General features: G+C 31.6%; 2 protein-coding genes and 1 pseudogene across 12 annotated transcripts in view; all 3 read right to left on the reverse strand.

Annotated features, from left to right (window-relative positions):
- Positions 1-4,896: 4,896 nt before the first annotated feature.
- LOC143073179 (complexin-like) lies at positions 4,897-85,066 on the reverse strand. Of its 10 annotated transcripts, XM_076248525.1 has the most exons (11): positions 84,930-85,066; positions 82,236-82,340; positions 71,152-71,237; positions 61,102-61,201; positions 52,559-52,654; positions 35,056-35,164; positions 30,183-30,194; positions 20,733-20,896; positions 18,448-18,598; positions 8,761-8,863; positions 4,897-7,544 (listed from the first exon to the last, which is right to left on the reverse strand). In XM_076248525.1, exons 6-10 carry the CDS (start codon positions 35,108-35,110, stop codon positions 8,763-8,765), a joined length of 483 nt encoding a protein of 160 aa, XP_076104640.1. In that variant the 5' UTR covers positions 35,111-35,164; positions 52,559-52,654; positions 61,102-61,201; positions 71,152-71,237; positions 82,236-82,340; positions 84,930-85,066; the 3' UTR covers positions 4,897-7,544; positions 8,761-8,762. The 10 variants fall into 10 exon arrangements, with proteins under 10 accessions (XP_076104640.1, XP_076104644.1, XP_076104638.1 ...); XM_076248529.1 differs by lacking the exon at positions 52,559-52,654 and having other exon boundaries at positions 20,733-20,887; XM_076248523.1 differs by lacking the exon at positions 52,559-52,654.
- An 18,089-nt stretch (positions 85,067-103,155) lies between these two features.
- On the reverse strand, positions 103,156-112,172 carry LOC143073768 (L-amino-acid oxidase-like; annotated as a pseudogene).
- Positions 112,173-136,688: 24,516 nt separating this feature from the next.
- Positions 136,689-144,179, reverse strand: part of LOC143073183 (RING finger protein 24-like) — a 9,829-nt gene continuing 2,338 nt past the window's right edge. Inside the window, exons 3-7 of one of the 2 annotated variants that reach the window (XM_076248534.1) lie at positions 144,150-144,179; positions 143,400-143,435; positions 142,262-142,303; positions 139,387-139,466; positions 136,689-138,648 (exon numbers count right to left, since the gene is read on the reverse strand). The exon at positions 144,150-144,179 is cut by the window's right edge and continues 10 nt beyond it. In XM_076248534.1, coding sequence (XP_076104649.1) covers positions 138,486-138,648; positions 139,387-139,466; positions 142,262-142,303; positions 143,400-143,435; positions 144,150-144,179 — 351 coding nt within the window. In that variant the 3' untranslated portion in view covers positions 136,689-138,485. The remainder of the gene's footprint in view (positions 138,649-139,386; positions 139,467-142,261; positions 142,304-143,399; positions 143,436-144,149) is intronic. The other variant, XM_076248535.1, reaches the window with a different exon arrangement.

The following is a 144,179-nucleotide window of genomic DNA, read 5'->3' on the forward strand; positions in this document are numbered from 1 at the left end:
CAAAATGATCCGCAATTTCGAGGAGATAATAATTATAGAGGAAATAAAAATAATTCCAATAGAACTTTTAACAATAGAGGAGCATTTCGTCGTTAGGAAAACTGAAAAATGTCCAGTCAGGAGCGAGAATGATTTCTCGACACTGTGAATACTATTATTTTAATATTGTGTTGTGCCATCAAAACAGTTGTTTTGTTTTGGCTACTATAGATGTACATGTATATATGCAATTAAAAGTTCCTACGTTCGTTTTAGTTGGGGCTAGTTTATTTAAATTTCTATTTTGAAGATCGATTAGTTTTGGACAATTATTATACCGAAACAGATGTTTTATGTATAGATGACATGTTGATTTCCTTTCTTTAAGGATTGTTTAATAATTAAAGATGATGTTGTCCTTTGTCTAAAAATCAGAGGTAATGCCTCTTGCTGTAGAATCTCCGTAGCAGAGATTGTAGAAGTTTTGCTCTAGATATAAACGATTAATGAAGGCAAAAACTGCAGTGGCGCTAAATACTATAATTTTACAATGTGTTGAGAACTTATGAACACGTTCATTGAATATACTGATCTATACTGGTCATTTCTCATGCAGACATTAAAAACAAAATAGAAGGTCAACTGATAATTTGGTTAGAAACTCTGGTTGTAGGTAGTGCTTTATACAATTGTTGAGCACCCTAGCATGATGAAAAAATATTATTACGATTTTAGTCGGTAGCCCTATCAAGAGAATGTTCTCAAAACTCGTATTATGAGTAAAATGTGAAAAAATAATAATAGTGTAAGAGTATGTAGAGTTGAGCTAGATGATAAAAGCTCAATACATGACAAGAATGTCTCAGTTAAATACTGATATGTAGATATTTTGGCTTGGCCAGTCAAATGTATACCTTGAAGGTATGATTCTTGAGACTTGAGCAGTAAGAATGTAGTAGACATTTGATCTGAAGATAACGAGAGGTACACAACGAGGCACCTTCCGAAAGAAAGGCTGCGTGTACATGTCATATTTCCCAGATCAGATAGTAAGTTAAAGTTGTGATTGATTGCTCAAAAGAGATAGACACATGTTTGACCTAATTTCTGGTCAGTGTCTATGGAGCAAAGCTTGACAAAAGCGGGTTTGCTTAAATATCTTTACAATATTTGCAAGCCCGAATATTAGTACATGTATAAAAGAGAGAAATAGTCTAGGCAATGTCAAATAATGTTGTCAAAAACTGGAAAAATAAATAGTAAAGAATAATAAATTGATAGAAAGAGAAATTTGCTCAATAGAGATAAACACCAGTGACCAGATTATTGGTCGATGTTTATGGAGTAAAGTTTAGTAAAAGCTGGTTTGCTTAAATATCTTTACAATATTTTCAAGCCAGAATGTATAATTTAAAGTGAAATAGGTATATGTAATACAAAATAGGGCTGTATAGGAAACTAAGAGAAAAAGAAAGTAATAATTATTTAGGGATAGATAGAAACGACAGATTTGTTCAATAGAGATAGACACATGAGTGACCTAACTTCTGGTCAGTGTTTATGGAGCAATGAATGATCAAATGGTTTTGCTGGTGAAACATTTTACAATGTTTGCAAGCCTAAGTATCAGAAGTAAAGGAAAAACCTGAAACCAGAGTGGACAGAAATCAAAGTACAAAAGTTCTTTAAGTGTAGGTTGTTGACATGAATGAGTTTATTCGTGTAATTCTTTTTGTATGTTCGTCATCTTAAGAATAATAATATAATGAATTGGTTCTACTTTAATTAAACCTTACAAACGAATGTATTTGGGGACCAAATCCTTAAAGGTGGGGGCAATGTAATGCCGACATTCCCCCCTTTTTATAGTAAACCTATGTCTGTATAGTTTCTCGAAATTATTGAGGATAAACGATAGATGTTAGTGAGATGTCTAATGTTACAAGTAGTGCAAGACTTGTCATTTGTTATTTTGGCTGTTGTTTTCATGATACGACATATTTGTGTATGTTAGTTTGTAAATAAGTTTTAGTTTACGTACTGATTCCGTATTTTCGCGGTAGTTACCTTATTATACTATAAACTCAAATAAAACTGTTCTAATGATCTACTTATAAATTTAAAGTCGAAACCCATCTTTATTGATGAAGATCAATCATTGTTTACAAACAGTATCAACATTACGGGAGTTTCCCTAATATGATCCATGGTTGCCGATTGGTAAACAATATGTAACAAGCTCTGTCATTGGTCCGTCGAAAGTATAAATACCAAAACAACAACAGAAACGACGGAGTGGTTGGTTGACAAGAATGGGTAGTGACAAACTTTAATAAATGCTGGAATATGTAGCTAATTGATCGTTACCTTTGTTTTAATTTAAGGTTGTCGGTGATGGTGCAAACTTTAGGTGCCAAATCGGGAGCAAATCCTTGGTGCAAATATTTATTGGTGCAAACTTTAGGTGCCAAATCGGGAGCAAATCCTTGGTGCAAATATTTATTGGTGCAAACTTTAGGTGCCAAATCGGGAGCAAATCCTTGGTGCAAATATTTATTGGTGCAAACTTTAGGTGCCAAATCGGGAGCAAATCCTTGGTGCAAATATTTATTGGTGCAAACTTTAGGTGCCAAATCGGGAGCAAATCCTTGGTGCAAATATTTATTGGTGCAAACTTTAGGTGCCAAATGGGAGCAAATCCTTGGTGCAAATATTTATTGGTGCAATTGATGGTTTAGGTGTAATTCCTGGGTGTAAATATATTGCTTGGAGCAAATAATGTTTTAGGTGAAAATCCTTGGTGTAAATATTGCTTGGTGCAAAGAAATATATAGTTTTGTGCAACTTGTTTTGTTAGGTGAAATTCCTAGGTGACAAACTTTAAGAAAGTCAAGTATTTAATATTTATTACGGAAGCTTTATGGTAGGAACGATTTTGTGATTACCTTTAAAGAATTGTTGATTGTTGATTGTATTTATTATGTCTTAAGGAATTGAGACTTATTATAAACTGTGGATTAGTGAATCTGGTTGATTTACTTTAATGTGATCGAGTTTAGCGCTACACATTGGTAGTTTAATAATATTTAGATAGTGACAGAGTAAAGTCTCTGTTTAGGTTAGTTATAGATAAGACCAACCATACTAGGAACCGGACTAGGCCAGGAACAGAGCTGTACCACTACCAGTCCAGCATTTTTATAAATAATAATAAAGCATCTAAACTGTTCTATTTCATGTATTTTATTTCACGAATATGTAGTAAATATACAGTAATAACAAAACAAATATAAAATCAATATCGGTAGAGTGTTTTGGTCGACGGTAAACCAACTAGACGTCGACCCTAATATTTTATCCTAATATACATACACACAATAAAAAGATCCCTTTACTTTATGTTCATTGTGTTCTCTGGTGTCCGACTCTAGCACCCGAGAGGCAGTGTTACAGTATGTCCTTATTATCTTAAAAGGTTTCATGAAATTCTGTTGTGTAGTTTCAGAGGAGTTGCGATGACGAACTGTTGCAGTAGTACATTAAAGTAAATAAGTTCAAAGGGGCGTAACTCCTAGAAAAAAAATTGAATCGCAATTTCCCGTCGATATGCACAACTACATAGTATGTCCTTATTATCTGAAAAGGTTTCGTGAAATTCTGTTGTGTGGTTTGAAAGGAGTTGCGATGACAAACTGTTGCAGTAGTACATTAAAGTAAATAAGTTCAAAGGGGCGTAACTCCTAGAAAAAAAATTGAATCGCAATTTCCCGTCGATATGCACAACTACATAGTATGTCCTTATTATCTGAAAAGGTTTCGTGAAATTCTGTTGTGTGGTTTGAGAGGAGTTGCGATGACAAGAAACAGGACTGACGGACTGACGGACGGACTGACGGACGGACTGACGGACTGACGGACGGACGGACGGGTCAAAAACATTATACCCTCCGCAACCCGTTGCGTGGGGTATAATAATAAACGAAACAAAGATATTTAACACAGCAACAAACCGACAACCACTGAATTACAGGCTCCTTTACAGATTGATGATCAAGCTATGTATCGTTCTTAATAAGGAGTCTTTTTATCTTTTTTGTATCTAGTATATATGACAGTAGATTTTCGTCGTCTTTGGAGTGAATGACAAAAAATAGAAGGTCAGATGTATGATTTTCTAATATTTCATCCTTTGTAAATTATGTTAAAGAATAATATTACCAATTTTGCTGTTTATTCATAGCTCTCTTGTGAGACATTCCAAATGATGATTAACTATATACATACTCTAAATAGCCATAAACCTTTCCAACACATGTTTAGATATTGTTCCAAAGATGAAGTAATAGTAACACCACTTAAATCGCAAATAGCCCTAACCATTAACAATTTGCCATGATAATACAGAACAAGAGTGTATTTGTTGTGTCTTTCCTTTAGAAAAGTGATATTTATAGATAAAGGGGAGACAGGTGTTTTACCCATCACGTTTTCACCTTCTAGTTGAAGACTGTATGTAAACTCATCATAGATTCCAAGCTATATTTTTGTACGCCAGACGCATGTTTTGTCTTCAAAAGACTTATCAGTGACGCTTGCACCAGATAGCAAATAAATAATAGGCCAAATAAGAATAAAGTGGAGGAGCATTGAGAACCCAAAATTCCGAAAAGATTTGCCAAACACTGCTCAGATATTTTAGATCTCTAAATGTCTATGTTTTTGTTCATTACCTTGGCATTATTGTATACCAACACCTCTTGATGTTTGCTTTGATTATGCGAATGTATTGGCAATTTACTTTTTGGCCATAGTCATGATGACAAACTATGATAGAAGAGATGGAAGAGGCTTTATTTGACTACCAAGGTGAGGATCCACAACGATTTTGTAGATAAAAAATAAGACAAAGATAAGAAGTATTTTTGATATTTTTTATTTCTACATTTGACAATGAATGAATCATATTTTTAACAATAATTTAACAATTAACAATTTTTGTCAGAACATAGAAAAACACTAAAATATAACAAAGGTAAACACAAAACAGAATATAATAAAAACAAAAAATATAAATATATCAAATATCATTTAATTGGCCACATGATATTCAGAGAATGATTATCTTCCTTAGGTCAACATAAATTATGTTTAATTCCCATTGCTAAATTATCTCCCTTCCTGTTGCTTTCTTTAGTAAGCCGTCACCACAAGAAAAAAAAGTTGAAAATATAAGAGTAAACCTTTTAGTACAAATTGAACTGACTTATATATGACTGTTCTCGATTAGTAATATGCATATGCCACCCATATTTAAATTCCTTATCAATACCTAAACCTAATTCCACATGTCTTAATAAACACCACTCACTCAAAATCATTAATATTATTTCATTCCCAATATGAAGGATAGAGTTGTTTGTTGTATAAATAGAGTAATTAGTTAATCAATCTCAACTTAAAGGCATATATTAATCTGAGACTTATTAGAAAGACTCACTCTTTTGTATACATGTATATTATTTATATACATATGTTGTGTGTGCCATAAACATTAACTTAATTAAAATATATACTTGATAGTATTTTATATAACTGACAGAAATTGAGAATAATGACCATATAAGGAGATTTGGGAAATTATATAACTGGAATATTGGCCATAAATCAAGAGATTTTATAAATTCCAGGGACAGATTAATAATTTTCATGAAGTGGACCTTCTACACAGCTCTATGATGGATGATCTCATATTTGTGATATTTCACAACTACTTAAGTTAAATTCAGCTTATTGTGTCAAAATAATATTAACACTTCACAGTTTGAACATATTAACCTTTTCGTCTTCTAAAAAGAACAACAAAAGAAGAAACTTGACAATAACAGTCAAATCCAGATCAGATTGTGTGGTTACTCTAAACATAAACAAACATGATTTTCACAGTAGAAAAATATTTACTGCTACATCAGCATATATTTCATAATAACACCTTAGTTAGATATCCTTGATTTTGATCGGTAAATGGCTAGAGTATTTTAAATTGTTCATTTTATGATAGTAAAGATGAAATTTGTTTACATTTCATCATTGCAAGGATTTTTTTTACCATCTCTGCAATGTTATTCGCCATAATGTGTATACCTTTTCCCCCCCTTCAGGACTAAAATCGACAACCTGCTGATGTACATGTGTGTTTGTGTGAGTGAATAACAGGAGGGGCATGGCTTGAAAGAAGGGTGTTGGTAATTGAATTTTTGCCACTTTTTACAGGATCTAGAAATAAATCAAAGAAAAGGGAGGAACCACAGTGTTTCTTTTAGGTGAAGAACATGTAGGTTCTCCAGGATTTATCACTGATCTGGAATCAATCACATAGCATGTCCTCAAACTTTAAATTCAATGAAATAATTCTCAAATATCAACTTATAGTCACTTCTTGGCAGTATTATAAATATTTATACATTATTTATGAAAGAAACACATGTTAACAAATGTTTCATGAAATACAGGACATGTAATAATCACATGCAATATCAATTTTGATTAGCCTATATTTTAAACTTGGAAGCATCAAATGCAAGATGGATGTAATTTGAATTGAAAAAAAAAAGTTAATTTGTAAGGACTGATAAATCTAAAGAGGTAAGTTCCATAATATATATATATAAACATTGCTGACTCAAATGAATAAATTGATTATAAATGTCAACTTCACTGATCACACATTGTAGCTCTTAAAAAATGGAATAAATAAATAAAAATGCACACAAATTTATCATTTCAAATGCTTTCCATAAGGAACTTTTCCATAGAAATGTTAAACTAAGCATGTAATAAATTTAGATCAATTGTGTTGAACTTAATTTAAACATCTGAAAACCAAGTATAAAACTGAACTGAATTGTACAAAACCTGCTGAAAATATCGGACATGAACATGTTCTATATACAGCTTCTACACATAAAAATGTATGTAATGCATATTTTGTAGCTTACTTTTTGATATTGCTATTTGAGTTTATACACAGGAAAAAAGAGTTACAACACACAAGCTCATTTTGTTATGCTTCAGAATTATATAATATTAAAAATAACCTATTTGTTTGAATTCTCTATCATGAAGAAATCATTTCATATTTTCAAATTTTAAGGAGTAGAAGAATTATTGAAAGAACACATGACAGTTTTCTCTTTAATTTGAATTTAAGATTTATTTGAAATTAGATGGATTACCACTATATTTGTTCTTCTGGGACTTTTAATCTTTACTTTAATCAACAGTATTACAGTTTCAAGTAAGGTTCTTAAAAGTAAAATTAGAAATAAAACAATGTTCAAACTAGTTTTTTATCTGTTCATTGTGAAATGACCATTTTATTTCCTGTTTGTCAGCGCACATTTCCCCCTTACTACCCTCTTTAATGTGTATGGTCCTCTTTTCTCTTGTGTACAATGCAACAAAATATTTCAATAATTAATTAGCTAATTATTTTCAGTATCTAAAATTGCATATATCTGGTTACAGTAGCAGTATCTATAGACACTACTGAGAAATCCTCAAGCAATCTAGAAAGAGAAAAGAATAGATCTGTCAAAAATCGGCAAAACATCCATATATACATACATATACTTGTTTTTTCTTCAATTTCATAAAAATGTATGTAACAATGTGTTATGTTTCAGAACTGAAATGCTCCATATCTATATACACTCTTTCTTGACTTTACAATATAAAACAATATAAATGTTTTAAAAAAAAAGTGATGGCAGCTAAAAACTTGTTCATACAACTATGCAAAACTACTTGTACGAAATACCAAAAAAATGTTTTGTAATGGAACATCTTGTATAAACAGTAATATGTAATGCAACTGATTTAAAGACCCTATTCAACAATTATATTGAAGTATCAGTAAAAGTGCAAGAGCTTTTTATAAGCATTTTTTTCTCTCTTCATAAACACCCTTATCTGTTGTCAATTAAGATGAACAGCTACCTTACAATTAGAGTTGGTAATAGATTCATTAGAAAACAAAATTACAACATAATCATGCAAAAATTACAATGTTTGAGATTTTTGTGGTAAATATCCAAGAAGAAGTATCTAAGGCTAAAGATAATTACATGTGATTGAAGAGATAACATTTTTTTGTAATAACCATTTCATGTGAAAGTTCACATTTCTACCATAGGAACTATTTCAATTCATATTCTTTCTTAGGAATAATTTCAATATCTTTTCAAATGAAAAATTTCAAGAATAACAATCATTTTAAAGATGCAACAACAATAGGATTTTAAGGTACCATCAGGCATATGTTTGAAGTGCAAGTTGATACAACATAAGAAGTAGACTAATGCATTGACATGTCTACATGTATTCAGAAACTCTTATACAGAAACGTATACTATAACATCAAATGTTTCAGATGAAAAATAGAAATGAAGTGACACTTAAACGTATTTTGGTAATGTAATCATGCATTCTAAACTAAAACTGGCACTAACAATTAGACACGTGCTTTCATTTTGACGCATTTCAAATGTTACGGAATTACTCGTACTGTAGTACTAGGTACATGCAGAAAAAGTGAAGTTATTCAGCTGCTGAATTCAGAAAATATGAAAATACATGTATGCCAATATGGCTGAACATATATGTGTGCTGCAAAATAGATCAGAAGCTAAAAATGTGATCAAATGAAAAGAAAATATAGTGCAGAACAACTGATATCATGCTACAGACACTAAAACATGGGTGCCATGACAACAGTTGACTTACTGTCACTGCAGAGAACATTTTTCAGACACCTCCCCAACCGTCTGAGTCAGTTTTTGTGGGATGTCCTGAACCTTTGACTTGAATTCATCTAGGTTTTTGGGCACTGAAATTATAAGGGTGATAGCTTGAATAATTTACCAGGAATCTTATGGGAAATATTTTTACAAACACAAATTATTTAATCAATTCTTTAGACGTCTTTAAACAATTTTCATAAAAAATAACTAGCGTACTCTATACAATTTTGTTTAACAATCTTTGAGGTCTTCACTTCATAATTTTCATTAGTGCAAACAATAGCAACAATTAAGAACTTTGTAGTCACATAAAGTGTACATCAGCCTTCCTTCTCAATAACTGCAAAACTGACATTAAAACAAACTGTTGTCATGCCATGAGTAAAAGGTTTATAAACTTGAAAAGAAAATGACAGACAAAATATAGAAAGGGAGAAAAAAGGTTTCATGCTGAAATTCATTTACTCGATCTTCCTTTTTCTGAAATGTCAAAACTCAGTTAGGAAAATAGATAATATAACAATATACAATGTTATGTTAGTAGAAATCAACTGTATAAAATCTTGTGGTTTCACTTCATCTTTGTTGTTTTGTATGATAAAAAAATTACACATTTATGAGATGATAGTTCTTAATTGATTACAGAATTGTTAAAAAAAAAACTTTCAGTAGTCCACAGAGAGCAAAATGCGGTTAAAAAAATGGTAATTCATTCTTAGTTATATATGCTATTTGTTAAAATGGAAGAAAGAAATCAGTTATTTGTCCAATTAGTTTTATAAAAAGCTGTTTTTGCCATAAAACCATAAAAGGCAAAAAAGATGACGTTATAAAGACATAAACTTAGGCTCATAGAAGTGTTGTCGCCGGGTTTCTAGGAAGTAATTTTCTACAATGTCAGAAGAATCAATAGGGTAAGAGAATTGATTGGATATATCTTTGTCATTTTACATGATATTCCATCTTGTGTTAACCACTGATCTGATCTTCTAAAAACATATCAGTTTTCATATTATTGTTGTTTTATAATTACATTGTGAATCTGCCATCTGTCATAAAACATTGTAATATGTTATATGTTACTATTGTTATTCAACCAACAGGTTGTTTTGTATGTATTGCTTCTTTTAATTGGCAAAATTATACAATTACATTGAATTTCACCAATTTATGAGTTTATATTTTTGTTTGTTTGTCATTCTGTCTGGTTCTGTCTTCTCTTTTTTTTAATTTCATAATTTCTTCTAACATTAGATTTTGAGAATGGATGTCAATTCAAATTTCAAATGTAACCTCACTTTTTTGAAACTGGTAAAGTCAACTTGATTTTTTATTTAGATCTATTGGAACAATTGATAGGTATTAAAATCAATATTGCAGTTGTAATAAGCTTCCCTCAGATTAATTTATTTAAAAGTTACATGCAATCTACATGCCGATTTTCTTTTACACCAAAAAACCATATATCATTTGACAGTATTTCATTTCTGCCTATAATACTGGTAATTAGAATAAATAATAGGTACATATAATGGTTTGCATAACAAAACATATTCATCATAAATTGCACTCATGATAAAATCCCAATGAAAGCACTATACACTAAAGTAGAATTACAAGACTGTGCTAATGTTGGGAAATATGCCATTTAAGGTGCATACCAAATGTATTTATCACTTTTTCCCTGAAAGCAGCATATAAGTTTTCATTTTACATCTATGTTGTGTGTACATTAGAAAAAGAAGCTTAGGACAGAGTTAAAAAGACTCTCAAAAGTAGACGTTTCTGTTATATATTTACTGTTAAAAGTTGCATTAGCAGTACTTACTTTTTCGACCAAAAAAAATATAACATTGTGGTGCAAATATCTTATTGCATTTTTTTTTAATTGGTACAAATGCAATGATCCTGTTTAAATTGAAAATTGTACATAAATTGGTGAACACATTCATTTCTCTTTATAGCATTACAATTTTGAAACATTGGTAATCATATATTCAAAATACCAGTGATCATATTATTTGTGGTTAAGTATTTCACTTTCACATCAAATAAATTTAGAAACAAAAATATATACAGATAAACATGTTGTTCAAAGTTTAATATATTCCAAACACATAATATTGTAAACAACATGCTCTAAAGTCCACAGAACCTAACATACAAATGAAATGAAGGATAATCTACATCAAGTTCATCAATATTTCTCTGCTAACAAGATTTTCTTCTCCAACTAATTCAATTGAAATCCTTCCAGATTTCTAATTGGTTTAAATTTACTCTTATTGGAATTTAGTTGTCATTGCAGCATTTGAATGTAAAATATCTATCAACAAATTTCATTCAGATTCAACTTTTTCAAATATACATAATTCAATCATATATGCATCATACATAGAGATACATCTGAAAAGGCTTATTTGCACAATTCACAGAACATCAGTCTTCAATTATCTAACATACCAAATCTAATGAAAAGAAATCACAATTTTAAAAGATGATTTGTACAAGAATACAAATAATGCTTCACATATCTATTCAGATCTCTAAATATTTCTTTTAAATTGTAGGATTAACAAATGAAAACATTCACAATCAACCCTAGGAAAAAGGTACTTTAATATCTAGTTTTATCATATGCACATGCATGCAAGTTATATCCACCTTGAAAAAGCAACATCAGCTATCTGACTGTGAGAGTAAGTTTAGACAAATTTGTAAAATAAGTTAAGATGTATTGATCCCTACATGAATGATATGTAGACATTTCACAACCATCTTTGTCTTCAGATCATATAAAAAATAAAGTAGAAAAAGTTTTAAAAATAAACTTGAATTTGTATTCTTTTTTAAGTTTTAACATTATAGAACACATTTTTCACAATACAAATCCACTAATCAAAAGGAGGACCCTTTTAAAGGCGTCAGGGTTTTTTTTAGTGAGAATTTGTGATTAACACTTTAATGGATTAGCAAGTTTACGGGAAAACTGCAATATACAAAATATGACTCATCATAATGGTAATAAAAAGTTATCTGGTAAATCATGAAATTAATAAATATGGGGAGACAATTACAAGATTTGGGTTAATTGTGATTCAATAATATCATATATAAATACCAATTATCTCATTTGCAGTGAATACTGTAAATGCTTTGTACTGAATGAAAACTTTTCTTTTAATAAAATTTTTAAACACTTAAGAAAATCTAAATATGTCTTTATTGTTTATCTTTAACAATTAAATTCTGGTATACTTGTTCTTAGATCTTTATAAGTTACAATTATGTGAGACCCTTTTCTGATTTGTCAAACAGACAGTATGAAAAAAATATCATTGTCTCTTGTACAATATAACATTTCTTCACTCTGACAGTTAACCTTCAAACGTTTACTGGTGGAAATTTTCAGTAAAACTCAAATTTAAAAATTTTCAATTATCATAAAAATTGCTTCTTTTCCAAAACTATTTCATGAATTTCAAAAACAATTCCAAAAAATATCAAAGTGAAATTCAACTTGTGTGAAAAGAACCAAAATTTACACCACTTGAAGACGAATTGGACAAAACTTAATACAAACCAATGAAATATAACATTATATGCAATAATGACCTACTTTCTGTATTATTCTAGTTTTTGTTAACTGACTGCAGACATGTAAGCAGTCATGGATGTTGGGGTTTGAAAAATCTGTGTCCAAAATAAAAGTCTCACTGAGTAGAATGGCAGAATTTACATCTGACAGGTCAAATATACTGTAATAAAAACAATCTCCCTTTTCAAAGAATATGGCTAGCATGGAAGATATCATAATAATTACATAAAAATTAAATAAATATGTTTGTTTTTTGTTGTTGCATAAATGCAAGATGATTCTTGCATCTCCAACATAATCTAGTTGTCCTAGTCAGCACTATCATGGAATAAAATATCTTCCTATTCCAGAAAAACAAAAACAAAAAACGAAAATCTCTTCCTGTTCCATAAAAAAAAACAACAAACAAACAAAAATTTCTTCCTGTTCCTGTTCCAGAAAAATAAAATAAACGAAGAACAAAAGTTTAGGGTTGGCAGTACTTTTTCTTACAATAAAACAAGAAACATTGCACTTTATGGGAATAATGTCTATGAACACAATTGTTTGAACTAAATGCATATAATTCTGTACATGTCTAAGCTACTTGCACCGAATGATATTGCTGTAAAATCTTAACATTCCCCGACTTCCTTATAACATGTAATCAATATCCTGAGTTAATCATATTGTCTGTCTTACAATTTAATATCTATCTGGCTTTGGCAATATAAACTTAAGTATTAAGGTATATTTTCAGTCCCAATATACAGTGAAATAATTGTTTATTTCTTTTTCTGTCTACAATAGCAGTTACTTCTGGTAATAAAGATGAAGCACCTGCTGAGAAATTCCTAATGTTTATCTTAACTGTTATTTGAAAAAAAAATATAAACCATGTTTCTTTTTCCTTCAAGAATTCTTTTATATTTGTTGTTTGATCAAATATAAGTAAACAAGGTGATAAAAAACTGGAGACAAAACATAAAATTTCAATTTAACAGACACAACTTGATTCAATACTGATTCTGTCAACATTGCAAGTTGTGATATGAAATTCCTCCAAATGTGGCAAGACTTGATATTTTGTTCTTATAATAATCATATTTGGTATTATCATTTTCTAAAAAAAAGACTATGAATTTAGTTTTTTGCATGGTATAATGATTCTCTTGATTTAGCCTGGACTTTTTAGATTTGAAAACAAAGAAATTCAATGCAATACAAACATGTGGTTAATACTGTCAGCAGAAAAAATAACAATCTATTTACAAATTACAATACAAATACTAAGCAGTGCAGAGTTTAACAAAAATATTGTAATAAATACTTTCTGCATATATCCAAAATTTGTTACTTATTTGAGAGAAGTTATGTCATGTAGCTGTACAAAAATAGAGTTATGTAATTCTACACTTATGAAATCAGCAAAAAAATCAGATAAAATAATCAAATAGCAGTTGAACAATGGTATAATGGAATACAAATCATAAAATGTTATGTTGAAATCAACTCGGTCATTTTGCAGTGGTTTTGTCTATTGTTTGCCAGTTAAAACAAAAAAATCTGAATAAATCAGTAGGTGCCATTTGATTAGGGATTCCTTTTTTGAATTTTCCTTGGAGTTCAGCATTTTTGTGATTTAACTTTATACACTGAGCCCTGAAGACTTATTTGAAGTTAAAAAAATACCAGTCAGTTGTTTATAAACAAAATTGATAGTTGGCAAACAATTGAAAGAATGAATTTGAATTCCCATGATATATACAGAAAGAGACTGTAACTGTTTTGCATGTTACAATATGACAGCTGTATTTCAACATGCTAAACTTGTTTGTGCCAACTGGCTTGTATGCATTGAATTAAAACATAAGTGGGATTATAGAATCGTGATTAATTATATAGGACAACTATAGATGATTCAGAACAAAAGACAATTACCAATAATTCATTTGGTTTTTAACTACCTTAGCTTAAAACATAACAACAGGCAAGAAAAAGGGTGGGAAGAGAGTCCTGAGATATAAAATCAATGTAAAGATATACTTATGATCAAAAATCAACATGCTATGAGGTATATGACAGTAAATATACTACATTACATATAAACAGTTTTCTTATGATAAAAGTACGATAAAAAGAGTACAGTTGCACTGTTTTTTTTCTCTTATAATGATGAACATCAAACTATGCCACTGATTAAATTCACTTACTGTCACCTACTCACAATGTTTTTCTGTCCATTTTGATGGTACTACTTGACATTTCATATTAATAATTCTAATGTAATATTGTTTGTTACATTCATTTTGATTTAATAACACAACATCTTTCATGTTGATCATATCTGATTTTTTGCATGCAAGAGAAGTCATTGTTTGACTAATTTTCAAAATATATGATTTGGCATTGTTTTCTTTCAATTGCATTACAATCGAGATAACAATATTGTATTTGAAGATTTGGTAGTCACAATTTTCTGCTTGATTGCCGTAAAACCATTTTTCTTGTAACACTCAAGTATCACCATGAACTGAATTTGTGACCATAAAATCACCAATTGATGCCAGCAAACCTGTAAATACAACACTGCTATCTCTGACAGGATCAGGAATGACATAGCACATACTATTTCAATAGGCAGAAGTCATCTACATTAATTTAAAAAATAATTAATAAAAAGATAAACAATATTTATGCAGTTTATTATGATTTTTTGCAAAACTGAAAATCTGCTTTGTTAAAATATTGTGCAAGCTTTTACTACATTGTCTTTGTGACTGCCTAAATGTTCAATAAAAATGGTCATTGATTAATGTTATATCTAATGCCTTTGTCTCATTTGCATCAAACCTCAAAATACATACCATAGGAAACTTTTTAGAATAATGGAACATATCTTTTTTAACAAATCTTGAAATGTAGATCAATGTTCTTTTAAAAGAAACATAGGTGGTATCCTCATCAAAGTTATAGTGTGGGAATATTTACATCATTCCTTAGATTTTTTTTAGTTTCTATATAAACCACATGTAAATAATTTATCCAAAAATAGAGAGATTGTAGGTAGAATTGATAAAACTTCCTTAAGAATCTTCTTCCTAATGATCTACTCCTGCCAAGCTTGTTGATTAATTATGCTACAGCGGTGTTTCTTTAATGAGGATAACAGCTTTTTTAATGTGATAAAGAGCTAGGAAGGACTTCAAATGAAGGAAGATTTACTTTTTTTTTCATCCAGTGCAGAAAATTAAACAGTATGGTGTTAACAATACATGGCAGTAATAAGAGTTAATTAGGAAGATCAATGAATGGCTGGCTCTCTTGATTCCACTTGAATAATGTTTTCTTCAAAAGCATGAATCAAAGCAGTAAAAATTTACACTTTTAGACTCTGCAGTGTAAAAAAATATACTATGAAACTCTCAATCGCACCTCTAATTAGGAAGATTTTAAATATCCCTTGGGTGATTATGAAATTGAACTTGTATTTTATCTTATTAAAATTAATCCTATGTATCATTTCAAGTTTTTGTCTTTTTTTTGTGGTTCTTTTTAGTCAGACACTCAAATTTCTGTAAAAAGTATCTGCTAAAAAATGATCCAGGTTTAATAAAAAGAAACTTATAACTTCAAAAAAATTATATATCACAATCAAATTAATTAATACAAATCACTATACTATTTTCCAAAAAATACTAATCAATGAATAATGCAAAACAAAAAACTTATAGATAAAAAGGTTCTTTTTTCAAGTGAATAACAGAAATAATTAGAACTAGAAGTAATCATTAATTCCTATACAACCCATACAATACAATTCTTTTGCTATATGTTAACATGTTATTGATGTACATATTATGTTAATTTTGATCTAAACATTACCATACATTGTAAGTAAATGAAAAATATCTACACATTTTATAAGAAGACACCAGATGAAAGAAATAATCAATTGGGTATGATGCATTTGATAAACTGCTGCAGTCTTAAATGATTTAAAATGAAATCCTTTCTACATAATTATTTGACAAAATAAATCAAATTTGTGGAAAACCAAGAAAAATCTCTCCAGTGATACAAAAGCTGACACTCTTAAATGTCTTGCATGCTTAATTGATTATCATTACTACATCAATCAAAATAACTTTATATCAACAATTGACCTATGGAAATGGGTTCAAGGTCAAGTGAAAACACATACATGTACACTATATACAAATTATAAGGACAAATATAGTGCTATGTAGAATTATGACCTGACCTTAACACAATCATATCACCAGTAACATTAATCAATGAACCCTAACAGTCAAGGCCAGGAGCCTAATTTCAGAAGGACATGTACACCTTATTATGATCTCATAGACCATAGAAATTTACCTATTTTTTCTAACAAAAAACACCAAAAAGCAATATCCTACATTTTAGATAAAAGGCTAGTCACATACCTAATGCTCAGAGTGACTGAATAACTGATCTAAGCAGGAAAATCCAATAATGCTCATTGAACCATGATATTCAATAAGTTCACTTGGTACTCATGGTAACTGAGAAATTGTCCGAAGAGAAAAATTCTGTATGTCACCTTAAATCTTTCAGCAATTTTATAGACTTATTATAGCTTACTTATTTATCATAGTGATTGAGAGACAGACCTTATTCAAAATATGTATGTTTACTTTTGTAAAACATTGACCAATAAAAGTGATGTCAAGGAAAGTGATATATGACCATAAGAAACTTCAGGCCATAATCAATCAACACAAAGTATTGATTATTTAACTGTTCTATTCAAATACTCAGTTATACAATTTGTTTTTGCTGTTGGCCTTGGATTGGTATCTTTTTGTTTCGTAATCTGTAACACTTATTGCAGGCAATTACGAAATTTGAAATTGTCAAAAGTCAATCATGATCCTACTTTGATTATAACAAAAACAAACTATAATGATTTTGTGAGATTGTCTTTATAAATGTTATATATATTCCTTATTTTTCTGTAGAACTCAAAAGAAAATCTTTCAAAATGACCATCATATATATATTTTTCAGCCTTTCAGACATTTTTCATTTTTCGTATTCATTCAAAATGGGCTACTTATCATGTTGAGCTTATTGCACTGTTTTCATTAATATCAAATTGCAATTAAGCAACTAATAAGACTTTGACAAATGTATGAAAAGGGCTACTAAGTCACTTGATATTTAAATAATCATAATAAAGGGAAACTAAGTCATTATTCCCCCCCCCCCCAAAAAAAAATCAAACACTCCTTAGTATATTCACAAATAAATCCATTCATTGACACTAACTACAACTACAAGCCACACTCACATATTGTTTAATCATATATCTAACTTTGACTTTTTAGGTTTTCTTGTGTTTTGAGGGTCACACACATATCTGATTTTATGAAAAAAAACTTCATTCAAAATGAGCGTACATGCAATCTAGCTACTAAAAAAGTAATAACACTGACCAATCAATGATTCCAAAGATCATTTGTTAAAGCATCCTCTGGCACAAAGTCAAATACTACAGTCTATACATTATATTTCAGTGACGTAAATCTCAATATTGAGGACTTTAGAGCCACAATCTCAAGGTAAATATCAACTAGTTAAGCTAACATTATAAATTTGTTCAAATGGCCTAATGCAAGTAAATTTATATTTTCTTTTGTATTTGAATTCATAATCTATCTATACAGGAAAAAATATACTAAGAACATCAAGTTCAGATCTGAATTAAAAGATGAAAAATAACACAATGTTTATTTCAAGTTTTTGGTAGCTATGAAAAAAGAATATCTTAACATATGGCCGTGCACAAATATATCACATTAAAGCCTTAATCAAGATACAAACTGACAACCTTTTCCACATTAAGTCTCAATGTTAAATGTTATCATATATCTCAATATATAGATAATACTTGTGATCTTAATTAAGTTGTGACCTGGCACAAAGTTCCCACAGAAGAATATATTCCTCCTTCTGCGATCTGGCACAAGTTGACATTACATAATGCTTATTTTTAGATTTGACCTCAGACAAAACTCATACAGCAACATAAGGAAGAGAATTTACTTGCAAACTCATCTTCATCTTCATCTTCCTCTCCTCCATTTGCCTCAGCTGCAAGTTCAGCAGGAGTTTTCTTCTTTCGACCAACCCGACCTGCAGAATCCATTTGCTGCTTCAGTAATTCCTCTTCTTCTTGTTTCTTTTTAATGCCATACTGTAAAATAGGTTGGTTTAAATCAAAAATAAGTTAATGCCAACATACTTCTTATCGAACCCCACTGGGTGTTAAGCAATAAACAATCAATCAATATAATCAAACTTGAATATTTGTACAACCACATACTTCTAATCGAACCCCAATGAAAATTAAGCCACCAACAATCAATCAATCTAAAACTGACTTGAATTTCTGTTAAGCAATATACTTCTAATCAAACTTGTCAATACGTATAGGTACCAGTCTTGTATTACAACTCCAGTTTCCGGTGCATGTAAAAATATGGAGGGAAACAAAATAGTGCATTTTTTTTTTGAATTTTTTCTGTTTGATTATAGGTTTATGCTGTATTGAAACATATATATAGACTTCAAAAAAAATCTTTCATCTTTTGGAGGATATCAATCTAGGAAAAAGGAAGGATATCATGTTTACTGGAAGTGGTGCGGCCTAGTAGAAACAGCAAACAGAAAGTAGAAAAAAAATGTTTTGACTTCAGGAATACATAATTATTTTTTATTCCTCATGGCCTGACCCTCTTTTTTTTTTCGATTAAATAACAATTTCACATTAGTACATACATGATATGAACATGAAAAAAATTTTCTATGTAGCATTTTGTATTTTTTTATTTTGAAAGATCAGCTGTTTTGCATGTAAGCCTATGGAGCAGTCAATTACAAGACTGCAACCTATACTGACATATAATCATTCAATGAAGAAAACCAGCACTATACTTCACATGAGGAAATGGTTAATCAAAAATTAGAATGTTAGTCAACAAAGCTAGGCATGTGAAATTTACTGCAATGTATATATGCAAAGGGCTTTACTAATAAAAAAGAGGGTGTGCCAAAGAAAACCATTGTAAATCAAACTTTGATACTGATCATTATTTTTATACTTAATGCTGAGATACAGAAAACAATTTCATATTCTATCGTTAATAAGCATAGGTAGCCTCTTACAGTAGCTATAAAACTGGATCCACTTTAGAATGTTATTTACGAAGCTAGTAAAAGTTCCCATAGGTGTTTGTTTTCTATACTCATTCATATAGGTCTGCAGTTAGACTCACATAAAAGTTATGCTTGTCATACAAATTGTATTTAATGGTGGTGGTAATTACAACACAGACTGCCTGTAGATGTAGAGTAAAGGCTCCCTTGATCAATAGTCTTCAATCAGCATTTACAACTATACCACTATATGACAATACAAATTGCTATTTCTTTGAACCTTAAGCAGTATTAATATTTCTAAAGACTGAACTTTTGACAGAAAATCCATTTGAAATTATAGAAAAGACGCTTGACAGAATTAAAGATTATAAGAAACTGGAATTTATGCTAAGAGAAAAATGGGGAACAAAATATAATAAAATTTTTCAGATTTGCCTTCAAGATATTGTAGAATTTTAATCAAAGGAATTACAATGAAGAAACCTAGTACAAGGATTGAATGACGTCAAACAGTTGCGTATAAGATTTACTGATGAATTGATTCAATAGCTTATGTCCGAGATAAATGAGCACACAAAAGCTTCTTGACATATATCTTGTTCTCATTAATATTCAAACAATAAGAAATTAGATCAGCTTACTACTTGGACCTATAATTGCATCTCAATGTGAAAATTAGAATTAAAACAAAGAAAAGAAAGAGTGGTTCATCTGCACTGTACACGAGTAAGAATACAGATCAACACTGAGCCCTGCATAGTAGAACAGCAATATTTCATGAAAGGAGATTAACATGTAAATACAAGAATTATAAATTCAATAATCAGTCTTCACTGCTATTATAAACTCTGCTCTACAATTCCATATCACAGCTTTGTGACATCAAATATTCAATTATATTGACCTGACATACAACCTTTGACCAAAACTTATTACTGACATCATAATGTTGAACCTGTCAATTCCTTTTAGTTTTGCAAGGAAAAACACACAAATGTAATCTGATAAATTAACAAATTTGCAGAATGAAATGTTGAATTTATACTATTTAGTTAAGCATAGTAGTTCTGGTTGAAATAATGCCGTTACTCAAGAAAAAACATTTTTTTTAGCCAAAATTCACCTTTACACAAATGATTTAGCAAACGAAAATGTCTACCAGCAAATACCTTATCTCGTATAGACTGTCTCATAGTTTCTCGTTCTTCTTCCATTTTTCTGTGTTTTTCTTTCCTTTTTTCCTCTGCTTCTCTCCTTGCTTCTTCAATCTCTGGATCTTCACCTGTATCCCCATCCCCTTCCTTACTTTCTTCATCTTTATCACCTAAAGCACCTGGGAATATAATCAAGCTATATTTTATAAACTGACAGAAAAAAAATATTACATGCAGAAAATAAAAACTGCAACTTATGTATTTCCATCTAAGCAGATCTGAAACTTTAACTCAAGTTTAAATTTTTCAGATTTTCATTTATATTAAAAATATTTTATCAAGGATTTTTTATTTACCACAAACACGTTAAATAGGAAGTTTTGTTGGTGGATGGTCTAAACAATCACTGATACGAGAGAGGAACAAGCAACCTCTAAATGATCTTACAATGAGTTTTTTTTTACTTTTCAAAACCTGAAAACTCTGTATACAAAATATAGCAGACCTCAGTATAACTTGTAGTAAATACAAACACTTTTGTTTTCTCCAAAGTACAGCAGCTGATATTAGAAAGTAGGAAAACATGTTTTCTTTATCAGGTATTATATATTGAGCTTGTATATAACAATTGGTTTCATTCTTTGATATGATTTTTTTGGGGCCTAATATTGAAGTGTTATGTATTACCATCTTGAGCAGTTTTTCTGAAATGATCTTTTGTATGTCATTTATTTATTCCATTGATTGAGTTTAGCAGTAGCAAGGTTGATTACTTTAAAATGTAGTTTAACCTGCCAATTATTCATATGCTGACCAAAATTAGCCATCATATCTTCATAAGTTATATCTTATTGTTGTTTTTTCTCTCTCTCTCTCATACCATTCAGAATTTAATTTGATGGCAGAATTAGACTTTTGAGAGTGACTCTCTGTCAAGGATTTATTCACATTTTTTCCCCAACTTGGCATGAAATATAGCTTTGTATATTTTGACATAGTTGAAGGCCCTTTGATGACTCCTAGCAGTTGTTTTTGTTCTATAGTGTCATTTGGTTACCACCTCATTGACTTAAACCCACATATCCTTTTTATTTATTCAAATATTATGATTTTCTGTCTGGAAAAAAAATGTACTTGTATTCATGGCATGCAATCATAATGACTGTGTTATACTATATTCAATAATCTACAATGTCAACCACAAACATGTGATGAAAAATAATATTGAACAATCAATGTTTGTTCTAACAATTGAAACAATAACCACATTTTCTCGCAATATTTAAGAGCAAATTATTGTTCAAATCATCAATCAAGTCAGAAATGCACTAATTTGTCCATAAACTGACAAAAATAAATTTTCCATCATAACAAGCAGTTAAATGTTACAACTCTGGGGAAATATTTGAGAACAAATTTGTGAAACTCATATTTGAAATGGGGTATTTTTTTTCCATTCAAACTACTCACTGAAAAAGCAATCATGCTATATATAATAATATGATCTATAATACATTTCATTTTTGGATTGAGAGTGCTATCAATTATTCTGCTTTTATAAAATCAGATAAACTGCCATGTATATATCTATATGAAGTTCAAATCTGAAAAGTTTGTAACATCAATATCTTAGCTTGAATTAGTTTCTTTTTTGTAGAACAGAGTTTGAATATTTTATTGACTAGATTTGATGAAAAATATAAGAGAAATGTGTATAAGAACACAAATGCCCCCTGCTAAAGCTTTGCAATTTACTCACCTAAAAAGGGTATTAACTATAGAATGGTATGCAACTCACTGCCCTAATATGAGCTGTTGTGGTTCTGAAGGTTGTAAATGAATTTAATCAAATTTGCATGAGTCAAACTCAAGTCAGAGTGTGGAAACGATGGGACGGACTGAACAACCTCAGATGGAAAGGCTGAAATATGTGAGACAGATATTCAAGGCCACTGTCAAGGGTTACACTTAATTACCCTGTCGCATATAGCACAGCATAAAAATGATCTACAGCTAGAGTATTTAATGTTGGCTGGTACTTGCTGCCTTATGTTGCAGACTAGATAATGAACAATAGAACAATGGAACAAGGTTAATGAACAACAGTCAATAAAAGATGAGAACAGGTCACTTAAAAATATATTGGTTAAAAGATGTACCTTTAAAAGATAAACACTGCAAATTAGTCCTTGTCAAAAAAAAAGGTTAAAATATATATAAAAAAAATCTTTTAATGTAAACTAAGATTTGATGCCCTAATATGAGCTGTTGTGGTTCTGAAGGTTGTAAATGAATTTAATCAAATTTGCATGAGTCAAGGACTTAATGATAGAGGTCTTCCTTTCTCATAGGGGCATGATGTCATATGGAAAGGTCTTTCATCATGTGTTCAATTTCTTTATTTATAACAGCACTTTGTAATGTAGTCTCCTTATTAAAAGGTTATAATAAATTAGATAAGAATCAATCTTTTTATATAAACAATGACTTTGATGCTGTTAAAATGATAAAGGTCTTCATCCCTGATAAGGGCATGTTGTCAAATACAAAGGTCTTTCAGCAATAATGATGATTTTTAATTAAAAAGAGCAATTTGTAAAGTAGTCCTTGTCATGAAAAGGTTGAAATTAAAAACCAATCTTTTCATAAATCATAAAAAGACTATGATGCTGTTAAAATGGTAAAGGTCTTCCTCTTTCATAAGGGCATGACATCATATGCAACGGTCTTTCAGCAATGTTTATAATTAATTAATTTTTAATAGCACTTTGTCAAGAAAAGGTGAGATTTTTTAAAAAGTCTTTTTTTTTTTATATATATATGTAAGACTTTGATGCTGTTAAAATAACATGTCGAAGGTCATACTCTCCCATAAAGGCATTTAAGGTTATATATAAAAGTTCTAGGAGCACTTTGTAAACATAGTAAAGTACCTGTAAGTCAATAAAATCAACTTTTATGGAAATTTTCATTTTCTTGTGAAAATGTTAACAGCTGAAATACAAAAAGTCATTATCTATGTCCCCCTAAAATTACTCATGTATGGCAATATATATGTGCCCACTCATGGTCTTTTCTCATTTCTGATTGACTGAACATTAGAAAAATTCTAACAAATGACTGACCAATAAATGCGCCAAAAAAACCAAGTCTAATTGGTTTGACTTTAAATAACAGATAATGATCTCTAAAAACATGGAATCAATTGAAATCTAACTGGCCTTATATGTTTCTATGAAGCCCCTAAAACAAGTTGTGACTCTGTTGCTTATTGGAATTCGTCAAGAACACCAACTGAAGTCAAAGTTTACAGTCAAATTCATGGAATTTCCATTTTTCTTTTACTTTTCAAAAAATAGATTTCTTGATAGGAAAACAAACCATGTAGACATGTTCCTATGGGAAGGTACTTATATAATTACCAAGTGCCATTAATGTTGGTCATGATGAAAAGTCCAATCTAGCTTTAGGGGGGGGGGAGGGAGGTGTTCAAAAGGGGTTCACTTTATTTAATATTTAAAGATAACTTAATTGATTGATACCAGACTTCCAAGATGTGCTTAATCTCCAGTGGCAAATAGTTCATGCATGTTCATAACTATCCTGCGATGGTTTAACCAAATTCTCCAAACAACAAAATACATTATGATATGACATAAGACAACTAACGTCCAGAAGTCTAACAGACTCATGAGAAGGGGTGGTGTGGAACTTGCTTTTTTCTGGTTTCAACCCCAACCACCCTTTTAAGGGATGAAATTTTCAAAATTTAGCAATGCATTTTATATACCGTATGTCAAAAGACCTGTTTATTTCCAAAATAATTGATATAAAGGCGAGTCAAATTTAAAAATATTATGGGAGTACAAACATCAAAAGAACATAAACAGTAACTTAACTTAGAGGGTTTCAACCTAAGCTTTAGAGCATAATTTATAGAAATTGGAAATTTACAGATAAAACATATAAGAATCATATCCATAACCAAAGCATAAGCCACTGGGTGGATGTACATGGAGGTGAGGTTTGTATAATATGCCTTTATAATAGAAACAGCAAAAAGGTTAAATCAAACAAAACACATACATTTATAACCCCAAAACATATCATCTTCCTGGCTTTTAAAAAGATTTTTTTTAGAAAATTTTCTACTATAATCTGGAAACTAAAGGATATGGGGTATCCATCTCTGACAAAATAACAGTACACAGCATAAAACACACAATAAGCAAAGGAACATTACTTTTATTGCAGTTCATTATCTAAAAGTCATAGTGAGGCCTTTAACACTATGCAAAAACAATAATCCCCTTACTGCAAGTTTAAGACAGCCCCTAAGCACCTGCTAGAGCGGAATTCTTGCAAAAGTAAATTTGGAAAGACTTTGTTTGCCAGGCTGTTTGATTCAGCTAAAATACTCTTAATTTTTTTCTATTAACACCTTGAAAATCTTCATTGTCACCTCAAAGTTGCCTTGCATTAGCAAACAAATACAAATAATTACCTAACAAATGAAATAATAAATAAATAAAATATTAACTAATGAACACCTCAGTATATTAAAAACTCAGCAACAGAAAGGTTTGTTTGGATTAACATAGATTTAGGGAAATGTGAAGAAAACATAGTTATATAGCACTTAATTCTGGACACATTTCTTGCGTTATATTTTTAAATTAAAAATAAACTTCATTAAAAATACAATAATTATTAATTCTACAGCATGTAATGGAATAAAGCTATTCTACCAATAATAAACTAGAAAATAAAAAAATCGTAATTTTTCATTTTTTTCTTACACAGATAAATTTAATATTTTGCAAGATTTTTAATTTTGTTTTATATAAAATTTTCATAAACAGGCAAAAATAATTTCAGGAAATTATTTCAACTCACCCTTTTTTTCTGTTACTATACTATTAAACAAATTCATTTGAAGATAATTTCTTCTAAGTCTTCACAACACTTTTAAGGTAAACAAACTAAGTGTAAATAAACTTTACCACATATTGTTTTCCTTAACATATAATAGCAAAACCTTCGTCTCTACTTTATATAGAAGTAAAATTACGTCAATTCACTCAACGGTGCTAATTTTTTTATATTTAGTTTGTTGATTCCTTGAAAAATCTACATGAAACTAGATTTTAGCTCCTGTATCTACACCAACTTTGAAAATCAGTTTTTGTTTATGAAATTCTGATTGAGTTTTTTGTGCCATTTAATTTCATTTTTTGATGGAAAGTTTCTAAAAAGTGTGCTTTGTTTGACAAAACCCTAAATGTTTGGATGCTTATGCAATGCATGGTACGAAAAAAAAAATTAAGATAAAAAAATAAATCAAAACCCTATTCCATATCCCCCCACAAAGTTAAAAGGTTATTCACCAATCTATCAAATTTCTATAACTTAATTGTTCTTTCAAAAATTAAACATGCTTTTGTCAGTGTTTCACCTTCCTTTCTACTTTAGCCCACTTGCAGCTATATTGTTTGGCTGACAGGGATAAAAAATAAAGATCACTAATTTGTACATTTAACCCTAGGGATCATAAGTAGGTCATGATTGAAATTGGTGGTTTTAGAGAAGATCTTTGAAAAAGTTAAGTATAACTGATGACAAACAATAACAATGGCCCACACTAATAGGACCTTTGGTCCAGGCAAACTAAATCGATCTTCGGTAGGTCTAAACAATACTGATTGATGGTCTAGGTGAAAAGATGGAATATTATGAGTACCACTTGATAAAGAGAGCTGTTGTGAAAAGCAAATATCCTCTCTAGGGAAACTAATGAAGTCAGCAGTTTTTACAACATGTAAAATGAATAAGGCACTTACTGAGTTTGATGCTAACAAAGGGCTTTTTTTTGGATTTAACTTCCTCAAGTAGGCTCATACCCAAAATATTGAAAGCCAATGATGTATTATCTACCTAAACTTGTGAAGAGTTATATGACTAAAAGGGGCATTAAACAATAACAAAATATTTCAAGATCATGTTAGCCTGATGCAGTTGGAGCCTACATTTTATCAATTTATCGATTTGAAATTAAATTTGTAAGAGTATATGTTATAAATCATGTCAGTACCCAAACATCAACTACTGGGATGATGAATACTGACCTTTTCATGCTTATTATTGTAGATAAAAAAAAAATGTTTCTAAACTTTGCTTTCTCATTAAATCATTAATTACATTTTAATACAACTATGCTATCTCAATATATCTGGATCAAATTTGGTCAGCTGGAATCTGATATTGCTGCAACTTCTACTTTCAAATAAAACCTGAAGAAAGCAATTAAGGAAAAAACAATAAATTTGATTTACGGCTACCAAAGGTCTGTCTGAAAACTGTGACCTGGAATTTTTGAAAATAGTTTACTTGATTACTTAAGAGACTTAGTCACAAGTATTTAGCATACATGTTGCATAACTGGGTAAGAAAAGTAAAGACGTCAGGATGAAAATGTGTGAATTTATCATATCTCCATAAATTATCCTTGACATAAAACTATTTGAAATCCTTGCCATATATAGTAAAGAAATCTCTTAAGTGCTAAGTTGGCTCTTTTTAAATGCTAAAATGAGCATAGAATTAACACACTTAAATAGTTTGACTGTATTAAAAGGATCTAGGTGAAACAATAAATAAGTGTTAATTAGGCCGGCTGTGTTTCAAGGATTTAAACTGGGTGGACACAGTGAGGTGTCTGGTCTACAGTACTTATATGTTAAAAGTCTTTTAAACCAAGGTTTTTTTAAGATATATAATCTTTAAACTGAAAAAAACTCCACATAAATGTGGTCAAGGTAACACCAATAATCAAGTTGTATAGTTAAACCCTGGCTGATGGCCATGTTGGCTGAACTTCATACTAGATACTCTGCATGCTTCAAGGATCATTCTGATTAAGTGTTATTGAAATTAGTACAATAATTTGAAAGAAGATTTTTGGAAAAGCTTATGCCGGATGAAGGTGATGATGGACACCTGGTGATGGTAATAAATGACATGGCCAATTGAGGCTTTAAAAGAACAGGTTATTTAAAATTATTTAATTTTGAGGGCTATAAGGCTCATAATTTTCATAGGATGTTTATGTTCTGAGTTCATGCTATAATGCAATATCTTTAAGATCTATATGCGAATAAGTGTTGATTAATTGCTTTAGAGCACACAGGATTCCTAGAAACTTGTCAGTAACATCTAAAACCCATAATGTAATGGACAAAAAATTACAAAACTTCTTCATTTCAAACATAAAATTCAATCAGGAATATGCTTTTCCATTATGCAGATTAATAAAATGATCCCATAAATTTCCTTAATGGTAAAACGCTTGACACTTTTAAGTAATTTCTCAACACGAAATGACAAATAAGTGAGATACATATGCTAATGCAATATGCTGCATTTGACAGCATAGGGAACATGAAAAGGTCAGAATGACCAACTTTTAATAAGACAAATCAATGCTTGTTAGACAACACTTGCAAAACAACTAATGTTACCCAATACTATACTGCATAAATCAATCATGAAATTGCAGGTAAGAGGTACTGACACAAGGATTCTTATTTGTATTTAGCCCTTCCACACTTTGATTGTGTCAAGTTTTAGTCATCCAGGGCTAACAAGTTTCAGTCACGGAAAAAAGCTATTTTTCAAAGTCCCCCAAGAGAGTTTATATTAAGGGGACAATTAAAACGCACAAGTCCAATAAATAAGACCATGACCACATCCCACCCCCCAAATTATGAAAAGACAAACAAACTGTCAAAGCATAGGTGCACTGAAATAGGAACCATTTGGCTTCAACTAAATCACACACAATATTTATTGCCAAAGGTCTACCAATCACAAGCCTTGATGGTTTGTAGTATTTTGTACAAGTATTTTCATTGTGTTGAAAAATCCTGTAACAAGCTTGTACTTGTAAAAATTTTACAGATAATAGAGATGTTTCATGTTTTCATCTTGCCCCTAATTGATCCTAGTTAGCTATACAGTCCCCTTATAAATATGAATTACTGTAAATTCAGAATCTTTGGCAAAAAAGTAAATATGATTTCAAAGCTTAAAACTGGATTACAAACTAGTCAATTACAAAAAGACCACTACAATATATGTCAAATCAAAGAGCTAAAAATGTGTTGTAACTCATGCACTCATGTATGAAATTCATGTGGTGAAAATCAAACTCAAGAAACAAAAATAATGAAAAGTGTCAAAAAACATTTGAAATCAAAATTGAAAAATATATAACTAACTCAAACTGTTTTAAAGTTGTTTTTTGGGGGGTTTGATTGTATCAAGTGTTTTACTTGATATGCATTGCATTGGGAATTGGCTGGAAAATCATAATATATTGATGGGAATAGCCGACAGCATGTTCCAATTCTATTTTATATCATAATTGAAAATGTGAACAACAATAAGTATGCACCAAAATCCCCAAAAAACACCACAAATAAAGATGTATTTCTAACTTAAGCTATTTTTCATGCTAAAATGTCTTGACCTAATATGACTTACCAGTTTCTAATTATTATTCTTGATCACAATTGATATTGCAGCAATTTAGAAACATAAAGAAATAACAATTTCATTACATAATGAAAACACCAATAATGTGTATAGGAAGTATCAGAAATTCAGTAAAATGTAAAGTTAGATTTTGTTGCTTTGATGCAATTCATAATCATTCAGCAATAAACTAATGCTAAAAATAGTAAATAAATGGAGGTATGGGGAATGATCAATGCATAAGCATCTCCAGTGTAAAAGAAAAAAAAAATACTTAAGAAGAACCAGTTTTAAATATATAAAACTAAACAATATATCTTACACATGTTACAATACTTATATCTGTAATTTCAATTTTTCAAAGCTTTATACTACTTCATTATATCTTGTCTCGTCAGATAAAACATTCTGTTCATTTTAAACTGAATAAGGTGGCATGGCCATGCTTTGGAATTCTGAAATCTTATGATTCAATTTTTGAAATATCACTTACATAATCCTAAACTCTATACATTTTATATTTGAAAGATCACATATATTATCCTGAACTCTATACATTTGATATTTGAAAGATCACATATATAATCCTTTACTATGTACATCTAATATTTCTGTTTCAAAAAGACACTGCATAAATAAAATTGAAATGGGGAATGTGTCAAAGAGACAACAACCAACCAAAGAGCAGAAAACAGCTGAAGACCACCAATGAGTCTTCAATGCAGCAAGAAAATCTTGCACCCAAAGGTCAGCTTCAGCTGGCTCCTAAACAAAATGTGTACTAGTTCAATGAAAATGGATATCAAACCTAACTCCAAAACATATAAATGAACTAAAACTTAATAAACAAACAACACTAACAAAGTTCATTACATTTGCTTATATAATGATCTTCACTTTTATCATTAATTCAATTATTATATACGAACTTACCGCCTGTTGCAGCTGCATTGTTTGAATAAATTAAATTTCAAATTTAGAGCTCTAATACATTTAATCATATGGTAAAAATTTCAAGAAAATAATATATTTACACAGTATGTGTATACATGATAAAATTATGTTTTTTTCTTGATACCTTATTTCAAGACAATAAAGCGTGGACATACTGTTTTTTTTCACCCTCATTTTCCCTACATCAATATTTCCAGTCGTAAATCCAACATGTAAACTGTTTAATCAATTATGACACAAGATATTTGATTTGTCACATATGGCAATTGAAAAACAGAAATTGTTATAAAACCTGGATTTCAATTAGTGACCTTTCAGCTTTCTCTATATGATATTATAAATAAAACTTTGTAGTTTTGGTACGAAGGAATGAAGAATTTTCTAGACAGTCCTTTATCTAGAATGTTCAAACCCAATGATGGAGTTAGTATACATTTACTAAGAAATAGACCTTTTCTAACAAAAGTCTACACATTGAACAAGTGTGTTAGTAATCTAAATGTCAACAATCAATTTTACTCATGTAAAGAACACATTGACATACTCACGAATATCTACTATGAAACATTGAACAATGTTAAACATAATGAAATTAAAGTCAAGTCAGGTGATGTCTGTATGACAGCCATTTAACAAAATAAAACATAAACCCAGGTTTCTTAAAGCATAATGTAGACACAGCACCAGGGTTCAAAAGGATTCATTAGAATACACCTAGAAGTATGGGAAAACCATTACACTACACAGCCACGTGTGCGAGTATTGTATGAAAAGGTTAATCATGTTTAAAGTATGAAATGTATAATCATGATTACGTGTATGAAATGGTTAACCATGATTCGATGTTTGAAATGTTTAATCACGATCACACATATGAAATGTTTAATCATGATTACACTTATGAAATGTTTAATCAACATTAATGTTTAAGTGTAAGTAGTGATCTAGATAACACATGCTAATAATACAGCCTTGTAAACATGGTTAGTAATGACAGTCATGGTGATAATTATAAAAAGATATTAACCATCATGACACATGTAAGCTACAATCATTCACACCTTAACCAACATTATAAAACATATATATAAACAGCCTTCTATAATATTTGGTGCATGTTTATTGAGAGAGAAAATAAAGGAAAAAAAAGAGAGAAGAGAATCAAAGTCCTGAAGTATTGAACATTGGATGACCGCAAGTTCTTGTGGATTGTCAAAAGCACTTGTCACAGAAAAAATTATCACACCTCTATACCTGAAACTGAGGTTAATGTACAGAGATTTTTTTTTTCTGAGACAAGTTTGTGCTTGGATGATCAATAAATGACAGAAAATTCAACCTCACCATAATAACTATTACTATTTCGTTCCGAGGACGTGTTTTTCAACAGACTATTGGCATTCCAATGGGAACAAATTGTGCCCCTCTTCTTGCCAACTTGTTTCTTTACTATTATGAGGCTGACTTCATACAGGAACTTCTTCGGAAAAAGATAAGAAGTTAGCAATATCCTTTAACTCTACTTTCTGCTATATAGATGATGTTCTTTCACTAAATAATTTAAAATTTGGTGACTCTGTCGAACGCATCTATCCTATTGAACTTAGAGATAAAGGATACAACAGATACAGTTAAGTCGGCCTCATATCTTGACTTACATCTAGATATTGACAATGAGGGTCGATTGAAAACAAAACTTTACGACAAAAGAGATGATTTCAGCTGTCCAATTGTGAACTTTCCATTTCTAAGTAGCAACATTCCAGCAGCATCTGTATATATCTCCCATTTGATACATATTCCCGTGCTTGCATTTCCTATCATGATTTTCTTAATAGAGGATTGTTGCTCACAAGGAAGCTATAATTAAATCAAGAGTTCCAAATGGTGAAGTTGAAATCATCTCTTCGTAAATTTTACGGACGCCATCACGAGTTGGATGGCCGTTATGGAATAACCGTTTCACAAATGATATCAGATATGTTTCTTATGTCGTAACTACAATCCCCTTCCCTTTCATAAATGTGACCTACCAAATAAGACTATTTACCGGATTTGTTATATCAAAGGCAACACCATGGGTGCCACATGTGGAGCAGGATCTGCTTACCCTTCCGGAGAACCTGAGATCACCCCTAGTTTTTGGTGGGGTTCATGCTGTTTATTCTTTAGTTTTCTATGTTGTGTCATGTACTATTGTTTGTCCTTTTCATTTTTAGCCATGGCGTTGTCAGTTTATTTTCGATTTATGAGTTTGACTGTCCCTCTGGTATCTATATTTATATTGTAGTGATACAAATCAGTAAACACTGGATTGTTGTTATATATTATATTTATATAACAGTTACATGTATATATAATTTTCATCCATTTGTATGTATATCATTCTATTCTACTTTTGTAATAATAGTGCAGTGCAAGTGCATGGTGGACACTCTTCTGTAAAAATACGATTTTGCTCACAGATTGGATATGAGTAGGCATTCACCGGTCCTTGCCGGGATTGTTGCAAAACGCTCTTTGACATATTCTGCCACATGCTTTAACACAATTTGCAGTGCATGTGCATAGATACTATCAAGGATTTTTCACTTATATATGTATATATCATTTGTTATACATACATCTCTTCAATGAATACTGATAAAAATATTTTTGTTTAGAACATAAATTTATAATATGAATATGTTTTGTCAGTATTCATAGAAGAGATGTGGTGGATCCAGAACTTTTCATAAGGGGGGGCCACTGACTGACCTAAAAGGGGGAGGAGCTCCAGCCATGCTTTAGTGATTCCCTATATAATCAACCAAATTTTTCTATGAAAGTGTGGGGGGGGGGGGCCTGGGGGAGCTTGGATCTGCCTATGCGATAAGGAATGCTATTTTGCACTTGTTAATATCTGTATAGTTATCATGTTTAATGATCGGTTAAAAACACAAAACAAATGTAACGCAATGGAAATCTAGGCAAAAGCAATACACGGGACGCCCTCACGGTCATTGGCTGTAAAAATGTATTTGCAACATGTTTACAATAACAATGATCAATGTTACTGGTTAATAACATCTGTTGTAACATGTTCTTTTCTTTGACAAGTAAAATTGATTTCTGTTTCAGTGTGAGATTTCAGCTGGAACTTGAAAGGTGTTACTAAGAAAACAAATCTTACAGGAAAGAAAATAAGAGAGATAATTAAATGATAAAATATGAAGGAATGTTGAATCTAATAAGGTATATTAAAAAATTTTAAACACAAATTTTCCTAAATAAGATGTTCGGGCCAGGTGAGCTTAAAGGACAAGGAAAGTCAGAAAATTCTGTCTTATCTATTATTCCAATTCAAGGCAATACAAAAGATCAACATGAGATACACTTTTCACAGAATACAAATAAAGATGGACAATATAAAACAGATCTTTTGGGAATAGTCAACAATATTTGAAATGGACAGCAATATCCTAACTTTGTCATTTAATCAAACAGAACCAATTAACTGGCCATGGCAATGTGAATTACAAATAGAATCAGTCATTATATTCAGGCGTCATGTATCTGAATGGCTGGTATCGTCTCTATTCATCATGGGATAAGTGAACTTGCGAGCTTCAAACTCCTCTTTAATTACGCTTTATATATGGAATTTCAATGCAGTATGGCTTTGACAAAAAATTAAACATTAGGCCCATTGTATCCAAACAGCATTGAATTCCATTTATTTCGTACAACAGTTGTAATCAGAAAAACACAAGTTATTGATCCTACAATTCTACAATTATCTTGCTGTATCAGGAAAGCTTTGTTAAAGAAGGCAGAAACTCTGTACAATCAAGTCATTGCAAACATTCATTCAAAATTTTAATAACCTTTAAAAGATAGAAGAGGGTCATAAGGTCACATATGTCCAAGGATTAACAGAAATCAAATATCAATTTCACACTGAAGGAATAAATAGAACCAATCTCTGTATGATGAAGAATGACAAACAAATGATGGCACATGAGCTTAAAAGCTCACCACTTGTTGCAAGATCCTGAAGTTCCTTAGAACTACTTAAAACAAGGAATTATTTGAATCTGGAATAATTTTGAATTCTAGAAAATTGATGTATAATGAAAACTAACCCAACTATATATGGTTAGCGATGTGTGCATGGCTACTGTTATATTTATTTTCACTGATACTTAAATTATGAATTAATTAACCCCCCTTTGCCATGCATGCATGGCTAGCCCTCTTTAGTTGGGTTAGTTTTTATCTTACATTTTTTATCAATATTCTAGCATTCAAAATTATTCCAATTTAAATAACTCCTTGTTTTAATATTTACTGACATGTGACCTTACCGCTAAATTACCAATAAACAAAAACAAATAAGAAAGTCAGAAGGCATTACAAAGATAATTTAAATGTGTGATTCACCATACAGTTCTTCAAAGACGTTCAAATTATCATATATAATTTTGGTCAATACAATTTCCAATAAATATTGTACAAAATCATTCAATGGATATAAGATGACTTATTTGATTAAGGATTTGTTAAGCAGTACTTTAAATAAGTCATTTGTAAAAACTCTGTGGCCAAGAAGGAAATAGATCAAATGTAAATGCTTTAACTATGCCCAACTGTTTTGTAGCAAACTATATGGATTCATTTATTTATAAGGGTACCATTTCTTTATGGAAAGAGGAAAGATTGTATTTTGGAGATATTTCATTTTGTGGTTTTGACAAAGGCTGCATACAAGCCTATATAAAATGTATACTAAATTATAATGAATCCATTGTAAGTCACATTAATAAGAATTGTGTTGTTGCTATTTTGCAATAATCATCTAGTAAGATTTTACCTTTAACAGATTTCAGTTGATTGCCAACCATCTGCTTGGCAATGAAAGCTGCCATGTTTCCTGGATTTGATGGTCAACAGTGGATATATTCTGCTTTACATATCAATATCTAGAAATAAATTAAAAAAATCATTTTACTGAAAGATTGATGAAAGCCTTTATTTCTAAACATTATAAAGTGCTTTGACAATGACCACATGTTTTTGCCTTTATTTTTAACTAAAAGGCACATCTTTTCTGCTATATTTCCCAAATACCTTTTCATGACCTCTTATGTACACCATAGTGCATTATATTTTCCCATCTGTGCATCTGTCTGTCATGTCTCACAAATAGGACTGTGTGATAGTAGACATGGTGCTATAAGGACACATATACCTATATGTTATATTATAAATCCTGGCTCATAAAGCAATCACAACTTATACATACATTAGAGCTCTTCTACATTAGTTTGTTCAACACAATTTTGTTGTGTCTGTCTGCTTGCTAAGTTTGTATGAAGTCTTCCATTCCATTTAAATAAAAATTGACACAATGCTTACATAAACTTCAAAACTAGTGTGGCAGTGGCTTAGACAAAACAAAAAACCTAAGAAAAATCTAGTTACAATAACTTGATGTACATAACTATATTTTCTACATAGAAACTCGCATATAAAACATACATATGCATGATAAAATGAATAAAAAGAAACTTGCATATAAAACATACATATGCATGATAAAATTAATACAAAGAAACTTGCATATAAAACATACATATGCATGATAAAATGAATACAAATAAAAAGCACACTTTCTATTAAAAAGCTGATGAAACTGATCAATTAAGTACAAACAAACCAATAAATGAGATTGACAGGTGTAATATTGGAGAAAGTCAATCAATTTTCCAATTAAAAAAGTCAATAAGCAATTAATATTTTATTCATAAATAATCACTGATAGCTATCTAAATATTAATGACCTATTATACTGCTAAAATGTATCAATAAGTTCCAAGGCTCTCTATTACCAATTCTCATTATATGGATTAACTCCCTTCTGTTGACTTCCTTTTCAGAGCTAAATCTTGTTCTATTACAATCAAGTCAGATAATAATCATAAACAAAAATTGAAAATATTTTGCATGGTATCAAATTTTTCAAATGATGACCACTAAATTAAAAATATGCATACAGTACAAATAAGCAGCATCTACCAGCCTAGGGGAGGGAGGATATATTTTTCTTACTGAACATAATTATCATGTCACATGGACTAATGAACTGTTGACAGGGATTTAAGAGAAAAACAATTGGTTTAGAGTTTTGATGAGATGAGGCTGTTTTGATGCAGGAAGACAATTCATTTGTAAATCTTTTTCATTGAAATTATCTGATTTAATGTTTACCAAATTCTTGAAAATAGCATTATATAAACTATATTATGACAAAGAATGAAATAATTTAGCAATTTTTTATTAACATTCAAATACCATCATATGGTATGGATTTTTCTCATTGCTGAAGGCTGTATGGTTGCCCATAATTGCTTACATTCACTTCATTTTGGACTTTTTATTGGCAATCCTACCGTAATCTTATATGGAATTTTTATATTCTAATGCTATTATAGCGAACCCTATGATAGTTTTCCATAGATTCACCAGCAAGTTACCTGTCCATTTAAACTTTTGTAAGTTCTATTGTCCCATCTAACAAATACAACAGGTATTGTTCTCTGTATAGTTTATTCACTGGGACCTTTAAATTTCTTCTAGGAGAAATATATCACTCATTGATTAATTTACCTGACCAAAAAATTATCTCCTTTTTTACTGAAATACTTCTATAAACTCACATAAACTGTATGCAATATTGTATTTATTCAATATATCATTAATATATTTTCAATCTGTTCAATATAAAATCTGGTTTAATAATAAAAAGTTTATTTCAGACACATTTTTTAGTATTTTCCAATGAATTTGCATGTTTTTGTTGTTGTTTATTTATAGACTTATGTTTATGAAGACCTAGTTAATTTAAAAATAATAATATTCAAATTTTTATTTATCAAACACACAAAAATATTGAATATTTGATCAGAAATCAACTTTTAATTTTTGAATCAGTATTAATATTAAACACATTAAAAATGAGTTATTTGTATTGAATAAATACAACACATGCAGTTTTATGAGTCCTTACTTAGTATTGGTATAAGTATTTTTTCATCATTGACAGTTCAATTTTTTGTTCAGGTAAATTAATCAATGAGTGATATATTTCTCTTGGAAGAAATTTAAAGGTCCCAGTGAATAAACTATACAGAGAACAATACCTGTTGTATTTGTTAGATGGGACAATAGAACTGCCAAAAGTTTAAATCGACAGGTAACTTGCAGGTGAATCTATGGAAAACTATCATAGGGTTCGCAATAATAATGCCAAAAATAAAAGACTTTAGCCTCACCTTCAGCAGGAAGGACAAAAAGATATTCATCATACGCTCATGTCTATATCAAATTGATTGCTTGTATTGTCAACTGATGACTTTGAAAATTTAAGCTGTACTTTATGTCACTATCGTGACAAGTAAACTATATAATTATTCCTGAAAGAAATGTTGTCATCTGTTTATTTTCAAACATTGTCTGTAAAAACCAGCATTCCCAAGAGCCTCTGTTGATCTAAAGCAATATTACTGGTGAATGACTTTGCATGTTTGTGGTATAAAACTGCATGAATAAAGAATTACTAGGTACTACCTAAGGATCACACATTACACAATGTGTGGTAACAATAACCAATAGCAAATAAGTCATGGTAAATACTGAGTGAAGTAATCATAACATTTGAACATGTAATGTCAAAAACAAGGCAAAATTGTATCTCAGTGTATTATTATTTAACCTTCATCCTGGATTCACTGGACATAAGTAGATATATTGATTTTTACAACAATAACATCATAACATCAAATCTCACCGATTCAACAAGAAAAATGTAAATATTAATATTATTTCTACATATTGATCACATGTAAGCCATTAATATAACATGAATAATCTAACCTATCTTACTGTCTAACAAAAACACTACTGGTAGAAAAATGAAACCTTACTTGTTACTGAATTAAGAAAAATAGTGTTTGTAGTCCTTTTTTTAATAAAGGCATCATGATCTGCTCACCCATTACAAGTTTCTTTCAAAACTTTAAACTTTTAACCTTTAAGTTCAGAGAAACTCAATAAAACATGTTACCGAACATCAAAGTACATAATAAAAACAACTGTCTTAATGTCTTCTATCAAATAACTGATTTGTAACAACAGTACTCAATAAATTTACACTCAGAACAAGTGTCTTGTAAACTATCTACATATAATAAGTGCTACCATAGTCTTGTGGTAACTGACAACTAAAGTGTATCATTCCATGACAAGTCACACTAAGGAATGTCATGGACTATAAATTTCACACTGGACTAGTTAATAAAGACCAAGTGAAATTTTATTAGAACACATTTAAATCACAGTTTGAGAGATAAATTTTCTTGAAAATCCTAAATTTAATAGTAAAGTCTCTACTGAAAGAAAATTAATCATATCTGGACAATTGAGATGAATGCTTTGACTAGAAGAGAAGACTTATTAACTTTTAGTTTCTTGTGTACAATTTGGAGTTTAGTATGGTGTTCATTATCACTAAACCAGTATATATTTGTTTAGGGGCCAGCTGAAGGACGCCTCCGGATGCGAGAATTTCATTGAAGACTTGTTGGTGACCTTCTGCTGTTGTCTGCTCTATGGTCGGGTTGTTGTCTCTTTGGCACATTCCCCATTTCCATTCTCAATTTTATTATTATATACAAATATATAAGTATTAAGTTTTTAACTATAAAAATAACACTTTAAACATTGTGCATCCTAAGCACTTTTCTGGATTAACCTTCATCAAGAAAGATCAAACATGAGCATTTGTAAGCCATTGATGTATACATATGTTGAACTGTTCAAGATGACCTAAAAAGAATAGCAAGATTCCTCTACAATCTGAATTTTTGCCAAAGGGAGATGGAGTCTGATGGACCTTATAGTTTCTTAGTAATTTTTTAATTTACAAACAGGGAATATTTATACAAACATATTATAAATAATATAAAAAGAAGATTTAGTGTGATTGCCAATGAGACAACCTTCCACAAGAGACCAAATGACATGAAATTAACAACTATAGGTCACCGTACATCCTTCAACAATGAGCAAAGCCCATACTGCATAGACTGTTAGTATAATGTCAGTATACCAATTCCTTGATTGGAATTATTATTTTGCTTTTTCAATTTTATGTTCAGTTTTTGCCTTTTTTTAAATACTTTTGACAACAAATGCAGTCTGGTAAACCAGATCGGATCTGATCCAAAAATTTACCACTGAACAGTCAACTGATCATGATGATGACCAATAACCGTAACTTCTATTGTAGCATATCATCATGATAAAGCAAAAAAAGTGTCAATACAAACAAATTACAAGATAAATGTATTGTTGTTATTACAAATAAATTACAAGGTCATCAATATCAATGTACTGGTGTCTTAACAAACAAATTACAAGGTCATTTCTGTCAATGTATTTGGGTCTTTGTTAAGAAATTTTTGTGCAGGGGTTATATTGCACTTGTTTCACATCAAAATAAAAAAAAAAATATTCCCCATGCAAATTGTTTTGTTAAGCAAAAATATAGATATGAAGTATTTTTTATGTGCATATTTAACCCCAAAAAAGTAAGTTTATGCACTGAAATTAAAAAAAAAAAAAAAAAAAAAAAAAAAAAAAAAATCAAGAATACAGCTTCTAGTATAATATTGTTAATGTTAAAGCATTCTATACAAGCAAGTAGATATTTTACACTTACAATGTTAATAAATTTCAACATACCTTGCTTCTAAAGTCTAACGTTACGGCAGTGGCAAAAAAATATATCATTTATGCTTCTTTGAATGCTATCTTAAAATATATATTATAACCCCTGATTAGAAGCCTTGTGAAAATCCTAAAAGATCAGTTTAAATCTAAGAACTGAAATATTTTAAATAAAAGCTTATACCGTCTTTTCTTAGGAAGGTAATTTTATATTGAAAAGTACGATTGAAAATCTTACTTAAGTAAGGTCTTCATAACCTATTTATTTACTTGTTTTTATTAAAAATTATACTTAAAATTTCAATCCTGGTATCTATGATGATTTTTTTTACAGTAAATGATTAAGTAAGACTTAGTAATTACTACACACCTAGAAATTGTCCCCAAAAAACAAAAACTCAATTAAAATTCCATCATGTGTGAGTTTTATATAGTATCAATTAAAAAGTATGTGCAACTGTATTTTGCACCATGATGAAAAAAAATTAATTCTAAGGAACTTGTAGTTCAATTACTGAATGATACAACAACCAAAATATAAAACAATAAAAAAATGTTCTGCAACTTTCAACTGAATATCTATTACATGTGTAATCGGGGAGCTTGATTTGCCTTTCCAGATGGGATTCCAACATTGACAAGTAAGCCATTGCTCTACAAACTGAGCTTAAGTAGTTCTCTTAATTGGGAAGAGAATTATCATTATGCTTGTTATTTTAAGTATGTTTACATTAATTTTTAAAACTTATAATACTTATCTTATTATTCTAACAAATCTGTTTTAAAAACAAATGCTTAAACAGATATTTAAATGTTGTAGGTGTTAAACAAAAAGTTGTTGATATTACAATTCCTATTAATTTGTTGTACAAATATATACAATACTAATATATATATCCATTTTAAAAACGTTTAAGTAAATAAAAAACATTGCAATAATGTCAAATATGGATATACGCCTATATAAATGCATAAACAAATTAAGCTCTTTATAGCTTGCTGTTCGCTGTGAGCCACGGCTCTGTGCTGAAGACCGTACCTTGACCTATAATGGTTTACTTTTATAAATTGTGACTTTGATCATTGGCACTCATACCACACCTCTTATATCAATTAGAAAATTATGAAAATTCAACAACTACCGTACAAAAAATTGTCCAGAAAGGAATAAACCAGAAAAAAATCTGAAAAATATTAATTGGTTTACAGCATTGACATACTTTTCCCAGGTTGACAGTTAATGTAAAACCACAATAAAAATATATGCAGTTAATTGTAGACAGCAATAGTTATCAAAAGTACCAGGATTATAATTTTGTACACCAGACCCACGTTTCGTCTACATAAGACTCATCAGTGATGCTCATATCAAAATATTTATAAAGCCAAACTAGTACAATAATTTGACTCAAAGGTGATGAACGATTGAATCTGAAGCTACAATCAACATAAGAAACCATTACACATTAAATGACACATTATATTTTATTCTCGCTTCTTCAAATAATCACATTTGTTACATTCATAAGGCTTTATTGATTAAAATGTCAATATCATATCTAAAAAGTTTGCATTGCAATCGTTATAACATGTAATATAATATTTAGGAAAATATAATATATTTTGTCTTTCCAGTCATCAATAACAATATCACCCATAGATATTATCTTACCTGACAATTGCCTGACAACTGATTGTAATACTTCAGATCACAAATCATAAGATAGCATGAAATATACAGAGGAGTTTGGTATATGCAAATCAGAGTTATAAAGATAATGACATTTGTGGGTTCTATAAATTGTTCATAAATGCGTAGACCATAAAAAAACTTATGAGCATAGTAAATTTCCCCCATGGTGTCTTCTCTCCCTTTTTAACTTGCGGTTTTCTATTTCCATTGAAACTAATTTAAAAGTTATGACCTATTGATAACATGGAAAAAAGGACGTAGGTTAATTTTTCTATGTTTGGAATTCCCTAAAGAGTAATAGTTAATACTAATATAATTAGTTCCTGATGAATATTTTCCTCCTAACTCACATATACATTACCACTGCAAGTCTTGTTACATGTGGGTTCTTATAATTAGCATGGCCAACAGCTGTCGACATAATGTAACTGAGAATTACACAATGAAACTGATTCAAACATTTCAATTACAATAAATTTTACAATCAAATATGGATCTTACATCTGAAAAAAGAAGCTGTTTACATGTGATCCATTGATTCAAAAATAAAGGTGAAAAAGGCAGATATAATCTACAAATACAGCTTAGAAATTTCTTTGTGACAATTGTCCTTCTGTGAATCAGCTTATAATTATTACAAGCCCTTTATCAAGTAATAAATGACTCTGTGAGGAGCTTAAATTTGTTTTTAAGCTATCAATTAATTACTCAGTGTCAATCTTAAAATCAATCTTGCTTAAAAGTTTCATCCCTACAAATAAAGCTGATGGAATAAAAGGAAAAATACATGGAGAAAATGTTTGAATGAAATGTGATTAAGTTGACCTATTTTTGAAGGTTTATTAACTCTTTTTAAGGTAAATGATTTTAATTTCAATATTTCCTCATACGAGTTCCAACTTCAAGAAAACTAAATTATTTCCAAGTCCATCATCAAAATAACGAATAAATTTTAGCTTTATCATTAAACTTTGTGTTGCATAATAGTGACAGCAGATAACTTGTTTGTCATGTGCATTGGGAATTTAGGAACTCATTATCTGTCATGTGTGTTGGGAATTTAGGATAATGAGTTCCAGCTCAATAGTGTTTGCTGCTTCCTTGCTATTAACATGGTATTTAGGAGTTAACAAAGAAAGTATGGTTAGCTGGCTGTTCATATCCATACACCTTTCACACAATTTTCTCTTGTATAAGTTTAAAATGAAGAACAACCATCCTGTTCTAGTCCTAAGCCAAGAACCTTGTTAGTTGTTATCTCTAGCTATATGATATTGCTTTTGTCCTTGGAATTTTTTATGTTAATTGCTTCAACATTGAACAATTTTTCTAAGCACAGCATGGCATTGGACTTAAAATACTATACAGATACAATATAAAAAAGAAGATATGGTATGATTGCCAATGAGACAACTGTCCACAAGAGACCAAAATGACACAGACATTAACAACTATAGGTCACCGTACGGCCTTCAACAATGAGCAAAAGTCATACCGCATAGTCAGCTATAAAAGGCCTGGATAAGACAATGTAAAACAATTCAAACGAGAAAACTAATGGCCTTATTTATATAAAAAAATGAACGAAAAACAAATATGTAACACATAAACAAATGACAAACACTGAATTACAGGATCTTGACTTGGGACAGACACATAAATAAATAATGTTGCGGAGTTAAACATGTTAGAGGGATCCCAACCTTCCCCCTAACCTGGGACAGTGGTATAACAGTACAACATAAGAACGAACTATAAAAATCAGTTGAAAAAGGCTGAACTCATCAGATGGACAAAAATAGAAGTGAACGTGGCCAGGTACTTATACATCCTGACACAAAAAGACACAATGAACAGATCTGAGAGTACTCACAGTTATCTGACACCTAGTTCAAAGCCATTAACAACTAATAAAAAAATCATGCATCTAAACTAAACTATCAATCTGTACACATCCAACATCCAATGGATTTAGTCAGAGAAAAACACGACCTTGTGCAATGCCAAGTTACAGGTATCGACAGATTGTAGATCCATGAATGTGTATATGTATATAACATACTAGTAATATTTAGTTAGCTTTTAATTTACTGATAACAAAATCAATATTTATACCAATAAAAACAACATTTGTTTGTCTGTGTTGTTAGGTTGCTGTCTTATCGGTTTTTACCCCACATTGCTCTCGTTTATACCTATGCTGTCTTTTCAGTATTTTTTAAATGTTAGGCAGACTTCAGCTAAGTGAGTGATGTCAATGTCTTTATAGTTATTACATGTCAGTTGACCTCCAGATGTAAAGCTGGTAAGCACTTTACGTTGTGCCAATCAATTTGTTGCTGTCTCATTGATATATATACAACAAATCTCCTTTTATTTCATGATGATGAATAATACAAATTAACAAATTGTTATAAAATCCATTACAACTATGAACAAAAAATACAAAGAAATATGTATACAACAACTCACAAAAAAAACATGTACACAATGTTTTTTATTAGGAAATTAAAACTAGAGGCTCTTAAGAGCCTGTGTCGCTCACCTTGATCAACAAAGGACACAGATGGATTCATGACAAAATTGTGTTTTGGTGATGGTGATGTGTTTTTAGATCTTACTTTACTTAACATTCTTGCTGCTCACAATTATCTGTATCTATAATGAACTTGGCCCAGTAGTTTCAGTGGAAAATGTTTGTGAAAATTGTTAAAAATTGACTATGAAGGGCAATAACTCCTTAGGGGGTCAATTGACCATTTTGGTCATGTTGACTTATTTTTAGGTCTTATTTTGCTGTACATTATGCTGTTTACAGTTTATCTCTATCTATTATAGTATTCAAGGTAATAACCAAAAAACAGCAAAATTTCCTACCAATTCAGGGGCAGCAACCTAACAATTGGTTATCCGATTCATCTGAAAATTCCAGGGCAGATAGATCTTTACCTGATAAACAATATTTTTCTTCTGTCAGATTGACTCTAAATGCATTGATTTTGAGTTATAATTAAGCCAAAAACTGCATTTTAACCCTATGTTCTATTTTTAGCCATGGTGTCCATCTTGGTTGGTTGGTAGAGTTACCGGACACATTTTAAAAACTAGATACCCCAATGATGATTATAGCCAAGTTTGGTTTAATTTGGCCCAGTAGTTTCAGAGGGGAAGATTTTTCTAAAAGATTACTAAGATTTACAAAAAATGGTTAAAAATTGACTATAAAGGCCAATAACTCCTAAAGGGGTCAACTGACCATTTTGGTAATGTTGACTTATTTGTTAATCTTACTTTGCTGAACATTACATCTGTTTACAGTTTATCTCTATCTATAATAATATTCAAGATAATAACCAAAAACAGCAAAATTTCCTTAAAATTACCAATTCAGGGGCAGCAACCTAACAACGGGTTGTCCGATTCATCTGAATATTTCAGGGAAGATATATTTTGACCTGATAACCAATTTTACTCCATGTCAGATTTGCTCTAAATGCTTTGGTTTTTGAGTTATAAGCCAAAAACTGCATTTTACCCCTATGTTCTATTTTTAGCCATGGCGGCCATCTTGGTTGGTTGGCCGGGTCACCAGAAACGTTTTTTAAACTATACCCCAATGATGATTGTGGCCAAGTTTGGTTGAATTTGGCCCAGTAGTTTTAGAGGAGAAGATTTTTGTAAAAGTTAACGATGACAATCATCCAGACTAATTGAATAATAGTTATCACAGAGAAGACAATGTTTTCAACTGAATTATACAACATCAAACCAGTTTGATCAAGAACACTATATTTAATATAACTACTAAATGCTTGTCAATAATTCAATGAATACAAATACAAAAAATACTTATTATATAACATCTAGACTGTAAAACCATATTCCTGAGGGTAACAGTTCCTTACCAAGATTATTCATAATAAATACCACAAGAAATAAGTATATAATCTGTCAGTTCTGAGTGACAGAACCTATGAATAAATGTGAAATCCTGTTATAAACTATTCTAAAAGATAAAATTTGTACATTATATTTATTCCAATAAAATTCACAGACAAACAAAACATAGGTCTTTTACACAAAATCAACTTTCTGTTTGAATATCTTAAACTCAAGGCTTAAGTGGTCTAACTAATTATCAACATGTTTGATTAAATGTATTGTGAAATTTTGCCATTATACTAAATTTCTGATCATTTTCTAGTTTATAAATTATGAATACGACATATTTCATGCTAAAACTGCAATGTGCTTCATACACTCAACATCTCAAGGTTACAGGAATTTTGAAAAACTTTTGACTCTAGGTTCAATTTGTGCTTTCTCCCTTTCAACTTATAAACAATCAGTTAAATACCATCAACAATTCAAATTAAATTTCATGCAGAAAAGGGAATTAATGTTGATGATTTTCACATGATTAAGTTCATCCTCGTATGATTAGTCTCAGAAGCCTTGATAACCTATCAATTAAGCAATATATTTGCTAACCTGACCTTGAGAGAAATCCTGAAGAAAACAAGCTGAAAACTTGGCTTTTCTATGGTTTTTATAGAAAGTCATTACTCTGCTTTGTATCTCATGCTTAACTATTTAATGTCGTCCATGCCACTGTAATAGGAAACTGGTATTTATAGGTGTACTTTGATGCATCTATTTATGATTTTTTTTTTTTCATTTTATGAAAAAGTTTCCTAAAAACTGTCTAGTTAAATGTAGATTTTGAATGATGAAATTATGAATCTTCAAAGGGTCATGGTCATACCATACTGTCCATCTTGATTTCAACCTCATCAATTAAACATGTATGGAAGTATTTAATGACCTAGACTGGCTATAAATCCCTTGCACAGTCGGTCATCAATTACTAAATTGTAACTACCTATTTATAGAGAGGAAATCATTCATATGTTTTGCAATTATCTTGAAATTGGTCTAGTCATCCAAAGTTCTAAAAGCTATTTCAAAAATTGTTTGAGGTTGTAATTAGTTTTGCAAAAAACAGCATGGATAAGGTGACTTTGTCTGACATTTAAAGATTCTGCTTCAGCAGTTTTCGTTTCCAAATAATCTTTTTAAAAAGCTCTTGATAATTTTAAATAAGTTTGACTAACTGCAAGAAAATATGTATACATGTGATTGTCATCTTATGTATATTCTCTCATAAAATTCAAAGGGGAAAATAGGTGAAAAAAAAAAAAGAAGAAATTAGAGGAACTGTGATTGGGGGTCTACCTCAATAACGCAGTAACTTTAAGTACAATAATACAAGAAAAACTTTAGATTGCAACATACCTACACCATGTGTCAAGAACTAAGTTGGCAAAGAAGACTCAATGAACAATTTCCCCCTCTACAAATAAAGTGCACAAATATATGTGTTTTGTATGTTAAAGACTTCCAGATTCATGCATATTCCTGACATTTCATGTTTCACGATGCTTATGATATTGTGTCACCAATTATGAACCAATTGTTCAATGATGTCATTTTCACTGATTTGTCCTTCGGTAAACCAGTTTAACTCGGAAAAGAAAACGTAATATAAGTGTAAATGTATTATGTTATATATCAGTAGATACTTGATTCTTTTGATTCTTTTACATTTTTACATCGGATGACCGTGAGGGAATTTTCTGGTATTGCTGTCAACTAGATTTCCATTACCTAACTTTGGTGTTGGAATTGTAACCAATCTATAAACATGATAAATATGTGGACATAAACGAGTGCAAAATAACATTCCTTATAGCTTCTTATAAATTATTCTTTTCAATGGATACTCCTAAAAATAGTTTTTTAAGAACATAAATTAATAATATGAAAATGTTTTGTCGCTATAAATATATGTATAAGTAAAATAGCTGCGGAACCGTAGCTGTTAGGTCCTAATGTTGTTTTACCATGGTCCGCAAATAGTCAAAAAATAAGATAAGGACATAAGAGCTATGGTTCCGCAGTTATAAGTAAAAATCTTTATATTTATGCACACGTACAGAAAAGGTGCGTTAAAGCGTGCGGAAGAATATCTCAAGAACATTTGCAATCTCCCATGCAGAGTTATCCGTCTTAGTTCTCTCTCAAGAACCAATAACTCTGCATGGGAGATTGAACATTTGGCGGGAAAATAGAAATCCAATCTATAAGAAAAATCAAATTATTACAGAAGAGTGTCCACCTGCACTTGTACTGCACTGTTATTAATATAGTAGAATAGAATGTTTTGCAAGTCAAATGGATGAAAATCATATATGTATACATGTAATTGTAATATACAAACATCAATATAATGTATAACAACAAACCAGAGTACACTGATTTGTATCACTACAATATAATAGTTATTAAAATTGAATTCCCTGTTATCTGTTTATATGCACTCACAAATTTGTCTCTGAAAAAATGTATCTGTACATTAACCTCACTTTCAGGTATAGAGATGTGATTTTTTTCTGAGACAAGTGTTTGTGACCAGCCACAAGTACTTACAGTCATCTGATGTTCAGTACTTCAGTACCTTGCTTTACAGCTAAAGTAACATGAAAATTTATTGCACATATCACACTTTCTATATATATGCATCAACAATTTAAAGTCATCTGAGGTTCAGTACTTCAGTACCTTGCTTTACAGCTAAAGTAACATGAAAATTTATTGCACATATCACACTTTCTATATATATGCATCAACAATTTAAAGTGGAAATGAAAAAAATAAGTAAAAATATCTGAATCAATGTTCCTTGACATGTGTGCAAAAAAAAGTGAAAAAGTCCATATAACTATACTCTCTTTCTCTGGAATTACAACATGTGCTATAGAAAACACTAATTCTCATTTTTATGTTTTTAATACATGTAATATAAACAAATTATTACAAGAGCCAAGGCTCATCTCATATAGAAACCCCCCTTTTTTTTAAAGAGTACACAAAAGTATCATGTGCAATTTTTTTAAATATTCAATTTAATTTGACCTTTTAGTTCATTAAGTTTGAGAAGACCCTTGCTACATGATACATGCAGTCTTTAAAAAAAACACAGTTATAGAACATACCTTGAGATTAATATTCAAATTTCTTAGAAGAAAATTGACATCATTCAAGCTGAAAATAATATGCCATTTCTATTCTATTACAAAACTTTCTCTCTTCTAATAAATATTATTCAACCATACATAATACAATCTAGCAGAAAATATTGGTAATCTAGAATGTTAAAGCTGATTTACAACAAATGGTATAGTCAAAGAGAATATATCAGAACAAATTTTCTACTATAATAACTTCACCACAACGACAAAATCAGTTCAATATTCTACAGATAAAATGTTCAGTCAAGAAAATTAATCTAAATTGACACTTACGTATCGGCAAAAATAAGGTGTTATCTGAGACTCAAACTACGCTGTTAATCCACACGTTATTTGATTTCGGTAAAATGCAATACTTATAAATAAATCCAATATCTCCAAGATGACATATCTGAATTACTGACAGTTTGGAGAACATTGATTCTGTACTCTGTTGTTTTGTTTGCAGAGTAGTCAAGCATGGTTTTAATAGCAATGATTTCACATGACAATAATATTGATGTATCCAAAGTTGGATGCCTCAGTAATTGAATGTCAATATTTTTTAATCAGAACTGTCCAGAAATATGGGAAAACCCTGCTGTTTACACAGTTCAATTTCAATACCAACTCTCTCTATCCTCGGAGACAGTCAGAATAGCACAATTTCCTTAACGTAAAAAACGTGTAAAACCGCACGGTAAATTAGCCTGAGTTTTCCATTCACTGTACTGGCTACATCTATATAAGGATTATATGCCACTGATCACAAACTTGATATATTCATTCTAGTTAAAAATAATCAATAACTAACAATACTACAATTGCAATGAATTTGTGAATAATTAACGCCCTATATTACAACACATGATCAGCGGTTAAACAATTAATAATTCAAAACACTAATCAATATATTTCTATAAAGCAATCAATCCATTTGAAGCACATTCAAGTATATAGTCCAATTATGGTAAACAGATTAGATTTACTTAGTTCTAAAAATAAATCAACCAGTTGGAACAAATAGAAAGACAAATCCACCAAAAAAAAAACCCAATAAAAACCAGAACAATACTCTCTTTTCCTTGCTTATTTTTGCCTCAATAAGAAAAATTTCTTTGAAAAGAAATTCAATGCCCATAAAAATGGTTTGATTAATTCAATGAATGCTGTATATTCAGCAGCAAGTATTACATGTATGTTCTGACAAATGTGGGGAGTACATGTGCATTTAAAATTGTTTAACCCAATCAAATTTTGAACCTGTGCCAAAGCATCTGGATCATGTGTTATTTGTTTTGGTAAACAAAAATGGTTTTAACTGTAGTTGCAATTTGGTAGTTGATGTCTTCTTTCACTGTCAAATATTTTAGTATTTTAAATATTTACCATTATAAAATCATGTTACAAAAAAAAACTTAGAAAAGTTTTAGAAAAATTTAATAATGACTTGCTAAATTAGAAATAAAACTAAGAAACTATAAAAGAATCCTAGGAATTTAACCTTGAGTGCTAATGAAGAATAATGCATTCCTCCTTCATTTGGAGCACCCTACTGAGCTATTAATGGTCAGACAATAAACTGACAGGTGGGATTTGTGACAAACACTCAATGTTTATTTTTGTCCATATTCTGTACGTATTAGGTACCGGTATCTTGTTTAGATGATATCTAAGCATTAAACACTTTTTAACAAAATATTTATATGCCATTTTGAACAAATTACCATACAAATTTCAATCATAAATTCTTATGTAAATTTTGCTTATAACAAATTGAAATGAGAAAAAAAGAAAGAAATTTATTTAAAAGCTAAACTAGAAATAAATAAGTCTTACTGAACTTGATTTTATAGTAAAAAGGCAAAAGTTCACAGTGGTTTTCTAATGTTTATATCAGAAAATTCATAGATATAATTAAAAATTTGTGATATTCTACATTTCTAATTTATTACATAACAATTTCCTATTAATCAGTGTGAAAATTAACAACAGACTGTACTGAAGAAACACTCAATTTTAAAGTATATATTCTGTGATAATGGAACAGACAGAACATGATGCACTAGTTCTAGACATCAAATCTCTAATAACACTTGACAAAATCCAATGCAATGGACAATCACTTTATTTTCCAATTCTTTATCTTGACTTAACTGTCAGACCTTCAATTTTGAGCAAGTGCTCACAAATCACTACAAGTTAAAGAAGCTTGATGTTGTTAACACTACTTCCTCTAATCAAAACCGCCAGGTGAGGGTTAATATAAACAAATTACAGACTGTCAGAGGCAAAGAAACTAAAACAAATCTATCATTTGCATGATAAACTTATTGAAAAATATAGAATCTAGATTTTTTTTAATGTTTTATGATCATGTTTATAAATATTCTATGCTCATGTGTGTAAATGTTCTATGCCCATGTTATCAAATGTTTTATGATCATGCTTTGTAAATGTTCTGTGCTTATGTGTGTAAATGTTTTATGCTGATGTTTATAATGTTCTATGATCATGTGTGTAAATGTATCATGCTTATATGTAAATGTTCTATGATCAGGTTTATAATGTTCTATGCTCATGTGTGTAAATGTTCTATGCTGATGTTTATAATGTTTTATGATCATGTGTTGTAAATGTTCTATGATCATGTGTTGTAAATGCTCTATGCTCATGTTATTAATTTTCTACGCTCAGGTTTATAAATGTTATATGCTCAGGTTTATAAATGGTCTATGATCATGTTTATAAATTTTTTTTTATCATGCTTATAAATTTTTTATAATCATGCTTATAAATGTTTTATAATCATACTTATAAATGTTCTATAATCATGCTTATAAATGTTTTATCCTCATGTTTATAAATGTTATATGCTCATTTTTTAAAAAGGTTCTTTGCTCATGTTTATAAATGTTCTATGCTAATGTTTATAACATTCTATGCTCATGTTTTAAAAAGGTTCTTTGCTCATGTTTATAAATGCTCTATGCTCATGTTTATAATGTTCTATGATCCTGTTTATAAATGTTCTATGATTATGTTTATAAATGTTCTATGATCATCTAACTGAAATTAAGCCCTAAATGGAAATAAATGAATGATTAAAAATAACTGTAATTAGATTGTGTAAGGTATTTTGTTAAATTGATTTTACTTTATATGCAAAAAGTAGTATAATGAACATATTTAGTCAAGTCATTGGGGATCAGACAAAATAAGTCTATGACTGTATGACAATTAAAATAATTACCTCAAGACTACCATATCAAGCATCAGTAATAATAAAAAAAAATTATGCACAATTAACCATACACAGGTTATCCAATTTTGTTGAAAATTGTCAACTCTTTCAACTAATTAAAAATAAACGGGGATCTGTTCATGGGACACAGATAAAGCCCCCTTTCATATAATATAAAGTTAAAATAGATATAACTGAAGAAAAGTAAATGAGATGCTACCAAAATGAAAACTTGATCTGAGCTTCCTGGTAATAAGCTTTGTGTATCATAACATTTGGTTGAGCCAAACTAAAGTTAGAGAACAGAAACAATAAATTCAGCAATTTTTCCATTTGTAAAGGGGCATAACAATAGAAAAGTAAAAGTGACACCACCAAAATTCAAACTCGATCTGTGTTTTTTTGGTAATAAGCATTGTGTATAAGTTTCATTGTTTAAGGCAAACTAAAGTTAGAGAACAGAAACCAATTTTGGGATATATAAGCGTACGTAGACGAACAAGGGTAAAATTTAATGCCCTCTTCACTACAGCTGGGCCATAAAAATTCAGATGCTAAAACCATAATTGCAAAAATTTACCTCTTTCAAATCTAAGAAATGGACTTTGATCAATGTTTTCTAAGCAGATATTTTCTCCTTTACACAAATGATTTCAGTTTCCAGGTATTCAAGCAGCTGAAGATAAAATGCAAAATGAAATGAAAATAGGTTTACACATTAATTATTGTATCCTCAGAAATTTGGGTATTAAGTAAAAAATCTAAATTAACATGTACAAATTATATAACGGATAGTATGACTTGCTATCAACCCTATTTTCATTACAGAAAAATGCTTACAACCCCAACTTGCACTAAAGAAAAAAAAAACAAGTGGAAGAGATTCTTAATCAGTCAGGTTCCACTAAAATTACTTTTAAATGTCAATAAAGTACTGCTCTGTTTTCTAACAATAGAAAACAATAAATGTCACAAATAACAAAACACAAATTAACAAAATCTAAATGTACAGCTCACTGATTGAAATGTCTAAATCAATTCTGTAATTTGAAACTAAATAAATATAAACTAACAAGAATAGATCTAAAGAATATAAAAAAAAGTAATAAAACTCTGCTTTGTGATGTAGTGGGCTTTCCAGACCATTGTCTTTGATTTTTACTTGCCAATTATGGAAATACCATGATGATTTACTTATGTAAATCAAGTTATAAACAAACTTGAATGTCCAACACTTGCAGAGCAACATCTAAAATCCAGACAAATAAAATTTATAAAAATTATAAATTTGGCACTCAACATTGAAAAGAAAGTTATAAATGGTATTTTTTTCCTCATACAATAGTTCAATGAAACATGCTACGACAAGTTGTTATTGTATGTCCAACAATTAAATTCTTTAGAGAAAAGTTGACACTAACATAACCTAACTGTATAAATATTAATCTACATAGATATATTATAAAAAGACAATTCATGAAGGTTTACAAATTATTAAAGTCATAAGAAACCTCAAATTAAAAAAAAATATGCATTTGTTTTTTATAACTAAATGGATAGTTTTTATTATACAACTTATGTACATATACTTTTTTCTGAGAAAAATTCTTTAATTTGTCCACATTTAGAAGAAGTTTACCTTCAGGAAGCAAATTCATGAAGCAATTCACCGACATATTTTGCGTATGAATAGTGACCTGAGCGTAACCCTCCTCGTAAAAATCTGGTGATTGCAATACGCATGAATCTGTCATTAAAATTAACAATTATCTGATTGTACATGTTAAACACGTGCTGAAGACCCTGCTTTTTGTTATTTGTTTACTATAAGGTGACAATTGGTAAACTTCGGCTTCAAAACACGGCATTTAATGAGAAGCCATATTTGTCAAATCATAACAGACAGAGAGAAAAAAAATTGACGATTATACGATATATTTGCGTAAAAAATGAAAAAAATTGTGCACAGAGGACTAAGTTTATGATATATATATACATTGGTTCAAAAATTGGATAAACATTATTTTTCACCGCTCACTCGTTTCATATGACTTTAATGTTGAAAAAATTAATTCCAGACTGTCTGTAAATGTTTATTGCAAAAATGTAAGTCCATCTACCAGTAAAATACATTAGTTTGCTTCAGACATTATCTCTTAATCATAATAAAGATTCTGCAAATGTTTTATATAATTCTATGAAGGTTTGACAAAGTTAATGATATCTTACAAACTTTAACACCAGACTGTATCTACATGTTACATATAGCAAAAATATACCCAAGTCCTATAATTATTGAAATATAAAAATAAATGTTTTTTTAAAATTTTACAATGGATACTATCTTTTGATAATAAAAATGCATGTATGTTTGACAAAGTTGTTGTTGACTGAAAGACATCAAACCTCAGACTGTATCAAAATGTTAACATTCCAAATATTAGAATAATGGGAAGAAAAAATACATGAAAAAAAAAATAAAAAAAATATTTCCCTGGATATTGTATTATGGTCAACAAAATTTTATATAGGTTTGACATAGTTCTTGATGTATGGGTGTAATACCACCATTGACTTCCCCTATTAGTCTTTGTTAAATTTGCACTTTTCAAAAAATTGTGCAAAATTTATCTTTGTTTCAAATAAAGAAATACTTGGCATGAATAAAGTTTTATCCTGTCCTGTACTATAGAAAAAAATTCACATAACATAAAAAGTTACATTTCATTGCATATAAGAAAATAACCATCACTGGAAGTTAACCAATCAAATTTCTCCCCTTATTTAACCTGTGTACAAGATTTAGTAACCATGTAACCTCAAGTTTTACAAAATATTCTATAGAAACCCCAAATATAAAAATAATGGTGCATGAAATACCCAAAACATATGTTTATGACACAGAAATGTTTTACTGCAATAAAATGTAGGATTAATAATTATCTTCAACTGTCAAATTCAAGGGAATATTTTTTTCGACCTATTTTCGTATACAACCGAATATGACGTACCATGATTTGGTGGTATTACACCTTTACAAAGCTTTAGTCATGAACCAATCCTTAATTTTGAAGTTGTCAGTGAGGGATTGTTACAGCATATAATGTACAAATTTTGAAATTTGAAACTTAGACAAAAATACCATTCAAAATCATGTCAATATCAACTGTGCATATTGGTAGTAACGGTAATATATTTTTTTTAAATCCAAAAGCAACATTTTTTTTTATCAAATTCAATTTTTGTAGTCTAAAAGTAGGGCTCAACTTACCCTATTATGAAAACATATATCTAGACTCAACATCCACTGATTGTGTTAATACTTATTAAAAACATAACAGTATAATTTAAATGTTTTTTCTTTTTACCGAAATCTATGTAAAATCTGACTTACCATCCAACCATAAGAGTATAACTTCTTCTAAAGTCTTAGTTAATTACAGCATATCAATGAAAATCGGATCAAATGAATGCATAATGAAATTTTACAAGCAAACTACGACAGCATCCTTTTATGTAACAATCAGTGTTCATTTCAAAGGGATATAAAACCTTTTCTTGATGGGAAATCTATAATTGTCTTTTGATCTCAACACAGGTAATTGGTAGATCTTGTAAGATCTGTCAACCTCAATAAACTGATGACATTTGTGTTTTTATGGAAATTACAAAGATATTTGTACACTGTTGAATATTATTCTGCCATAAAAATGCTTCTAATTTCATAAAATTATTCCCGCTATAAGATGCCATTGGCATAAAAGTAATTCAATTATCCCTGATTACTCTGATAAATATGTATCTAAATTGTAATCTAGTTTTATTGGTATTGAATAACTACTGTTTCATTGTAATTTTTATAATAAGATAACTTAATTATAGATTTGTTAGACATGGTTTACTGTAGACGTATGAAATGTTATCCAAAAAGGAGGATTAACTTCAGCAAACTTTCATACAAAATATGAAAAAGCGTAAACACAACACTAAACCTAGCTAGCATATAGCAATGACAGCAACCAAAAGAATGATTTTGCTCTGAGATTATATAAAAAAATTAAACGCATGAAGTATTCCCCCCTCCCCCTAAAAAAAAAAATTAAATAAAAATAAAACAAGAATGTCATTATGTGTCCATAGTACATGGATGTCCCACTCACACCATTATTTTCTATGTTTATTGTTAAGTGGACCCTGAAATTGTGGTAAAATTATTTGGCATTAAACTTAGAAAGATTGTATCATAGGGAATATGTGTACGAAGTTTCAAGTTGATGGGACTTCAATTTTTATCAAAAACTACCTTGACAAAAAACTTTAATCTGAAGGGGGACGGACGGACAGACAAACTGACAAACAAGGAACAAATGAATGGACCCACAAACAGAACAAAATAATGCCCCTAGGTGTGGCATAAAAGTTAAGAAGTTGAGTTACTGCACAATTATCGTTACACAGATATAATATTCAGGAACCAAACAGCTATCAATGTACAATAGCTATTTACAATTTAGAATGCTAATATCTTTCACTTTAAATACTCTAAAATCTGTACTGTCTTTTGTGTTTTTGTTAATTGTTTTCTTGTGCTTTGTATGGTTCTGATGAGTTTATAGTTTGTTCTTATGTTGAGCTGTTATACCACTGTTGCAGGCAAGGGGAGAGTTGGTGCACTGGTAAACATGTTTAACCAGGCTACATTCTGTATTTGCCTGTCCTAAGTCAGGAGCTTCTTATTCAGTGGTTGTAGTTTGTTGCTATATATTATATTTAATTTTCATTGATTGTTTATTACATTAATCAGGCACTGAGGCAGTTAGTTTTCTTTTTTGAATTGATTTACATCTCTGTTGGAGAGTTGTCTAATTGGCAATTCTACAATTTTATTAATAAATGTTGATACCAAATTTCCTTTGGAGCAGCGGAAAACAAAAAATTGTTACTATGGAAAAGTTTTTAAAAAATGGCCTTGCAGTTATCATCATAATCCATAATACAACAGGGCTTTATAATTGCTTACATCCATTTCATTTGAACTTTGATGGATAGTTGTCTCATTGGCAATCATACCACAACGTCTCCTTAGTTTTATATTTACCACATACAAAGTTTGATCATAGACTGATGCAGCTCTTAAACAAACACAAGAATATCCAATATTTACACAGCAATCGTAGCTTTCATGATTACGTACTATCCAACCAATGCAACCATTACTTGAATGACTAAGGTATAAAATATAGAAACAGTTCTATAAATTTACACCTTTGGAAAGACGATCACACTTTATAACTTTGCTCGGTTGTTAAACTGTCTGGAACACACAAAAAACATTGTGTATTGCTTGATTGTTCTATATAATGTTTACAGGATGATGGAGACCAATACTAGAATTTTTGAGAAGATTGTGAAATGATTGCATTTGATCGTTTATAAACCAATATTTCAAGTATAATTTGTTTCACAGAAAATTGACAATATGCAAGACACAATCAATATAGTTCTGAAATATTTTATTCCCATTGATTTTATGAGAAAAATAATCTGACAATTCAATGCTTATGAGAAAAAGTCTGAACTTTATCCCCTACCATTGACAGGAATGTGGTTTGCCAAGGACTGTATGGAATGTTGGAAATAAGATTATTTTGTAAAAAGCTTTCTGATGTAAACAGACTACTTATTGTAATGGCATATGTTTGTATGAAAGGAGGGTCACAACAATTACATAAAATATAATAAAGATTATAAATACAACATAGAGAATAACAAGCCTTGATGGATATATAATGTAACATTGAAAAATCATTTACATATACAATTCCTTTACATCTTTAGTGTATAAATGCTGATTATTCAATTTTATTATTCTGTTTCGAAAGTGACTTTGCATAATAATTCTTCTTGATATCGAAAAGAAACAAGAGGCTCATTACAATTCATACCACTAATCACAGATGCTGTTAATTCAGTATTTAATGTGCGCAAATCTTTGACAACATACAATTAAGATTAATTGTTGATATTCCTGCTACAGTAGCACAACAGTAGTATTACTGTCAAGCAGACAATATGTGTTTTGATTATGGTGATTTTCATCCTGCCACAAGAATAACATGTTTTAATTTTAAGTTGGCTTTTGATTAATACGATACATTACAAGAAAGGTAGAAATGTTGATAGCTCTAAAACATTTCAATTCTATTTAAATGTTTCTAGTAAGCAAATGTTCTGACTTTTTCCTACAAAAATTCACAGAAGAACCGTAACACAAAACAGTTCAAATCATTTGCTGCTTTTAGGCTCTGATGTCACCCTATCTAGAACACTTTTAATAAACAAAAATTCTGGGTGGCTGTCTAATTGATGTATACCAAACATCTACTTCATAAAAGAAATGAGTCATGGCTATGCATATCAATATCCCTGGTTAGACAGTTGTCTAATTGGCAATCTTGCCATATCTTTCTTTTTTATAAAAAATCTAAACCAACCATTACATTATACAAATAAAATGCATATTTATTTTCTGGTAAAAAACATACAAACACTATTTAATCTCAGCAAGCAACAATATTGCTGCAGTAATTAAATAACAAGGTATATATATATGACCAATATGACTGAATACAGAGAACAATCAAAGTATGCAAAGATAACTAATTATAACATATACACAATATTAACTGATGACCTGTGTACTAAGGTTTTCAAGTGCATTTGAATAGTTATATAGTTTTCTCATTAAGCTTCTTGACCCAGCTTGTAAGGAAAGTTTTTAGCTTTCGTGCATTAGGCCATGAACAATTACATTTTATCAAAAAGTAATATCTAAGTCTTCTATATACATGGCAAATAAACACAAAATGATATTCATCTTCAATATTTTTCATAACTATTACAACATCTACAAAAAGATTTTTTCATGGAACATTGTCATCATGGTCATAGCAACCTGTTACTAAATTTAATGTTAAACTTCCACTACATAATTTGGTAAGTATGTTGGTATCAAAATCATATTGGAAATAATTCATCTTACAAAAATGTAATTCAAAGCTAGATAATCAGTTTCAAAAGCATTTTTATAAGTATACCAGTTTTGATAATATTGAGCATTGATAGGAGATTTAATAAAGTCAAATGATTACTACCACATCCCCTCAAACTAATTGTTCATCGGATAAAAAATCAAACCTACTCGTTACTTTAATTTGGAAACAACAAAAACCAATTCAATTATGTATATGAAAACACATCCCATTTAATAACATAAAATAATCCATAACATAGCAATTAAGCATCTTATGGTATCTTTTTACTATAGTTAACTATTAGTATTCAACTAATTTCATCTAAAGACTGTGGTTAAGAAAATCTCTTAATGATCACAAGCTATTGACCATTGATCATTATATTTACCACAAGCAGCGGTTTAAATCAATTTTGACAAGGGGATGTAGTATACAGCAGACAAGATAGTGCCATACATCCTGAAATCTGTAGAAATTGTCAGTCTCTTTTGGTGAGGAAATCTTAATATAAATTTCAAGTCATACGCAACACAACGTTATACCTGTGACTGCTGTGGTTGATGTATATATTTTTTTTGTAAAACTATGCACATAAAAGGAATATTTTAGTTTATAATTAAAAAAAAAAAAAAATTAAGCTTGAAGCAGATATGAATTTTGTCTAACTATACACTGATGCCCCACTTGCACCATCATTTTCTATGTTTAGTGGACCGTGGGGTCAAAACTCAAATTTGGCATTGAAATTAGACAGATCATACCATAGGGAACATGTGTACTAGGTTGATTGGACTTAACTTTATAAACATCTACTTTGACAAAAACTTTAACCTGAAGCGGGACAGATAGACGAACAAACACAGAGACTGAAAAACATAATGCCCCTAAGTAGGGCATAACAATAATATATATATACTTAGCAAATAGTCCATTTGCCAATTACCTATTTGACTCTGTTATTACACACTTTTTAAACAAATTACTTCCCTTTATCAATTGTAGACTGGTTCCATACTGGACAAAATCAGCTTTTGCCAATGCAAAGCATGATGAATTCAAAGTGATGTAGCGACGGTTTAATTAATTTTTCATGAAAAATAATTTCTGATGTCAAAAGTATTTAGCTAAACAACAAATTGATGTAATTAAAAGATTTGAAAACCTTAAAGATTAGTCACATTACGCACCGGAAAATTTGCTCTTTCTGCTAGCTCTCCATTTTAAATGAAAATTAATGTCCCTCATAACGGAGACAACTAAAAAAGGGATCTCTAATAACAGGGTTAATTACGGGAATTGGCAAATAGCCTATTCATTCACTATAACTTTACTAGAACAATTGAAGAGTTAAAAATGCACCTTTAAAAGGCTGCTAATTTGGGTTCCTGGTTCTACTCCTTTACTTACTTACTGGTATAAAAGAAATCATCGTTTCAAAAATAATTACAATTACTGATAAAATTTCAATGCATCATCAAAAGCTCTTGTATTCAACCCCCCCCCCCCCCCCCCCCAAAAAAAAATAAATCTGCAACTGTTTTTTTTTCACTTACACATAGTATCTCATAAAACAATTAACATGATATGAAACAAAGATTCTGGAATAACGCATTAACTGGGAGATACATACTCAATAATTATGCAGATGCTACTAGAATGTTGCTATAGTAATATAGAAAATTTTGCATAAAACAAACATAAACTTTTATCATGAAAAGTACTTCATTTCTTATCAATTACAAATCCTAAACTTGCAATTCATTGAAGAGGCTTTATAGCCCTGATATATCGCATTGTTTTTCCAGCTAGAATGGTAATAACCTTTCTATCAAGAAATGAGCATTTATATAAAAACATGATGTGGCATATATTGTGACAAACAGAAAAATAGACATGGTAATATGAAATCATGAAAACGTTGACATATGGTCATTATCCTAATCAGTTTCAAGCATTGAATTTATTCTGTTGTTTTTTACCATTAAAGCAGCCCTTTAATTGCTTTATACGGTTCAACTAAACCTTTTTTAATTCAATAAAAGTATATATTTTTTTACCATTTCTACAAAACTTAAATAGATATAGTTACCCTCAAATTGTATATTAATCCTGTATCTTTCTTTCCTCCTTTTCCTTCTCTTATTTGTAAGTAAATACTTCTTTTTTCCACAAGTAACCTTTAGTTCAAACTGAAAAATCCAATGGCTATAATGAAAGTTATGTCAATAAACCAATCACAACTACAACAAGAAAATGTTATTATTAATTAACATCTTTTAATCAATTTCATCTTAGTTTAAGAAACATTATGCAACTATTCTATGCTAAAGTCAATACCGTTACTCCATATGGTCAATATAACTTTTAATTAAAAGAATGTCCCATGTGCATGGGCCCCATAATTCAATTGATTTTGTGAATAAAATACAATTAGTCCAAATTAACAAGGTACCTGCGTTCAATAAATGATGCCTATCATAGTATTTCTCTACGTTTTCAATACATTTAGTCCACACTTTATCTGACAGATATACCCCTATTCAACATTCAGTATAAAGTTCTTAACATCAATATCTGCTTTGTAAAGAATTGCTGATGTGGTCCTATAGATTTTATAGAAAAACAATAATTGTTTAATATTTTAAACTGTAGCAACTTGATGGGTGTTTGAACTGAATCAATTGAACAGATGAGGGTTCTTTTCAATTTCATTTACAATTGTAACGGTATTATTTAACTGCACGTTTAATATATGAGGCCATTAAGGGAATTTTTTGTATGAGGAATCTTACAGGGTAATTGTTTATTACATTAGGGACCTTATATTACAGGTTTTTTGTATATGAGGGATCATACAGGGCATTTGTCTTTTTTTTTATATGAAGGTATATACACCTGAAAAAAAGTATTGTAACACTTCGATTGAAAACAATGTAAAATGACATGATTGTTGAATGGCTATACTTTGGGTTTTACCAAATACTTTTAATCTGTTTATGGTTTAAAATTGAATTCAGGGTATTAACTTACTTTTCATCCAATATTAATGCTACATGGATAGGACATAACAGCTGCACGGAAATAGTTTTTTCGCGTTTTTTACAAAAAATGCAAATTTTGAAGGACAAATTTTTCAAAAATATTAGTTCTGCAATAAATACATTATTTTGTATGCATTTAACTCATTCAGAACTGTTTGAATTGCCTAGTTTAACACACATTTTCTGTGTCAGATGTTTAGTTTGCTGTAAAAATTTCTTTTATAAAAATGTCTGTATAGAAGACAAGACAAAGCTTGGATAACTTTTTCAGTACAGCTTTAATGATGAGTCTATAAAGTCTTCATTTTGCCTGATTTGTAAGTTCATAACACAAATTCAATTTTAAACCATAAACGGTTTAAAAGTTTTTAATAAAATCCAAATTATACATATTCTACATTCATGTCATTTTACATTGTTTTCAACGGAAGTGAATACTTTTTTCCAAGTGTATAGAAAAGATCTTATAGACTATTTTTGCTATAAATAATAAACTGTTAATTCTGAGATCTACTGCACCAGCGTAGACTAATCATAAAGTAAAACAATGGTTGTTGCCACCAACACAGACATTGGAAATAGCAGCCCTATGTCTCCATGTCTCACCTTTGTAATCTTAATTGCAGGCATAACAAAAAAGTATGAATGTATTAATTAGCATCTGATTTCTAGCACCAATATTTAACACATACAATTGATTCATTATTATTATTTGCTGAGTTTCAATAATTGTGGATATCATTTGTATAGGTTAACCACAAATAGAAGAATTCAACAAAGTAGTATATATTCCATTCAGGCTAATGCATGCAAAAATAAGTCACAACAACAGATCAAGTATTCACAACTCTCTCAATCCACAGAGATTGATACCCACTAAAAAATAAACGAATCCTCAATCCACAGAGATTGATACCCACTAAAAAATAAATGAATCCTCAGTTATTTGCATATTTTAACTATATTCTTTGGATAGTCATGAAAATAAGCACAGCAGCTTTTTCAAATATGAATTTCAAAAATGTCTTCCATACATAGCATAGTGGCATCTGGTTGTTATATTTATAATCTTGAATGGTAGGTATAGGATTTTTAAATTTCAAAATGACATAGATTTGAATCAAACAAAGTATAGTCTTTGAAAATTAGAATAAAACAGTCTGCATCAAAGTCCAAAAACAATCTTTTGCTTATGTATTAATGTTAGCACAATATGATTGTTACATAAAGCTTTAAAACTTGTCATTGTTTTCAGAATTTCTATATATGTAGCAACCTATTTCATGTATTTTACAGATACTATTTTGGTGTACTTCAAATCAAAGCACAGGAAAATTTTGTCTTTCACTCTGCGTCTAAAGATACCATTGAAATTTCAATATTTAATTTCAGATCAACATTACATGGATATATTTTTTTACACTTTCTTAGGTTGAGGCTAGACTTTCTTTGATTGTCTATTATTGAATGAATTTTTTTAATGTTGACAGTAGAAACAACTTAATTGTCATGTCACAGAAATGAGTGGCAAAAACTACTACTACTGGAGCTACCTTTCAAATGGCTTTTTTGAATACAGTGTTATGAAATGTCAGATGTAGGCAATGGCTCATAACTCTCCTTGGAAATCTACAATACATGTTATTAAGATTTCTTCTCTTATAAAATATACAGGGCATCACATCTAGCCAAGACACTTTAAGGTAAATTGACGACATCAACCTTGCAATAAAACATTGACTCCCCGTTCAGACCATAATTACAGAGCTTGTTGTTGTGATAAAACACTTTGTTACCAAAATAAATCGTAATCAAAGAAGATAAAATAAGATCTTAACGGAATAATTACTGAAATTATCAGGTGAAAAATCAATACATCTTATCTCTCTACCTGAGCGAAGAATGAATAATGCACAAATGAATTAGAAATAATTAATTTTCTTTCCCACAAATCAGAAGTACCTAAATTTTTTTAATCAAAATAAATTCTTTGAAATTCTACCAATAACTTGTTTTTCACCTGTAAGGAGGAACATAAAGTTTTTACAATGAAGCTTGTTGCATGGTAAGAGAAATGAAGAATTGTATGCTTGCTATGAATATCTCACCTTAGATCAAGACTAAATGGTAAGGGTTCATGTTCAGTGTTGAAGCCTTTTTGATAGGTTGTGAGGACAAAATACTGATGCACATATTCAAGAGACAAACTTAACACATTATCAACCCTTTTTAATCTTGATGCATATTCTCGTTTTGAAGCACCAATAAGTTCCGAACTATTTCTGAATAATTACATCCCAGCTCCTTTGTTTTACCAGGGTTGATCTGAGCCTGATCACCCCTTCCAGATCACCCCAGTTTGAGTTTCTTTGTTTTGCATGCTTTCCTTTGTTCTGTTACATTTTGGCGGGAATGCCTAATCCATAATAAAACTTAGAATTATTTATTGAGAAGACACTTTCAAAACTTATGTAGAAAAAATCCATTGTCTATGCTGGGACTCGAACTCAAGTTCTTTAGCATATCAACCCAGGACACATACCCCTAGACTAGGACAACTGGATACCAACTCTCAGTAATTTAACATATTTTAAAGGAAGCAAGATATTTTCCTAAGTGTGGGAGAGTAGGCAGACCTTTATTTAGTGGTATTTTAACCCTTTTCATGAATAAGGCGAGTTGTCAGACTGGTTGTTCAATGGGAATTTACCCTTTTTCATAAGTGGGGCAAGTTTTTAAACAAGAGTTGGACAATTTTTTAGAAAGTGGCGAATAAGTGTAAGACAATTGGCCAGTGGGGCGAGTTGACATGGTTTCATATGTTAGGGGTCATAAAGGGTATATATTATATAGTAATATATAAAGTATATAATAATGGCTGTGTGGTGTTCTAAAGTAGATTTTATGAATTGTAAATGGTTATTCATCTAATATGAAATAGCTGGGAGGTAAAATAGTTATCCCACTCTGACTTGGTGTGTCAATGATAGATCACCCAATGGCCTCCGGCCATTGGTGTGATCTTACACTGACACACCGCATCCTCGTAGGATAACTATTTTATCTCCCAGCTATTTCATATTAGATGAAAGGCCATATATTCCATGAAAAGTAGTCATACAGAACTGAAGCTTGATTTGCAGCTCATCATTTAATACAGATGAGTAAAATATCACCTTGACCTTGACTTTAAAATATAACCTTTGTAAATCATCACAGTTCATCTCTGCTTATTATAATGCTTACTATATATTTTCTACCTCTAGTTTTAGCATGACAGATTATTTTTTTTTAATTTGATGACCTCATACACAACGATAAAACCTTCACCTTCAGCAGAACATCCTTGAGAATTCTTAATTCTTCAAAGAGATTTTGTGTGCAATGATTGAAATGAACTGTTCATCCAATGCACTACGTATACTCATACTAATTATGTGTGCCAAACTTGTAAAAGGTTGAGAAACTTGTTCCTTTAATTGTAACACACTGCTTTGTACTTAGATTTATAGCGAACCCTATGATAGTTTTCCATAGATTCACCTGCAAGTTACCTGTCGATTTAAACTTTTGGCAGTTCTATTGTCCCATCTAACAAATACAACAGGTATTGTTCTCTGTATAGTTCATTCACCAAGACCTTTAAATTTCTTCTAGGAGAAATATATCACTCATTGATTAATTTACCTGACCAAAAAATTATCTGTTTTTTTATTGAAATACTTCTATAAACTCACATAAACTGTATGCAATATTGTATTTATTCAATATACTATTAATATATTTTCAATCTGTTCAATATAAAATCTGATTTAATAATAAAAAGTATATTTTAGACACATTTTTTAGTATTTTCCAAAGAATTTGCATGTTTTTGTTGTTGTTAATTTATAGACTATGTTTATGAAGACCTTAATTTAAAAATAATAATATTCAAATTTTTATTTATCAAACACACAAAAATATTTATTGAATATTTGATCAGAAATCAACTTTTAATTTTTAAATCATTATTAATATTGAACACATTAAAAACAAGTTTTTGGTTTTGAATAAATACAACACCACATGCAGTTTTGTGAGTCCTTTCTTAGTATTGGTATAAGTATTTTTTCATCATTGACAGTTCAATTTTTTGTTCAGGTAAATTAATCAATGAGTGATATATTTCTCCTAGAAGAAATTTAAAGGTCCCAGTGAATAAACTACACAGAGAACAATACCTGTTGTATTTGTTAGATGGGACAATAGAACTGCCAAAAGTTTAAATCGACAGGTAACTTGCAGGTGAATCTATGGAAAACTATCATAGGGTTCGCTATAATATCTTGTTTATATTTAGTGATATCCAGTATTCTGTTATAATTTTATGAACAAAGTTTGATTATAGTAACCAAACAGTTTCTGAGGATCCAAACTCAAATTAATGCACCTAGTTTTTTCAAAATTGTGTGACATGTTTGTCCAACTTCTCGGTTGTTCACTTTGTAAATGCCATTACGTAATAAAAACCTAAGAAAGTCAGTCAACGATTGAGTGTTTGACATGCATGTTTTCCTGTATTAGCTGTTTCCCAGACAAGATGATTGCGATAAAGACCAGGGAATCATTGATCAGAATATACAATCAATGATCCATCTACTTATCATAAGACAGTAATGGACTATACTTGTCTTACAAACTCATCTCAATAATGGTCAAATTATTCTGTCGAAGAAGATCATCTTATATACAAAATTAAAGATTTTTTATGGAATTACTCTTGACTTAACTGGATTTCTTTAAGTATTAATGTCATTATACGTAACATGGCCTAGAAGAAGGTTTGTCACTTGCTGCGATTTATGTTTAGAAATTACAGAACAAAAAGTACTATCTCCTCGCATTACAAACCTTATTTCCATATTATGACAATAATTAACAGATAATATATGCTTATGACAACGTTTCCTTGGAGGTTTATAAAGAATCAGACAAAATCCTATTAATACGATGTAAATTAATGGTTACCACACTGTAACAATCTTATAAGCATGATTAAATTGGTCTAGAAAAGGAAACTGGTTTTCTGTAAAGTCATCTAACTCATCTTCTTCATTGACAAATGATAAGGTACTTATTGCAAGATGGCTCTTAGGTAAATCTGATGTTGCATGGTTTATTAAGACATTTTATATATCTGACTGATTCCCAGTGATTTTTGGTTTTCTGTAATCACTGATTATTCCATAAACAAACTGAAGAGTTACTTAATTTTGTTTCTCTATTTGTAATGTTAAACTACTATATAAATAATACCCAATGCCTAATTGTAAAACTGATTCATACAAATTACTGTAAACCAACTGATTTTTGTCAATACTTTGTTTTGCCATATCCTCTTTCTCTACCACTTTACAGGCCATAAGTTTTTGGTATATTCACATTCTCTTGATCTTTTTATACCATTGACTTATCATAAGTTGTTCTCATCAAAACAAAATTAAACACAAACTTGAACTTGTAAATTATGTTAAAGAATTAAAGTCAATGAACCATTATGAGGGGGTGGGGGGCCATATAATCTCCATGGAAATGAAACTTGTAAATGCCTATACCTCTGTATACCAAATAGCTATTACTTATCACAAGTAGTTCATTGACCTTAAATGAACTATTTACAAACTTTGTAAACTATGCAAAACAGTCGATAGACTATGACTGAGGGGGCCGGCCAGATAATCTGTAAGGAAAAGAGATGTGCTAATGCTAATACATATGAATACAAAATTTCATTGACCTACCACTAATGGTTCCCCTTAAACTCTCCTTATAACAACAAATTAATATTTATACACTAGGAAAAGTTTCCAAGTAAATAGACCAGGAATGAGGGGAAACCATGACTGAGGGGGCGAGGTAAAAACTTCTCCATGAAAATTAGATGTGCCAATTAATGATTCAACAACAATATCATTGACTTACCATGAGTGGTTCCACATAAACTGACCTTATCACAAACAAGTACATTGTTGACATAGCAGCTGCAGCAACCACACCAGAAACAGCACACCTAAGTTTCGCTTTTTTATACTTCATCAACCCCAGACAATAAAATTCAGAGCAACCTCTTATCTAACAGATATTTTCACACTAACAAATCAAGTTACTCAGAAACACAGGTTGTTATGTGATTTTTAATATTCTATTACTGCTATTTAGCAAAATTGGTCACTGAACAGAGCAGAAATTGTAATGCAAAAAAAAAAAATTGAGTATCTGGTTTGTAATACAAGGGGGGGAATCTACGTCATCACGCAGGGTGTCGGCGATTGAAATACGACCACCATTTTGTCGCTCCAAGGTAAGAAATTTACTTATTATGCCAGTTATATGAGGGCTATGATTATACAAAATAGCCCACCAAAGACTATATAAAGTAGGAAAATAAATGAGCCATCGCTTAATATTATTGGTTATCTCAATTTTGCAAACACTTCGATACCAGTTTTAGAAATTAGGTCAACATGCAGGATATCGACAAAATTTTTCATAACAACATCTTGATTATCAAGAACCGCCTACTTTATCAACAAATGAACATGTCCGAATTCTTCATTGTACTCGGGAAAATACTTGTTACTCACATATATCCGGCATTATGGTCGAAAAACGTCTTATTTTTTAAAAAATGGAAAAAGGATGTCGGCAACACATCGAATATCGAAGGATGTCGGGGACACACTAATATATTAACAATGTAAGTGTCCTTTGATTATATCAACCATAATAAAGATACGATAAAAAAAACAGGATTAGTTTTCCTTGCTTGCTTCCATTTCATGCACTCAATTTCAGGATTCAATTTTTGTAAATATTCGAGAAAAAAAAGTTTTAGAAGGTGAAAGTCAGATTTCGTTTCAGTTAAGCCAGGGGTCCCACAAGGGTCAATTATTGGACCAAGTCTTTTTATTTATAAATTAACTGTTCACAAAATTTTGAATTTTTTGAAATACTAAGGCTTTTCATGCTACCTCAGGCATAGATTACCTTAGCTGTATTTGGCAACACTTTTAGGAATTTTGGATCTCAATGCTCTTCAACTTCATACTTTATTTGCCTTTTTAAAAACTTTTTTGGATTCGAGCGTCACTGATGAGTCTTTTGTAGACGAAACGCGCGTCAGGCATATATATAAAATTTAGTCCTGGTATCTATGATGAGTTTATTTTATACTATATATATATATATATATGACATTTCATCTGGCCCTACATCTACCGAGTGTTTAGTAAAGGCAACAGTAGTATACCGCAGTTCGAAATTCATAAATCGAGAAATAAAAACAAATCCGGGTTACAAACTAAAACTTAGGGAAACGCATCAAATATAAGAGGAAAACTACGACACAACAGAAATACAACATTAAAATGCAACAAACACAGAAACGAACTATTATATAATGGCAATTTTCCTGACTTGGTACAGGACATTTTAAGAAACAAAAAAATGGTGGATTGAACCTGGTTTTGTGACATACCAAACCTTCCACTTTAATGGCAATGATAAATTTAACATGAAAATGACAATATTACCTAACAGGATTACATAACAAAAAAATGGGAGAAAATATAGGACAGAGAAATACACTAATAATAGCTAACAAAATGTATCAGGTTTAAAAAAATTTTATACGCCAGGCGTGCGTTTCGTTACATTTTTACTTGCAGGCTTTTTAATCGAACTTTCATGTCTCTACAGTACAAAAAGATCTCATGGGAAACTATATGCTGGTAAAGGCATTCCACCCAGACAATTATGCAATGTCATCCCAGATACCATATTAAAAAAGCAATTTTATATAACTACACGTTGTTCAACCACACATTAGAATACGGAAGAACTGCAGGAGCAAGTGCTATCAATTCTTGTAGTTTGTCATTTTTTGGGGGATCCTTTATTTCATGTTCCATTTCATGTAACATGTCGTTTTGAAGTTCATCTACAAACAATCTAATGCATGGCCCTGTTGGTCCTCTATCGTGACATTTGCTCAAATCTACTGGCAGTTTTGTTGAAATTTCTTCAGTAATTGACATTGGGGAACTTAATATTTTTACCAGGCGTTTTTATTTTGATGACAAATGAGGCTGTTCAACATCGGATTGTATTCGCGATCGTTTCCGCCTGCACAAGTTTGAATTTGATTTGCGGCTTGTCATGACCATTAGTTTTAAATTAGATCTAGTCACATGTTGAATAACACTATGTGTTAAAAATAGTATATATTAGTGTGTCCCCGACATCCTTCGATATTCAATGTGTTGCCGACATCCTTTTTCCATTTTTTAAAAATAAGACGTTTTTCGACCATAATGACGGATATTTATGAGTAGCAAGTATTTTCCCCAGTACAATAAAGAATTCGGACATGTTCATTTGTTGATAAAGTAGGCGGTTCTTGATAATCAAGATATTGTTATGAAAAATTTTGCCGATATCCTGCATGTTGACCCAATTCCTAAAACTGGTATCCAAGTGTTTGCAAAATTGAGATAACCAATAATATTGAGCGACGGCTCATTTATTTTTCTACTTTATATAGTCTTTAGTGGACTATTTTGTATAATCATAGCCCTCATATAACTGGCATAATAAGTAAATTTCTTACCTTGAAGCGACAAAATGGTTCGCCGACACCCTGCATGATGACGTAGATTCCCCCCCTTGTAATAACAAAAACTTGCAATGGTCATTATTGTTTCATAAAGTTTTTGAAATTGCATTAATTAGATTTAAAATTTTGCATTGGGTCGCATATTTGCTACAATAGAAGTACCAATTCATTTATGAAAGTGTTTAAAACAGAAGTGAAAAATATCAAAGGTATATTCAAACTCATAATTAAAAAATAAACCGACAATTCTACTGATAAAGTGAAAAAAAAATGTTGTCTGTTTCTATAAAAAGTGTTTTTATAAGCAACTAGTTTGATTTATTCTTCATTAACATTTAATGCCTTAAAGTATTGAAAAAAAAAATCATCAAATCAATTAACACAAATCTAATTTTTGACAAAGTTTTCAGAAAAAGTGCAAAATAAGGTAAACTCTTCATACCTTTCTACCCAATGAAAACTGTCTTCTGTTAGATCCAAGTACTCCACTTTCTTACAAATTTATTCTCTGCTGTGCTTGTCAAAACACTGAAAAGACAAAGAATGACAAGAGTGAAGAAACCCTTGAATCCAGTCACTAATCAATTCTTCTTGGTAAATACAACAGTTAACAACGTGATTTGCATTTTGTATATGATGGTATATTCCCTATCAATACATATACCACAGAAGACCAATAGATGTCTCCGTTAATGACCAAAAATCAATGATTCGTTTTGCCAAATTAGAAAGTTGTGTCCGAGTTAAAGGGATTCCATATGGTACGGATGACAGTTCTAATTCAATTTACTTGTCATGATACATTGCCCAAACTAAGTTAAAGATCGGATGGAAAATAAGCTACGATGCGTCTCTCACAAGTGAAAACTGTCTCAGATATGTTTATCTTTCTGTCAAAATAATCACAGATTCAAAAAGCTTAACAAATTTCTCTTATACTTACTTGTGAGTCCCGCAAGCAATACCTTACACTTTTATAATATTTTGTTATTTGGTGAATATTTTAATGACAGATCTTTTGATAATCTCAGTTTAATTCGTTCATAACTTTTCTAGACAGTGGTAATCTAGAACTTGTTATTTAGTTTGGAAAATTGTCTATAGGTGAAGGATGAATGTCTACCACTAGCTGTGTTTGCTGTTTCTGTGTTGTTCAGTTGCTGTCTCATTGATTATTCATCCAATAGGACCTAGAAGGTGACAATTTTTGCTAATCGCTTCATTTACAGAGGTAATTGCCAGTGTACCACCAACTGCTGTTCTATGCCTCAGTAAATCAATCCTGTGCATGTGGGGTATAAAAGCTATATTTCTTCATGAACAAGAGGTTTTTAAATGAATGTGTTTAGTTCTGATGCAAAGACCCTATAAGTGAATCAATATTAAAAATTTTGTTAGCTTCTGAGTTGAATACTGACATTTTTGTGCTTTATAAAGAACATTTCCATAAAAGATTGGATGTGAAATACTTGAACGTATAAGAAGTCTGCATATTGAGCTATATTTACTAATGATGTCCTTGTACCGATGATAAATTTAGTAAATGTTTTGACTAGTTTGTGATATCGAAAACCCTGGTGTAATAATTTTTCAGTAATACTTAAATTTCTCTTGTTAAAATTTAAAATGTTGTTACATACATGAGCAAATCGTACAAGTTGAGATATATAAACACCGTAAAAGGGAACGTCACCATCTAAAAAAGGATAATAACGATAGGAAATGAAAAATCATCTCTTTTATCATAAAAGACTATTCTGAATAGATTTCATCAAATCAATAAATTTAGAATGCTCTAAACGTTATAATATTTATAAAAGATATATATACAGTAAATCTGATAACCATATCTATAGTCTGCAAACACAATGTTTACTCTAAGGAAGCCAAAACAAATTACTTTTTGTCGGTCTGCAAATTATCTCCACAAATTTGATTTTCAGTTCTTTGCAATAACTTGTTCTACTTTTCAAGCAAATAAATTTTACAGACAAAAACACTTAAATATGAACATGTTTTGACATTTAAAAGAAAAACGTTAAAGTGATACTGCTTACTCTAACAATGAACTTAAATTGCCTTTTTGACATTTAATATCAAATATCTCCTGCCATTCATTTCTTTTTGTATTTTTTTTTGTTTTGTTTTTTAACGGTCTTGTCCAGTTTCCTTAAAATCCATCAATGAAAGTAAAATCTAATTGGTGTGGCATTAGTTTTATGTAAGAGTCCATATCTTATGCCTATAAAATTTGGTTGAGCATGACAGGAGCAGTCAGTGGATCCACCACTGAATAGCAAAATTTGTACCATGTTAGTGGCAGTCAGAATCATTGGACTAATACTAATAAGGATGATTGTGACTTAGTTGTGTTAAGATGAAGTTTCAGATGAGAAGTTTTTTTTGTGAAAGATAAGGAATAAACAAAAGATGCCTAGTGGAACAATTAGTTTAAACTAGCCTTTTGGTCCTGGTGAGAAATCTGAAAGGTTATGTTTTTTTAAAACAATCCTTGCCTTTTATTCTAATTTTCCCTAGATTTAGAGAAATATAACTTTAAATTGTAGAACCCAAACTAATCCTGTTTAATGTCTTTGATTCTACTTTTCCAATCTATTTTACCAACATAGATGGAGTTAGACCTTTAGAACATCATAAAACAGAAGCAATTTACATTGATAATTCACCAGCATTTCTCAATAACTTGATACCCAGGAACTGATAAAATAACACAATCCATAACTGGTAAATACTGATGAAAACAGTCTATTGATCAAACGAAACATTCCATTTAGTAATTTTATTGTATTGACCATTTTATATATCAACCACAATGTAACATTTTCTTGTCAATTTCAACAAACAAACCTAGCATTTAATTGTAGTTTTACATGAAACATTGTTAGTTTGGTACAGTAAATCAGTCATTGATTACAAATAAAAATTAAGTGTTGAAAAGAAAGACTTTGTGTTAAATCTTTAGAAATAGTGTTGCAACATCTTGCTTAATTATGACTTGTATCTGTTTTATCCATTTTTAAAACATTTTCCTTTAAAATGCTCATATTTTTGGATCATAAAACTTGACAACAAAGAGAACATTTCTAATGGTGTATAATATCAATCTATTTTGGGCTTGCCTTACAAAGTACCATTTATGATATAAAAGTTAATTTTCTTTTATGTTTTCCTAACTTTTAACAATAGAGATTAAAAGAGCAAAAATATTCAAAATACGAAGGGACACATTCATCAATTGTGGTTAAGTGTACTGGTTCTTTGTGAAAATACGATATGCCAATGTTTTAACAACTGCATTTTGTGTTGTTGGGTTGCAGTTTTACTGACATATATGCTCATCTCTTTCTATTGATAAACCAATAACATCAGTAAAATAAATATATTTCATTCAAATTTCATCAATTGTAAAAATCACAGTTTTTGATTGAAAACCCTTGACAGCCTAAAAAGTCGATTTAAAATGGTGAAAATCTGCAGTTGTTTCAAACCAATGAACAATCTGACAATGGATCAATCTGCAGCCATGACAAAATTTACACATGGAATTAATTTGTGTAATCCATAAAACTTCTCCAATCTGACAAGCACAAACCATTTCATTAAATTGTATATTGCATGCATGTACTTCAAGAACACTGAGTGTGAAGCCATGACAAGAAATGTCAATTTCATATGATGCAATCTGCCATTGCTGCATGCAATCAAATTAGTTTTTCATAAAGTTTTTAATTTCTATAAAATTTTAATGAGAACAGGAACTATACACTTAATTAACAAATGGCAAAAGTTCTATTCATCTTTAAATCCATAATATCAATGGATATATAAAAGCATGATGGATGGAAGATAAACATATCATGAAAAACTATGAAAAACTCAATTTATCAAATAAAATGGGATCCCGCCAACACATTTAACCTCACCACATTGACATTCTGTATGTATGTGCCTGTCCAAAGTCCAGAGCCTGTAATTCAGTGATTGTTGTTTGTTGATGTGTTATATATTTGTTTTTCTTTCATTTTTTGTACATAATTAGGCCTTTAGTTTTCTCATTTGAAATGTCATTTCAGGACTTTTTATAGCTGACTACATGGTATGGGCTTTACTCATTGTTGAAGGTCGTATAGTGAACTATAATTGTTAATTTCTGTGCCATTAGGTCTCTTGTGGAGAGTTGTCTTATTGGCAATCATACCACATCTTCTTTTTTATAAACAAAAAGAATGCTGTCCTTCTGACCAGCTTTATGTTGATGTAAAATGCTGAGATGTAATAGCAAGGTTAAGACCTAGACCTTTAAAGTTAATATAATTCAATAAAGCTTGTAGTATATGTCAAAGGGACGTATTTAATTTCATTTTTATCAGTGACTGTTACAAATATAATATCAAGGGACATAACTTTTTATTTAAAACTGTTATAAACCCTTAGAGATATACATTTGTATATCATCATAACAAACTATATGATTGGATGTTACTTAGAATATGAAAAAAAAACACTTTATTCAGACATAAAATCAATAAAACAATCAAACTTAAGACACTTAGTCAAAGCCAGTAAGTGATAAACTATGGGACATGTGAGATCCTTGATGTTGTAAAACATTTGTAAATCTGAAATTAGATGGCTTTGTGTCAGTCAGTTTGTGAGAATTGACTGTGGACAAAATTATACCCTCAATGCGCTCACAAGGTTTAATCCAATGGTCCTCCTTAACTGGGGGATGAGTAACATGTTTGCCAGCAATTTACCTTCCCAATACAAGGAGAAAATGTATAAAAGCACAATACATGAACAAACCATGAATACTAGTTGGAAAGAGTTTGCCTCAACAGATTGGCATGAAGCACAAATAACAACTAACTTTAAGAGAAACACACAAATTATCAATCTAAGAAAACTCCCAGTTACTAAAAGTTAGCTCAAATCAAAATGTCAACTTAAATATTAATCAGTACACATCCAACAGATTTAGTATGAGGACATTATAAACAGTCTGAGAAAAGCATGACCTTGTGCAATGCCAAAATATAGGTTTACAGTATCAGCTGGAGGTAGAACCATACATTTCCATAATTCTTTACTAATAAATATCACAGTTATATCTATTTTTAAAAAAAAACCAAAATCAATATTAGTACAGATAAAAAAGATCTTACTACTGTTTTAAATTGATAACATTAAACATAATAAAATTGAGAATTGAAATGGGGAATGTGCAGAAGAGACAACAACCCGACCATAGAGTTGACAACAGCAGAAGGTCACCAACAGGTCTTCAATGCAGTACATTCAGAGGATCAATGAGTTTACAATGATCATCTTTAAATTTAAGGAGTCTATAAACGACATCATCATAATGAAATGGTTCCTTTATACTTCACTGTAAACTGTACGAGATTTGTGTCCCAAAACTTTAGACCAGACAGATAATTATTATAAAAGATGTGTTAGTCATCTTAATAAGAGTACATACAAAACTTTGGGCAATATCTTATTCAATAAAAAAGAAATAAAAAGAAAACTACAAATTCAATGAAATTATTATGAAAATTAGCCACATTTTTTTCAGTAGGATAGAACAAAACTCGCAACTAAACTGTAACTCTTAACAATAGGACAACATACATAAACAGTCATCTCTTTTATATGGTAATTCTATACTGTAAAATTTAAAGGTGATTTGATATTTTCAGACTTCAGTAATTATGTTCAGAGGTAACTACTTTATCTGATTTTCTCCTTATTGTTTAGTTAATATTTATGAATTTCTTAAATCTAGACTATGAACCAATTTTATTAGAACTTTTTTACATTTTGTCTATGCAGGACCTTTTATAGCTAAATCTATCCAGTAAGGGTTTTGCTCATTGTTGAAGGCTGTACAGCAATCTTTATTTGCAAACATCTACATCATTAATCTGTGTTGGACAGTTGTCTCAATGGCAATCATCATCTTATTTTTAAATGTCTCAATCTGTTTTGTATTTTTGTGATAAGCACACCTATCCAATAACAATATTTGGTCATATAAAATTTCACAAAAACAGTTATTTCTATCTATTAGTTTATGCAAACCTACCTTTCCAGTCAAATCTGCTTAAGAAAACCACCTGTATTTAGCAAAAACTTGTGTTCTAAGACCATTAATTTTAGGTCCTTCTTTAGTGCATTTCAAATAGATTGAACCTGTATTGAAAGATCACCTATCTTATGAGACCACTTTTAAGCTCTCTTAGAAGTGGTCTCTTATAACAGGTTTCTCAATTATGTGGCTTCAACATTAAAAATTAATACATTACCACAGTTGTTTTTAAATACTTCACATAAACATTTAACTTTAGCCAACACAACATTTTTTACTGAAGAAAAGAATTTAAACTGATCAATATTGTACTTGATAATAAAAACAAAACTTTTTGTTGTAAGTTACAAGCATAACTAAAAGTTTCACATTGCATGCTTTCAATTCATAAAACTATATAATCTCACTCACGTAAAATAGCATTAAGTATCTTCCTCAGATAGATAACATGAAACATGCATTTAAATCAACGTTTTATGCTTTATTGAATATCACCAATTATAATCAATTTAAACGTAAATTTGTACATGTAAAATAGCAAATTATGGTAGAATATTTTTCACCTAATTTCCAATATATTGTCATTTAAAATACATTGGGGTTAAGTTTATCTGTTTTAAATGATCAGGTATATATTTCAAATAATACTTCATATTGCTTTACAATCAGTCAATAAGACATTGATGAACTGATGGGCCCAGCTAAAAACAGTACAGTAGTTCACTTAGGTTTTAGTCCTGTGAGCTAATAAAAAGTTCCTACTCTATGTATTCATTTATATTACACATCTTAGCTTCATTAGTTTGAGCCCAATGAGCTAATGAGAAGAAGTTTCTACTCTTTATAACACATCTTATATTCAAGATAATAGCCCAAAACTGCAAAATTTCCTTAAAGTAACCAATTCAGGGGTAGACATAGATCTTGACCTGAAGAACATTTTTACAAATCGGAGCTTTGCTCTAAATGAATTAGTTTCATATATATAAGCCAAAAACTGAGCTAAAAATATAACTAAACCAAAATATGGTTTCTCTTCGATGTTGATATCAGTGTGTTTCACTTAATAATATTGCCAAATTGTTTACCTAGTTAATAAACAAATCAACAGGATACTTGGAGAATTTTACAGCTGTATGCCAACAATAACAGGACACTTAGGGAATTCACTGCTATGTACCACCAACAGAATTAATGAAGAACTATTCACATTTCTCTGGCAGTACGATGATTACATGATTCCCCTACAGATTTCATTGCTGGTCCATATTATGTAAATCAAACATAGTTAATAGGATGAATATCTCAATACCTTTCAATCAAAATATTGGTTTTCTCTTTTGAATTACTTTATATTTTGACATATAGGCCAGTGAACTATAGGGTATGGGTTTTGCTCATTCTTGAAGGCCTTACCATGACCTGTACTGATTGATGATAAGTCTGGACAAACATTGTCATTTCGGGGCCTTTTATAGCTGCAGTCTGGGATTTGCTCATTGTTGAAGGGTCGTACAGTGACCTATATTTGTTAATTTCTACATCAATTTGGTCTCTTGTTGAGAGTTGTCTCATTGGCAATCATACCACATCTTCTTTTTTATATGATCTTTTTAATAATTTTTCAATTAGCTTTGTACTAGCTTTTAAAGACTGTGAATTCACTTACTTCAGTACTTATTTGTGTCTGTTTTACTAAATGCAAGTTACTTTGAAGCTACATACCAATCTATAGAGTTCAGGCTTTTCAATTCGATTTTAATGTTCTTTTGTTGTGCTGTTACACTACTGTACCAGATAAAAGGGAATATTGAGCACTTACAAACATGTTGTTGTTCGATGATGTGGTTCATAAGTGATTCTTGTTTCTCCTTTTTTTTTATAAAGATTAGGCCGTGTTCACACCAAACGCCATGTACAGTAAACATGCTTACAATTAGTTTACCGTAATGTACACTGGTTTCACATTGAATTTGTTCACATCTATAAACCTTGTTTAATTACCCTTACATAAGATTTGTTCACATTTGTAAACTATATGTCACATAAATGTTCATTACGTAGAACAGAATGCATTTTTTTCGGACAACTTTTCTAGCAGTTAGGGAGCAACCATTTGACTTAAAAAAAGTGGGGGGGAATGTTTTTTTCTTTGAAAAATATTCTGATCCCCAACTTATTAAAACAAAAATATTCTGGTCATACAAATGACAAAAAAAAGTATTCTGAATGCAGAGTTTCACCATACATTATAGTGTTAAATACAGAAGAAAAATTATTTGATTGCTAGCATCGAAAACTAGAGGCTCTCAAGAGCCTGTATCGCTCACCTGACTCTACTTTAGTTTTTGAAATCATATAAAAACAGATAAAATTTGGCTATAAAGTAACAACACTTGGCCAGCACCTCTTAAGGAAAGGACTATTCATGCTATGTTTGATTTCATTCAATTCCGTGGTTCTCTAGAAGAAGGCTTTTGTATGCATTTCCCATAAGGTCCTATGTTAAACTAAGCCCCCCCTCCTGGCAGCTATCTTGGATGATGGATCGGAGACAAAGAAACAACACTTGGTCAGCATCTCATAAGGAACATTCATGCCATGTTTGGTTTCATTCCATTCAGTGGTTCTCTAGAAGAAGTCATTTGTATGAATTTCCCGTAAGGTCCTATGTTAAACTAAGTCCCCCACTGGCGGCCATCTTGGATGATGGATCGGCTACAAAGTAACAACACTTGGTCATCACCTCATAAGGAACATGCATGCCATGTTTGGTTTCATTCCATTCAGTGTTTCTCTAGAAGTCATTTGTATGCATATCTTATAGGGTCCTATGTTAAACTAAGTCCCCCGCTGGTGGCCATCTTGGATGATGGATCGGCTACAAAGTAACAACACTTGGTCAGCACCTCATAAGGAACATTCATGCCATGTTTGGTTTCATTCCATTCAGTGGTTCTCTAGAAGAAGTCATTTGTATGCATTTCCCATAGGGTCCTATGTTAAACTAAGTCCCCCCTGACGGCCATCTTGGATGATGGATCGGCTACAAAGTAACAACACTTGGTCAGCAACCCATAAGGAACATTCATGCCATGTTTGGTTTCATTCCATTCAGTGGTTCTCTAGAAGAAGTCATTTGTATGCATTTCCCATAGGGTCCTATGTTAGACTAAGTCCCCCGCTGGCAGCCATCTTGGATGATGGATCGGCTACAAAGTAACAACACTTGGTCAGCACCTCATAAGGAACATTCATGCCATGTTTGATTTCATTCCATTCTGTGGTTCTCCAGAAGAAGTCATTTGTATGCATTTCCCATAGGGTCCTATGTTAAACTAAGTCCCCCGCTGGTGGCCATCTTGGATGATGGATCGGCTACAAAGTAACAACACTTGGTCAGCAACCCATAAGGAACATTCATGCCATGTTTGGTTTCATTCCATTCAGTGGTTCTCTAGAAGAAGTCATTTGTATGCATTTCCCATAGGGTCCTATGTTAAACTAAGTCCCCCGCTGGCGGCCATCTTGGATGATGGATCGGCTACAAAGTAACAACACTTGGTCATCACCTCATAAGGAACATTCATGCTATGTTTGGTTTCATTCCATTCTGTGGTTCTCTAGAAGAAGTTCAAAATGTAAAAAGTTAACGACGATGGACGACGACGATGGTCGACAGACAACGGACGACAGACAACGGACGACAGACAACGGACGCCAAGTGATGAGAAAAGCTCACTTGGCCCTTCGGGCCAGGTGAGCTAAAAAAACGGAATAAAACCGTTCGCGCGAAAAATTCTGACTCAGAAAACCATACTCCCCCCTCCTTTTTTTGATTTTTAAGGATCAAGACAAACAATACAATTTACCTCCCACTCTTTTTAGTAATGCATTTATGAGTGAATCGCTGTTTGAGTAGACAGGTGGCAAATATTTCTGTGTACGTCCAGTCGATTGGGGAAGACCTTTTCAAATGAATTATGTGTTCGGCAATGGTGATACTTTGAGTCTTGATAAGGTGTTAATAAAGCTACGTAAAAGTTTTTTATTTATAACAAATAAATATATCAAGTTTAGACAAATATTTATGTAAAGATCTATTTTAATAATTGTATCAATATTAATTTTAATCAAAAATCGTTTCTTCCTTAAATATTCATGGTAAAATTCATGTTCTAAATGCCTAGTTTTGTGTACACTTAACCTACACACTGCCTACATTGACTATCGACTGCGTGTAGACAAAACATGATTTAAACTACATGTAAACATTGAGTTTTATCAATGGGAACGTAATTGTGTTTAGTTTACATGTGAGTTACACTAGCACAACACTGAGTTTAGGTCAATGTGAACACGGCCTTAGACCGTATAGCTTGCTGTTCCATGTGTGCCAAGGCTCCATGTTGAAGACCGTACTTTGGCCTATAATGGTTTACTTTTACAAACTGTGACTTGGGTGGAGAATTGTCTCATTGGCATTCATACCACATCTTATATTGATTAACCCCACAACATTCTATATGTGCCTGTTCCTGGTGTCAGTTTTTGGATAGTTGCCCATGGTTCATGTCTGTCATATTTGTGTTTAAATAAATGTTAAGGATAACTTAAGCTTACACTGAAACTGAGATTTTCACATCATGTCATGCCTTTTATAGCCTACTATAAGGTATGTGTTTGCTCATCATTGATGACCTTTCAGTGACCTATCATTGTTTACATCCATGTCATCTAGACTCCTGTGGATAGTTATCTCATTGGCAATCAAACCAAATCTCCTTATTTCTAAATTAAAAAGTATTGGGTTATTTTTCAGTTGATTTCTAAAATATCTCCAGGAAGGCAATAAAGACAATTGACAGACAGATGAACAATGATATGGAATAACAGATAGATTGATAGGTAGATGCCACCTTTCCTATAATCCTCAGTCATACATTTGGTAGTGAGGGACAATAAGGGGTCCAACTTTGATTAACAAACAAAAGTGTCAAAAGACGAATTGATTGATGGGTGTTTAACACCACTTTTCAACATTATTGAGCTATTTCTTGGAGGCTAGTTTTTATTGGTGGAGGAAACCAGAGTTCCCTGAGAGAACCAATGACCTTTGGAACTGAAACTGACAATCATAGACAATTAGGATTGGAGTCCTTTGCACCTGCTGGAGAGGGATTTCTACTGACAACCTCAGTGTTGTCTGGCTAGTGATATAGTAGTTCAACTACTTAAACTACTGGGCCACTGAGGATGTCTTGTAAATTCTCTATCAACATATGTACTTGTGTAAATTCTCTTTACAACAGTGAAAATAATGAAACAATATATTGTAAGGATATCCAACTTAACTGCAGTAAACAGAAAACTTACAATATATATTCCAAATGTATTGTATGGAAATTTCTTACCGTAAACTTAGTTTCTATTGTAACATTTAATCTTTAACTGGACAAACTGGCAGTGCTGGAACTTTGTTGAACAATGCTTCACATGACTGTATCTAAATACCAATTCTACAAAGTAAAAGTTGGATATTATCATATAACGACACAGAAGACAAACATATCAGTTTGACTTAACCCAGTACCCACTTTAGACTCATGTTTATCCAAATGCAAGTGGAGGCTGGCCTTTAGTCAGACTACAAACATATTTAAGTAATGATGAAACTTTTGTTTAGGAGATAACTGTATGTATTTTAAGCTCCGACGGCATCAATTGGGGATTTGATGGTTGCAAATTAAGTTTACTGGCAACGCTTAGCGGAGACAGTAAACGGGTATTTGCGACCATCAAATCCCCAATTGATGCCATTGGAGTTTAAAATACAATACAGTTATCTCCATTCTACTGAAACTGACAGAAAAAAACGTTAAAACAGGTGTTTAAAATCTGTCATATGCCGTCTGCGCTTGCGCATACGTTCCATAGCATCAATTTTCAATTCAATTGATGCCATGTAAATAAGTGACGTTATCCAATCAAAATGAACGTTGCAAAAGTTGTTGCATTAGAATTGTGCTTTGCATGTGTGAGAATCAAGTATATCTTCCTTAAATCGTCCGTCCTTTTTTTTCATTTTTTTCCACTGTTCATATTTTACACTGTCATTAGATAAAACAAGAATAGTTTCATTATTTCAATTCTGATCGATATTTGTAAAACAACTTCATTCAATATCTAATTGTTTACATGAACTGAAGATTAGGCTGAAGGATAGTGATGGTAGCCTAAAGGTCTTGTCACTATATTGTGATGCAGTTTTAGGAGTGATGAGAATTATTTTGTTTACAAATAGCTAATACCAATCCTATAACCTCTAGTTTAAAGGAAAAACAATTTGACTTTTAATATCATGAATTTCAAGGTGCTGTATTTTTCTGTGTATATGCATTGGGTTTTTCTATAAAGTTATATTAGTTTAGTATGCAATTGCATCATGTGGAAGATTTTTGTCATATAACAAAGTGAGTAAGGCGTCAAAGAAAAAATATATAATAGCCTTTCAAGACGTCATAATTATTTGGACTAACAAAGTCAGGTGAATCTATCCATGGCTTTGACCTTTGATTCCCATAATAGAAATACCTTGTTCAATTTGTGTCCAGGTAAGAACATTTGAACAGTTAGACATAAGATGACCAAACTTGGTATGCAGTTGCATCATTGATCGGATGAGTATCATTCTGACCCTGACTTTGACCATAATGATTGTAATATCAAATTTAATTGGTGTTTGCCCTTTTTTTTAACATTGTATGCTTTCAGTCATATTGGCATTGTTAATAATGGTGTATTGTTAGACATTTTTGCTGTTTACAGTTACTGTCTATCATTAATTTTTTTTTTAATAATTATGAAGTTTTAGGGTAATCTTTGTCGCAGGAGATAAAAAGATATTTCTTGCTAGCATCCACAAAAATATCCATATTTCAGAATACTTGATTCTAACTATCAGTTCTGCATTTAGCCAACAGTAAAAAGAACACAAACAGCGTAATTCTAATTTCTTAAATACTGTAAATTTCTGCACTTACATACCTCAAATATTCAATAATATAGCTTTTTTAATGTTTAAATTCAATTTCACTCCTTTTGATAACAACATTAATAAAGTGGAAGCAATTTACTTGTCAAAGACATTCAGTCTATCAGAAATTTGTTTTTTTCTTTTTCTCAGGAAGTTAACAACAACTGATACAAATTGGTTCAACATTGATTTTTTGGGGCAATACCTTCAGGAGACCAAATCAGCGTTTATTTATATCGTTTTCAATTAAAATAATGTTCTTCTCTTGGAAGTAAATGGATATTATAAAGATAAAGAGAACTGACTGTAACTGATTGTTCAAGGACTGACAGTTATCGATAAGTATACTAGCGGAAATTAAACATAGGATTTTATTTCCTCGATTTGGATGTCCCTGAAGCCGCAAGAAAAAACACATCTCTCAGATTCAGAATTCTTACGGCAAAGATATAATTGTGAAATAAATATAGTCCCATAAAATTTTATACTGACAACGCATTTCCGTTGCTAGGAAGTTTGAGCCATTTCTAACCATCATAGTTATGATGTAAATATATTTTTTGGGCAAAGAATTGTTCAGGAATCAATAGTAGCTAGAATGCAAAGTAGTTTTATGGACATCTATAAATATTAAACTGATATATATATATATATATATATATATACAGAACAGCAGCCTAATTCACTAGGAATAAGCCACATATATGAACAAAGTAATTTGGTGGTTTAAAAAAGCAAAGGAAACCAGTGTATATAAAATCTCTGTTAAAACATGTGCTGTTCAAATTATTAAACACCAGCATTTAATAATCAATCAGTCATGATATCTATTTTTGCTTATATTCTGACGGTCAGTTTTTACCAATTATAGTCATTTCTTTGTGTCCTAACTCACAGCCTCAGTGTTGACTAAGAAGTGATACGGTAGATGAAATACTTAGACCACTGATGTCCCTAATTGATATCACAATACCATTTTTGTTGGGTTGTTATCTCACTGACATTTACACCACATCTATATTCATGAAATATAAAACAATATTCACAATATCTAAATTAAATAAAGCCAAACCTTTTGAGATCACATGTTAACTTTCACTAATGACTGACAATATGGTCGGAAAAGACAGAATGATAATCTAAGATTGATAAAACTTTAATCTACAAAGGAAAGTAATAAATATTAAACATGTCAAACAACAATAAGCATAAATTAAATAATTATGTGGGATATAAATATCATGATATCTATAAATATAAAGGAAAATAAATAGACCTATCTACCTTATAGATTCCCTTTAATAGTTTGAACAGCACACTTTTTAACAGAGAGTGGGAGGATTAAATAAAAGTATAATAAACCATGTTTTAATTCATGCTATCTTTTCACCTTGAAAGTTACAGTTACAATAGAATCTTGTTCACCACTGTTCATTGTAAACCTTGAAATGATGTAAAAATGTGAATTTGTTGTTTACAGCCATACCATGCATACATTTACATTAAAAACTTTCTTTATCACTTTTTCTTTCCACATGAGAGCAAGAAAAATAGCTATTTTACATCACTATTTTTCACATTCATTGTAGTAGACTGGAAAATTTACATTTTTTTTTAATTCAATCTTAAAAAAGAATAATTTGATAGATTCTATTGAAATTTGAAGTGAAGGTTAAAAGCTATATTTTTGTGATTGCCCACCCACATAAAGCAATTTACAACATATTATCTAAATTTTGATTTCTGATTGAGCAACTATCTAAATTGATTTTAAATTTGTGCAGTTTTTCTGCATATTGAAGGGTAATTGAAACGGCAGAATAAAATAAATGAATATTCTGATGACCTGATGCAAAAAAAACAAGAATGTGTCCATATATATATATATATAGTACACGGATGTCCCACTCGCACTATCATTTTCTATGTTTAGTGGACCATGAAATCGGGGACAAAACTCTAATTTGGTATTAAAATTAGAAAGATCATATCATAAGGAACATGTGTACTAAGTTTCAAGTTGATTGGACTTAAACTTCATTAAAAACTACCTTGACCAAAAACTTCAACCTGAAGCAGGACAGTAAGACGGATGAATAAAAGAACGAACGGACGAACAGACGCATAGATCAGAAAACATAATGCCCCTCTTTTATCATAGGTGGAGCAGAAAAACACAACACTTTACCCATTAGTTCTTCTTTCTATCTATCATGTATCTATCCATTAGTCAAGTTACTGTGATAAAATTCCTTCCATTTATAAAAAAAACTTTTCAACAACCCTCCAATTGTACAATATACCTATCTTGCAATTTTATATAATTTAGACATATTTAAAAGTACATGTACATACCACAAAATATTGCAACTTTTTATATTCAAAATGTGTTAAAATTCACTGAAGAGAAAATTGCTCGTTAGTCATTTAACTAAAAATATGTTAAAAGTTCTTTAATTACCTTAAAAGTACAAAAATGATATGCCTTAAGGAGAAATCCTTATTAATAACTCCCATTACACTTGTCTCTATATTTTAAAAATCAACAGTAAACACAAAGGTTTAATGGTCCAGATCCATTACCCAAATTTTACTGATAGATAGAAAATTGAAAATTCATATATTGCACATTTATTTCTATTTTACAAAATGATGATTACGTAACTTTATTATTCATATTATAAACTTGTGTATATTAATAAAATGATTAATAATTCATACAAAAGATATAAACAGGTTTAATTCAGCAAATTTTGTCAAGTCTGGGTCTTTATCATTTAGTCTAGCAATCATTTTGGAGGATCAAAACTACCAGTATAAAAATAAGTAAATATGGAATAAAATGAGACAACAATCCACCAGATCAGAGTCTAAATAACAAGGAGGTGTAAAAAATTAAAATTTGGAGGAAAACTCAGACTCATGTAGGCCCTGGCATGTCACAATGTAAAACAATTTCGAGAAAAATAATGTAACGTTTCACATTTTTCATGTTGGGGCTAAGTTTTATAGCTGATTATACATAATGGATTTTTCTCATGGTTAAAGATCATACAGTTGCCTGTAAATGCTTACATCCACTTCATTTGAACTTTGGTGGATATTTGTCTATTGGCAATCACATCACATCCCCCTATTTCTTGACCATTAACCAAATTTAAACCTGATAAAAGACAGACACACAGATTGACTAAACATTGCTAAAAGACAAACAGACAGATGCACAGACTGGAAAATATAATATCCACAGACGGGCCATTATAATAGAACTACTAAAATGTATGTGAGATCTATTACTATCAAAAGTGAGAAATTACATTACCATTCTAAAATTTGAGTATTTTAATTTAAATTCCATGGTTAATTTCATAGAAAATGAAAGTACCTTAGAATTATCACTATCAGTGTCAAATCCATCCAATAGATTTGAAATGGAGAATTGATAGTCACAACAAAAACTTAAAACTTCATTTTCTTTTATTGAACAAGCTGTAAATTTACCATCAAATTAACTAAACATCTTTTATTGCAAACATACCATGCCAAACATTCAGATTGAATACTTCTGCAATAACTCAGTAGGCAGTTGTAAATGACTATAGGAATACATGGAATACATACAAACTAAATTACTAAAGAATCAAATCAGACAAGTTTACACTTGTTTCTAGCCGTACATTAAAAATTATACAACAGCTAAGTTTACTCCTACCCCTTGACATAATTTCAGAAATGTATAAATGGACTCAATATACAATTAAGAAGATTACATGTTGAAGACAGTACTATGACCGTACTTTGACCTATTGTGGTTTTACTTTTACAAATTATGACTTGCATGAAGAGTTGTCACATTTGCACTCATACCACATCTTCTTATATCTAGCCATTCTAGGCTTGATTGTCAATGTGATAACTCCCTACCAAAGATCAAATGACATAGATGGTAAAAACTTTAGATCACCATACGACCTTCAACAATGAGCAAAAGTCATATTGCATACATTGTAGTCAGCTAAATAGGACAGAAATTATCAAGAAAACTTACGGTCATATTAAGGATTAACGTACAAAATAATAAATGAAAAACAAATATGATATGCAGTATATCAATAGATATAAACAATTCAACAAAGTTTTATAAAATTTGGTCGAAGCGTTTTAATAGTAATTGTCCAAAGTGTGGACGACGGACGGCCAGACGGACGGACAACAGTATACCATAATACGTCCTGTCTTAGACGCACGTAAAAAAATTGTAAAGAAATATTACAGCGAGTCAGAGACTGTCAAACATATGATGGTGCATGAAAAATAGCAGGGCTACATTTGTACATTAGTATCTTCGTTGAATTTCAGCAAGGTAATAGTATGTGAATGAGAACAAAAATGTATCCACATAAAACAGGGGTATAAAAACAATTTTACAATATAAATAACCAAGTCCAATTGAAAACAGTAAGTTCACATTAATTAGTATTGTACATCATTATTCCTTATTCAAAAAGAATTTGTCATTTAAAGTGCAGATTTAGAAAATTGCCGTAAGTTGGCATCAAATTAAGATCTCAAAAATATTCTTTCTCAGCTACTTTAGATACTTTTATATAGTGAAACAAAGTTACTACAATGCCAATGGATGCATAGCATTCAAAACCTCCAGGGACATAACAGATATTTAACTGGCACATGTACATTTTATCAACATGTATATGGATATATTGAACGTGTTGAAGGATAGTAAATATTATGGTATCTGACAAACATCCCTACTTTCATTATTACATGATGATAACAGAGAGCATTTGTAAAGTCAAAGCATAATTATAAGCCTTTCCCTGGTCTAAAATGTGTCTATTCAAATCAATAAAGCCAACTAAAAGAATATGTGGGGTTCAAATTACCCGACCAACCTTAGAAATTTTAATTTATTTCTCAAAAATAAATGTTTAAACGTCAAATTTTGTCAATATCATTAATATAGTCACTAGTTTAAAGCATATAGAGGTTCTTCTTCAGTATCTAAATATAATAGTAGTAGAAGGCGCAAAAAAGTTTGAAATTCCATAAATGGAATTATCTATCATTGAACAGTGAAATGCAACCACCAAATGCAAAAATATATTTAGTTTTTGTGATGGAAGTTACATTTATATGAAGATTATGTATGCTCTTCCATCAAAATCTTTCCCGCTTTGCATAAACTAAACGACATGACAGCCCAATCTATATAACAGAATAAAATCTTGAATACTGATGTAGAAAATGTCATCAAGTTTCAAGTCCAACTGGCAGATAAGAACAAAACCCATACAAAAATATGTCTTTCAGATTCAAATTCAATTGATTATCTGCCATTGGCACTAAACAATCTGCCTATCACAAGATTAAAAGACATTTTAGACATCCATACTAAGTGTCTGATGGGTTTCTTTCACCCTAATGAGGCATGTTTATTGCATCAGTTTTAAACAATCTTAGCTTTTCTAGGAGAATCAATATTGAGATAAGATTGATTATTTAAGTAACAAGATCATCTAAACTAACATCTATACAATTAGTTCTAATTGAACAATTCCAATCTATGAAAGTGATGGTAAGCTTTTAAGTTCCAAGGGAAATAACTCTAAGTAATACTGGGTATTTTGAGACAGATTTTTTTATTACAAAAATGACAGTACATATTCAATAGAATGTACTGTGCCGCACACAACAATATCTATACAAAATGCATTGTATGGAAAGTGTTATGAACCACTCAAACATTATGATACCAAATTATAAAGCATGAAATTTGTTAAAAATTTCAAGCACAAGAAATTTTGCAAATTCCATAATTAAAAATAATTCCAAGTTTAAATAATAGCCTGTTAAATAATAAAGAACTAATAAAAGACCCTTGGAGCACACTCACATACTCCACGCCCCACAATGTCACTGGTCAAACTAAATCTCACCAGATTCCTAAGTTCAACATTGTTCAAAGACTCATAACTCCTACAAAAGTCAATTGATGGACATTTCTTGTTGATATATGCACATTTGAATAGTATATATCCTTATTTTCTACAAAATTTATTAAAATTTGTTGTGTGGTTTCAGAGAAGTTGTGATAACAAACTGTTGAAGTAGTATATTTACCAAAATTCAATTCCAAGGCACATAAATAACTCCTAGAAAAGAATGGAATCATGATGTCCTGTCCTTATGCACATCTACATACATGTAGTATGTCCTTATTATCTACAAAGTTTCATGAAATTGTTTTGTGTTGATTCAGAGGAGTTGTGATGACAAACTGGTGCAATAGTATATTTAGGCCAAATTAAATTCTAGGTTCAAAAGGACATACTCATTGCAACTCTTAAAAAAAAAAGACTAGACATATTTCCTGCAGTTCAATAATCATATTAAACAGCAATAGTAGTTTTTATTATACTTCAAGCTCAATGTTTTTTGTGTTTTTTGTTGATATCTATACAAAATATTACCAAAACAATAAGAAAGCTTATATAAACTGTGGATTCATTTACATTTGTTTGATACAAATTTTTATGGATTTTTGTGGTTACAGGGGAACCACAAATTTAAATGTTCAACAAATTACAAATTTTCTCATTAAACAATGTATACAGACTTTGCCAAAACCAGGAAATTATATAGCTACTAATATTCAAGTTTTCCTAAAACCACTAAAAATTGGTAGCTACAAAAATAAATGAATCCACAGTTTGTCATGAATAGTATATAGCATTACAAAGTTTTTACTCCTTCTTAGTCTGACACTAGGTAAATAAACCTAACATAATAAGTAAAACAACCACATGCATCAAAGTAACTTTCAGTGTGAAAAAGATGGAAAAGTAGGTCATTTATTGAAAGTACTGATATGATCTCTATGTTTCATCTCGTAGAGAATATTACCAGTATATTTACACCTGATAAAAGAATGACAGATTTTGATTGGTTGGAAGCCAGTGTATTTTTCACATATTCTAACATTTTTTCCTCGTTTTAAATGAATTTGCATGCTTTTCACCACTGCCGGTGAATATGTCTAAAATACCATGGTATTTGCCATTTTGGATATTCCTTTTTTACCCTCACAAGCTTTTTCAGCCATTTATTTTCAGACGTTACATTTAATAAGAAAGCAGAGCTTACACGTTTTAGTGCATGTATAATTCCCACAGTTCTATGATAATATCCACTTATTAATCCTCAAAATTATGCATAAACAAAAAACATGTACAGAGTTTCATTCCATAATGATTTGGTGTAATTAAAAAGATATATCATGTTATGGAGGGGTATTTGCGAAAAATACCAGTCTTGGGACCGAATTTCCCATGACTGGTATTTTTCACAAATACCCCTCCATAACATGAGATATCTGTTCATAAATACATGTACATTGATAGCGGTTAAATTGAATTCTAAGGAAGAACCAAAGTGTTTGAGGTGTAGTACAGAATTTTAGTATAAGTTTATACACTTAGAAGTTCTTGCCATATAAATGTTGAAAACATGCTGCATAGCCCAATATTTTGACCTTTGAAAAAATTAGCTTTATATTATCATGATTATATGATATATTTTTTTACTAAACTTCACAGCATGGTACAGTTACAGACATAAAAGGAGTTGCTATGGGAAATTGCATTGTCTATATTTACAGGACTGCTTTTACATGTATCTTCATCATTTGAATTCTAGAGGATAGCTGTCTCATTGGTTATCTCTTTATTTATATAAATGAGGATTTTAAAACATTTATTGTGCCCAAAGAATCAGTTAACTGCAGTGCATATTTAATACGAAGGTCTATATATGTTCTGATGAGAGATTTGACATTTTTGGCACTTATTTAAAGATGATTATTTCACGAAAAATTATAGAGGATCAAAATGCAAAGAAGAGAGTAAATAAGAAAAATCCATAATACATGTAATAGGTCATATAAGATTAATTTAAAAGCAAACAAAACAGTTTATGGTTAGATCAACCAGGATAAATGTCAGCAATATGAGTTGATATGACAACTATCATAGACACATACAAAGACAATGATGTAACTCTTGATTGACTTGATGAGGTTTACAAAACAAGAGTATCGTAAGATTCCTGAATTGTTCACCTTAAAGTCACAGCAGTTTTAATGTTTTACCTTTATTGCATTCAGTTATGTAATGTAATTGTCATAGATCTTGTGAATATTTTGCTGATTTTCACAGTACATGTACTGCCGTTGTCTACTCTATGGCCGGGTTGTTGTCTCTTTGGCACATTCCCCATTTCCATTCTCAATTTTACTTGCACAGTTTGCACCTAATGACCTATCTATTATAGTGTTCATGATAAATGGCAAGAACCCAAAATTGTTATTCAAATACAAAAATTATCATTGAAAGGCAAAAAGTCTAGATCCTTTTGGAGTAATTTGAATGATTCAGCAAAATGTATATCAGCATGTTTTTTTTGTATGACCTGTATCATGTGTTGTTTGCTATCTTATCCACTTTTTCATAGTTCTTGAGATAAGTGGGAAAGACAAGAAAATAATTTAAAAAAAAATGTCATTGTTGAATTATTACTCAGTCAGGAGCCATCCTAATTATATAAGGTTTTGGTAACATTTTTTGTTTTATATATGTATATTGCTGATAGAATTTGCTTTATCAAATTTTTTTCTAGATGTGTTATAGTTCTTAAAATAATTGACAGAAACATGAAAATTCAACAAACAAAATCAAGGACTTCACTTAATCCAAAGTTTTCAGTCATATTGGCATTTTTTGAGATCTTGTTCAGAGTTTGTGAAAATCGTAGCTCCTGTCGGTCAAAATGAGGCTCGGACCAGTATTTTGAAGGCTAGTGCCGGTCTTGATGACCAATGAAAAAATGGCTGTTGTAGTGCATACATGTATTTTGATACTTTTTTACATCATTTATTAGATGTACCGCAACTGTTTCCATTAAGTGTTTAGATCAGTTATTAGATGTACCCGCTGCCAATTTCTGGTACTGTTTTACTGATTTATTATAAACAATTCATACCAAAGCGGCGATCTATACATGGCCTACTAAATACATTTGTATGTTCATGGAGCCATCCCTGGCAAACAATCGGCAATTGAACCCTTCAATGGAGTAAACAAATAATGTAATGACCGAGAAAGTGATTCAGATGATGTAATGGATAGTGAAGATGACTCTAAATAAGAACAATCAGAGGACCAGAACTGGTCCTTCATTGTTAATATGCCTGTGGGTGTGAAGAATAAAACTATTATTAATAAAGTCATTTTTTGATAAACTATGTTATTTTTTTTATTTCAGGATAAAATTGAGAGATTTTGTAGGACTGGGTAAAATTTTGTAGAACTGGCAAATAATCATGTTTTGACGGTCATGACGGGTCAAAAAAAGTTATCATGAACTCTGCTTGTTTCGCCATGATACATGTAGCTGATAATTTCTGACTTTGATAGAAGTCATCAAATAATTTGAAGCATACCAGGCACTAGTAAGACCCAAACTGGAATATAGTTGTAGTGTCTGGGACCCCCATATGAAAGAACAACGGATACAAAACATGTACATATATTTTTTAATCACAATCTGTATATACAAACACTTCAATTGTTATAAAATATTTTTATAAATTTTGTATAAATTTTTGTCAATCATGCATGCGCAACAACATGTATTCTTCAGTATTGAAGCCTTGTTGACCTTACAAGAAGAAGAAGAAGAAGAAGAAGGTGTATAGATGACAATGTTGCGGGATGCAAAGTGATGGCAATATCTCTCTAGTCCTTATGTCATTAATGAAGACGAAGTGTTAATTTTGAAACATAAATATTTTCTTATCAATTATTCTAAAAGGCTTCCAAATTTTTAAAACTTTAATGTAAAATGGTAGAAAATTTAAAAAAATATAAATAGTACCGTTTTTCCTGCAGCCGGCACCTTTCTATTTATAACTTATAAGGCTGAATAGTTTTGTCACTTTGTTATTTAAAAATGAGAGCATCCTCTTCTAATCAACACTTGTAATTCTAAACTGGTCTTTTTCTGAGAAAGCAATGTGTGTAAATACCTGAATGTGCTTACGAAAATATTCTTCTGCAAATCTAAATAATGTAGAATAAGCGGCGAGCATTTTCAACGCGAGTAGTTATAGTTTATGAGTCAAGTTCCTAAAAGATATGTGGTCATTACGGATCTTTTACCATGGATAACATAAGTAATAAGTAAGTTAGTAAGTTTAACTTTATTTGGATTCGGCATATTGACAGACAGTACAAACATAAGCTCTAATGAGCTTTTCACCGAATATAAAAACATATGCAATAACAAATAAAACAAGGCATGCAGCATGCAAAATAAATAACAAAAAGCAGCACCAAAAATGAACTCTAAAGCAATAGCATATATACATTTATCTTGCGAAATACCAAAACATATATATAAAGCACTAAATTTTTAAAAATTTCCAGTTTAAAAATAATTTTTTAAATAATTTATGATTTTTAAAGAAAAAATTTCAAATCTTTCAAATTTAAAATGTAAAAACAAAATTTCAGTTGCAATGCATGCTGTTAATGCAGCATAAAAAAGCATAAATATTGTAACACAAATTATCTACAGGCAGAACAAAAACATTCTGTTCCACTCCAGGACCGAACAAGACTTTTAAAATCATGTGAGAAGCTGTTAACAGTCATGAAATGGTCTGGTAAGCTATTCCATAAAGAAGCAGCAGCAAAACTAAAAAAAAATATTTCCATATGAGGTAGATCTTACCTGTGGTATTTCCAAAATATTGCTGTATCTAAAAGAATGTTTAGTTTGTTTAATTTGGAGTAAATTGTAAACATACAGGAGCCAAATTATTTAAAATTTTACAAGTCTCAAGTGCTATTGTCCTGAATCAGTGATGCGTCTTACTTGTAGGGTTGGAACCTTTGCGTTCTCAAAAAGAGTTTCAGAGACATCATTATATGTCTCTGTTATAGGGGCTATAAAACAGTTTTAAAAGATACTGAAGTGCAGATTAGAAACTTGTAGCAAAGACTTTCTATATTAACAGTTAGTAAAGACTGTAACATTATAAACTAGCATATTATTCAATTTCATGACTTAAAACTCCCTTTTGTTTTGTAAAATTTCTAATGAATTTATTCTTCATACAATTTCTTCTCTTTTTTTTTTACCTAAAACTCGAAAAGAGAACAAAAAAAATCGTCAACCGAGGACAATAACCCATATAAGCTGAGAAAACTGATGAATTCCTTTACATTTATGTTGGCTTTTTCTTTTCAAAGTTTTCTGATCTTGATTTGCTAATCATTCAAAGCTTGCTTTTTAAAGAACGTATCTAACTATAACTGAGACGTATAGTTTTTCAAAATCGGATAGACAAGATCACTCATATAAAGAGTTGACCAAAACGTTCATCAATATAAAATTATTCAACAATTCATTTTATTTGCAGAGTTTTCCTAATGAGATTTTTTTTTGCGTTTTTAAAGTTTCTGTCTATGCTTTTATTGTTTCCAAGATAAAAGACAGTAACGCAAACATATATGATAAACTTGAACTGTCAGTCAGTCAAGCCTTACATGGGGTCATCTGACAGTTTTGGTGTAAACCAGGAACATTTATATTGATATACTGTTCCCATTGTAAACATACCAAAGGCAGATCTTATTATTGTAAAACTGGGAATGGAAATAGGGAATGTGTCAAAGAGACAACCACCCTTCTAAGTAAGAACTGTGTACATTTTATTCCGTTCATATTTTTTTTTTTACTTTTTACGGTTTTTAAAATTACAGACAAATCTTGATTTTACTCCCATGTTCTATTTTAGCCAAGTCGGTCATTTTGGTTAAAAGGCAGGGTTATTGAATACATTTTTCAAACTACACACCCAAATGATAGTTGTGGCTAAATTTAGTTGAATTTGGCTTATGAGTTTCAGAGGAGATCATCTTAAATAAAGGCAACAGTAGTATACCGCTGTTGGAAACTCATAAATTGATTGAGAAAAATCAAATCCGGGTTACAAACTAAAATTGAGGGACATACATCAAATATAAGAGCTCCAACTACGACACAACAGAAGCACAACACTAAAAAGAAACACACACAGAAACGAACTATAATTTAACAATGGCCATTTTTCTGACTTGGTACAGGACATTTTAAGAAAAAAATGGAGGGTTGAACCTGGTTTTGTGGCTAGCCTAACCTCCCACTTTATGGCAATGTTAAATATAATTAAAATGACAACATTACATGACAGGACTACAATACAAATAAATAGAAAAACATATAGAACAGAGAAACACACAAATAATAGCTATCAAAAGGTACCAGGTTTATAACTTAATACTCCAGACGCGCATTTCGTCTACACAAGACTAATCAGTGACGCTAAGATAAAAAAAGTTTGAAAGCCAAAACAAGTACAAGGTTGAAAAGCATCGAGGACCAAAAGTTCCAAACAGTTGTGCCCAATACGGTTAAGGTTATCTGCCTTGGATAAGAACATCCTTAGTATTTAGAAGGCAGAAAATTTACAAAAATGACTAGATAACAGATATAACAGATATATACACCAAAGTGGTGACTAACTACAGAATAAAAACGTATACACAAAACAATCTAACCCAGCACATAAAAAATACTTTTACATTAAAAATTGCATGTCCGGCGTAACATTTCAAATTAAATAAATAAAATGCATTTTTCTATGTTCCGTTGTAATTTTGCACATAAAATCTGCGAAATTTAATATATCAGCTTCCTACTAGATTTATATTATAAAATCATACCCGTTTTTTGGTATTGGCTGCCTTCAACGAAATATTCAGCAGATGAACCCGTCTTAATGTGTTATGAGGAAAGTTTATCAACGTTTCAGTTTTATTATTATCCCTATAAAGTAATAAAATCATATTAAAACTATACTCAATAGAAAGTTCTGAAAAAGATAAACATTTCCAAAGTTTCAGATGTAAAAAAAAACTTTTTTTTGAAGCAGAATTTTAAAAAATCGAATGTCTAGCCACTATGTCCAAACGTATTTTTTGTCCACTCCTTAGGTGAAACATGTTGTATAAAATACTAAATGTGCATTTATAATACAAAACTAACATATTTATAAGATACAAACTATAAGTTCATACAAATGGCTAAATGAGTCGGGTGTTTTCACAAACATAATGACCTTACATTTTTTTTCGGAAAGCATTCCCTATGTCTAGCCATTATGTCCAGGGCGTCATTTTGACGTTTCTGCACAGTGGTGTCTTTTATACAAATGCACACTACTTACGAACTGTTTAGGCAGTTATAATGATGCCGGGAAATGTTCATTTCAAAATGGTCTGCTGAATCAAAATAATACTCAGATTAGAAAAACACGCAAACATAAGGAATAAACCCTTTATAGACATAGGGGAGAAGGGGGATGGGCAGAGGGATAATTTCTTATGATCTCTTATGGACAACAGTTTTCACGCAAATCTAAAACACCTTTATAGATTAGAAACCGATAAGAATCCGAGGTACAATGACCGGTCTTATAATTTTTAAAGAATTAAATAAATAGGTATTTGTAAAATAAAACCATCAGTGCTAAAAAGATAGAGAAATAGTCTGAAAACTTAAAATTGAAAATGGAAATGGGGAATGTGCCAAAGAGACAACAACCCGACCATAGAAAAAAACAACAGCAGAAGGTCACCAACAGGTCTTCAATGTAGCGAGAAATTCCCGCACCGGAGGCGACCTTCAGCTGGCCCCTAAACAATTATATACTAGTTCAGTGATAATGAACGCCATACTAATTTCCAAATTGTACACAAGAAACTAAAATTAAAATAATACAAGACTAACAAAGGCCAGAGGCTATTGACTTGGGACAGGCGCAAAAATGCAGCGGGGTTAAACATGTTTGTGAGATCTCATCCCTCCCCCTATACCTCTAGCCAATGTAGAAAAGTAAACGCATAACAATACGCACATTAAAATTCAGTCCAAGAGAAGTCCGAGTCTGATGTCAGAAGATGTAACCAAAGAAAATAAACAAAATGACAATAATACATAAATAACAACAGACTACTAGCAGTTAACTGACATGCCAGCTCCAAACTTCAATTAAACTGACTGAAAGATTATGATTTCATGATATGAACATCAGGCACAATCCTTCCCGTTAGGGGTTTAGTATCATACCATCATAACATATATGAGAAGAACATAACCCGTGTCATGCCAACAACTGGTTTTTGAATAAATGTGTTTAGTTCCGATGCAAAGACCCTATAAGTGAATCAATATTAACGCCAAAATATGCAATCTTTAATGACCTGACAACAGTATCGTAACTATATCCCTTCTTAATAAGTCTATTCAAAGGTTTTGTTAGTTTTTGAGGTGAATACTGACACCTTTGTGCTTTATAAAGAATATTTCCATAAAATATTGGATGTGAAATACCTGAACGTATAAGAAGTCTGCATGTTGAGCTATATTTACGAATGATATCCTTATACCGATGATAAAATTTAGTAAATGTTTTGACTAGTTTGTGATATCGAAAACCCTGGTGTAATAATTTTTCAGTAATACATAAATTTCTCTCGTTAAAATCTAAAACATTGTTTAATTGTTAGTATTAGCTTTATTTAAAGTAAGTTCAGCAGGATAAATTTCTTTAATATACATACTGAAGTCGTCATTATTGAGAGCCAAAATATCATGCAAATATCTAAAAGTATTATTAAATTTGTGTATCAGATGTTGTTTTGATGGGTCTTTGCTTACTTTTGTCATAAATTGTAACTCATAGCAATACAAAAACAGGTCCGCAATAAGTGGTGCACAGTTAGTCCCCATTGGAATTCCGATAATCTGACGATATACGGAATTCCCAAAGCGAACAAAAATGTTATCTAGTAAAAATTAAAGGGCATATATAGTATCAAAGTTGCACAGACACATACAAATATTGGACAAAATAGAGTTCAATCTAAAAAAAACAAACATTTCAACTAAAATCCTTATAAAGAGAAATATTGCTGAATTATTATATGACCGATTTTTATGAAATAAATACCATAAGTGTTTATGTTCAATTTGTCAAAAAAATGTTCAGTTATATTTTTGTTTTTATGTGTCCCTCCGGGAGCAAGATTTTTTAAAAAGGTTGCTATGTATCCTATCCAAAATAAAATTGGAACAATTTGCATTTGTTTTCATCTCATTACAGATCAGAAAATGAAAACGATCCTTACTTAATTGCATTATGCATGATAAATTTTGAAACATTTCTCAACTTATTGTATTAATTTGATAAAAGTCGATTGAGTAGGTTCTCCACTCTTGATAACAAAATGTCAAAGTTAGTGAATGGCGTCTTTGTCAATTATACACGTTACGTTACTGTCAAAATTTTCACTTTTTTTTTCACAGATCGTAGTTCGATCGTGGTCTACTGTAGTGTGACTGCGGTGTTATACGAGCTCTGAAAAAAAATGCAAATTTTGACGATCGTTGTGCGATCCTCTAGATCGCTTCAAGGTCAAGGTACGGTCGTGGTGAGGTCGGAATGATCGTGATGAGTATGGCCAACTTTCAACATGTTTAAAAAAAATCGTGGCGAAATCAGGTCGTAGAAGAAGCGTAGCGAGGGCGCAGTTAGATCGTGGTAAGGTCACAAAGATCGCTGTACCATCGTAGCGGGAGCGCGAGTCTAGTCTCATTATCAAATAAAATATACTAGAATACACCCGCTAAATCGCGGGCATTCAGAGCGTAGTTTAAAGTATGTAAAGTGTTGTTGGAAGAATTTTTTAAAATATTGAATGACTGGAGAATTTCAGCAAATGTATCATAAGTCATAGGTTATTGGGGACAGGAAAATGTTTTTTTTTATCCCTCCTCCTTCATTTCTAAAATTCCTAATTTTTGGTTTTCTATCAATTTCAATATGAACATACATTTAGTATGTTATCAACATTTAAGTAAGGAACCTGTAATTCAGTGGTTGTCGTTTGTTTATGTACGTGTTACATATTTGTTTTTCGTTCATTTTTTGTACATAAATATGGCCGCTAGTTTTCTCGTTTGAATTGTTTTACATCGTCATTTCGGGGCCTTTTAAAGCTGAGTATGCGGTATGGGATTTGCTCGTTGTTGAAGGCCGTACGGTGACCTATAGTTGTTAATTTCTGTGTCATTTTTGTCTCTTGTGGAGAGTTGTCTCAACATGGCAATCATACCACATCTTTTTCTGTTGTTGAATGATAATAAATGAATTTTGTAAAAGATTTAATGACTGGAGAATTTCAGAAAAGGTATCAAAAGTTCACATGAATAATTTTAGCGCTTATCTGTATATTATGAACATTCATTACTATATAAATAAAGTGTATTTACTTTAAATTCCAAGTTTACTAATCGAATTATCAATTGACCACCATGCATCGTCGATGCATGGTGGTCAATTGATATAGTATACAGACCCTCTCCATTTAATAAACTCTGTGACCGCCGTGGATAGTAAACTTGAAAATGATAGCAGATAGAATTAAAATACACTTTATTCGTAGTATATGTATGTTCAAAGTATACAGAAAAACGCAAACCGGAAGTCTAATCTGACTTAAAATTTCGTCCAATGACGGGACAATATCCGGATGCCTTTTTTCTCGTTTTTCTCCCAAAATAACTTAAACTGAATAATCATATAAATGGATGACAAATGCGACTATGCACTGTACCTATAGGACACAGAGCCGTGTTGATTAATTCATTGTGGGAAGAAGAGAAGCGACACCCAAAATGAGGTCTTCTCGTTTAATAGTATAGATAAAAGCACCCCAGTTTTTTTTTTGTGTGTATATAATTTGAACCTCATTTCCCCCACCTTAGTAGCAATATACCAACTTCACCTGCATATGGGATATACATTTTCCAACTTATTCGATATTCAAGAGCTTGCAGCTCCTACTCAGACTTTGTAAAACGTCACCAGTGTCTGAGCAGAAAGTTGATGGACCAGGGGTATGTAAAAGAACGTCATGTCCTTTTTCTAAAAAAGTTCATCGGAAGGTACCAAGACCTTGTTGATAAATATTCTGTATCAACTTCACCAATAATACAAATGGTCTTTATGTATAGATTCTGCGTACTGACGTTGTTTATTATCTTAACTACGTGATATATTGTTCTTTTATCTTGTCTTTGTTCAATTATTAATATTACTTTTACTGTTTGGTCTGTTTTATGTGATATCTATTTGACGTGGCTCGGTACTTATACATCCCGTCCATGCATGTGTTTATATTATCTTTCATTTTTGCTGGTGTGTTTTGTTAATGCGACTTTTTGTGTTTCCTTGTTTCTTATATATAACGTGACGCTGTACTTTTAAAGATGCCGGCATTATGTTATTTAAGGAATGACTGTAATATTTTTCTGTCGAAGAAGAAATAACATAAAAAAATGTGGTGCACACTGAATAACGCGCGTAGCGTGTTATTTAACAGTGTGCATAACATTTTTTATGTTATTTCGAATAGACTGACAAATTATTACAGTTATTTCTTATAATTTTAATTCTATATTCAATTTTAAACCGGCGTAAATAATGAAAAAACGTTGATGACGTCATGGTCTCATGACAAAATTGTGTCTATGATATGATAAACAAAACGACGTCAGCCAATCAGAAGACGTGTTACATCCAAAATTAAATTATTGTTCTATCATACGTTATTGTTCTGTTATAAATTTGATAACACTTTGAACGACAAACGACAAAATTATTTCATTCACGTAGTAGTATTAACCATATATGGATTCTTAAAAATTCTAAAGAACTGCTGGGTAATTTTTAATCTCGCCGGTCTGTTTCTGTAATTAATTCTAACATAATTTTTGATTTTATAACCCTGCATACACCATTCTCCATGCGAATTATAATTGTTTTGAATGGACATTGAACGACTAAAGTTCTTTTTTGTGACGATTGCTTTTGTTGAGCCCAACACGTGAAACCAGGAATGTGTTGTTTAATTTGATAGATGCTTTTTGTGTTTTTTGTATATGTGTGTTTGTCTTGAGATTGTAACACAGTGATAACTACTGTAACCTTATTTTGAATATTTTACCGTTTAAGTCTGTTTTGTTCACGCATCGTTGTAAAAATAACGGAATTTGATGCGCCTGTCATAAATGTGAGAGGTTTAGCGCTATAAAACCAGGTTCAATCCACCATTTTTTACATTTGAAAATGCCTGTACCAAGTTAGGAATATGACAGAACTTGTTGTCCATTCGTTTGATGTGCTTTATCCTTTGATTTTGTCATTTTTTAAGATGAGATAAGATATTTTTATTCCAATTAAAGGGTCCATGAAGAGCAAAGCAATTTATTACAATGATTTTTATAATTGACACAATAATGTTGGCCATTTGATTATGGACTTTCCGTTTTAAATTTTCCTCGGAGTTCAGTATTTTTGTGATATTACATTTTTCAATTATTTTCAACAGCTGATTGTAGATTTCGGTGGAATGTATTATGACTGTGTTGTTTTCGAGAATTCTACGTCACTAGTAATTATCGCAGGTACCAGGATTATAATTCAAGACTCATCAGTGACGCTCAGTAATTTCAATAAGTAGGAATTGAACAGTGTTCTTATTGAACATGATGTCGACGTTATTGTTGAGAGCGTATAGTTTCATGTAGATCATGATATGAACGTGGTAAGATCGTAGAATGATCGTCGTAAGAGCGTGTTATAATCGTAGAAGAAGCGTGGTATAATCGTGTTGCAATCGAATTAGTCGTGGTGTTGTCGATGTGAGAACGTGATAATCGTAGTGGGGTCGCAAAATAAGCGTGGATAGAACGTGGTGTGATCGTAGCGGAATCGTTGTAGAAGCGTAATGAGGACATAGTAGCATCGTGAAAACAACGAAAACCTACGTTTTCATGCAGCTCTAACCGCGACCTTACCGCGATCTGAATTTATTTTAGATCGTGGTGCGATCGTGGTCTAGTGTGACTAGGGCATATCTTCATTTTCATTCTTTCTTATTCGAAGCTTATGTGACCGCAAATGAGAGTTTCTTTTGTTCTAATCAAACAAACTTTCGGGTAACATTTTGTAATGCGATAAAACTAAAGACGTATTCATTTAATTTTGATATTGCATCATATTGTCAAGCGAAAACGAAAAGTTTGAGTCATGAAATAAAACATCATATCAATAAGTTGTCTTTTAATAATGGTTATAATAAGTAAAGCCACTCTGAGTAAAACATTTCTGCTCAGATTTATAACAGAAGTTCCAAACTGTAGTAATAGACATTTGGTTACAATAATATCTTGTTTTCGCTAATGTTCATGTTTGTCAATTTAGTATAAAAACGTGTATTAAAGTTCCGATGTAAGTATCGTTCAACAACGCAATGTTAACACAATTATAATTTTTGATCATAACTGTACAAATGATAAGCGGCATTAAGGCCAGATTTGATAGCTCCTTGTATCCATCCATTGGAGTACGAAATTGCTTCTCCAGCTAGATAAACTGGATGTTCTGGTTTCATCAAAGTTTTCATTTCATCGATGTACTGGTATGGCTGGAGACAGGAGTGTGCTCCTTGTGCTGAATTATCGCTGAACCAAGCCTGAACCATTCCTACTTCAAACTCGCTCTCCATCTCAGGATGAATTTTGTTATTTCTCTAACTGCGCTATCAATCGCTTCTGCGTGTGGCTGAGAACCGAATATTAGGGCGTCTTGTTCCCAAGCATAGACAACCAAGAGCCCTCTTTCGTTTGGTGGAGGTGGGTCATTCGGACTAGGATAGTGTAGCTGACCAATTGGTAGATTCGTTTTTGAGAATCCACCTTGACCAACGTCCTTTTCCCAGAATCTGCTTTTGCATTGAAGAACCACTTTAGTCGATGCTCGATAATGGATATTTCTAAACACCTTGCGTTGCTCTTCTGGAATATCACCTTCTATCTGGCGTAGAATGGTCAATGGCACCGTAACGGCATCTGCTGTGTATGTTCGGTCTGTGCCTGTTACAACATTTCGTGCAGTAACTTCAACGTTGTTTTCCTTTTTTTTAACAGTTCGTACTTTTGAACCAAATCTTATCTTTTTTGATAAATTAATAGTTTTATCGTTTGATCCTAATTGAGGTTTAATAAAATTCTTGGCAATGGTATCCATGCCGTCAACTGGAGTTTGCAAGTCTTTTTTCCACCATTCGCCTAATTCATCTCTTAGATGTTCAACTAAGCTAGTCCCAAACGCAGGACTGTATGTTGCAACCTAATAAAGATAAAAGAAAATGTCGAACTTATACATCCTCTCAACAAAAAGACACTAAGTACAGACAAGAGAATGCTCAAGTCACTGACAACTAGCTCAAAGCCAACAACAACCAATGAAAATATATCATAAATCAATGACTAAATTATCAATCAATACACATCCAATATTAAATGGATTGAGTGTAAAGACGTCATTAACAAATACGATATATGTCCATGGTTGGTAAAAAAAAAAGATTTATAGTTTACATTTGAAATCTTGGTTATAAAGTTTTCTATCTGGTCACATAATTCTTTTTCGGTGTATAATCCTCACAAAATATACTTTTGAAAAACATGTAGCTTGCAAACAAGCGCTATGACCTATAATTTTTTATTGTTAATTAAAGAACACAACATAAGCTTATTACTTATACAACAAAAATCATACTATCATGATTTATTTACAAGTTCAATATCTATGATGAGTTTATTTATAAGCCGTTTTGATAATGAACCTAAAATGAGTGAAGATCTTGGCATAACCTGCAATCCTCTAATAGCTGCTTCCGGCCATGGACGTTACGATGATTTTGGCTCACAGTTACCATTTGTTCTCAGGAATTCCTCCACAGAAAGTTTGCTCCATTTTTCAACCCATCCATTCCACCCATCCTGTGGCCCTTTTTCATTTATTGATGAATACAGTTCGTCCATTACTGGTTGCATTGTGCACTCATATAAATCATCTACAATATTTAAAACAAAATCTATGTTTTACGGTTCCCGTTTTTGAATTTAAGCAAACATATTAATGAAGACATTTCCTTCTTATTGTTCCAATTGCCCTTTAACGAATCGGTGTTGGCCTGGTTAAGTTAAATGTTTCCAAAGAGTTGCGTACAGTATGCTTTCCAAATCTTGTGATTGAACTGATCAAAGTAATTTCAGAAGTGCATACCCGATATGTAGTGTTTGACATTTTATCAATTAACGAAGACATAAAAATAAAAGAAGAAAATTATGGTGTTATTTTCTATCAAGTTATTGTTTTTTATCGTACCTTTAGTAGTCTTATAGCTCGAGATAATTATTTCAAAATGTTTTATTCATTTTTAAAATAGTCAGTAATTTTTATTTAGAAAACGCATAAAGGCCATACTTATCCCCTCCACACTAGAACGTGTATCAGCTGCTAAGTTCGAATCCCATCCAGGAAAATATTGTGTAGAGTACGTTCGATTATTTTCTTTCCATTCTGAAATGAAAAAGTTTTTATTTTTGCTTGTGAATTTATTAGCTAGAAAGTAAGTGTAATGTACCTTATCATATCATACAATATATAAGGCAAGTGGTACCGACTTGAAAGATCTACCTGTATTGGTACATGATTGTATTTCTTATCAATTTACTTTTTAATAATCAGATATACAAATTTTAGGAAAATTATATAAACGTACGTTGCTCCTTTTTGTGAAATCGTTTGCAGCTTTATGATTGGTAGGAAAATTCCCGAAAAACTAACTGAAAACTTGACAGACGATTTCCGCCATGATGTTGGAGCTATTTTATCACTGTTAACCCAAATCTACCTTTCTTACATGTTTACACCTTTCGATAATATCAAGTTTATAAGGTAATTCCCAATCTTGTCTCATAGCCGTTATCTATAATTTTTGGGAAATTGCTGTGCTATCATTACTTTTCTGTATTGACTGCACTGTTGATTCCCCAAGGTATCACATGCTTTTCAAGATATTATGTGTTTCGGTATAATCCTTATCTGAATTACATATTTACGTATCTATTTTTGTCTGTTGAGAACATTAACATCCAAAAATGTTCGAAAAGCTGTGTCAAATACCATAAAGGCATTCCAGATCAGGGGTAAACAATATAGTGTTTCGAAATATTTTGACATGTTACAAACACTGAAATTGCAGAAAATGCAAACCATCGATTACACTTAGTCAACGCAGTATTAAATGATTATTATGATTATTCAAGAATAACGGGATGTGCACATGATACTCATATTTCTAGTTATCGATTTTTTTTAATCTCTGGTCGATAGTACCGGGGCCGATAGGCTATCATTTCTCGATAGTACAATACTCTCTTAAATGTCATCTATTTGACATATTGGAATGAGTTGAATGGTATTTACTTTTTGCACATGCGATAAAATTATGTTCGTATGTTAACCATAAGAGTATTTCTAGTTTAATCATATGTAGACGAAACTCGCGAAAACTGGGTCGATGCCACTGCTGGTGGCCGTTTCGTCCGCGAGGGTATCACCAGCCCAGTAGTCATCACTAATCGGTGTTAACATGGGTATCAATTGTATGGTCATTTTTATGAATTTCTGTTTACAAAACTTTGAAATTTTGAAAAACTAAGGATTTTCTTATCCCAGAAATACATTACCTTAACCGTACTTGGAACAATTTTTTTGAATTTCGGGTCCTCAATGCTCTTCAACTTGGTACCTTTTGGCTTTGTAACTTTGTTAATCTAAACGTCACTGATGAGTCTTATGTAGATGACATACGTAAAAAAAGAACGAAAAACAAATATGTAACACATAAACAAACGACAACCACTGAATTACAGGCTCTTGACTTGGGACAGGCACATACATAAATAATGTGGCGGGGTTAAACATGTTAGCGAGATCCCAACCCTCCCCCTAACCTGGGACAGTGGTATAACAGTACAACATAAGAACGAACTATAAAAATCAATTGAAAATGGCTTAACTCATCAGATGGACAAATATACAAGTGGACATGGCCCGGTACTTATACATCCCGACACAAAAATACACAATGAACAGATCTGAGAGTACTCACAGTTATCTGGCAGCTAGTTCAAAGCCACTAACAACTAATAAAAAAATCATGCAACTAAGACTAAACTATCAATCCGTACACATCCAACATCCCATGGATTTAGTGTAAAGAAGACATCGATAGCCAGAGAAATACATGACCTTGTGCAATGCCAAGTTACAGGTATCGACAGATTGAAGATCCATGAATATGTATATGCATATAACATACTAGTAATATTTAGTTAGCTTTTAATTTACTGATAACACAATCAATATTTATACCAATAAAAACAATATTCAATGATCTAATTACAGTGTTGAATAGGTAACCTTTTAGAATAAGTTTATTTAAAGGAGCGACAAGTTTACATGGATCATTTCTAAATTTCAGGGCACGGTTAACAACATTTCCGTAAAAATGAGGATGTGCTATCCCGTTTGAAATAAGTTTTCTACAGGTACAACCAAACTTCAAAACCAAATCTTTATATCTATGGAAAAATTTAGTAAAGGTTTTAAGTAATTTATGGTAACGATATCCCTGGTTTAATAATTTACCAGTAATACATAGGTTGCGTTCGTTAAAATCAAAAACTTCACAACAGACACGGGCATAGCGAACAAGTTGTGAAATACAAACACCGTAAGATGGTGCCAAAGGAACAAACCGCTATTATCAGTAATAATAATAATAAAAAAAACAGTTCAACATAACTCCGTGCTAGTTTTGCATGTCAGTCCAGTATTTGTTAAAGAATCATTCTTGATAGTATTTATTGAAAGATACATAAACAAAATACTGTTATAGAGAACCATTCAAAGGTTACTGCTTTCTATTATAGAAAACAAACTTCAATTGTGCAATGTCTAATATGATTGTATGAATAAAAATTAACAGAGTACTATATCTGATATTACATTTTAGTCTTCACAGTTTTAAACTGAAACAAATAAACAATGTTTATCATAAAACACATTCAAAGTGCTAGATCATTTAATTTCATATAAGATATACTGATGATGTTCTTCCAATTAACAATTCAAACTTTTCTTATGGAGTTCCATTAATATAGCCTTCAGAACTTGAAATTAAAGAAACAACATGCCTCAATTTAGACGTTTACCTTGAATGTGACATAAGCTGCCATCTTAGTACTATAATCTATGACATAGGAGACGATCTTAATTGTTAAATTATCAACCTTAGTAGCAATATACCAACTTCACCTTCATATGGGGTATTTATTTCGCAACTCATTCGGTATTCAAGACCTTGTAGCTGCTACTCATATTTTGTAAAACGTCACGAGTGTTTGAGCAGAAAGTTGATGAACAAAGGGTATGTCAAAGAACGCCTCGTGCTTTATCTAAAAACATTCACCGGAAGATACCATGCAGGACCTTGTTGATTAATATTCTGTATCAACTTCACATATAATACACGATGGTCTTGAACTATAGGTCATAGGTACTGACGTTGTGTATCATCTTAATTACGTGTTATAGTATTCTTTTATTTGTCTTTGTAAATTATATCTTTTTCTGTTTAGTCTTATTTTGGGGGTTATATCTATTTGACGTTGCTTGGTACTTATACATCCCGTCACTGTTTTTCTTTGACATATTTGTTTGTTTTCATAGTGATTAAGATTATAATACAATGTTGACTGCTGAACCCCTTATTTGATACATATATACTTATCATGTCTGTTTGTTTGTTCACACCTCGTTGTAAATATAATAAATTTAATACCACTGTCATACAAGTGAGAAGTTTAGCTAGCTGTAAAACCAGGTTTAATCCACCATTTTTTACATAAGAAAATGCCTGTACCAAGTCAGGAATATGACAGTTGTTATCGTTGATGTGTTTAAGCGTTTAATATTGCCATTTGATTAGGGACTTCCCGTTCAGAATTATCCTCAAATCCTGATCTACTCCACATTTGGTATAAACAGACAATAGTAGTATGCCGCTGTCGTTTTGTTTAGTACAAATTTTGTGATAACTCTAATTGGGAAGTTCACATTCGGGGAAAATAGGGGATGTAGTTAGGGCAATTGGTCCATATCCGTTGTCATTCATGAAACGGATATTGCATAATGATCAACCATTATATTTGGAAGTCGTTCTTTCTCATAACTCTGCAAGAGCAGTTTTTGTGTAAATTTTGACCATTCACTAACTATGATACATACTAGTAAATGGCATACGACGACGCAGAATCTATTTTACAGTCGAGAAATGGGTAGTTGAGAGAGTTAAATGGAAACAAATGGTGATTATTTAGGACATGACTGGAGCAGGCCCCTTTAAGAAAATTTCTGGATCCACCACTGGATAGAGACCTTCTAGTATTGGTGAGTTCACTACTTTATTGATATGTTGGTTATTGAATAACGTACATCATCAACATATTTGCAAGTATTTAATAAGATAAACCTTATCTGATGACAAATATCGAACCATTAAAAAAACAAAGGCTTAGATAATTACAAATTGAACTACCTTCAGCATGTAAACCATCAGAGAATCCACTGCGAAGAGTTTGTGTTCTTCCACCAACCCTGTGTTGTAGCTCAAGTATCTGGGTCTAGAATAATAAACACAAATCTAACAAATTAATAAGTTATCTATTAATAAAAAGATGAGAAAGACTCGAGAAAAGATTTTATTTTATATATTACTTTTAATAATATCTATACGTACATTGTATCAAACTTTTTCCAATTCAAAAGCTGCCGAAAGCCCTGATAAACTATCAAAACAGATTTGCCTGTCACTTTCTCTTCTAAACCGTTCTTTTCTGCAAATAAACTGGGATCATGTTTTTTGTATGCTGATTTCAAATCTTCATTAACTATTGTCATATAAAACTTTTTGCATTCGTCATCCTGTTGAATGGGCTCTCTTGTGGTATCTTGTTTGTTTGGTAGTGTCCCGATGTATGATGGACTACTAAATATTGGATGTGTTTCAATCCTAAAAAACATATCAAAGTTAATAATAATGAATGATTATAAAGATTCACACGGAAATCCAGAATTCACTGACATATTTGAAAGGATAATTTTCTGGTCATGTAACTTTGCCAAAAAAGAAAAGCAAACTACTACATTGCAATAAATGATCATATTTACGAGATTTTATTTCAGAAGAAGGAATATTAAATAGCAAAACACCCACTAAATTCTGCGTGCTTTACTTTACTTTTTGGCTTTGTGCTTTGTTTTAATATAAAAAAAAAAAATGATTTTTAGGAATAATAAGAACCTCAATTTTACACGAATTCATTATAAAAATGCACGAATTCAAAGAACAGGTAATATGAAAAATATCAAGAGCATTGAAATTTACGAAATACAGTTATTTTATATAGCTTATATAGGGGAAACTTAATTTTTCTTTCTCCAGGAATCATTGGTTACGCATCGTTGTAAATATAACGGAATTTCATGCGACTGTCATTCAAGTGAGTAGCGCTATAAAACCTGCCTGTAACAAGTCCGGAATATGACAACTGTTGTCCATTCGTTTGATGTGTTTTGTCGTTTGATTTTGCCATTTGATTAGGGACTTTCCGTTTTGATTTTTCCTCGGAGTTCAGTATTTTTGTGATTTTACCTTTTAACTATAGAATTGGTGAACATTTAAACAGTTAATCTCGTTATATAAATGCATCCTAGATATCAAATACAAATTGTCCAATCAAATTCAATACAACATTCTGTCCTTGATTCAGTAAAAAAGATAGTTCTGAAAATTTGAATACACTTAATCGCACTTATTTTTTCTATAGATTAATCTTTGAATTTCAAGGTTAATGTGTTTCTGATTTTATTAAATGATACTTGGTGTACTGTTTGAAAAAATAAATGTTTGCAACATGATCAGAATGGATGCTCAGAAAAAGACGCCCGATCTACCTTAAATTTATAAATTAAAAAAAGGTGGAGGCATTATAACATATGTCAATGAAAGAGATACGAAATTCACTGAACATTGTACCACAAAACCCCAAAAGACTGGAAAACGAACAACGAACTCATTCTAAACATCGTCGATGACCTAAGCTGCAATGTCACTGCTCCACGATGGACCCTATCGTGTGGATCACTGCAAATGAAAAAATACTGTGGTATTTCCAAAAGCGCTACGGAACCAGGAAATTTAGAAGTGTTATTTTATTTTTTTTTATTAAAAGCAAAAGTCTAATTTCATATTTAGTATCATTTATATGAAGCATTTATATAGAGATCTTGTATATATCATACTTTCCCAGAATCAGTTTAACATGGATATTGATATACATTCACAATTGGGTAGCGGTGTTATTTAGCAATGACCTCGATTGGTAGAAGATTAAGCTGAATTATGAAGAGAAAGTATATTGTTGGTTTTTGGAGAAGACTTTATAAGTTTTTTTACCTGGTGCCTTATCCTTGTCTAATTTTAAGCAATGAAAATATAATTTTACTAGTGAGACATTGTATTTTTTGTAAACGTTATTGTAAAACGTTGAGGCTACATGGGTCCGTTTTTAATGGTATCATTCAGGAACAAGATAGAGAATTTTAACCTATTTAGTAGATAAATAATATAAGTATAAAAATGCACTTTGTGACTTTTATAAACATTACATCCAAAACAAAATTTTGAATAATAAAGATCCGGGAGGAAAATGAACTTAGACATTGAAAACAACTGAACATCTTTTAATTATTTAATATATACGTACCTCTCAATAGAAGATTTACTCTGACTTGAATGACGTTGGACTTGTTTGAAACTTAGAACTTTTTTCAGCCCTCCAATTACAAGTTTGCTTCTTGAGATCATCCTGAAGTTTCAAATAGATTTTTACTTTATTTTCATGCATGATCATAACAATTTTGTAATGAAATGGTCTACAAATTTTAGAGAAAGTAAGTTCTGTTGAATTAATCCCTTTTTCATACTTATTTAAATATATATCAATTCTTTCTTGTAAAAATAATAAATACTACCTTAAATTTCCTACGAAAAGTTTTCCAATCTTAAAACATTTCAAAGTGCAATTCGGTTACTTTTCTTGGTATTCCTACACACCTTGTTTTCCAGAAAACACAATTCATGCACTGTATGATGTCATTAAAGGTATGATATACATTTGCACAATGTAGAATAATTGAATAGATTATTCTAAGTATTTTTAAATACAATGAAAAATTAAAAATAGATATTGGGTGCGGGGTCTTGACACAAACTCACTGTACTCGTACAAACAAAATCATGGTATCTATGGTGGGTTTATTCATATACAACAAAAAGATAGAACAGCCCTCCAAAGCCTTTTTTTCATAGAAGTCATAAACAGGTTTACATATGGGAAGTAGAATTTATACAAAAGCTTTGCAACGACAGAAAGAAAACTTTTAAATATCTGTTCATAATGATTCCTTCTCAAATACCCTAGTGCACTTGGTCTTAAGGATACTACTGAAACTAGAAGTCTGCTTCATATCTAATTTTGTAATTACAATATTGACAGAGACGGGCGACTTCAAGGAAGGCACTATGACAAACCTAATGAATTCAACTTTCAATTTCTTAGCAGTCACATACATCTTGTCCCATCACTTTGCTAAATTGATGCACCAAAAACCTGAACTTGATAACATTGATAATGTCAAACAAGACATCACTCGCTAATTCTTAAAATGATCAGTCCCTAATGGCTTAATTGGCCAAAATACTTTATTTGGTCAACCTTGAAGTTTATCAAGTTTAAATACCTTCAATACCTAGAATAAGAAAATTTTACATATGTAAGTATAAACTTGTGTATAAAGAAAATCAACTTGTTGAAATTCCACGGGCAAACTATTTATAAATCCATGTCAAGATTCTTCAAACAGCACTGCGTTGTCATTTTCTCTATTGTTCAACGTTATTCTGTTGATTTCTAAACTCTTTGCTGTTTTGATAGCTACTATTGCGTCTACCCCACTTCGATTTATAATTTGAGTGTGTCTTATTAAAGAGTTGATATCAGAAGATGTTTTATGAGTGCCAATCAGACAACTCTCCATCCAAGTCACAATCTGTAAAACGGCATTCAACACGGAGCCGTGGCTAAGTAAATATGCTGTGTACAATTTATCATTTTGTACAGACTATAATTGAATACTAATTATATCTTGAATTTGTCACAACGGGTTCCAAGCTTCATGATGGACGTCAAGTTGGTTACTTATTCCCTATTCCCTATTCGTTACCTATTCCCTATTCCCTATTCGTTACCTATTCCCTATTCCCTATTCGTTACCTATTCGTTACCTATTCCCTATTCGTTACCTATTCCCTATTCCCTATTCGTTACCTATTCGTTACCTATTCGTTACTTATTCCCTATTCCCTTTCGTTACCTATTCGTTACTTATTCCCTATTCCTTATTCGTTACTTATTTGATCTTTAATATCCTTCCCCCTTTTTAATTGTTTATACTCTTATATCTGGTAATAGTTCTAAATTTGTTGAGGTAAAATGATCTTTTTATGACCTATTTATATGTGTTTGTGCTCAACCGATCCTTTTACTTTATGTTCGATACTCATTTGTTCCTAGGCTTATTTGATTTTTATACGTTCTACCTTTTAACTGCTTTATGTCCGTATGTTTGAAGATGGATCTTGGTTCGAAGGGATGAAATCACCGTGTTAGCGCTTGCATAAATAAAAAGATGTGGTATGATTGCCAATGAGACAACACCCCACAATAGACCAAAATGACACAGAAACTATCAACTATAGGTCAATGTACGGCCTTCAACAATGAGCATAGCCCAAACCGTGTAGTCACCTATAAAAGGCCCAGACATGACAATTTCAAACAATTCAAACAACAAAACTAACGGCTGTATTTCATATACAAAAAAATAAACGGAAAACAAATATGTAACACAAAAACAAACGATAACTACTTAATTTCAGGCTCTTGTCTAGGGACAGGCACATACTAACATAATGTGGTGGGGTTAAACATGTTAGCAGGGTGTACATCGTTTCGGAGCATGCTATTACCTTGTTTAGTTCGTTCCATCACTCGCTTATAATTCGCTTATAATACGTGTATCATACGTTGCACCTTTTAAAACATGATTTTCAATTGTTTTGTTGTCTCTGGTGGTAGATTTGGGTTCTTAGAGGCGATATAACTCTATAAGCGCATATGTACCCGTTCCAGCGCTCGGATAATACCCTGTTAAATATTCGTTACTTATTCGCTTTTAATACGTTTGTTGTACGTTGCACCTTTTAGAAAAGGATTTTCAATTGTGTTCATATCTCTGGTGGTAATAATGGGTTCTTATAGATGAAATACCCCTATTAGCGCGTATGTACCCGTTCCAGCGCTTATTCGTTCCTTATTCGCTTTTAATGCGCGGGGTAAGTATACGTTGCACCTTGAAATACATCGTTTTTTAATTGTGTTCATGTCTCTGGTGGTAACAATGTGTTCTTAGAGACGAAATGACCCTATTAGAGCGCATGTACCCGTTCCAGCGCTCGGTTAATACCCTGTTACCTATTCATTACCTATTCACTTATAATACGTTTGTTGTACGTTGCACCTTTTAGAAAAGGATTTTCAATTGTGTCCATGTCTCTGGTGGTAACAATGTGTTCTTAGAGATTAAATGACCCTATTAGCGTGCATGTACCCGTTCCAGCGCTCGGTTAATACCCTGTTACCTATTCGTTACTTATTCGCTTTTAATACGTTTATTGTACGTTGCATCTTTTAGAAAAGGATTTTCAATTGTGTTCCTATCCCTGGTGGTAATAATGTGTTCTTATAGATGAAAGACCCCTATTAGCGCGTATGTACCCGTTCCAGCGCTCGGATAATACCCGGTTACTTATTCGTTCCTTATTCGCTTTTAATGCACAGGGTATTCGTTGCACCTTGAAATAAATCGTTTTTTAATTGTGTTCATGTCTCTGGTGGTAACAATGTGTTCTTAGAGATGAAATGACCCTATTAGCGCGCATGTACCCGTTCCAGCGCTCGGTTAATACCCTGTTACATATTCGTTACCTATTCGTTACCTATTCACTTATAATAAGTTTGTTGAACGTTGCACCTTTTAGAAAAGGATTTTCAATTGTGTCCATGTCTCTGGTGGTAACAATGTGTAATTAGAGATGAAATAACCCTATAAGCGCGCATGTACCCGTTCCAGCGCTCGGTTAATACCTGTTACCTATTCGTTACCTATTCACTTATAATACGTTTCTTGTACGTTGCACCTTTTAGAAAAGGATTTTCAATTGTGTTCATGTCTATGGTGGTAAAAATGTGATCTTAGAGATGAAATGACCCTATTAGCGCGCATGTACCCGTTCCAGCGCTCGGTTAATACCCTGTTACCTATTCGTTACCTATTCGTTACCTATTCACTTATAATACGTTTGTTGTACGTTGCACCTTTTAGAAAAGGATTTTCACTTGTGTTCATGTCTCTGGTGATAACAATGTGTAATTAGAGATGAAATGCCCCTATTAGCGTGCATGTACCCGTTCCAGCGCTCGGTTAATACCCTGTTACCTATTCGTTACCTATTCGTTACTTATTCGCTTTTAATACGTTTGTTGTACGTTGCACCTTTAAGAAACGGATTTTCAATTGTGTTCATATCTCTGGTGGTAATAATGTGTTCTTATAGATGAAATACCCCCATTAGCGCATATGTACACGTTCCAGCGCTCGGATAATACCAGGTTACTTATTCGTTCCTTATTCGCTTTTAATGCGCAGGGTATACGTTGCACCTTAAAATAAATCGTTTTTTAATTGTGTTCGTGTCTCTGGTGGTAACAATGTGTTCTTAGAGATGAAATGACCCTATTAGCGCGCATGTACCAGTTCCAGCGCTTGGTTAATACCCTGTTACCTATTCGTTACCTATTCATTACCTATTCACTTATAATACGTTTGTTGTACGTTGCACCTTTTAGAAAAGGATTTTCACTTGTGTTCATGTCTCTGGTGGTAACAATGTGTAATTAGAGATAAAATGACTCTATTAGCGCGCATGTACCCGTTCCAGCGCTCGGTTAATACCCTGTTACCTATTCGTTACCTATTCGTTACCTATTCGTTACCTATTCACTTATAATACGTTTGTTGTACGTTGCACCTTTTAGAAAAGGATTTTCACTTGTGTTCATGTCTCTGGTGGTAACAATGTGTAATTAGAGATGAAATGACCCTATTAGCGCGCATGTACCCGTTCCAGAGCTCGGTTAATACCCTGTTACCTATTCGTTACCTATTCACTTATAATACGTTTGTTGTACGTTGCACCTTTTAAAAAAAAAATTCATTTGTGTTCATGTCTCTGGTGGTAACAATGTGTTCTTAGAGATGAAATAACCCTTTTAGCGCGTATGTACCCGTTCCAGCGCTCGGCTAATACCTTGTTACTTATTCGTTACTTCTTATTTCAAGGTGCAACGCATAGCACGCGTATTTAAAGCGAATAAGGAACGAATAAGTAACAGGGTATCAGTCGAGCGCTGAAACGGGTACATATGTTCGATTAAGGTTATTTCACCTCTAAGAACCGACAGTTACCACCAGAGACACAAAAATATTTCTTTTTAAAGTGCAACGCATAACACACGTTTTAAAAGCGAATAAGGAACGAATAAGTAACAGGGTATCAGTGTAGCGGTGAAATGGGTACATATGCGTTAATAGAGTTTTTTCAACTCAGAGAACAAATAATTACCACCAGAGACGTGAAAGCAATCGAAAATCGATTTATTTCAAGGTGCAACGTATACCACGCGTATTAAAAGCGAATAAGGAACGAATAAGTAACAGGGTATCAGTCGAGCGCTGAAACGGGTACATATGTTCTATTAGGGTTATTTCACCTCTAAGAACCGACAGTTACCACCAGAGACACAAAATTATTTCTTTTTTAAAGTGCAACGCATAACACACGTTTTAAAAGCGAATAAAGAACGAATAAGTAACAGGGTATCAGTGTAGCGGTGAAATGGGTACATATGTGCTAATAGGTTTTTTTCAACTCAGAGAACACATAATTACCACCAGAGACATGAAAGCAATCGATAATCGTTTTATTTCAAGGTGCAACGTATACCACGCGTATTAAAAGCGATTAAGGAACGAATAAGTTACAGGGTATAAACCGAGCGCTGGAACGGGTACATACACGCTAATAGGGTTATTTCATCTCTAAGAACACATAGTTACCGCCAGAGACAAGAACACAATTGAAAATCATTTTCTAAAATGTTCATTTTTATACAAGCGCTAAAAGGTGATTTCACCTCTTCGAACCAAGAACCAGATCTTCAAACATACGAATATAAAACATTTAAAAGGTAGAACGTATAAAAATCAAATAATAAACAAATAAGTATCTAACATAAATCAACAGGATCGGTTGAGCACAAACACATATAAATAGGTCATAAAAAGGTCATTTTACCTCAACAAATTTAGATCTATAACAAGAGATAAGAATATAAACAAGAGTGCACACGCTGAAATGTCTCGCCTTCTTTACTAATCATTGATATTATGTTGATAGTCTTAAGTATATAGCTTTATAACAACTGTCACATAACTTAACATTAACCAAGATAACAAAGACCAATGAACCATGAATCAAGGTCAGATGAAACATGCCAGACAGACATGTACAGCTAACAATGCTTTCATACAACAAATATAGTTGACCTCTTACTTATAGTTTAAGAAAAATAGACCAAAACACAAAAACTTAACACTGAGCAATGAACCGTGAAAATGAGGTCGAGGTCAAATAAAACCTGCGCGACTGACATACAGATCATATAATATTTCAATACACCAAATATAGTTGACTTATAACATATAGTATTAGATAAAAAGACCAAAACTCAAAAACTTAACTTTGACCACTCAACCATGAAAATGAGGTCAAGGTCAGATGACATCTGCACGCTAGACATGTACACCTTACAATCATTCCATACAACAAATATAGTAGATCTATTGTGTAAAGTATGAGAAAAAGAGACCAAAACACAAAAACTTAACTATAACCACTGAATCGTGAAAATAAGGTCAAGGTCAGATGACACCTGCCAGTTGGACATGGACACCTTACAGTCCTTCCATACACCGAATATACTTGCCCTATTGCTTATAGTATCTGAGATATGGACTTGACCACCAAAACTTAACCTTGTTCACTGATCCATAAAATGAGGTCGAGGTTAAGTGAAAACTGTCTGACGGGCATGAGGACCTTACAAGGTACGCACATACCAAATATAATTATCCTATTACTTAAAATAAGAGAGAATTCAACATTACAAAAAATCTTAACTTTTTTTTCAAGTGGTCACTGAACCATGAAAATGAGGTCAAGGACATTTGACATGTGACTGACAGAAACTTCGTAACATGAGGCATCCATATACAAAGTATGAAGCATCCAGTTCTTCCACCTTCTAAAATATAAAGTTTTTAAAAAGTTAGCTAACACCGCCGCCGCCGTAGCCACCATAGCCGCTGTAGCCGCCATAGCCGCCGCCGGATCACTTTCCCTATGTCGAGCTTTCTGCAACAAAAGTTGCAGGCTCGACAAAAATTAAAAAGGGTGAGGATATCAAAAATCGAATAAGTAACGAATAAGGAATAAGTAACGAATAGGTAACGAATAGGGAATAGAGAATAAATAACGAATAGGTAACGCATAGGGAATAGGGAATAAGTAACGAATTGGTAACAAATAGGGAATAGGGAATAAGTTACGAATAGGTAACGCATAGGGAATAAGTTACGAATAGGTAACGCATAGGGAATAGGGAATAAGTAACGAATAGGTAACAAATAAGTAACAGGGTATTAACAGAGCGCTGGAACGCATGCATACATAATAGGGTCATTTTATCTCTAAGCACATTGTTACCACCAGAGACATAAACACAATTGAAAATCCTTTTCTAAAAGGTGCAACGTACAACAAACGTAATATCAGCGAATAAGTAACGAATAAGTAACAGGGTATTAACCGAGCGCTGGAACGGGTACATACGCGCTAATAGGGTCATTTCATCTCTAATTACACATTGTTACCACCAGAGACATGAACACAAGTAAAAATCCTTTTCTAAAAGGTGCAACGTACAACAAACGTATTATAAGTGAATAGGTAACGAATAGGTAACGAATAGGTAACAGGGTATTAACCGAGCGCTGGAACGGGTACATGCGCGCTAATAGGGTCATTTCATCTCTAATTACACATTGTTACCACCAGAGACATGAACACAAGTGAAAATCCTTTTCTAAAAGGTGCAACGAACAACAAACGTATTATAAGTGAATAGGTAACGAATAGGTAACGAATAGGTAACAGGGTATTAACCGAGCGCTGGAACGGGTACATGCGCGGTAATAGGGTCATTTCATCTCTAATTACACATTGTTACCACCAGAGACATGAACACAAGTAAAAATCCTTTTCTAAAAGGTGCAACGTACAACAAACGTATTATAAGTGAATAGGTAACGAATAGGTAACGAATAGGTAACAGGGTATTAACCGAGCGCTGGAACGGGTACATGCGCGGTAACAGGGTCATTTCATCTCTAAGAACACATTGTTACCACCAGAGACATGGACACAATTGAAAATCCTTTTTTAAAAGGTGCAACGTACAACAAACGTATTATAAGTGAATAGGTAACGAATAGGTAACGAATAGGTAACAGGGTATTAACCGAGCGCTGGAACGGGTACCTGCGCGCTTATAGGGTCATTTCATCTATAAGAACACATTGTTACCACCAGAGACACGAACACAATTAAAAACGATTTATTTCAAGGTGTAACGTATATATACCCTGCGCATTAAAAGCGAATAAGGAACGAATAAGTAACCGGGTATTATCCGAGCGCTGGAACGGGTACATACGCGCTAATAGGGGTATTTCATCTATAAGAACACATTATTACCACCAGAGATATGAACACAATTGAAAATCCGTTTCTTAAAGGTGCAACGTACAACAAACGTATTAAAAGCGAATAAGTAACGAATAGGTAACGAATAAGTAACAGGGTATTAACCGAGCGCTGGAACGGGTACATGCACGCTAATAGGGTCATTTCATCTCTAATTACACATTGTTGCCACCAGAGACATGAACACAAGTGAAAATCCTTTTCTAAAAGGTGCAACGTACAACAAACGTATTATAAGTGAATAGGTAACGAATAGGTAACTAATAGGTAACGAATAGGTAACAGTGTATTAACCGAGCTCTGGAACGGGTACATGCGCGCTAATAGGGTCATTTCATCTCTAATTACACATTGTTACCACCAGAGACATGAACACAAGTGAAAATCCTTTTCTAAAAGGTGCAACGTACAACAAACGTATTATAAGTGAATAGGTAACGAATAGGTAACGAATAAGTAACAGGGTATTAACCGAGCGCTGGAACGGGTACATGCGCGCTAATAGGGTCATTTCATCTCTAATAACACATTGTTACCACCAGAGACATAAACACAATTGAAAATCCTTTTCTAAAAGGTGCAACGTACAATAAACGTATTAAAAGCGAATAAGTAACGAATAAGTAACGAATAGGTAACAGGGTATTAACCGAGCGCTGGAACGGGTACATGCACGCTAATATGGTCATTTAATCTCTAAGAACACATTGTTACCACCAGAGACATGGACACAATTGAAAATCCTTTTCTAAAAGGTGCAACGTACAACAAACGTATTATAAGTGAATAGGTAACGAATAGGTAACAGGGTATTAACCGAGCGCTGGAACGGGTACATGCGCTCTAATAGGGTCATTTCGTCTCTAAGAACACATTGTTACCATCAGAGACATGAACACAATTAAAAAACGATTTATTTCAAGGTGCAACGTATACTTACCCCGCGCATTAAAAGCGAATAAGGAACGAATAAGTAACAGGGTATTATCCGATCGCTGGAACGGGTACATACGCGCTAATAGGGGTATTTCATCTATAAGAACACATTATTACCACCAGAGATATGAACACAATTGAAAATCCTTTTCTAAAAGGTGCAACGTACAACAAACGTATTAAAAGCGAATAAGTAACGAATATTAAACAGGGTATTATCCGAGCGCTGGAACGGGTACATATGCGCTTATAGAGTTATATCGCCTCTAAGAACCCAAATCTACCACCAGAGACAACAAAACAATTGAAAATCATGTTTTAAAAGGTGCAACGTATGATACACGTATTATAAGCGAATTATAAGCGAGTGATGGACTAAACAAGGTAATAGCATGCTCCGAAACGATGTACACCCTGCTAACATGTTTAACCCCACCACATTATGTTAGTCATGTGCCTGTCCCTAGACAAGAGCCTGAAATTAAGTAGTTATCGTTTGTTTTTGTGTTACATATTTGTTTTCCGTTTATTTTTTTGTATATGAAATACGGTCGTTAGTTTTGTTGTTTGAATTGTTTGAAATTGTCATGTCTGGGCCTTTTATAGGTAACTACACGGTTTGGGCTATGCTCATTGTTGAAGGCCGTACATTGACCTATAGTTGATAGTTTCTGTGTCATTTTGGTCTATTGTGGGGTGTTGTCTCATTGGCAATCATACCACATCTTTTTTTTATGCAAGCGCTAACACGGTGATTTCATCCCTTCGAACCAAGATCATCTACAAACATACGGACATAAAGCAGTTAAAAGGTAGAACGTATAAAAATCAAATAAGGAACAAATGAGTAGTGAACATAAAGTAAAAGGATCGGTTGAGCACAAACACATATAAATAGGTCATAAAAAGATCATTTTACCTCAACAAATTTAGAACTATTACCAGATATAAGAGTATAAACAATTAAAAAGGGGGAAGGATATTAAAAATCAAATAAGTAAACGAATAAGGAATAGGGAATAAGTAACGAATAGGTAACGATAGGGAATAGGGAATAAGTAACGAATAGGTAACGAATAGGGAATAAGGAATAGGGAATAGGTAACGAATAGGTAACGAATAGGGAATAGGGAATAGGTAACGAATAGGTAACGAATAGGTAACGAATAGGTAACGAATAGGGAATAGGGAATAGGTAACGAATAGGTAACGAATAGGTAACGAATAGGTAACGAATAGGGAATAGGGAATAGGTAACGAATAGGTAACGAATAGGGAATAGGGAATAGGTAACGAATAGGGAATAGGGAATAAGTAACCAACTTGACGTCCATAGCTTCATGCAACTACAAAGTTGAACAAACATTTTGAAATTTACGCAGAGTGATTTGATGATTCTAGCGTATATGCCCACTATTATACTGGAATACGGTTATTTGTTTTAAATTGTGCCTTTTATGGTATTGCAAGAAACATGTGTACTATTATATAGCAGAAACTTTTCAACCGAAAAAATTAAACCTTTTAGTTCGTCGAAACGTATATTATGTAAATTATTTACATAGATAAAGGAAACAATAGTATGCCGCTGTTCAAAAGTCATATAAACACAAATCCGGGTTTCAAATTAAACTCGAGGGAAACACATCTCTAATCAACTATAACATGAAAACAACAAAACAAACACCGAATGCAACTAAAGCAAACGACAATGCAACATGAATAAAAACGAACTATTATATAACATAAACTTTAATATTTAATAAAACGAAATTATAGTAGTTATACATGTTATACTAAATCACAGTTTTTAAAGCTGACGATTTCATACACCAGACGGATCTTTCCTCTACATAGGTCTCAAATGGAACCAGTTGGACGACTAAATCCGATACGAAAATAAAGACTATTTAAAACCATTTAAGAGTTCCTAAAAATTGTGCTAAATAAGGCAATTTATGTATGGTGGTAGAAACCCGTTTTGTTTCGTATATCTAGATTTTATTTCAACTTTTTGAATAAATAGTAAATTCACAGAAAATAACACGATTATACAAGTAATTTAATACGCCAGACGCGCGTTTCGTCTACATAGGACTCATCAGTGACGCTCATATCAAAATAGTTATAAAGCTAAACAAGTACAAAGTTGAAGAGCATCGAGGACCCAAAATTCCAAAAAGTTGTGCCAAAATAAGGCTAAGGTAATCTATTCCTTGGATTAGAAAAATCCTTAGTTTTTCGAACAATTCAAAGTCTTGTTACAAGAAATTTATAAAAATTACCACATAATTGATATTCATGTCAACACCGAAGTGCCGACTACTGGGCCGGTGATATCCTCGGGGACGAAACGTCCATCAGCAGTGGCATCGACCCAGTGGTGTAAATAGTTGTCACAGGTACCAGGATTATAATTTAATACGCCAGACGAGCGTTTCGTCTACATAAAACTCACCAGTGACGCTCATGCCAAAATAGTTATAAAACCAAATAAGTACATAGTTCAAGAGCACTGAGGACCCAAAATTCCAAAAAGTTGTGCCAAATACGGCTAAGGTAATCTATTCCTGGCTATATGTAATTCCGCCAAACGAGCGTACGCAAACATCATACTAACACCCTGCCCTTTCCAATTGACTCTAAGCATATAAATGAAGACACAGAAACTGGGGCTCGCTCTCGATTACAAGGACAACGACTACTAGTAAGACGTGATGCAATGTTTCCCCTTGTCCCACCAGTGATAGTTGAAGATGTATGGTTTACAACCGAATAAATCGCCATCGACACAACATCTTTCGCCGACTATGTCATGCCAAGAAATCCTCGCTAACAATTCCGGTCGACCTCCTACAGCAGTCATTAGTAGCTAAAGATTTGAATTCATACAAGAAATTAATTTATGACCTTCATGTACGTGTCGCTTACAGTGGCGTAGCCAGGTCAATTTTACGTGTACGCCCGAACCTCGATGAGGGGCCTGGAGGAAAAAAGATTCGTACAATAACAATGTCACCCGACATCTGCCAGGACGACATAACTAAGGCCGTGTTCACACCAAACGCCGTGTACAGTAAACATGTTTACATTTGGTTTAATGTAATGTACACTAGTTTCACATTAAATTTGTTCATATCTATACACCTTATTTAGCTACCTGTACATAAGATTTGTTCACACTTGTAAACTATATGTCATTTAAATGTTCATTACGTAGAACCAAATTCTCGAACGACTTTTCTAGCAGTTAGGGGACGACCATTTGACTTAAAAAAAAAAAGGGGGATGAATTTTTCCACAATTTGATTAAAAAAAATCGGGTCATGCAGATGATAAAAAATAAACAAATATTCTGAATCCAAAGTTTCTCCATACATTACAGTGTTAAATATTGAATTGGTACCATCGAAACAAAAAACTAAATATAAACTTTCGCGGGAGAAAAAGTTCTGACTCAGAACACTTTTTTTTTTATATTTCTAATTGTACTTAAACGGATCTGAGATACTACACAACAAACAAACAATTAACCTCACCCTTTTTCAGTAATGCATTTATGAGTGAATCGTTGTTTGTTTTTATAACAAATAAATATATCAAGTTTAGACAAATATTTCTGTAAAGAACTTTATTAATGAGTGTTATAAGTATCAATTTTATATAAAAATCGTTTCTTTTTTTAAATATACATTGCGAAATTAAAGTTCTGAATGCCTAGTTTTGTGAACACTTAACCTACACAAGGCCTACATCGACTATCGACTGCATGTAGACAAAACATGAGTTAAACTACATGTAAACATTGAGCTTTATCAATGGGAACGTAATTGGTTTTAGTTTACGTGTAAGTTACACTAACACAACCGTGACCGAGTTTAGGTCAATGTGAACACGGCCTAATTTCAGCTGATCTATTGATTGTTATCCATTATATCCAATTTATCACAAATAAATCGTAACATATATATTTTTCCATGTTTGGTTTCAATTAGATATTAATCATAATTGATAAATGGTTTCATTTTGTAATACAGTGGCAAATTCAAAAGGAACACATAATTGAAATCATAAGCATATTTCTTACTGAATAGATAATAATGACCGAAAGAATGACAGAACAAAGAAATATAGAAATGACGACCCCAACTCCCTGTTGCCCCCCATCCAGAGCACCATATATCACTGTGACAGATAGTTTTGTTAAATATATTTAACTGGTTTTGTCCTCAAAAAGAATATTTCATTTGTATACAGTGTTGTTAATATATGTAAATTAATGGACAATATATACCATGCCCTCTCAGCCGAAGTCGTAATCTCATTTCAATGAAAGAAAGTATTTGAAAGCTTGCCAGTCCCTGCGCAATATGTTATGAAACGATGACAAGACCAGTCTGATTCAAATTGCGCAAAGATTAGATCGCCTGTCGGTATAAAACTTAAAAATGAACGAAAAAAAAATTGCTACAGAAATTAACCATGAAAAAAAAATCAAGAAAGTTTAATTAAATTCGATGAAGGTTTAAAAAAGCAATTGCTATGTAACAAATTTTAACCTAGGATTGTAAACTGATGCAAAAAGAAATTCCTTTAACTCATTAAATACGGGAAAACTTATCATATATAATTTCGTCATTTTGCTCTCGATACTCGTTTGACCATAAACAGTTTTTGTCCAGCTACCGTAAAATTTTACGAAGGTTTGACAAAGTTATTGATATCTTAAAACTTTAACCACGTAATGAACCTACATGTACATAGTTATATTATTGGCACCGCCGACGAAATTTAGAACCGAAATGTCTCGCTTTCGCGACATAAATGTCAGTAGCTCGACAAAAAATTGCAAACCACATATCGAATTTTAGCACATAATGAATTGCTTTCACAAAAAATAAGGAAAGTGAGTATAAAATTGACAGTAGATTTAGACTTTGACAGAAAATGAACAAAGATATAATATGATACTAATTTTCGTCACTTTTATTCGCAATTTCAAGCCATTGAAGAAAGACTTAGAAGGTTGATGTACTGTTAACCAATTCTTTCATTTTTATTTAGATGAAAATAATTTTTTTACCCAATTCAAGTGTACGCCCGGGCGTTTTGACGTAAACGTAGCTACGCGCATGGCTTAGAACACGGTCATATACCAAATGGTCAATATTAATCATCCATGTAATTTGCTCTATGGGGTGTTTGCAGAATTTCAACGGAGGCAATTTCTTGGCATGGGAGAAAGGAAGAAAGACCATTCACAATTTGTCTTACATTTGTTTTTCTCTTTTTTAATTAAATAATAAAAAAAAAAAAAAAAAACCTTTCAAATATAGAGTTCATAAGATACAAATATTCCCTGGGACCCCCCCTTTTATTTGTGCTCTCTATTTTAACCCTCGAATTAAGTTTTCGAATCGTATTAAAATAAAAACCTTGCTTTCTAACCAATCTATTCATGTACCGGACCGGCAACTTTCTTTATTTAATACGAAAATCTACAGTGCCGTTATAAACATGCATGTTGTTTGCTTGGAGTCCCCGCCCGAAAAGAAAGAAATAGCACAACTCCAAGATACTATATTCCTGCATCCCGTGATTTTTACCACGTGGAGCTTACATTTGAATAAATACCGAATAAGGAAAGTGAAACTACAATTCAAAACATAAAGTCCGAAGGCACAAATAAAAAAAAGAAAGGGGTTTTTTTTGGCAAAGGGTGCCGGTAAATTCTCTCTGTGTTCTTAATATACATGTAATATTTGCCACTGCCCCTTTTCTGTTCTATGAATTCTAACCCTGAGTTTTCTATCTGCTACTCCATGCCAAGTAATCCTCGCTAAAAATTCCGGTCGACATTAGTAGCTAAAGATTTGATTTCATTCAAGAAATTAATTTATGACCTTCATGTACGTGTCGCTTAGAACACGGCCATATACCTAATGGTCAATATTAATCATCCATGTAATTTGCTCTATGGGGTGTTTGCAGAATTTCAACGGAGGCAATTTCTTGGCATGTCACAGAGGACTAAACAGAATAAATTAACCGCCAGAGTATCTATATCTAGATTGAAATTCTTAAGACACAACACAGAAGCCAATCAGATACAAGTAGCCGCGATCAAGATCTTTGATATTCAGATAGTTACCGTCCATTACTACGCTGACCAACAAATTTTCCTCCTCCGCATGGTAATTCGACAGTGCATTGACAATTAGTTTATAGCTCAATATATTTAGTTTGAACATAAAATGTATGTCGTTTTGAGAACTGTGCAGTGTCCAATTTCAAAATTTGATGTAATAATACTAAAGTTTCGCTGATTTATTGAATTTTCCTGTGCACATTTATCTTTAAACTACATGACTTGTGGTATTTAAAAAGATTTTTGTATGTATGATTGAAAGTTTATTTTGCATAATTGGTTGAATTATTTATTGTTTTATTTTCCTTTAATCTAAAATATTTTAAGATTTTCTAGAGTATTTGTCTATTCTTGCTCATATGGTTTTTAAAAAAAATAGTGTTTTGTTTGAATGGTGTTAGTGCTCTTTGATGCAATATATGATATACTTTTCTAATTTCAACTTTTTTATTTGGTACAAATATACATCATCCAAGACTTCACTTGAGTGGGATTTACTGCAGCTCTAGCACCTAAATTCCGTTAATCCTAAATGAAAAAAAAATCACGTTTCTCAAACAGTAAATGCTTTACAATCAAAGCGCTGCAAGCGCTGAAGGCAGTTAACCAAAAACCAAGGCAACCATAATTATGAAAACTGTGGCAATGTTGCCTCAACATTAAACATTCATATATAGCACATTCATGTTTATCTAATGATTTATTCATTAAGGCAAATAATTTATATGTTATCAAGGTTTCAAAAGCAATGCATATATCAATGTATATTTTTTTTATGGTGAGTCTGCAGTGGTACAAGTTCCCAATGATTGCAGTTGTTCTACTTGGTAGTTAACCTTGGTTTTATTTGGCTGCTAGAAGTTCAAGTTGACTTAGTATGAAGATGTAATAGTATGAATGGACTGGTTTCCCTGGAAAGAAAACTGAGTTTGTGTTCTATAGTACAAAAGTTATGAGACACGAATCAGACAAATGTTCACTACAACAGGGATCAAAGGTGAGGTCTGACTGACCGCCAATAGTAAATGTAAATGATTTGTTATTTTGTTCCATACATATGAATATATATAATTTAGGGGTGGGGATCTCAACGGTTTTCAAGTTCTCAAACAGGTAGGGGTAGGCCGAGGATTTAGGGGGGCAGGGGGCCCCGCCCCCCCCCCCTTTTGGGAAAAAAATTGGTTGCTTATATAGGGAATCACTGAAGCGTGACTTGAGCGGGCCCCACTTATGAAAATATCTGGATCCGCCACTGGAGGTAGGGTGACCCTAGGGACTTCCCCTACATTTCATTTTATTTGTTATATTGTCCCATACATGAATATATATGGTTTAGGGGTGGGGATCTCATTGATTTCCAAGTTCTCAAACAGGAGGGATGGGTTGACCCCAGGGACTCCACCTATATTTCATTTAATTAGTTATATTGGCCCTTACATGAATATATATTGTTTTGGTGTGGGGATCTCAACCGTTTCCAAGTTCTCAAACAGGAGGGTTGGGGTGACCACAGGGACTTCCCCTATATTTTATTTGATTTGTTATATTGTCCCATACATGAGTATATATGGTTTAGGGGTAAGGATCTTGACCATTTCCAAGTTCTCAAACAGAAGGGTGTACAGTGACCTCAGGGACTCCCCCTATCTTTCATTTGAATTGTTATATTGTCCCGTACATGAATATATGGTTAAGAGGTGGCGATCTCAACGGGTGTCAAATTCTCAAACAGGAGGGGGTGGGGTGACCCAAGGGACTCCCCCTATATTTCATCTGATTTGTTATATTGTCCCATACATGAATATATTATATGGTTTAGGGTGGGGATCTGGACCATTTTCAAATTCTAAAACAGGAAGGGTGGGGTGACCCCCAGTGACTCTTCCTATATTTCATTTGATTTTTCATATAGTCACAAACATGAATATATATGGTTAAGGGGTGTGGATCTCGACCGTTTCCAAGTTCTCAAACAGGAGGGGGTGGGGTAACTCCAGGGACTCCCCCTATATTTCATTTTATTTATAATATTGTCCTATACTTGAATATATGCAGGGGCGGATTCAGGCGGGGGGGGGGGGGGGGGGGTTGTGGGCTTGCACCCCCTTAAATTTGCAAAGCATGGGTTGTTCTCAGCTTAATAAAGAATATTCCGATAATTTTACCTCAAATTTTTTTTAGCCTCGCTCTGCTCAGCGAAAATTTAATTTTGTGCCCCTCCTAACCTAAAATCCTGGATCTGTCCCTCATATGGTTTAGGGGTGGGGAGCTCGACCGTTTCCAAGTTATCAAACAGGAGGGGGTAGAGTGGCCCAAAGAATGCCACCTATATATCATATGATTTACTTACATTTAGGTATATATAATATAGTTGCATTATTTGTGAAAATAAAGAAAGAAACTTTCAGCTACTTTAATTGACCCTTCAAAATTGAGAAAAACAAATAACCCTTCGAAATTGCAGTAATATGTTTACACTTTAAAAGCATCTCACATGCATTATCATCATTTATCACTGATAAAGAAAATTTAGACTGTGACCATGAACATGTATATTGTTAGATATACTGTTCCCAGCTGTTACGTTGTATTGGATTTTTAAATTAAAATTTGTCAAAAAGTAATTTTGAGTTTCTGTATAAAATATTTTTCTGCTTTTTCTTTCTTTTACATATATCTTTTGGTTTACAATTCTAGTGTTTATATTCATTTACCATGCATAGATTTATTTTTTCACCTGCTTTGATTTATTTTGTAATTGATCGCCGAACCCGGAATTATCCTTATCCGCTTCCGGAATCGGATCCGATATTGTAAAATTTTGTCTTCACGGCCGCCATTGTTATGTGTTTACAATGTTGTTTTTGTCAATCAGATACGATTTTACTCGAATTTATACAACATTTGTCGACGATTTTCTGTATAAAGCTAGCGGTTTAACAAAATGAACATCGCTGTCATGAATAATAATGATAAAAATAAGTTTTTAGCTCGTTTAATTGGAGACTTTGGTGACTTGCATGGAAGGTTTGCAAAGTAATTTAAAGTGGAAGGTGACTACGTCGGGCGTAGCTAGAAACCAACTATCCTGCCTTCCTGGTCGAAATTCCGCTTGCAAAAGTGGAAGGTCGCGGACCTCGGACCACCGCTAATTTGCACACCTGCCTCCAAATTCAAAAGCTACGAAAAAATTTTTCTAATTTGAAATTGCCGCCAACAGCATGAACAGTTGAACTTATTATATAATAGACTACTGACGTAGTTGTACTACATATTGATGACAAACAATATCCCTACGACTTTTGCCATTTGGGAAATCTAAACTACTTGTCTTAAGAGATTTTCGGCAATTAAATATTTCATACAATTGTTCTTTGACATCTTAGCTAAAAGCACAAGTCATAATGAACTACACAAGGATTCTTAATAAGCACTACTTCCTATGTGTAACTTCAAAACTTTTGGATAAATCGACGATCATTTAAGGTTTTTCTGGTCATATTTTTTGTAATCCAGAATAAAAAGTATTAAAAAAGTGTTCAATTAGTTATATATAACATAGTAGCGAGCTAGATAATAACAATGGCAAGTATTTCAGCATTTATTGGGTAGAACACAAATCTAGGGTGCTCGCATAATGCAGCTTAACTGCATAAAAATATCAAATGTTGGAGAAACGGGATCACACCAATCAAAGATAGAAGTTTATAATTCGAAACCTCAGATGCGCCATTTCGTCTACGAAAAAAAATCAATTGCACTAGAATCAAATAAAGATGAAAGGCTAAATCATGCTAAAGTTAAGGAACATTCAAAAACCGAAACGTTCCGAAAAGCTTTACCATATTTCGCTTATGGTTAAGGTTCATCATTACTTTTTGGCTAAAATGGCCGTATGTACACCACAAATTTTACTCTGAGTACAGAAAACCCTGTGCACCTAGTTTGGGAGTAAAAACGGCCATACTTTTCAATTCCTGCAGCTGAACCTTAAAACTTTGATTTCGATTGCTGCATTTTTAAGGTCAGCATCCTTATAATCGTATAGAATTTTAGCTTAGTGTAGTTATGGATTTTTGGTATCTGGATGATTCGTTCCAACTCTGATTCGTCCCAACAAACTCGTTCCAAGTTGCTTGGACAATTCGTTCCAACTTTTTCCAAAACTGATTTTTTTATTAATATTACTAGAACACACCCGCGAAATCGCGGGCGTTTAGAGCGTATTTGAAAGGATGTAAAGTGTTGTAGGAAGAATTTTGTAAAAGATTTAATAACTTGAGAATTTCAGGAAAAGTATCAAAAGTCATAGGTACTTGGGGACAGGAAAATGTTTTTTTTAACCCTCCTCCTTTATTTCCAAAATTCACATTTTTTGTTTTCTATTAATTTCATTATGAACATACATTTAGTGTACATGTATTATGAACATTCCAGTCAGGAGCCTGTAATTCAGTGGTTCAGTGATATTTGTTTTTCGTTCATTTTTTGTACATAAATAAGGCTGTTAGTTTTCTCGTTTGAATTGTTTTACATTGTCATTTCGGGTCCTTTTATATCAGACTATGCAGTATCGGCTTTTGCTTATTGTTGAAGGCCGTTAGGTGACCTTTAAATGTTAATTTCGGTGTCATTTTGGTCTCTTGTGGAGAACTGTCTCATTGGCATTCATACCACATCTTCTTTTTTTGTAAAACATTTAGTGACTTGAGTATTTCAGAAAAGATATCAAAAGTCATAGGTAATTTGGGACAGGATAATTGTTTTTCTAGCCCGGCTCCTCCTTTTTCCACAAAAAAATCCTTTTTTTTTTGTTTGTTCTCTAATAATTTTAATGACACATGAATAATTTTATCGCTTATCTGTATATTATGAACATTCATTAAAGGGGGGTCGGGCAGAGGCGGATTTAGGGGCGCCCCCCCTTTTCTGGAAAATAATTGGTTGCTTATATAGGGAATCACTGAAGCATGACCGGAGCGGGCCCCTCTTAGGCAGTCAACGGGCCTCTGCGTATGAAAATTTCTGGATCCGCCACTGCGTAGGGGCCCTGATCCCAATATCCCGGGCTTGAAAACAGGAAATCCCGAGGTTATGAATTTATTATACAAATTAAATATCTCGACATCCCGAAATTCGAAAAAAGAAATCCCGGATCCCGAAATGGTCAATCCTGAAATTTCGATCTTAAAAACACCCGTTCCAGACGTCCCGAAAGTATATTTTCTTTTTACAGTCAATTCTCAGTGTAATAATTGATCCACAGCGGTCATTGATATATTATTCAGACCCTCTCTATCAAATAAACCCTGTGACTGCCGTGGATAGTAAACTCGAAAATGATATCAGACAGAAAATACACTTTATTCGTAGTATATATTTGTTTCAAAGTAAAAAGAAAAACGCAAACCGGAGGTCTAATCTGACTTAAATTTAATACAGAAAATACACTGTATTCGTAGTATTAATGTATGTTCAAAGTATACAAAACGCAAACCGGAAGTCTAATCTGACTTAAAATTTCGCCCAATGACGGAAACATATCCGGACGTCTTTTTTCTTGTTTTTCACCCAAAATAACTCAATCTGAATAATCATATGAATGGATGACAAATACGATTATGCACTGTACCCATAGGACACAGAGGCATGATGATTAATTTATTGCGGAAAGAAGAGAAGCGACACCCAAAATGAGGTCTTCTCGTTTAATAGTATAGATATCCTTTTTAGACAGCGTGTAACACAGCCATTACAGAGTAAATTTTGAGGTAAAAATGTTGCTGTTCTAGCCGAAGGCTACACATGAACGTAAAACATCTATAATTGTGTATATATGTGTGCATCTTTTCATTTTGTTTTTTGTCATATGGTTGCCAAATAAATCAGTAATATTTGAAACTTGTCAGAAATTTATATCATAACGATGCAAATAAAACCTGTCATACATACATCAATGTCAAATCAAGGCAACAGTTGTATACCACTCTTCAAAAGTCATAAATCGATTGAGAGAAAACAAATCCGGGTTACAAACTAAAACCGAGGGAAACACATCAACTATAACAGGAAAACAACGAAATAACAGAACACAGAATGCACCAAATACAAACAATGCAACATTCATAGAAACCATTTATCTCTCCATGACTAAGAATTATCATAATAACTACAGGTATATTTTTGGTAAAAAAATATATGATAGGTTATGTTTTTTGGTATGCAAATTATATGAAGGGTGTAGGGCACTGGATGCCTCAGTTAGTTGATCATCCCTACCACTAAAGGATGGAAGCACCTCCCTCTCCCAACATTTAAGACAAATAAGGAAATGATAAAAATGCCTATGACATATGAGACGACATATGAACAAAAAACAAAATTAAAAGATGCACACCTATACAAAATAGATGTTTTAAGGTTCATGTGGAGCCTTCGGCTAAAATGACTGCATTTTTACCTCAAAACTTACTCTGAGTACAGACTAACCTGTGCATTTTGAAAAGTTTTGTTGCATAGAGAGATAATTTTCATAATATATGTTTTATGTTTTGGAAAAATAAATACTTAACACGATTTTGCAGGGCACTTTTTTCATTCCTCCAGAAGGTGCCAAAATAAACTAAGCTGGGAAAGAGGTTCGAGAACTTCCCCACAGGTAATTATAGAAGTGAGCTTTATTGATTGACATTGATAATAGATTTAAACTGTGTATCTGAGTGGCCCATATCAAGTGAAACTCAACACTTGTTAATTTTATTATCCTCTGTAAGAACGAAAAAAAGTGTACTAAAAAATCCAGTTATGTTTCGAATTTTCTAAAACATACAATGCATTTGAATTTTATTTATCTAGGGCATGCTATGCCTTAAAACTTTTCCAGATGCATATATTTGTCTGTACTCAGAATAAATTCTGAGCTGAAAACGCAGTCATTTTAGCCAAAGGGCCACATGAACTTTAAATGGCGTGCCCCACCTAAACTAGTCTCCAGAAATCTTTTTATATCTATGATTAGTGACAATAGCTAAGGACAAAATCCCTCTTACACAACTAACTGTGTTTAACCAAATAACTAATTGAAATCTGTTACCAAATGTTGAAGAAAAGAAAGACTTTTTTTAATACTTTAATAGCAAGGTTATTATATAAATATATATTCTTAATTTTGCAACAATGATTAAAATAACTGTAACAATTATAAATGGCACCGAGTAAAACAGTACATATAAACATTAAATATAATACATAAGTTTTCATAGAAATAAGTAAGGTGTTTCATCCACAATTAATGGCCAATACGTATTCTTAAATTAAAAGCTTTTTTTTACATAACAGACTATCATCTAAATCATGAAAATTGATTTTTTTTTAATCATATAAATTATGGATATATCTAATTTTGTGTCTTTACCTCAAAAAATAAATAAATGTACTTATATTTTAGTCTCTTTTTTTTAAACTCTCACAGACAGTAATATCAACATAGAATCAGACGTAACTTTTCGTGAATTTGAGGGAATATTTCATTTGATTTCATAGTTTGGACAAAGTCTGCATATAAACTTATAATAATTTAATTTTGGATGTAACGCGTCTTCTGATTGGCTGACGTTATTTTGTTATGAGCCCATAGACATAATTTAGTCATGTGACCGTGACGTCATCAACGTGTTTTCATAATTTTCTACGGTTTAAAATGGAATTTAGGATTATATTATAAGAAATGTCTATTCGAAATAACATAAAAAATGCCCGTTATTCAGTGTGCACCAAATTTTTAATGTTATTTCTTCATAGACAGAAAAAATATTAGTCATTCCTTAAATAAAATTGTAATTCCTTGATCTATGAAATTTATTGAATTTCTATACATGCACCAACGAAATCAATGATAATTGGTATCCATGAATCAATACTTATCCACAGTAATCAATATTCAACTGGGGATCAACTTATTTACAATTACAGCAAGATTATTGAAAGTACTTTGATTAAAAACCCTTGTAAATGTGGAGAAGAAAAGAGTACTGGAGCAAGATATACTTACATGCAGCTAACAATCCTAAAAAGTCACAAAAAATAAGATCAACAAAATTAAAGACAACCTGCTAGTAATATAACACAAAAATGAAGATTTATAATGAAATAACTCTACCATAAAAATAATGAATTTGTACAGAGACAATTGGAAACTAAACTGTAGAGTGTAATATAACACTATACATTGTACTAACATCATTGACCAAAAATTTGATAATAAGAATATAATTCATTTTTTTTACACAACCACCAACAATAATTAACTCACTTTAAATATTTTAAAAAGAATAAGCAGATATAATTTAGACACTGAGTTTTATTCTTTGTGATCATCTCACATCTGTACAAAACAAACCATTTGAAATGATAAAATTATAGTAACAGTTCTTTAATATTATTATTCGTTCAATATTTTTTAATAATAGTTATATAATAAAACTTTGAGTGGAAGACTTGCACTTTATAATTGAACATATAATAACATAATTTGCCCTATTTCAAATATAACTAGTGAATGTGTTAATGGCTTGAACACTGTAATTATTTGATTTTTATAACAAAAAAATGTAATGATACAATGACAACAATATATCTATTCTAAGAAATTACCCGTTATAAAACACTTTTCTCATCAAAAGATTTTCATATTGAAACAGTGAAAACAGGAAAGTATATTATCATCCTAAACTCACAAACCAATAACAAAGTCTTGAAATAATCTTTATCAAAGTCTAACTATCTGTTTTGTTCAACAATATATGACGGCCACGTCTGAAGAATTGCACTTAAATAATCAGAAACACATATCATAAAGAAAATGTCATCTCCTCATAAATATCCTGTTTCAATGTGTGTGCCAGGTCTAATGCTTTAATTATCAAATTTGAAAACTTTAATGATTAAAAAAGTTAAAATGTGAATCCATTCAAAAAAAACTTTTCCTTTACAATATCAAAACTTTATAACATTTTTTCCTTTTTACAGAAAACACCATATAAATGATATAATAATTAATAATGCAATATCATGAATTTATAAACATAATGATAACACCAATAATAAGGTAACAAATACAGAAAGCTCTTATTTGATTCATGTACTTAAAGCTAATTATATACTTAGAGACTAGATAAATAAAATATGCACCAGATTTGAAGTTCTTTGTACAAAATTCATATAATACAAACATCAACAAAATCATTGTCAAACTGCTTTTTCATGTTTATCAGGGCAAAAATTTTAAATTTACTTCACCAGGGTCACTTATTTCAAAATTGTAGAGAAAACAAACAAAAGCATGGCAAGTTCAGGATTCAAGAAATGGGTGGAATATTAAAAAGGATTGAAAATTACAGAGAATTGCCAAATTTCATGCCAGAAATAGGAACCGATAAGAAGTCTTTAACAGTATATCATATATTTTTTTTTAAGGTAGGCTAAATTTTCTTAATGATTTTTATATACCTTACCATTTTTATTTTTTGACAGAAAAAGTGAAAAGATTTAGATAAGTAATTACAGATTTAAAATCCAACGACGAAAGATTGCATGATAGCCTCCTCCTCATTTAATAGAAATAAAATCATTAAAAAAAAACACAACTCTAAATTTTTAACATGAGCATTATCTTTAGAGGTAAAATTATATAATGATAATTCTGATGATGAAAATATGAATTGAAATATGAACAATTAAAAACTGTTGACTGTTTAACTTCCAGTGGCCAATTAAATGAATATTGAGGCCAACCATATCATATGTGAATGTAATATGAACTTTGCTTTATACTAGACTGTCATACTGAGCTGGATTTTTGACTTGTTTAAGTTCCCGAGGCAACAATCTAAAGTCTTTTCTCTTACTCCTAAATGCTGCAGAAGCAGTAAATACACATTTAAGGTGGTACCCAACACTTTAACTAAAATTAATTTGGCTCGTTTAATTTTCTTAAAATTTTTTCAAAGTATTTACTTTGACCCTTTTGCAAAAATATAAAAATTTCAAAAAATTTGAACCAACCGTTTTATCAGAAAAATTACACTGGTTATATAGCAGTTTGACAAACACTTATTTTGATCATTGAGAAGTTTGATATTCCCTTAACAACACAACGTAATTAAAACGTTTATCAGATTTTACAGAGTTATCTCCCTGTAGTGTTAGGTACCACCTTAATGTCTTTGTTCAACTTGCATGTATCATGGAAGTTCATTGAATTCACTATATCCAAAATTGAAGAAGAACATGCTTTGTGGGGAGCGCTGGGAATTGAATATATATATACACAAAGAAATACTCCAAAATACTATTGAAATAAGGCTGTGTAAATTAATTTCTTTCTTGTCGATATAAACCATATAAAAATATTCCATTCAAAATATATTGTAAATTTTGTTTGATCAGAGTAATTATTTAACACAATACATCAGGATAATACAAAAGAAGCACGTTTTTATACTTTGCATTAAACACATTTGTACATGTAATACTGATATAAATAGAAGGCACTTTCATTATTGCAATGGCACTAAAAATTGCATAAAGTACTATATCTTGTAATTTTCACCAGAGTATACAGTATATAAATAATTAGTCTAAATAACAGCCCAACAATGTTAGATCTTTAAATGTAGGGAAGCATATATACTAGTATATATTTATATATGCTTCCCCAAATTTACAGATTAAAACAAAATATTCACAGTTTCGTTTGAACATGTCGAGAAATAACACAGAGAGAAAATTACGACATGAAGCTTATTTTTTTTTTTAAATATTTCCGGATCACTTCAAAGGAAAAATATTCACAATACCAAAAGTTTGTTGTAATAATTATAAAGTATGCATCACATTATGCTTCTATACATACAACATCATAAATGGTTTAAACTAAGATTATCTTTCTGCAGCAAGTGTGAGATAATTTTCTCCAGTCAAGACATTTAAATTTGTATACTCAAAAAGCAAGGATTGCCAAGCTTTTTAAATATATAAAATTCAAATATGGAGAGTGGGAAAATATTGAATTGCACTGGATGCAGTGGCAGAATATGTTTCTCTAACGATTTTTAGACAGTAAGTAGACAAACTTTATCTTTATCTTGAATGATCTCCAAAAAGATGTGATGTCAGTAGGGTCACCCTTTTTCATGATGTAACAAAAGAAAATTGTAAGGAAAGAGGTTAAATTCAATATAAAAAAATAATCAATCAGTGGGAAAATTGAGAATTTCAGAATAAGATAAACAGCTGTCAATCAAACTCATTGTTATACATTCTGTGCTCCTTCTACAGGAGGTTCATTGCTGGTAGATGGCACTGCTTGTTGAGGCATTATTATTAAGCTAGATCTTTCACCAGATGGTACTCTCTGTACAGTTGCTTTACACATAGGACAAAAGTTTCGATGTTTCAACCACTGCAGCAAACAACTGGAAAATAATTAACAGATTAAGTTACAAAACAATAAACAATGTTGAGTTTTCTTTGTGTTAAGATAATTTTACTGATTTGTAAGTCAAGTCATATTCATGTCTCTAATCTTATTTGTACAAGAGGTGCTGAAGATCCTGTATAACTTGAAATCTATAATGCATAATATTGATACAATATACAAGTACCAGTTACACAGAACATCTTTCTCCAATGCAAAGCAACATTCTTGGACTAGATATTTCAATAAGATGCTTTTGTGACAATTATGATGTACAGCTTCAAAAAGAGATCAGTAGCAACAGTTCAAACTGCTTCTCATGCCCAGGTGAGATGAATTAATTTATTTTCTTAAAAAAATAATAAAAAATTTGCCCCAAAAACCTTTATTCAAAGGCAATGTCTTGTATACAGAGTCATCTGGCAATTTCTTTGAGGTGCAGATTTAGTATACGGTAAGTTATTGCATTTACAGTTTCTTTTAATGACAGACACTGAAAACTTTGCTAGCATGATATTTGGACACAATTTTTTTCAAACTAGATTTCCCAAGGATGATTGTGATAAAGTTTGGGTCTACAAGGCCCGATAGTTTGAGAGGAGTCTTTTTGTAAAATTTCATGTACAACATCTAATGGAATACAGAGACCAGCTAACAACAGATGCCATTAAGTAAAGCGCAGATGGCTCATGTGGTAGATGAGCTTAAAAGTACTAAGACAAAAGTATCAACTTACTTCATATGAAAACAATGTTTACATCTACATATTGCTATATACTCATAGTTTCTGAATTCCTCCAGACACACTGCACACATCTGAAATACAAAAAAACAATGATTATAGAGTACAGCTTTGTCTAAAAACCAGGCCAAGTTTATAATAAAAGTAATGAATGGTAAAAAGAATTAACAAGAGATTTTATGGGTTTATTTCAATTAGTTAAAAGTTGAGATGAAACATATGAAATCAATTTTAAAAATTCATTTTTTATTTTAATAATATGAAATATTTGTTATTTTAATATATTATGCAGTTTTTAAAATCATGTATTTGAAATTATATTTTTTAAATTCTAAAAACTGTGATAACAGAACTGTGTTTTTCCAATCACCATGTATCCCATGATTTTACATATAACTGCCATTGAATAAATAAATATAGACCCCTGTGATGAGCTTACAATAATCATGACACTTCATGTACAAAAACATGAATTGTTGAGCATAACTTTACATGTATGTATTGACAAAGATACACCATGAGTAATGGCAAGAGTTAGATGTGGATCCAGCAAGCTAATATTTGGAGTGATACATGTACTAGTAAAAAGTCTATGACTTTATAATATATGAAAACTCAGGGCCTCCCTCTAAATCCACCTAAGACAAGAAGCATATAAAGTAAATGTGTAGCTGTAAAAATATCCAGAGGATGGTGCACTGTGATAATTATTGTTTCTCTTTTATTTTTTTCTCACACTATAAATCATATACTATTACTATAGTGTTCAGATATGATTATTTCATCATCATTTTAAATTGCACAAATATGCAAAAGAATGTATATTGACAGGGTCATAGGTTAATATAATCAATACAATATAGTTTAAAAACATGATTTACATTTGTTTAGATGTGGACCTTGTACATGTTTTCTTATAGGATGTTTGATCCAAACTGTTTTGTCAAAAACAAAATATTAAACTAAAATTGTAATAGCATTATGTTAATATTAGTTTGTCATATAACAATAAACTGCTTCCCCCACCACATCTGGATACGACAGCAAAGGTCCAACCATAAACAGTTGGGGCAAAAATGGACACAATATTTGCACTTGATACAGGTCTGAATTTGGATTGTAATTAAATATTTGACACATAATAGTTTACTGACACAGAATAACTGTAGTCAAAGAACTTAGAATTGGTTATATAATTTGAATTTATAATCAATTATTGGCTTTTGTGCAATACACTGTGCCTTTGCAAACTGACCCCCCCCCCCCTCTAAATAGGACGTCCTTCAAACACTTTGAGTACACACCCGTGGTATATTGCCTGGGCTTTTCCGATCTTACTCCCATGTCATATGCATTTTTATGAATGAGCTTTGCGACGTCATAGAACGATGACTTAAGATTATAAGCATTTTAAGGGAAAATATACGCTTGTAAACCCGAAAATCATCACAACAAGGAAATGTAAACAAACGATGCTAAAATGTGTAATAAGCTATATTTGTTTAAACTTTTAAGACATATAAGTAAATCATCCAAAACTATCTAAATACGTTATTGTAATTAGATTAAGCATGTCATTTATTCAGTTTGCTCCTTTCTTTATACGCCAATTCAATAGTATGTTTATTTATAGGAACAGCAAATATATGCCTCCACCTAGAGAGATTCGATCCAAAAGAATTGCAGTATTTATCATATTAGAATCAAAATAACCATGATTTTACTAGGGTTGTCCCTTTATGCTGATACTTTACCCCTAGCTATCGCTCAGTGTAAAATATTTTGACTAAAGAGCCAACCCTTGGTAAAATCCCGATATATTCAAGCCCCCATGAATTATATTTCTTAATTAAAAATTAACCCCCTTTTCTTTTGCTTTTGTGCAATTCACTATGCTGTTGCAACAACCACACCCCACACCCACCTTTTTTATGCCAAAAGAAATATTTGAAGAAATTTCGTTTAGTTTCTGAAATCTGAAATTTAAAAAATTGCCCCCCCCCCCTTTTTAATTTTTTTTTTCTTTCCCTCAAGATATGGTCATACTCTCAATTCAAATTTCCAATGGAGTTTGCAGCCATAATTACCCATTTAAATACATCATAAAAGTCTTGAAATAGATAATTTAAAAGCAGTGTAAGGGAGGTAATGCAACAGTGTACACCATTGTATAATTTTGTCCTTGGATTAGCTCCCTTACAGTGCTTTTACCAGGAAAACCTTGTTTTCCACCTTTTTTGCCCCTTATTTCTTAGAGGTTTGAACCATACCCTCCCAAAACCAATCCTAACCGTCCCTTCGTGGTATGGAAACCTGTGGTATGATTTCAGAGAGATCCATACACGATCATACACTGTTACACAAAGTTATTGTCTGGTAACTAGAAAAAAATGCCTATTTGGGCCCCCTTCTTATTCCCTCAACTGTTAGGACCATAACCCCAAAAATCAATCCATACCTTCCTTTTGTGGTTATTAACCTTGTGTTTAAATTTCATAGATTTCTTTTAACTAATACTAAAGTTATTGTGCGAAAACCAAATGTCTTCGGACAACAATGACGACGAGGACAACAAAGTGATACATGTTCCAATATATGATCACAAAATTGGGAATTTTATTGACCTTATTATATAGTTCTGATAGTTTTTCCCACCTATACACATATATTCAAGCTGGAAAATGTGATCTATTAAGTAATATCCTATCACCTTGTATATTGGAAGTGGTCCCCTAGAGAATAAAGCATATGTGTCCTTTGTTATATTGCGGAGGTATTTCATTTGTTAGTAGTTACATGACCTGTGATTTTAGCTAGAAATATGCATATTAAAACAGAGAACAAACAAAGAGGACTATAGATATCTTACAGAACTATAAATTACTCTTTTTTTCTTTACTGGTTTAAATTTCTACAAGAAAAAGAACTGAAGCAATATAAATCAGAAATTTTGAGATTATTCATAATCAGGATTTCATCGACTTTCTCGGACATCAAAACCGACCATTCTGGTAGAAAAATTCTTTTAACAGTTGTTGGGAAACTAGTTCTATAATGTTTTATGGCCTTTTTCTCACATGCTATTCGTTCATGTCCTTGGGGTTTAAATAAGACACTTGTCTCATCATTGGAAATCTCACAATTCCTTATTTGCAAATTATGAATTATGAATATGAATTAAAGGAGAATATCTAACTTAATCATAAACCTCTTTAATATTTATACGACTCTTTTATGTCCTACTTTTTAGATTTTATAAGGTCTTTTAGGTTTTAATTCAATAACATGTGAAAATATTTTTGACAATGTTAATCAGAATATTTCAGTTCGTGTATAGATAATCAGAATATTTCAGTTCATGTATAGAAGTATTTCAATCGATTGTACCAAAGAGGAGAGCTTCACTATTACCATGCTTCTGTCAGTGCATTTACAGTGTTTAAATTTTGGTTCTAAGATATTAATTATGTGTGTTATAACTATGATTTTGATTACTGAAATATATCATAAGAGAAACCTCCTTATAATTTCTTAACTGTTTTGACACAGCATTAAGTTGTATACACTTCAAGTAAGATTTCAGCAAATGATAAATATATTGAACTTTTATTAATTCTGAGTGTTTCATTTTGGAACTTTCAACACATTTATATATGGAGTTCATTGATGTTTATACTTGAAACCCTTATAAAAGTTAGTTGTATAAAAACCCAAAGTAAATATTGTCATTGTGACCTTTTTGACAAAAAAAGGAATATACTGGAAATCCGTTAATCAACCCCTGTTCGTTAAAAGGGATATACTTGGCTTCAAAGTCTCTGAAGATGTGATAACTCTTTTCTAAGGTTTTTTTTATAAAGGAAGTACGTCATACAGTCAACACAAAATTGTAATTTGAATAGTTTCAGTGTTCTAAAATCGTCATATGTACTTATCATTCTTTGATAACTGTTCACTGGTGAATCATTCATGCATATTCATGCCTCAATAAATTATTTATAACTTACAGAAGAAAATTTCTTATTCTTTTCTTTAAACTGAATCTACAAATATATAAATTAAAATTTAAATCACTTCTTTAAGACACATAATTTAAATTTTCTTGTAATAGTATACTTCGTATTAAACAAAGTATAAGCGCAATATTAAATATTTTATTATGAAATCTATTAATTCACAGACTATGCCTATAATCATGATCATGAATGTAACATTCATTTTTAAGATAAAATTGAGAAAGGAAATGGGGAATTAAAATGACTGATAGAACATAAAAGGGTCAGCAAAAACATGATCTGAATGTTTGATTTTCTCACTATATTAAAGACCTATTGGTGGCCTTTGACTGTTTTTTGCTCTTTAGCTGGGATGTTGTCTCTTTGACATATATTCCCCATTTCCATTCTTAATTTTACATTCAACATTGTTCAATGAGCTCTCACATTTCAATTTCATAATTTGACAGTTTTAAACCAAAGTATTGATAGTGAAAAAAATCAAAAATGCTTTCTTATCACTAAATCATTTTTCATGTATTAGTGAAAATCAAATATAGAGCACCTGTCTTTTCCATATGATAAAAAATATCTATATTTGGCTTGTAGCCCCTTAACAACTTTACAAAACTAATAAGAGAAACATCTATGTTGTCTTGTATTGTGAAAAACTTAAGAAAAAAAGTTTAATCTAGGAACATAGTTCAATAAAGGCAACAGTAGTATACCAATGTTCAAAGCTCATAAATCGATAGAACATACCCTATTATAGCCTCTTTCTTCTCTTGCACG

This window comes from Mytilus galloprovincialis, chromosome 4 (genome assembly GCF_965363235.1).
Source record: "Mytilus galloprovincialis chromosome 4, xbMytGall1.hap1.1, whole genome shotgun sequence".
NCBI classification, from domain to species: Eukaryota; Metazoa; Mollusca; class Bivalvia; order Mytilida; family Mytilidae; genus Mytilus; species Mytilus galloprovincialis.

Bases quoted from the DNA above. Each gene is read 5' to 3' on its own strand.
- LOC143073179 (XM_076248523.1), bottom strand. From the start codon at position 35,110: ATGGCAGCTTTCATTGCCAAGCAGATGGTTGGCAATCAACTGAAATCT. The intron at 18,599-20,732 runs GTATTTGCTGGT...CCTATTTTACAG, and splicing joins GACAGTCTATACGAGATAAG to TATGGCATTAAAAAGAAACA. The intron at 8,864-18,447 runs GTAAATTCTCTT...TTATAATTTCAG, and splicing joins AGATGAAGATGAGTTTGCAA to TGCCCAAAAACCTAGATGAA.